The 144,179-nt window shown below is 35.9% G+C and overlaps 6 protein-coding genes across 7 annotated transcripts; 4 read left to right on the top strand and 2 right to left on the bottom strand.

The window, feature by feature from the left end:
• The first annotated feature begins 15,862 nt into the window (after positions 1-15,862).
• On the top strand, positions 15,863-26,914 carry LOC129282144 (calcium uniporter protein, mitochondrial-like). Its single transcript, XM_064113487.1, has 5 exons — positions 15,863-15,920; positions 16,849-17,009; positions 19,960-20,163; positions 20,946-21,062; positions 25,369-26,914. Exons 1-5 carry the CDS (start codon positions 15,863-15,865, stop codon positions 25,462-25,464), a joined length of 636 nt encoding a protein of 211 aa, XP_063969557.1. The 3' UTR covers positions 25,465-26,914.
• Positions 26,915-34,476: 7,562 nt separating this feature from the next.
• On the top strand, positions 34,477-41,360 carry LOC129282145 (cytochrome P450 2F5-like). 2 transcript variants are annotated; one of them, XM_064112991.1, is made up of 6 exons: positions 34,477-34,564; positions 34,849-35,229; positions 35,701-36,206; positions 36,977-37,111; positions 37,898-38,237; positions 38,755-41,360. In XM_064112991.1, the coding sequence occupies exons 2-6, from the start codon at positions 34,875-34,877 to the stop codon at positions 38,931-38,933; spliced, it is 1,515 nt and encodes a 504-aa protein (XP_063969061.1). In that variant the 5' UTR covers positions 34,477-34,564; positions 34,849-34,874; the 3' UTR covers positions 38,934-41,360. The 2 variants fall into 2 exon arrangements, with proteins under 2 accessions (XP_063969061.1, XP_054774048.2); XM_054918073.2 differs by having other exon boundaries at positions 34,484-34,569.
• A 5,545-nt stretch (positions 41,361-46,905) lies between these two features.
• LOC129281234 (ethanolaminephosphotransferase 1-like) lies at positions 46,906-75,322 on the bottom strand. The gene is made up of 10 exons (XM_064112989.1): positions 75,172-75,322; positions 70,840-70,908; positions 69,873-70,065; positions 68,139-68,407; positions 66,318-66,426; positions 63,647-63,688; positions 53,790-53,838; positions 50,027-50,207; positions 48,836-49,018; positions 46,906-48,171 (listed from the first exon to the last, which is right to left on the bottom strand). The coding sequence occupies exons 1-10, from the start codon at positions 75,223-75,225 to the stop codon at positions 48,091-48,093; spliced, it is 1,230 nt and encodes a 409-aa protein (XP_063969059.1). The 5' UTR covers positions 75,226-75,322; the 3' UTR covers positions 46,906-48,090.
• A 10,147-nt stretch (positions 75,323-85,469) lies between these two features.
• Positions 85,470-90,905, top strand: LOC129281229 (cytochrome P450 2J4-like). The gene is made up of 5 exons (XM_054917169.2): positions 85,470-86,243; positions 86,620-86,769; positions 87,382-87,731; positions 88,764-89,226; positions 89,579-90,905. The coding sequence occupies exons 1-5, from the start codon at positions 85,823-85,825 to the stop codon at positions 89,767-89,769; spliced, it is 1,575 nt and encodes a 524-aa protein (XP_054773144.2). The 5' UTR covers positions 85,470-85,822; the 3' UTR covers positions 89,770-90,905.
• A 4,107-nt stretch (positions 90,906-95,012) lies between these two features.
• On the top strand, positions 95,013-103,240 carry LOC129281186 (hematopoietic prostaglandin D synthase-like). Its single transcript, XM_054917130.2, has 6 exons — positions 95,013-95,147; positions 95,518-95,659; positions 98,283-98,375; positions 99,204-99,319; positions 100,795-100,902; positions 102,090-103,240. The coding sequence occupies exons 2-6, from the start codon at positions 95,518-95,520 to the stop codon at positions 102,258-102,260; spliced, it is 630 nt and encodes a 209-aa protein (XP_054773105.1). The 5' UTR covers positions 95,013-95,147; the 3' UTR covers positions 102,261-103,240.
• Positions 103,241-103,833: 593 nt separating this feature from the next.
• LOC129282308 (cytochrome P450 4V2-like) lies at positions 103,834-124,309 on the bottom strand. The gene is made up of 9 exons (XM_054918240.2): positions 123,945-124,309; positions 121,243-121,436; positions 118,927-118,996; positions 116,259-116,385; positions 113,892-114,092; positions 111,888-111,990; positions 109,168-109,302; positions 107,927-108,106; positions 103,834-105,379 (listed from the first exon to the last, which is right to left on the bottom strand). The coding sequence occupies exons 2-9, from the start codon at positions 121,337-121,339 to the stop codon at positions 105,216-105,218; spliced, it is 1,077 nt and encodes a 358-aa protein (XP_054774215.2). The 5' UTR covers positions 121,340-121,436; positions 123,945-124,309; the 3' UTR covers positions 103,834-105,215.
• Positions 124,310-144,179: the final 19,870 nt, after the last annotated feature.

The following is a 144,179-nucleotide window of genomic DNA, read 5'->3' as shown; positions in this document are numbered from 1 at the left end:
AATATTGCAGTGGGAAAGAAGAGAGTTGTTCCAATAAAATCTCATCAACTGCCTTGGCTAGATTGCCTCCATACATCTACAAAATGAGGGATGCACATGAACAATAAACAATCTTCGTGTTTTGAACATGATGTTCCTGCCTTGAAAGATGGAGGCTTCTCTCTTATTTCGACATTTCAGATCTAGTTATTACCACAAGATCTATTGCAAGGAAGCGCATTGACTATAGCTTTAGGGGGCCACTTTGCTGCTGACAGTTAAAAGATTGTGTAAACACGACTGAAGAGAAGTCTGTTGTTGCAGACGCACTCTTCGCCGACTTTATGGCGATGATGCGGTTTTCATTTCATATGACCCCACTGTTTGATTTGATTGCATGGTATACCATTTCAGATGGAATTGGATAATCATTAACTATTATGTATCTGATTTTTCTGTCGTGAAGAAACTGAGAAATGTCTCGATAGCATATGTCGAGACTTCACTAGATTTATTACAATATTATGTCTTTATATCCAGTCGCAAAGGCAGTATGTTGTATTTCGAATCATCAAACCCTGATTAATGCATTGTGCAGAAAGATGACTGTCATAATTCATTATTACTGATGCCTTTTACCAAATTTCCAATCCATTTTCCTTCAAAGGAGTCCTACATATCTGTATATCAACATTCCTAGCCCTTTTCTGTTCAACAAAATATAAGAAAAAGAAGGAGTTTAGATACAGTTTGTATCAAATCATATTTTAGAAGATCAACTTGTGCAAAGTGCATGTATTTATTTATATACTATTTGTTTTCTTTTCTGCCGGAGATGTTACATATAGAATAGTTTAATAATCATTGAGACTGTTCATACTATTTTGTGGGGTCAAAGTGAATGAGAGATGTTTATGATTTGCAATCTTCATAGAAGAAGTCATATTTCAATGATAAGATTGTCTGAATATTATTAATTATTTCTTTTCTCCCCGTCTCTTTTCTGCTTTCCTGATACAGATGGTGTAGTGTGTGACTACCAGAATGGCCTCCCTACCCTCCTCGTGCCCCTCCCTTCCAGGAGAGAGAGGTGTCAGTTTACCCTCAAACCAGTCACAGAGACGGTAGGAGACTTCCTCAGGCATCTTAAGAATGAAGATGGGGGGATCGAGACTGTTGCAATCTACAATGATGGTATGTATATGACTTGTGTACCCTCCACAAGAGACAACTTATATGCTTTTCACACTGCACTTTTTGTCCTTAACCCCGGGAAATTGGTGGGGCTAAGGGGGGGGGGGGGTCTTAGCCCCACCAATTTCCCGGGGTTAAGCTTAGCCCACTTCGTTTTCACACTACGTTTTAGCAAAGTGGGCTAGCACGGTAAATAGTAGGGTACTATCTGGGCCTGCAAAAAAGCAGGGTTAGCCGGCTTATTGTGGTGCTAGCACCGCAATTGCGGTACTAAGAGATGCAGTGTGAAAAGGAAAGTGGGGCTAAGCATAAGCCAATCACGGAAGTCGAATTGCATGTTAATCACGCTCTGTATGGTAAAATCATCAATATTCATGAGCTGAGGGATAGTCCGGGGTTAAGGCATTATCCTCGGCTGAGCAGATAGTATGGGGTTAAGAAAGACAGTGTGAATCGAAAAAAAGAAAGTATGGGGTTAAGGATAGTCCGGGGTTAAGGATAGTATGGGGTTAAGGAAATGCAGTGTGAAAAGCATATTAATGTTCAAAATAATAATACTAAATAGTACAAATACATGTAATAAATGGGACCAAGGGTGAGTTGCCCCCCTGCATAATATCATGATGCTGCAGCTGATCTGTGATGAAAATTTTTTTTTTCTTGGTTGTCATAAATGTTGTCTTCTTCCCCCTCTTTAATATTCATTTTGTCTCTTCCACCTTTTTGTAGTAAGTTTGAATTGCTATCATCCCTTGAATGTGATTTTAATCGACAGGGGGAACTCAACGTGTCAGTAAAGACTATCGTAATAATATATATTTGATGAGTTTAGAACATGTGAATCTTGAAGTAAATGTAGCTGCTCCCTTTCATATTAATAAGAAATTAATTATAATGTCCTCTAAAAAATACACAATATATGAACATGAACCTGAATATAATGATATCAATTGAGCTACAATTCTTCTGTTCTCAGCAGAAAATATATTATTAGAATATCATTCAGTAAAATATATGATTTTTGGGGAAAACATGAACACTCATAAGAAATGAAGGAAGAAAGCTTGCAAGAGTTTTCAAATAAATGTATTAATCTTGAAGACAAAGTTCTTTCTTCTTAGTTTTGACTCTAAACTAGACTCCCCTATCATAATGCGAGAGTGTGTCTCAAGATGCAAGACATTAAAGTCTCATACATGAACATGAATACAAATTGATTCCATATATATATACCGTGAGATTATGTGATGAATTCTTAATGTATGGTAATCATTTGGATGGCGTAGATCGTCAAGGGAAGCTCTTAAGTTCAAGTCAAAGTACACTACCATCTGCCGGGGAAGGTCATGGTGATTGTTTATGAAATAAAGCTATCAGGTTATCAGCTTGGGACATCTTGGAATCGCAATATCAGAGATGTAGGATTGAATTTGTAGAACCTTCAAGAAGGACGAAGAATGTGGTGATGAAAATGAAAATAAAAAAGAAGAAGTAGGAGAAGGAGAAGGAGAAGGAGAAGAAGGGGGAGAAGAAGAAGAAGAAGAAGAAGGGGAAGAAGAAGGAGGAGGAGAAGAAGAAGAAGAAGAAGGGGAAGAAGGAGGAGAAGGAGAAGAAGGAGAAGAAGAAGGAGGAGGAGAAGGAGGACGAGAAGGAGAAGAAGGAGGAGAAGAAGGAGGAGAAGAAGAAGGAGAAGAAGGAGGAGAAGGGGAAGGAGGAGGCGGAGGAGAAAAAGAATAAGAAGAGAGAAGGAGTAGGAGGAGGAGGGGGGAGAGAAGGAGGAGAGGAGGAGTATGTGATATCATCGAGGACTGCAAATACAGTATGTTCTTGTACATGTAGGACCACACTAGTCATTTTAGACCAGTTCGTGGTGTCAGTTCAACACCAATTGGTGTTATTTAAACATTTCCTTAATTAACTACATCTATGTTCACATCTAATGGAGATAATGGCCCAGATTCACAAAGGTGGTTTTGAAAACCCACGTTTGAGTCAATGGTTTATGCAGATTTTCTGTATAAATTACGCTTAATTTACCGCGTACATATTTAAAAAAATGTCCAATGCTGATGCGCGCTTTTGTCACAGTGCGCCAAATTGACGTCTGTTGCCGTGGTTATCGACGCTATTTTATTCATTAGTCCACTGTTTGAAGAGTGGACTCGTTAATTCAAAACAGTGGACTCATGATTAAAATAGCGTACTTAACCATGGCAACAGGCGTCAATTTGGCATAAACCATGGACTCAACCGTGGGTTTTCAAAACCATCTTTGTGAATTAGGGCCATTACGGAAATGAAGAGGTTTATCATACATGTACATCGCATCTTTTTTTTCAGTAATGGATCACTTGTAAATATTTGTGATTGATTTGAGATTGATTTTATTTGCCAATAAAACACAAATATGGAAAATAACAACAACAGGCATCAGATTGAAATAGAATGAATAAAATTGACAAGACCAGAAAGTCAACTGAACCTTGTCATAATACATAAACTACATGTACACTGTATATTCTATTTATATCACAGCAGATGAGTTGGCTAAAGTTTGTTCCATGTTTTGTTATATAGCACAAACAGAATTCTGCCAAAAAAAGTTTGTATCACAACCAATATCTTGTCAACTACATTGCACAAGGTGGCTTTGTTATTTTTGTGCTTACATGCACATCTTTGGTTCCCATGCCCCCCACCTTCCACATCTAAATGTTTTCTTTTCTCTTTTTCATCATAAATATAAAGAGGGATTTTATTCTTCAAATTATTTCTGTAATCTCTTCCACCAGATGATGTAAAGGTGGCAAGATCAACCAGTATAGATGTGCTGATGAGGAATCCATTTTCTCTCAGGATAAATGAAGAAACCTACAGGGTAGACCCTCCAGAACTAGGTAAGTGTCTAAGGATATATCTTCATGATCATCTTTTCATTTGGAAAACATGTTATATTTCAAAACTTGAATTTTAAAATTAGTCAGAAATCATGAAAGTGTTTGAGTGATAAAAATTACTGTTCCTGCTTATATTGCTGCATTCACCCGGACAAAACCGACCCATCCACCCCGTAACACAAAGGTTAGCAATTATTTTGAAAGAACAAATCTGATTGGTTCCTAGTCAGTCTACTGAGCAAAATGCGCATGCAACAATGATGATGATAGGCCATTACATGTAGCGATTAATCGCTATTCCTTTGTGTTATGGGGTCCAGACCATCAAAAGCTATTCCATTCTTACCATTGATATACAATTTGTTGGTTAGGAGTTGATTTCGTGGGTGTGACTGTAACACAGTGGTGTGATCATGCTCATCATTTTTGTGAGCTAAAATTCTTTTTTTTTCATTCAAATTCATTTATTTCACTGTCCAATAAAACTAAAATAAATGAAGATTTGAAAGATATCTGAATATCTAATTTACATGTAGTAAAATCAATAATTATTCAAATAATGCAAAATAACAAAAGCGGTACAGATAACGAAGGGGATGTGAACAACGAGCAGAGACATAACATTATCACAGCTAGTCTCTTATTATTCTTTATCACTACTAATCTCACAGTGAAATCTTCCAACCAACATTGAGATTGTTAAAGAAAAATTAAACACAGGTCACAAAACTCTCAATAAAAACTATTCAGATATATGGTTTTCATTTTCTTTTAAAATGAATTGAATGAAAGGCATTTAAAAACATACAATATAAGCTGAATAAGTCCAAAATAAAGAAAATGTTTTTATGCTTATGTATTCAAAGCACATTTGCTCTCATGTTTTCCTGATAAAATTTGTTCTTCCATTTACCTGATGGTGAACGATTTTAAAAACATATTCATATCTTCTTTAGATAAGAATGATTGTTTTTCAGAAAATGTTTTGATATCAGAGACCACAATCCCATTTCCTAGTGAAATCTGATTTAGGCAGCCAATCCAGAATGCCCCTATCTGGTGTTTTTTTAATGTGTTCAAACTAAAACAGGGTTTATGGTAGGGAGGCATAAATGATGCAACGCAAATACATACACATGGCTGTATGCCTTGGGGAGCGGGGAGGAAATTTTGAAAATTTACATTTTTATTACTGACAATTTTCACAAAATTCACCAAAAGTATGCACAAAATCTTTCAATTTCACTTTACGAAATGCAAAAGCGCCCAAATCACAAGCTCGGTTGCTTTGCTCCCTTACTTTCAAGTTTTTTTAAAGTTTACAGTTGCATAATAGTAATACGTATTATAATTATAATAATTATAGTCATTCATTATTATTGCATAATGCTCCCTTTCGTAACTCTGTGCTTTTGATCTGAGTGTTCTGTATGCACTTAGAGTTTTTATTCCTGAAAAAAAAAAGATAAATTATAATATGCAACATTTATATAGCGCTTTATACAATGTTTCTAAGCGCTGCATTTTATTACCCTGGATTTAGCACGGCTTCCCTTATCGGATGCTCGAGCATTCCAGGACGTCCTTCTTACCAGCAAAGCTGCCAACTAATATGTTTTAACGATAATAATATGTTTTTTTCATAATCAAAAGTGACAAAATATGAGTTTTTATTGCAAAATGTTTTTTGTTAGATTTGATTGGCATGCTTCATACATGTATGTGTAATTTATCAATTTTTGTACCAAAATATGTTTTTTTCCTTCAAAATATGATTTTTATTATGGATCAGTATGTTTTTTGGTCATTAGAGGTTGGCAGCTCTGTACCAGGTACCCATACACCTGGGTTGAGAGTGGTAAATGTAGATTAATGCCTTGCCAAAGGACGCGAGTTCTGTGATGGGATTCAAACACCTGATATTGAGGTTCAAAGTCTGGAGACTTTGAATGGTATAAAAGTGTTATACCACTGTAATCAACATCAGCTATTTCTTTTTGTATGACAGTTCTTTCACTTTGATGAATGTATAACCTATGTGTATTTACATGTTGTAGTTGCTATATTAAAGGCTAATCTCACTCTATATGCGATGATGAATGCCCTTCTTTGTACTGCACCTCTAAAAGGTCATTTCATTATGGACATTAACGTGACTATATTTTTGAATAACATCATATATGTGGGGATAATATATCGCCAAGTGCTTGCATTCATTCCTCTTCTATCGAGGAGCGCACCTCATTTATGAGAGAGCAAGCTCATAGGATGACACCTGAATTCATCAAGTCCAGTTGTATTATGCTCTGTCGCTCATACACACATAAACAGGAAAACCCACTCTCGCTTTCGGCGCATTGTTCCCCTCGGCCTGTGTTTGATCCCTCCTCATTCTTTCACCCGATGGTTTTGGCTCGAGGAAATTATGATTGAGGAGCGACTGGCAAATCTAATTCATTTTTTATCAGCTTTGCTCTTCATGATTTATTGCTGGGGGTTCTGTATGTTTTAATAGCAAAAGGGTGTTTTGAGAGTTTTGAAGAAATAAATTTGTTCCTAGTCAGATTTACTTTGTGATAAAAAAATTGAATTTGATCTCTGTGATTGCCAATCATCAATAATTCAATGTATGCATTTATAAAATGGTGGATAGACAGTGAAATAGTAAATGAATGGAAGAAATGTTTATCTTTCTACGTCAAACACTTTTTCTGTGCGAATATGTTTGACTAAAAACAAAACAAAAAACTATCCTCTCCAAGAACAGACCTTCATTTATTTTCAACTTCCAGCAGAGATTTTGGGGGGAGACAGAAGAGGGAAGTACTTCATACCACAAGATACTATTTGTGTGAAAGAAATGGCTAGATGGAAGGCACATACTCCCTATGCACTTAAACAAACTATAAAAAGTACAGTTTAATCAAAATTGAGTGATTATGATTTAATTGGTCAATCTGAAAGTTAGCACAATATTTTGTGTTGAATCTGAAAAAGAGAGATGACGTTCAGTGACAGTTTGAGCAAATTTTGAAGAAATAAATGAATTAATTTGTATTTGGGACGTGATATAACTGATAAATCAGATACAAATTGGCAAATTCATATGTTATACTATGTGTGCTCACTGTGCTGTACATGAAAATAATATCATTTCTATTGCTTTGAAGACAAAACATTTTCTGTACACAAATTGGCAATTTGGCTGCCACCCCCTATTTCATTTTCTCAGCATATACAATTTCATTCAGGGGCTGACATGTACATCTGAACACTGATTACAATTTGGGTACAAGCACTGACCATTTTTTCTTTAAGGAAATGAAAGTAGATTTCTTATAAAGTAATGACCATATCAATAGAAAGGTCAGATGAAACAAGAGTTTCCCTTGTGGATGTTGATAATTTGCCAATTTCGCAATTTTTGTGTGATTCCCTTTATAGTAAAATATTCTTACAGTTTGCATTGCATTTTGGTTATATTGGGAGTTGGGACACATCTTTTAAGGAAATGAAATTAGATTTATAGTTTATTAGTGGCTATACTCTTCAGTAGAATTTCAGGTGAAACAGAAAAGTTTTCCTTGTGTATTTTTTTTATTGTTTGTTACTTGTTTGAGGTGACACTCCTCATTGAGAATCATATCAAATCTTTCTGTTATAACAGTATCTGCATGATTTTAAGCATTCAAGAGGTATTAAGATAAAACAATGACACACAAAAAAAGAAACAAAGACTATATCCACCAAGATATCTTTCAATTCATACACTACATGTATTTCTATGAAGATTTATTTAAGAGGTCAAAAGTGTAATAAAAAATATTAATTGTTGAAATTGCAATAATATTCAGATCAGCTTGATAAGAAAATATTCTAGCAAACGCATAGAATCTTCATTTTATTCTTTGCCTTTTGGCTTTAAGGAGAATCTTTAATGTTTTTGAATTTTACAACATACTCTATGTACATACGCCTACACAATTTCTTCTGCATTAAATAATATTTACAGTGTATAGAAGAATATCCCTTGGGTCTTGCTCAGACTGTTGTATGAGGAGAAAAACATCCAGTGTTCAAACCCATTGCACACATTTCAATATCATTTGGTTAATATAGTTTGTTAGCTCGAGATAATTGCTTTCAAATTAATATTGATTGCATTGCGAAGCCAGGCCTGTGAGAAGTCATGCATGCCACAGAGTATATAATATTTTTGCAATCAGCAATTCCTGTGTGTCCTTTTCTTTGCTAGGTAGCAAACAACCAATTTTCTAATAAAGGGGTTTGTGTGTTTGTACTGTGATGTACATACAGTATGTACAGGTATCTACTGTTCATAATATGAGGGATGTGTGTTTTTGTAATAGATAAGATACCCTATGAATAATCATAAAATCATATTTTAATTTTTTTTTACTGACCTTTACTCACAATTTTAATAATTGGGTGTACATTATGTACACAGTAGGCCTACATAGGGAATAAAATTCATTTGAATAATCACAAGTGGCAATAACATACATTGATCAATGTTACTGCAATTTGTGATTATTCAAATGAATTTCATTCCCTATGTGATCTTTCCTGATGCTAAACTAAGGTTAAAAATCTTTATAAATCCACCTTCCATTGGATTCTTAATATTGCTATGAAGCAGCTGTAATTTCAATTGAGAAGCCACCAAATAGTAAAGTCAGGTTGACAGATTTACAATGTAGGTTTTAAGAAGGTCTGGATTTTGCTTTGCAGCATGGAGCACTAGGTGGTTTCAGACCGCCTCAAAGTTCGTCAGTTCCAGGTATTCTCTGATCAGGAAATTTACCCCGATCAGAAAATACCAGGTATTTTGGTAATGTGAAAGCAAACTACGCGTAATTTCCCCGAAAGAAAATACCCGCTAAATAGTAGGTACTTGGCGAAATTACGAGAACTTTCGCGGGGATTTTTCCAAGGTCGCAGGTATTTTGGCAATGTGAAAGCAATTTACGGGAACTTTTAGCCCAGCGTGTCGTTGGGCGTGGGCGCCGTGGGTGGCTGCTGGGCTAGTGGTTTTGAATCTCGCGCCTTGCCTGCTTATTAGACCATACTGCGCATGCTCCCAACTTCAGGAATTTATCCCGAAGGGTATGTTTCGGGGCGGTGTGAATGCAGGAATAATTAATGGGTATTTTTTAGCCTAAAAATGTTCTCGTAATTTAACGGGGATTCTTGTGATCGAGGCGGTTTGAAACCGCCTTTTGTGAATTAATGTATTGTGTGACTGAAAAAAGTAGATCTTGTGAGATTTGATCCTCAATCCTTCTGGGTATCTTGAATAGCAATCTGTAGGATGATATCGAGACGTGGCAGTTTGAAGGGAAATACAGTGCCTCTGAAGAGTCTGAGAATCAGAGGAAATCAAACTCAGTATGAGGCCGTTCTCATTACGCTTTCTAAAACTAGTTTACTGGAAACCGATTCAGGAAACCACTTTGGAAGATCGCTTTGCTAGCATTCCCACTTGATCACACGAAAGAGGTTTTCAAAATCACTTCACGTAAAGCGCTCTTGTTGCTATGGAAACGCTCTCAGTGGGGTGACACGTTTCGCGCGAAATTCGAAACCGCAGCATAGGCATTCTACACCTGTCGTGTGGAGTAGCGCGCTCAAAATGTGCGAAGATCGCTTCCCGAAGAACGGTTGTGTCCTCACTTACGCTATTAACAGTTTAACAAGGCAAAGCGATCTTGAAAACTACATCGCGAGGTGGTTTTCCAAACTGGTTTGGAAGATCGCTTCCAAGACCGCTTTGACCGTTCTCACTATGCGTTAAACTAGTTTCCACTAAACTAGTTTCCAGTAAACTAGTTTTAGGAACGTAGTGAGAACAGCCTCATTGAGACTGTTTCAGTTGTATTCTAGCTAGGTTACATGACTCTAAACAGTATAACTGAGAAAAAATTAAAATGAAAGAAACTTATTAAAAGGAATAGATATTTTAAAGGTGAAACCTGAGTTAGTGAAGTATATTATATCATTCTTGTCACATGAGGCAGTGCTGCACCACCCAAAGTTTGCTCAATCTCGAGATTTTAGCCCAATTGGCCCTCTACGCGATTAATCTCGAGATTCAAGAAACCCCATCTCCACCAGCGCAATAAGAGCAATTCGTGCTCGAGTGAGGCATCGATGCATAATGATGCGACGCCCGTGTAATCCCGAGTGCGTTTGCACCTGCGAATAAGCGGGATAATTTGTGCTATTTTGCAAATAATCCTAAGTTGACTTTAATACATGTAGCCATGTAGGATTGTAATCTCAAGATTAAACCAGCGAACTATCTCCATTACAAATAATCTCAAGATTGTTCAGATCGGGATAATTTGCCAGATCAGAAATAGCGCAATTGTATGAAAACTCGGGCTGGTGCAGACAGCCCTATGTACATCAGAACTTCATATTGCCTGTTGCATTGACCAAATTAAAATAACAAATCATTTTTGTTTGTGTTAGTATTAGGCCTGTTTATTACTTGCCTGCTGTCTCTTTTGAGAGAAAATGAAACGCATTTTACAGGTCATGATGATTTTTGTGATCTTCATAGTAGCCAGAATTACACTCTAATTTCTGAGGATTTAAAAGAAATCCATATCGGCTGTGAGTAGTGACCAGCCGAATATTAGATATAGATTTAAGCCTTGTTCATTTAAATATCAATCTAAAAGATTTGAATTTAAATCTTTTGAGATTTAAAAGTTAATCCTTAAGATTTAGAATAAATTCAAAATTCGGCTGGTCACTATTCACAGCTGATCTGGATTTATTTTAAAACCTTGCAGTTGGAATTTAGAGTGTAGCTTTAATTTTTCATTGCCGTTTTAATAGTAGGATGTGGATGCCACATTGCATTGTCTTTTTATCCGAAGCACATATAAATGTAAATGTAAGAAACCTTCATCTGGGAAAGACACACATTAAGGTCTCTGATAAGATAATGTGTCATATGAATAATAACCTCTCAGACAAGTCATTTGAGACCGAGAAGAACTTGATGGAATTATTCAACATTCATCATTGGTTGATGGAAGAAGTCCATTATGTTGATGGCCTTAATCTGCCAGAAGTGAGGATGTTGGTCCTTGCCATTATCAGAGCGAGGAGGTTGTTAGTCTGATCAATTTACAGATGGAAAAAGCTTCATGTTGCTTTAAATGCGCATTTACAATGTATTGGTCACCAAGTCATACAATAAATCCAATTTTACTCCAAAAAGTAGAGTGGACAGGGAAGGATACTATTCCAACTTCCAAAACATGAACAAGAGTGGATATTCGTGTATGTATATCTGCCAGTGAATAAAACAAAATCCTTGTTCTGTCAGGAAATGGAGAGATATATAAAGTCATATGAAAGTAAGGTCATATCTTCCGTAGTGATAGTGACTTTTTGTGCTCATGCATGAAAGAAATGAAAGAAATATGGTGCCACTTTTTGGAAAGTTGCATTGGTGGTTTGAATATTTGGTTTTCATCTAAGGAGTATCAAGTATTATGTGAGTTAAATAATGTAAGGTCACTGGATCAAGATTTGTTTTTATTTCTGATGAAAAAAAAAATGTCCTAATTCCAAAATCAAATAATAATCAAATCAAATAATCATATTAATTCTTTTATTCTTTAAAGCTTGAATATAAAGAATATGTGCCAATTATACAGATGTCATATTGAGTATTACATGTTTTCCTATGCAAATTTGTTAGTATTCAAAGGGGGTATATAAGGAGCGTGGAGCAATGTGGCCCAGTGGATTAGTCTTCTGACTTTGAAACAGAGGGTCGTGGGTTCGAGTCCCAGCCATGGCGTAATTTCCTTCAGCAAGAAATTTATCCACACTGTGCTGCACTCAACCCAGGTGAGGTGAATGGGTACCCGGCAGGATTAATTCCTTGAATGCATGAGCGCTGAAAGGCAGCTCGAGCTAAAGCCGGGGTAATAATAATAATAACAACGCGCCTCGGAATAGAATATTTCTAGATAGATGTGGCTATATAAATGCATATTATTATTATTATTATTAAGGAGAGATGGTTTGATTTTTAATGTCAGGAAGTCAACGCTGCTGCAATATTGAATGGTGTAATGCAGGCAAGACTGCCAGGGGCATCCTGCTCGTTACCATTAATTTGAATTCATTCATTCACCATTAGGTGCTGCATGTGAATGCCATGATAGTTTGTACTTTGTAATAGTGCCCTTATTGCGCTCATTGAGATGCTTTCCAGTTCTTTTGGGGAAACAGCCAAGATAAGAAGGACTTTATGATGTATATTTTGTACCTTGTAATAGTGCCCTTATTGCATTCATTGAGATGCTTTCCAATTCTTCTGGGGAAACAGCCTACATGTAGATAAGAAGGACTTTATAATGTATATTTTATACCTTGTAATAGTGCCCTTATTGCGTTCATTGAGATGCTTTCCAATTCTTTGGGGGAAACATCCAAGATAAGAAGGACTTTATAATGTATATTTTGTACCTTGTAATAGTGCCCGTATTGCGTTCATTGAGATGCTTTCCAGTTCTGTGGGGGAAACAGCCAAGATAAGAAGGACTTTATAATGTATATTTTGTACCTTGTTATAGTGCCCTTATTGCGTTCATTGAGATGCTTTCCAATTCTTTAGGGGAAACATCCAAGATAAGAAGGACTTTATGATGTATACCATAATGATCCTTCACCTTCCATTAGGTCTATATATATGTTAGCAATATTATACATGTTTAGTTCATGTTGCAGACAAAGGATTCTATATCCATTTGTGGAAAGAGATAGGGCTTTTCATTCTTTCAGCGTCCATTAACTCCTACACACATCTTGTAGAATGGTCATATCCTGTGAGTGCCCTTTTGTACTTATTTGGTATATAGTATTCCTTATCCTTTTGTCAAAACAGCTACATGTAAGTAGGATTTTCACTAGTGTTACCAGGCTAAGTCGCTTGTAACTTACAGCTTTATAGAACACTCACCTGTGATTGCTTGCATTGATTAATGTGTATGATCAATTGTAAAAATAGCCCCATAATCAATAGCAAAGCTTTACATGTATGTTACAGGGCCTCAGGTCTTAAGGATATCCTGGAAATGGAGAATGGATGCTGGGGGAACTGATAAAAGAAATTTATGGGCCTGAATAATTTCTTTTAATAAAGAAAATTGAGGTTTTGTAGAACTTCTCCATTTATGTACATGTAGTTTTCAACATCTTTCGAATGGATATTGTTATTTCAGTCCAGGAATTGTGACATTCATGTTTTTTATACCCCTTTCATACTGCCCTCTTCATTTTTCACCGGCGAACTTCGCCGACGAACTTCTCTGCCTCGCATTTCTCACTTCCCCAGCGAAGAAAAAAAATGTACCTTTCGCACTGACATTTCTTCTCCGGCGAAAGCCAACGGGCGATTGGCCTCATTTGGCATTTCCGCGGCACCACGATTATTTATTTCCTTTAAGTGTGGAGATCTAACTTGTTAGTAAAGTTGTCAAGATGCCGGCTAGATCTAGTAAACAGTGTCAGTATTCCCTTGATTTAGTCAGTGCTCGGCACGTGCAGAACAAACGAAAGAAAATTGTAAACAATACTTCTTACCTTTTACAAAATGGTATAAACAAAATTAATTACAACATATTTTGGAAGTATTACGAGAAAAACAAACAATATCACTTTGTTTTTATATTTCAGCGCATTTTATACATGTAAAAAGTGCTTTTTAATAAATATTGTTAGTAAAAAAAAAATGTTCGAGGGTACATGTATCTACTTGGCCATAGCATTCAGCTGAGCTTGCAACTATTGTGCGCGGAATCTTGGTACAGGGGACTTCGGGAGAGAAAAAAATTGACCTCTGACGTCATTAAAGAGGAGAAGTTCTCCGGTTTGCTTTCATAGTGGCCTTTTCACCGGCGAACTTCGCCGGTGAAACAGCTTCGCCGGTGAAGTTCTCCTGTGTACCTTTCATACTGGACACTTTCCCCTTCGCTGGCGAAATTCGCCGGTGAAAAGCGCAATATAAAAGGGGTATTAGATGGGTTCGATTTTTTATTTGATCATCTCTCAATTCTCATTACCTTTTCTCTTCTGATAAACTTACATGTATTTTTTACATTATGATAATGCTGATTTGATTGAATGTGGCCATTGATGATGTTTTTTATCATAACACAATTGATTTAAGGTTGTTTTGTATTACTTCTTACAGAATTTCATGTGATCTTAGGACTTAATGTATAATCATGAAACATGATGTGTTGAACAAATCAGGAATAAAATCTCTTTGTAAAGGCAATTTTCTTTTCATTTGATATTGTTGAAGTAGAAAATGAATTATTAAGAGATAGGAAGCAGAAATTGTATTTGATTGCAATTTACAGAAAAATATACTTTGATCATATCCTTGATATGCACATTTTTTTTAACAAACAGGAATGAACATTTCCTGAAGTGGGACATATGATCCTCTTTTATAGACCTGAGAAACTGAACAGAGGAAATGAGGAACTTGCTAGATCAATACAAAAACACAATCTCTTGTATTTGATGCATTTATACCAAAAAGAGAGACCCCCCAAAAAAGTGTTTTTCAAATTCTTAATGAGCAACAAACTTGAGTTAAGTGGCTCTTATACCCCTTTCATAAACCCAATTATGCGGCTAATAGCAGCATAATTTGGTCGTAAAATCGGAGGAGGACCAGAGTTATCCGCATTATTTTGATGCTGCAATTATCCGCATAATAGCAGCATCGGGACAAGATTTTGAGTTTATGAACGTATTTCCAAATAATGCGGATAATTGCCATGGTGCGGTCACAAGGTCACCCTTTTCCAACACAACCGCATCGGAGGGGGCGTGTCCAGTTGTCACGACGATTATCCGCCTTTTTCAGGACGGGCGCTCGTAAAAATAATGCGGATAATTTTCGGAGTTTGTGAACGCAATGTTTATTGAATTAACCGCATTACTATTAGGCGGCTAATTGGAGGATAGGTTTATGAAAGGGGTATTACATTCTAGAATCATTCAGGGTGACTGAAACATGAAAAATTATAGTATGCAGTACTTCATTTGTCTCTGCTCAAACCTCGCAAAAATGAATTTAACTCTATCATACTGTAGGTAGGCTAAGCGGATTTTATTGATTAGTGCACTCACACCACCTCATTCATTAATAATTGCAGGTTTTTGACAAAGGTCACAAAATTAAGATTGATTTGAATAAACTATGAGTTGATTTAAGAGTTAATTTTAAGCACATTTATTTTCAACCTGTATGTAATTAAAAAAAAATCAAACAAATAGTGAAGTGAACATTGTGGAATGTAAGATAAAAAATAGATAAAAATATTATTTGTTTATTTGGTCCCTGTAATATTTACACAGAATTTGCCCTCCACTAGTACATGTATGTAAATACAGAAGAATATAAATTACTGTACAAGAACAGAATCTGATACAAAATGTAGCTGAAAGTACAAACAAAAATAGCTGCATACTGATAAATCAAGGGTGAAAATTGACATGATTATTCTTGACTTTACTACCCCCACTTGCCACTTGTACATTCCAGCCTACATGTACATATTAGTTTGTATATACATACACTGTACTCTGTAGCTGTGAACTTAATTTGAAAGATTACTATGCTACCAATAGGTTTTTACACATATCTGTGGGCAGTCAACTCTATTGATCTACAAAGGTTCCATGGATGAACAACTACTAGTATTGCGTTTGTACTATTTACTTTGATGGAAGACATAAACAGCTTCCTTTGTCTATTTTCACTGGCCTTCCTGACCAGGGCAGGTATTCAGTTCAAGATGTAAAGGTCAAGATTACTACTCTTGTTCCCTTCTGTTCTGTCCTTCTTATCTTCCCCACCCCTACTTATTGGTTTGGTTTTATTCACAGTTTAAGAAAATACATAAATTTAAACAAAATTAACATTACATGATCAAATAATTATAGACAATATAACAATGTAACAATAATTAAACTTAACAATGGATGTAATAACAAAATTATATATCCCAGGGATAGACCCCTACTCTGTTCAATATCCTCTTCCCATTTTCTCTATACTCCGGTCATCTTTTCCTTCATCTGCCAGGTTATCCAATGTGTTTATCTTTTTATTTGCAAATAGTGCATTTATAATGTTTGATTGCTATTTCATGTTATTGTATTGTTATACTTTGTAAATCCAATGCAATTCAGCCTAATTGGCTGCGATATGTGGATATTTTTATAAAACCTTAAAGATCATGATTAAAGTTGATACCGACAGTGGAAAATGTGGTTGACCACCTCATGCATACATGTTTACTGACCTCATTGTGGGATACACTTGTGAAATGCATTCCAGGGGAGCATTTCATGAAGAGTTTTGTAAACGTCTTTCACTGACAAATGTTATAAAATACTGCATATCCTTGCATCTCATTGGCTGAGAATGAATTAGTCAGTGAAAATCACTGATTAAAGTTTTCTTGAAACACTCCATGGTTCATATGTATAGGATTGTTTGCATTTGCTTGCACCAACTGTATGTGGTGTGCGCCATTGACTCCTGTATTTCAAGGTGACCCACATAAAGTAACTGCACAATTACTGTTCCCTCCAAACATTTGTGTCACTTTCTAACTATTTGTATATTTTCATGTTCCAGGTTTAGCTTTGACAGAATGATGTTTTTGATTAATTTTATTATTATATATTTTTTTTATCTCTCCAGGTAAACTAATCAGTGAAGATGCCAAGACTATGGATGATGTCAAGTCCATGATCTATCAACTCTACTCCACCCTCCACGTGGAGCAACATCAGCTGGAGAAGGAGAAGATCTTAAGAGGCAAGCTTGAGCAGCTTCAGGAAGAACTGGAGCCGTTAGAACGGGTAAGGAAGTAGGAAGAGCTCTTTACTCTCAGTCATGAGATGCTCCTCCAATGCTCCTCCACTGCTAGAAAAGTAAAACATTGAATGATTGTATACAATAATGACTTTGAGCGTACATTTCCTTAAGGTACACCCGCTACCAACCAAAAAATTACACGGGGGCGGCGGGCGAATTCGCCCCGGAAAGTCCAAAAAGAGCCCCGGAAAAGGGCTAAAAACATTCACACGAGGGCGACTGCAAAACTCATAATCGCCCCCGTCAACTAGGCTTGGGAGCCAGCGCCGGGTAATCGAGTCTACCCGATTCTCAATGCCAGAGTCGGGGAGTCGACCCTGATCTCTGGAGACTCGAGTACCAAGCGGCGGCGGTTCTGAGATAAAGGGACTCGAGTCTTTGCCATGCTCTCTCATTCATGGACGAAAATCGGCCCCTGCGCCGACTCCAAGCACTGAGATAAAATAAATGTAGAATTTGGAGCCGAGGAGTCATATACTTCGATCAGAACGTTTCTCTTCTTGTGTGCTTTAGGCTCAGTGTGACTGCATGTGGTATGGGGATGCATCGTGTGCATTGTGTGTAGTGTGTATTTCTGTGTGTGTGACTGTAAAATGCCAGTAGAGACCACGTGCGCATGTGTTGAGCGACACTTGTGATTGTATCATGAAGCTATAGCTTCATGATTGTATCATGAACTGGGATTTGTGTGTGGATTGTGTGAGAAGTTTGGTGAAGGTGTAAGATTTTGGGCGACTTGATAGATGATTGCTCCCCCCCTCCCATTTATGTACACTCTCTAGCCCCATGTCGAGCTGCAGCCACCCATCTTGATCCTTCCCCCCAAAGCTTGTCTCTCCTCATTCCTTCTTTTCTTCCAAACTTTATTTCCCTACTATTCTTGTTAATTTCTCCTTTTACAAGTTGTAATTCACTACGAACTTCATTATAATTTTAATGAAGTGTTTATCACCTCTTGTTTGTTTTTAAATATTTTTATATCTCTGTTCAAAACAAGAGTCTCGTCTATCCCTTTTAAAAAAATCACACTTTGATTTTTTTTCTTTCATTCCAAAATCCCATTGATAACGTTTGCTTGCTAGTCTTAAATGGGAGTCTTGCCTTATTGGAATATTGGCAAGAAGTTAATAAAAAAAATGATGTTATTGTTCTGTCAGTAATAAAAGTAGAGATTCAACTATGGATATTTTTCAGTCATATTTCATTTAATCTTCGTTATTTTAATCCAAACATTCATTTTTTTTTCAATGATGTATTTCACCTTTGGCCAGTTCGCCATTTTCTTAAGTGACTGAAAACGTAGACTAGCCCCTTAATTCAGGGACATCAACCCTCGGCAATTTGTTTACATAACTTTCTTTGTCTCCGTCATGTATTGCACAATCTTGAGAAGCACATGTTTGGAAATCTGATATTCTTGTGGTGGTGGTGGTGGGGGGGGGGGTACGAGATTGCCGCCCTTTTCATTCTGTTTTGGTTTGGTACATGGCCTCTCTCACTGTGTGGATAAATTAGGTCAGGTAAAATTTGCAAAGACGTGGATAAGTTCATTTCAATTAGAGGCCGTGCAAGGCTAGGCATTCATGATGGATGATGGAAATTGCCAGTTTTGGTTCTGGTAGGCCTTTTTGTCATGAATCTGTGTAACTGATACGAACGCTTAACAATTCAATGACCTTTATGACTTATATCATTATTTTGTATGAATAATTTTAAGTCTTTTTTAAAAAGTGTCATTTAAATAACTTTCAGTCAAATATGTACGAAGGATATTTGTTCAACTTCATAACATTTGCAGGTACCTATATTGTATGATAAAATAAATTACCTCAGAATTGTACAAATTCAGAACTTTCTTTTTCTTTTACATTGTCTTTAGACACGAATACAGATCTTTCTAGATTAATTTGGCAAATGGGCTATAACACTAAATAGTAAACACGCAAAGCTCACGTCAACCAAGTATCAAACATTCAAACTTGGATTAATTCATGGAGGTTCTACCTCCATGATTTAATCTGAATAGGTCTGTATTAGGTCCATGAATCAACTCAGATATCGTTCAAGCATCAAAATCAATCTATCATCACAACACTAAAATCATAAACCATCACTTCGAAGAAACAATGCGAAGGTCAAACCAGGGAAGTGTTATACTTCCCTGGTATATGCTAGCTACCGTGTATATATATACACACACACACATACACACACACACACACAAACGCAAAAAAGCCGCGAAATAGCTCCAGAAATTGTAGCCCTGGAAAGTGGAAAAAGAGCCCTGGAAAATGAAAAAGTAGCCCTGGAAAATTTTGAAGTTTCTCCAAAAAGAGCCCTGGAAAGAAAAAAAGTAATTTTTTGGTTGCCCGCTACTACCCCAAAGAAATATGTTGAGACAAGGATAAAAATGATGATGATGGTGACAATGATAATGGGGATGATGATAAAAGTATCTGGTGTTGGTGATGTTAATGATGATGATGGCGATTTTGATGATGGCGATTTTGATGATGATGATGGTGATGATGATGGTGATGATGATGATGGTGATGATGGCGATTTTGATTATGATGATGATAATGATAATGGTGATGATGATGGTGATGATGATGGTGATGCTGCTGCTGCTGCTGATGATGATGATGATGATGATGGTGATGGTGGTGGTGGTGGTATTGGTGATGATGATGATGGTGATGGCGATAATGATGATGATTATGATTATAATAATAATGATTACAATAAAAATTTGTTATGAAGATTGTTATGATGATGATGATGGTGGTGGTGGTGATGATAATGATGATGATGTTGATGATGTTGATGGTTGTGTTGTTAGTGATGACAAATATCGATAGTGATCATTATAACATGTATATCATGCTGTTGAAGAGTTACTAAGTTTCATCCATTTCTACTTCCCTTTTATAGATTAAAACTGCCCTCGATATGAAAGCCAAGAAGAACACCAATGTGTATGTCTGGGGTGGCCTGGGTTTCATGGCTGTCCAGTTCGGTCTACTAGCTCGTCTAACATGGTGGGAATACTCTTGGGATATCGTAGAACCTATCACCTACTTCGTTACCTACGGAACGGCAATCGCTGCATATGCCTACTATGTAGTCACTCGCCAGGTTAGTATGCTTGAGTACAGTCATGTATTCTTGGAATTAATTTACATTGTCTGAAGTAGGCAAATCTGATTTTAACAGAGTGAGAGGTATACCATATCTCTTCCTAGTGTAAAATGTATAATCAACAATACCTGAACTTTGTATGAGTGTCTCATAATCATGTTTCTAAAGGAGAGAATACACATTGGCGGTTTAGATGGTGGCTCATAGTGGTTTGCCCCAGAATTTGGATGAAATCGGAGCCCTATATTGCAGAGTTTGGCCGATTCATTTTCGGTGGAAGTCACAATTCAAAATATATTGCATAATGTTATAAACCCATAGAAAGTAAATTGGCCAAACTCTATCACAAAGGGCTCTGATAACATCCACCTCCTGGGGCAAACCACTGTGAAATGTAAACCGGCGTGATGTGTGATCCCCCCTTGTACATGTCTGTTCTTGTGTGCTGAATAAAACTCTTTTTTTCTTCATTTCAATGCCATCTTCTGAAAATTAGCAAGTTTTCACAACTTTGTGCAGGTGATGGTCAGAGAATTTTTTTTTTTGGGGGGGTTATTGTCAAGGTATAGCCCCCCCCCCCATCCCCAAAGCATCTACTTCAAGTCTTTCTCTTTTATTGATCTCCTACAGTTACTGGAATTAAGTCATGCTCTTTCTTTTATGAAGTTATTACCTTATTTTTTCCCCCTGTTTGTTTTGCTTCCTATTTGTAGAGGTAAATATAGTGATTGAATTATATAATTTGTTCATATGTATTATATTTTTTGTCCTAAATGCAGGAATTCCTCTATCCGGATGCAAAGGATCGTAAATACCTTGTCCTGTTTCACAAGTATTCTAAGAGGAAAAGTCTGGATCTAGAGAAATACAACCAGCTTAAAGATGATGTTGCTCAGGTAAATACTGAAAGACTGATGCTGTTTGACAAGTCAATTCTGCCTTTGTAATTAAATTCTTTATAATTTGTGGTATATAACACCATTCCTCTGTTAAGACCATGGCCTGAAGAGACCATCTGCTACACTATTATTTATGAAAGGAAAAGTTTTGATCCAGAGAAGTACTACCAGATGAAAAAGATTGCTTTGGTAATTACTGAAAGATAAAAACAATATTTCTCAAGTAAATACTGAAAATAATCCCTTACATTCCGAGAATTACTAGAAAATACACTGATACAGCTTATGCAGGATTAAGTGGAGTGAAAGGGTCTTGTATAAAGAATGGTTTTAGTGCTTTGATGAAAAGAAATTATGTACATGCAGAGATTGCTTTTCAACTACTCTGCAACAATAAGTGATGCAGACACTGAACATTTTACTCGCTTCATAGTATTTAAATATAGATATCACTTTTGGAACACTCTGAAAAGGTGCATAAACCACAGTTCTAACCACAGATAGTCGTACAATGCCAAGCATTCGCAGCCAAACCCTATATTGTTTGCACAACCTGTCATGAGCAGTAACATCTGGGGTGCTTTCCACAAAGTAATTTGTCAGTGCTGATCACTGACTAATTTGCTCTTAGCCAATCAGATGCAAGGATTTCAGAAGCTTATAACAGTTGTCAGTGAATATTACTGATACAGGATGCTTGGTGAAACGTTCTCGATGTGAAGGGTAGTGAGACACATTGTGGCAAGTAAATTTAATTATCTCCTACTGATGACTTACCCAGAGAAGGAACAATCAATAGTGCCATTTGGGCAATTGACAGATTGAGAACGCCCCTGTTCACATTTCCAGAGTCGTTGGCCCGAATTCACAAGGGTGGTTTTTAAAACCTTTTGTTGAACCCATGGTTTATGCAGATTTCCTGTGTAAATTACTTATTTTCCGCGTATATAAAACATGTCAAATGCTGATGTGCGCTTTTGTCAATGCGCCAACTTGACGCCTGTTGCTGTTGCTATCCACGCTTTTTTATTCATGAGTCCACTTTTCAAACTGTGAACTCATGAATAAAATAGTGTACTTAACCATGGCAACTGGCGTCAATTTGGCGCACTGTGACAAAAGCACGCATCAGCATTGGACTTTTGTTAATATATGCGGTAAATAAACGTAATTTATACAGGAAATCTGCATAAACCATGGGTTCAACCGATGGTTTTAAAAACCACCTTTGTGAATTCGGGCAGTTCAGTCTGAAATTTAGAATGGGGAACGGATGTTTTTGATATATACCACAATGTTTTAGTAACCAGTCTTTTATTGCGCATATCACAAAATAATTCAAAGCCATTTATGCTGTAATGTTCTCTACACAATCAATAGTGCTCTTTGGGCAATTGACAGATTTAGAAGGACCTTATTCACATTTCCAGAGTCGTTCAGCCTGAAGACTTAGAATGGGGAACAGATATTTGTGATACGTACAGTACCATATTGTTATAATATATAAATAATGCAAATTTTTGAGTGTGTTGTGGTGATTCAGCATATTCAAGGGTATTTGCAATATTGCAATATATGACAAGAATGAAGTGCTGCGCCAAGTTCTTATGCATGTTATTGCGAATACCCGAGATGCCTGCGTGGTCACTAGCATCAATGTGTATTATAAATGCAATATTAATTTGTAGTCGAAAGGTTGTTCGAGTCCCTCTAACTTTTGTTAGGATCGCACAGATGAAGAGATCACACCTGCTTTCTATTCTGACATCACAGGCGTACCTAGTATACTAATCAAAGTACTTGCCATAGCGCAGTCTCTGAAAGTGCGCATATTTCAGATAGTGTCTCAGTTTGTACGTGCTCTGGGCGAAGTAATGCACCCAAAATGCACAGTGCTGGGAGGTTGCGTAGAATTGAAGCATGAACACATGACTTACATACCTGTATGCACTCACTATTGCCTTTATTCTTGAACTCGTTTTGATAATCACTCTTTTATTGCGCGTATCACAAAAGATGAATTTAATGCCCTATTTGCCGTAATCGCCACGCAATCAATATTGCCCTTCAGGCAATTGACTGATTGAAACGGCCATATCTGCAGTTTCAGTTTCATATAGGATGATGATCTTTCCTTAGAAATTTCTCCATTTGGCACAGAAAATTGTGATTTGAAAGTAGGAGTCAAGAGTACCATATTGTAAATTGATGATGATTGAGGCAGTGCTTACACTCAAAATAGTCATTAAGACTGAAGGACCTTTTCCCCTAGATTTTCATTTATGGTGAACATAAGTTAAGTAATGAACCCTAATCTATCTTGAATAGCACAATTTGTGCAATTTACATTATTGTAAAACTCTGTTCACACTTTCAGAGTCATCTTGAGTGTAGAATTGTGATGTGAACCATTAAGCCCATCTCACACTATGCGATTCGTTGCGATCCGAATTTTAAATTGTGATAACATTTGATATGAATATTCCAACTAGTGAAATATTACGGATCAGAGTTCAGCATAGTGGTAGGACTACTGAAATCGAAATTCACTCCAGTTAGAGCCTCCCTGAATGAATAAAAACAAATTCAAATCGTAATGACGTCATCATCGGCTGCGACTTGAAGCCGTTCTGGAATTTACTCCGACCATAGGGCTTGCGGCAAAGTAAAAATATGATTTTAGTTTTCCTAACAATATGCCAAACTTTAAATGAAATAATTTCACTTCTTGGAACTTTCATATTTAATGCAAAATGCTATTTCTTGAAAAATTGCATCACACCAGATCGGTGAGAAGGGCTTTATGTATACCATACAATCATTAGTGCCATGTGGGCAATTGATGGATTGCAAATGCACTGATCAAACTTATTTATTTCTGGGGAACAGAAATTTGTGATATGAACCGTAATGTTCACCAGATAATCAATAGAGCTATTTGGGTAATTGACATATGGAAAAGGCCTTGTTTGCACTTTCAGATTCATTCAGGCTGAATATCTAACCTTTAAATTCCTTTAAAGGGGAATACAAATTTTGAGAGACTGTGGGAATGAAAAAAATGTGCACAGGTGCAATATCAAAGACAATTTGGAACACTTTGTGTGTGTCATCTCTAAGGAGGCCTCTCTCGTGATTACGTAACAATTGTTAATCATCGAGATTAATGTTTTCTGAAAATATTGAGAAAACTGTAACAGTTTTGTTTTGGAAAGGGAAAGTGACCATGTGTATAATATTTCTTGAAAGGTTTTTTTCTTTCTCTCTCATTGCCGACCACACTAGATTGTTTCCATGACGTTTTCTCCTGCGACAATTGCTCTGCTCTTAATTCCACACACTAATCAAATGACCAACTTTAAACCTGGGTTTAACACAATACCCTTAAATCTAAACCCAATCCTAAACCTAACATAAAACCCTATTGCAACCCTAACCCTACATCTTTAAGCAATTGGCAGAGGAGCAAATGTTGTGCCACCACTAGATGAGTTGCCATCATTCATTCTCTGTGGTATCAATCAAATGCAAATTATTTTCTGTTGGTTTTAAGTTGTGTTAGCAAATTAGTGCATCATCAGTTGACCTAATTCATCAGTGTTCTGAAAAGCATAGCAAGCACTAATGCAGAAACACAAAGTCATCAATTGTTTTTAATTTTTGTTTACATTAGTTAATGTGAAAAGATGGGGAACAACGTATGAACTCATTCAATTGATCAAATGCTCTCGATACATTTGGGCCCGACACATTATATACTTGGGTGTTGGTGAAAGCATGTAAGGTCAACTATTAGGTCAGCATGGCACCAATGTACAATAAGTTTAGCCCTGGAATAATCTCACTTGGTGGTGAGCTGTCCATAAAATTGATTTGTGTAAAGTCATGAGGTTTTGGAGCTTGGTAAGGCACTTATTTGTGCATCCAACACCAACACTCAGTGGCCAAGTGGATTAGTGTCTAGACTTTGATACAGAGGGTCATGGGTTGGAATCTAAGCCATGTCAAAATTTCCTTCAGCAAGAAATTGATCCACAATGTGCTGCACTCAACCCAGGTGAGGTATAAAGTGGGTATCTGCAGGAATTAATTTCTCAAAAAGCTGTGAGCACTGGAATCGGTAGCCAAGCTTAGCCGGGGTAATACAGGAGCGCCTTGAGCATCTAACAAGTTGGATATGTGCGCTATACAAAATACCCTATATTAAATTATTATCAATAACTCATTGTCTGTTCTCACTTCCTCTTCAAGTTGAAGCATTTTGTGATATCAAATTTTTTTTCTCTCTCTCTTTGACCTCCAGGTGAACGCCGATCTTCAGCGGCTACGAGATCCGTTGACCATCAACCTTCCGATCCCTCCACCTCCTAGGGAAAAGGCACAAGAGGAGGATTTTTGAGTTACCATGGTAACATACAAGTTAATAAAACAATAGACCAAAATTATCTACAAGTGTATTTCACAACCATTTACAGATTGTTGGATATTAATATCAAGGATTATAAAGAATGTTGTTTTCTTATGGAATAGAATTAGTGATCTTTATCTTTATATTTCTCATCCAAGATGTAGAACCTTCTGGTTTGAGGATGACATCCTTACTGTATATGAATAAGAAAGAAAACACAGCATTAAGTGAGAGAAGATGATGTGTCATGGGCTAGATTGTAAAATCTAAAACACCTAATATTCAAGACTCTGCCAAATTAATCATTGATTTTTATTAATTTACAATCTATCACCAGAAAAGGTTAATTTTGGACAAAGTGCTTGTTAAGATTCATTTGTTTGCGGGCTTGTGACGTAACTAACTTTTATGCAAAGCTGTGATTAGTATGGGTTTGGAATACAATGGTCTGTTCAACATTTAATATTTTAAAGTATTCATTGTCTATGTTTAAAGTTCTTTTAAATGTACACGACATGAGATTGTTTTTATTAAGATAGGAGATAAAAAAGCATAACAGTATAGTTAAGTTGTATTTTATTTATTGTTCAGTACAGAAACGTCTTATATCGTCATCATTAGGATTCAATGATGTATTCCCATTTTCTTGTCATTACATTACAGGTTTAGTTATATTAATTGATAATGCTGGTAAAATGATGTATATTCTCCCATTTAGTCTCGGTGTCATTTTATTTAACAACATTTATGGCCAGAAGTCATGAAGGTGGGTTAACCTGTGTACTACTGAATTCTGTAATTCCCATATGCTTTGTACAGGGATCACCTGGTTCCAGTAGGCAATGGGTTAATATTAACCAGTGTTATGTCAAAGGTTACATGTAGAATGCCAAGGTCAGAATGTCCATGGCTGAATCCTGACCGTCATAGGCAAAAGCCGAAGTGTCCAAGACCAACGACTAGCTTTTCAAGGGCAAGGACGAGTCCTTGGTCATGGTCAAGGACAAGTCCAAGGCCACATAATTGGCCTCAGAGGTTTAATGACGGCCTCAAGGTGCTCAAAAAATGGTATTCAATTTGCATTTTATGAAGGTGGTTCAGTTCACCCATGGTTTAAGGCAGGTCCTTTGATGTATTAAAATGACTTGTAAAATGATGTGCTCACACATACTTTGACCCATAAATTTCCAGTTGTGGTAATGATTTCAAAATGAGTTCATACAGAATCCATTAAAATGACCACCCAAGTGTATTTACATTATGTATGAATGAAAATTAGTGCCAAAAGATTCTTGAAGATATTGCTGTAAAATCAGCAAATTAGCATGGGATTCGAGTCAAATGTCTGGTCTTTTTCCAAGCAATAATAATACTGCCATCCCTGTCCCACATTTGCTTACCTGTTTTGGCAATCACCAGTGTGATCTTTTTTAGCTTAGATCCAAGGCCCATATTCTGAAGTCGGGTTTAATTTAAACTCTGGTTTTAAGTTGTGGTTTAACTATGGAAAGCCAGTTGTTACATAAATCTCTAACAGTATAGGTTCAATGTATCAGCTCATTTGACTCCCAAAACATTATTAACTGCCTGGGAAGGGTAAGTATGACAGTTGTCTTCACCATTAAAGAATTAGTAAAGAGCACAGTAAACATGAGAAGCATTCACTGTAAGCAAAATTTTGAAACGTTTGGCTTCCCATAATTTTAGCACAGAGTTAGACCATGGTCTGAAGTTAAACCCGACTTCAGAATACAGGCCCATGATTTCACAAAGTTCAGTTAATTTAACTCTACCAGATCTAGATCCAGGATGATATAGTGACAATTTGTCTTGGTTTTTACAGACTTTCTTGTGAAATCATTGTTTACTGCAACTACTTTCTCTTATCTTTAATTTAAATGAATTTTTGTGAATTGTAAATTTTAACACTTGTGTTTTAAAGTTTGCCCATCACGCCAAATGACATAATTTATTCTATGGATGTGAATTAACCCACTTTTGTGAATTCAGGCCATTTATAAGTTTAAAGATGAGATCAATCTTTGATTGATATAAATCCAATTTTTCATTAAAAATTCATTTTAAAGTATACTCAGGATAGCAATTCATCCATTTAAAAATATAAGTTTGCTTTAAGTTTATGTTGTGTGAATCCCAAGATATCACTAGTAAATTGTTTTCTTGTTATGTTTTCCTAAGTTTAATTTAACCAAATCATAGAATAGTATTTACTACATGTACCTCCAGTGGCTAATTCTACTTAATGATTCAAATAGGCAATTTTTTTATACGTTGTAATTTAGCTTTAATTTGATTTTTTTTGTTGATTTACAATAACCTCTTCCTTTAAACAAAGGCATTTTCCCCTTTCTTTCTCCCTTTTTTAATGAAGTAGGTATTCAATTTGACTTCTTGTCTACTCCTTGGTCCTGTAACACAAACATTTGCAATGGAATTGTAAATATGAAAGAATTATTCTGATTGGTTCCAGCTTTGTATTTCAAACAAAATGAGCATGTAAGAATGACCTTGATTGGCTTTTGCCGTCTTGCAATTGATTGCACAATTTTGTGTTACAGAGCCGTGAGTATTATTGCTGTTTGCATGTTACTTTTTCATAATGCTGTCTTTTGACAACAGTCACTTATTTGATACTGTACATGTATGTACCTCTGGTTGAGTTTCTGGTGAGCTTATGAATTTGGACAAATGATTTATTTGTGATTGCAAGCTATAATGGCTTGTTACAAAAGGCTGTGTAAGTTAAGCGTAATTTTCTGAAAATTCCTATGGGCAGCCGTAAGGGCAAAATTAAACGGCCGGGTAAGTGGAGTGAGTGTAAGCTAGCCAGCTGGCCAATTTTTCCAATGGTGTCTTTCAACGTACAAAGCTACCAAGAAATTACACAATTGGTAGACATCCATAAAAGCTAAGATACTGTAATATTGAAACAAATTATTTGAATCAAAGTAAGATCAGATAATCCATTCAAGAGTTACAACTCTTTAATTTTTACTTTTATGAATTAGTTGTATGGCCATCTCAGCTCTTGATTTGTTATGAAAATCTGGCTGGCTATTAGTTAGCAAACACTCGACTGACATGGCCATTAAAATCGCACCTTACGGCTGCCCATAAAAAATTACTCAAAACTTACGTGCAACTTGCATGACCTTTTTATAACAAGCTGCCATTACCTATATAACAGTCACTTAAATTATGTGTTGCCTTGTCCAGGTAAATCTTGAGCAATCTAATATTATTGGTTTTATTCAGAAATAATTTATTTTTCATTACAGGTTGAAGCAAGTTTATGATAGTGGATGAGTTTATTCAGAAATTATTTGTGTTTGATTATAGGCGTTCATATTCATTTTATAATCCTTGAGTTATATCTCAAGAAACATGCAATTGTAAATGTACATGTATATATGACGGTAGTGTAACTATATAATTCTAAAAATTTTGTATGAAATTGAAAATTTAGCATCTTTATAAAGAAAATAGAAAGAATCCAATGGATAGCAGTTGATTGCTGATTCTGAAATGTCAAATATATGTAGAGTATTATTAGCATCTATTTATGAATAACTCTATACATCAGAATTTGTTAATTCCTCTAATTTTCAATTCAAAGACAATGTAAGGCATTGCAGTCAGTAGATGTACAGTAGATCTACCTTCCTTTCCTTTTTCTCTTTCTTTCAAATTGTAATTTGTGTGAGACTTTTATAAGTGGAAACGTCTAAAGCAATACAATACAACACAAATCCTCATGGTACTATCTGCAATTATATGGAAATATTGTCAAATGAAGGAGTCTTTAATGATTCCAGAAACATATCAGAAATGCTCAAGCAAATATTTGTTTTTGTATTATTTAAGGGAAGATTTCCCTTTTTGAAATTTTTTCCAAAGGCTCTTTTTGTCATAAAACGCAATGGACACATTCATAAAAAATTGTGATTCAAATTTCATGAAGGGTGTGTTGAAGCAAGTGCAAAGTAGTGCATATTGCACCAGCCATAACTTGCTTTGGCATACACCAATCTCAATCCAGTCATTAAATTGGGACCCTCTAGGAGTGTTAATGTCAACATTGTTGGCTCGGCATTTTGCATGACTTAACAGCTCTTTGCTATTACACTCCTGAGGGAGTGGAGATTGTGCATACCAATTCATTTAGGTCAGCCATAATCTGATTTTACTATTTTACTGTTGGGTATCATCACCAAATTTCATGCATTTTGCTCCTTTACAGCTGTGTGAGTCACTTTTGGCTCTTGCTATCTTCTTCATTTGGAGCAACGTATATTTGTAGCATGGTATGCATTTGTCAATGTGCTTTTATAATAGGAGAAAAGCACTATAATACAGTTTGTTGGCAACAGAATCATGTGTTGCAGATGAATGATTACAGGGTTATTTTAAAACCATATAGTGCCCTCTTTTGTTGAAGTATTTATTCTGCTCAGCTGGGAAAGGGTGGTTCTTATAATTCTCTTTTTGTATTTGATGGATTGGCTTTGCTATTTATAACAATTTTTCATGCTGTCTTTGATAAACCGATGGTAACAGTGGAAATTTGTTGTCAGGAGCTACTAACATGAAGCAACAGCAAAAGCTGCATTCATTTGTCATCTTCAATGAATTTGTAAGAATCTTTTAATCCAAGTTGAGATTACAAGATGATCAGGATTGCAGTATAGACTTTTTCAAATCATATTTTCCTCTTTGTGTCTCTCTGTCTATCTCTATTCCTTACTTACTCAATCTCTCCTTTCATTTTCCAGAATGTATTCTCCCCTCTCTTCCATCCTCATCCGTATATCCCTCCATATCTATTGCTCCTTTTGTTTTCCCACCCGTTTCTTGCTTCATGTACTTATAATACCATTGTATATTTTTTCTTCCTCTTTATAATTATTAGTATTAGAAGTACGTACTAATATAATTTTTTTCTTTGAATGATTCCTGTCCATTGTTTTCTTAAGTACTTTCTTATGTTTCTATTTTCTATGTGTTAGAGTACTTGATTAATTTATGTGTGTTTTCATTGAAATTAATAAGGTTCATCAGTTTGTGTAGATTCATAAAGTTAAGATTGTAGTTGGGAATCTACTGTAATTGTAGAAAGCACTTCTGTATTGGAATAAATGGTGGTAAAAGAATAAAGTATCATATAATAATTTAGTTTTTAGATAACTGTTTTGATGCATCTTGATATGTGAATATATTTAACATCGATTTATTTAAAATTTTAAAATAAAAGTTTGATGTAAATTTCAGATAATTTATAGTGCTACCCACTAGCTAAAAATAAGAATCTGTGTTCATAATTTTTACTCTCTTTCCAAAACTGGAGTTAAGCTTTAAGTTAACTTGCTTTTAACTAGGTAGTAGGTGTAAAGCTACATAGAATTATCCATGTGATTCACTTGATTACAAAAATCATTGTAATTTAGTGAAATAAATTGCTGAAGTTTAAAAATATATTGAATATAACCTGCCCTATGCCTTTCAGAAGCATGTAAGATCTGCATTCATATTTCATTTGAAGTCAATTTAACTATCTTATTTCTGCTTTAAAGAGATATTTGCATGTGCCTTAAGTTCAATTTCTTTGGTATGCTACTACATGTTCATTTTCTAATGTATCAAGAAAGTAATTTATTATCGACCGGGGTTCCCATTTTTAAAGGTCTGATTTTAAAACGCAATACCAGGTACCAGGTTACCAGGAAAAGAAAGAGATTTAGAAAACTACCCCTCCCCCTCCCTCCTCTGAGCCTGTGAAAAGGTCAGAGAACATAGTCTCCCAATTGGGGTCACACCAATTAGGGTTAGGGTTAGGGACATGAACCCACCAAATCTCACTGCCAAAAAAAATAAAAAGAAAACAAAGAAAGGGTAAGATGTTATATTATTTTCTGAATATTATATCAAACCCTGTCACAAAATTACATTTTCATTTGAAAAAGGTCAAACCCTTTGCTCGCTCAAGAAATGTTGTAATAATATTGATAAACCTCCAACCATTTAACATAACTTTACAAATTAATATTCAGACACTTGTATGGCACATTGTATTGGCTGTGTCGTTAAACCTCAAGCAAACAATCATTCAGTCCAGTACAAGTGAGTGTCTAGGATCACAAAAGCCTTTCTAATTTGATGCTGTAAAACTGAAGGCATGTTTATACTGGCAAAGATTGACTGTCATATTTGACATCCCTTGCTATTTACACATTTATTTAATTCCAAGTGTTTGAAAATATAAAATAAACTTTGTGTGAGGTAAAGCGTATGTGCAGTAACTGATATCTGTTGAGTTTATGGTATGTACAGTACATGTATGCTTTAAGTATATAATTTAGGATAACTTTGTATACATTGCCAAGGTAAGATGAAGTAATTGAAAATTTAATCTCCATGTCTTTTCAAATATTGACAGAGTCCAAGGATTAATGGAAAAACTTAGATGTTGTGATTTATTTGAATAGATTTGAAGGACATACAGTTCATGTTCACAACAACAAGGTGGTTTTAGGTTTGGTAAATATTGAATGTCACAATTCCAATCCATTACTTGATTGTATTGAAGGGGTATGGGGGGTACACATGCCTCTGCCTTTAGAAATCATTTGGTCATCAGATATTTTGATGGCAAATGTGTTCTTTGGTGGAGAGATCAACACTCTTCCCTTTTTCAGGAATGTCAAGAAATTTCAGTTTTTTTTTTAAGTCTGTGTTCTGTGCTCCCACACTTTTAGAAGTCCTTAATCTACCCCAACAAGCAATGAAACTATGGTTCTCCTCTAACTTTGCTAACGTATATATATATATATGTGTCCTATGTTTTACTTCAATAATATTGCTTCAATTATCGGCATTGATCTTGTAGGATTTAGTAAAAGGGCTCTAAAAATGTGTATGCGTTTTAGAGGAATCACATAATAATAATAATAATGATAATAATAATAATATTAGTTACATGTATATAGTGCTTGATATATTATGTTTCTAAGCACTTAACATTGCAATTCTTACTTGCAACATAATTCTTACTTATATGCCTACTATCTAACAAATCATGTATTCTCTTTATTCTTGTTGTTCTGCATCCTTTTCTTTTGTAACCACAATTGGGCATGATCAACAACCCCCGTTTATATGCAGATTATAGTACTATGATAAAAGTTACATAAAACATCTATTTGCTTTGATCTTGTGTACAAGGTTTTCTTTTGCTTGTTCAAATTATGATTGAATTTCTATGAATAAATCAGCTTTTATCAAAATGTATCATGGCTCGGTTTACCTTTATCACATTTTAAGTTTTCTTTGTTTATTTTTGACAACTGATGCAAATTATTTGAAAGTGAATCATAGGACCCCCCATAAAAAGAGAGTATTATGAGAGAGAGTGTGTGTATGTGATGTGCATGAGGGTGTGTGTATGTGTGAAAGATAGAGAGATGGAGAGAGAGAGAGAGAGAGATGGAGAGAGAGAGAGAGAGGAGGGGGTGAGAGAGGTGGAGGGAGTGATAGATTGTATTTTTAGGTGAGTGTAAGAAGGTACACAAACCAATTGTTGATGTCTTGATTGGTCCATCATCTTTCCGTCACTTTCTTAATTCTAAATCTAATTGTACTATGTAACCATTTTCAATAAACTGGAGATGATACTTTTGATTTCTAAATGATTCAATAATAATGTATTAAGATATGAATTAAATAACAGGCCTCAATCGCTATGTTATTATAATCTACACAATGTCGTACTGTGGGTCATGGCATTGGGGGGCACCAGCAAAAAATTTGAGTCACGCAGTGAGCACACAAAGCGCGCTATGTTGCTATACTGACCTAAAAGAGACATTTTAAGGACAGTGCCATTAAACAGATATGTATGTCACTGATCAAATATGCGAGCGCAAAGTGCAAACTGAAATTATTTGATATATTTAGACCTACAATGTATAAAGGGACATTATAAGAAAATTTTTGAAGTCATGATACATAACTGTCTCACAAAACAAACAATGCAAACGCCAAGTGCAAGCTGAAATTTTTGTATATATTGACCCGAAACGGACATTTTAAGGATCTATATTTTAGGAATCCATTAAGAGTATATGTACATATCTCACCATAGTCATCTAATGCGAGTGCTAAGCGCTTGCTGATTTTGTTAGAATTACATCTAAACACACGAAGCACTTGTCATTGTAATCATGATTAAAATACGCATTTCACTAATCAAGTTTTGCGAGTGCGAGCTGAAAATTTAGGAAATCCAGACATGAAGAGGGGCATTCTAAGGCTTGTTTGTAGGAATTCACTATAAGACCATACGTATTTCACTAACCAAATGATGCAAGCGCGAAGCACGGGCTGAAAATCTTTGATATTCAGAATAGAAAAAGGGACATTTTAAGGACTGATCCACTAATTATGCAAACATAAGCACGGACAGGAAATGTTTTATATTAAAGACCATAAAATGGGGCAATCACTTTTAGTAGTCATGAAAAAGAAACATAATAACAATAATAACTCAAAAAGTGTGAGGAAATGTATTTGGTGTATATTGACTTGAAAACGGGAGGTTTTAGTACAACAGGATTATATATCTCGTTAAACAGACAATGCGAGCACCAGGAACAATGAAGACATAGGCCCTGAGAAAATTACATGTATGTTTCATAAAGTTATGAAGAAAAAATTTCTTATGTAATATAACATAATTATAATGAACAATAATTTCTTCTTTCCCACTACGTTTCTCTCCCTTTCTCCCTCTTTTTCTCCTTTTCCCCGTTTTTTTTGCCAGCCGATTGGGGGGGGGGGGGCACGTGCCCCCATGTCCCCCACCCCACTCCCATTGGCGTTTATGCCCTACATTTGTTGGGGCATTCAACAAATATACATGTAGGGCAACATTGAACATTGGAACATTCAATATTTGTCAGCAGCATATTTTTTTTTTGATACTCACACATATAACGATACATGACGACATCCATACAAGACTTGAGAAGCAAGTTGGATACTCTCCTACACAGTCACAATTTCAACTTAAATTAAAGTAAGGTATATATATCCAAACTATATTTTGGCTAATATTTCTGAAAGTTACATTTGTGTATCATAACCATTTCCTCATGTGCAGTTTGAAGGATGGAGTTGATAGCTTTGATAGGTCTGAAAGAGTAAAAGAAAAAACAAGTTTGCATGTTGGTATCATCACTGATAATCGGATTATCATAAACTGAAATTGAAATAAACAAATTAAAATATTCCCCCTCAGAGATAAGGTTCAGATATTTATGAAGTACATGTTATGGAAGGTCTCTTTTTGTCACCTTGCAGTTGAAACTTCAAATCTTGATACTACGATGAGTACCGAGTTGATACCAACGTCGTATTTGACTACGACGGTCTTGATGTGCGTCATAGGCTACCTCGTAGTTAAATTCCTACGTCGTAAGCGATACAAGCTTCCGCCTGGTCCTAAAGGTTTGCCGATCCTCGGATCCTACCTGACCCTTACATCAGGAAAGTATGACCAGCGAGAACTTCTGAACAAGTGGGCCAAAGAATATGGGGATATTTACATGTTCAGCCTATTTGGTTCCCGATTTGTCATTCTGAACAGCTACGAGCTTGTTAAGGAGGCGTTCCAGAGTGCAGACTTCAACGATCGAGCCCCTATTCTACCGTGCAACAGAGCTCTAAATAGGCCCAATACAGGTAGGAACAAAATTGTGCAGAACTACATGAGATATTGAAACAGCTTTATTCTATATTTCTATTCTTCAATGGCCTATAGTTTCACCATACGAATAAGATACATAGACAACTGGTTCATAGTTTGTTTGGTTTAGTTTTATTCATTCCACCATAATATTCATATTTATTGTCTTACATTTGCAGATAAGAATACATATTCGGAATGAAGAATAAATAAAAGATGTTTCAAGCGCAAATAAAATTGCATTGCCGAATTGCGATGAATTTACATGTCTAGATAGGCACACTTTGTATTAGAATACATAAGAAAATACATAAGTTTTTAAACTAGTTTCTTAGGCATTCCAATATTAAAATAAGCTAGAAAGTTGGTAAAAAAGACTGAGGAGATAAATAGGGTTGGGCATCGTTCATAACTTGCCAGCTTGTCGAAGATAAACATTTCATTTTGTTTCGTTACATCTCTTCAAGGGCTTGGCTTAATCTCAGCAAGTGAAGGCCATCAATGGAAAGAACAACGCAACTTTGTGTCAGCAAATCTCCGGAATGTAAGACAAAGTAACAACAATTTTGAAGATCTGGTTGCAGCTCAGGGAGAGAAACTCATCAAGAAATTCACCAATCAAGGAGACTCCTTCTTCGACCCAGTCACCGATATCTACGTCACAGTCTCCAACGTCACCACCAAGATTGTCTTCGGGAAGACCTACAATTATGATGATGAGGAGTTCATCGACATGACCAGAAAAGTCAAGGGGGTCTTTGACTGGATGGGTCCGGGGTCGTTCTTCTACCATGTTCCGTTCCTGGCCTACTTGCCGATGAAGATCAACAAACTGGGAGACACCGCTGTCAAAGGTATGTTCGACTTCCTGGAGAAGGAAGTGCATAGACATCGTCAATCCTACCACCCTAGAGATGAGCCGAAAGATTTAATAGAATCCTTCTTCCAGGAACAGGCGAAGAAAAAAGCAAAGGTAATAACAAGAAGAGCTTGGATATGGTCTTTTAATGTTTATTCATTGATTTCAATCCATTTTCAGTGAATCTCGTTTGAAAGCATACCGGGGTACTGTTTTTATAAAGGGGTATTTGATTTGACTCAGTGATTTTTCTGGCTTAATTTGATTAAAGAGAGTGAAGAGAAAACTGGCATCATAAAAGTCCAATGAAAGATAAGCAGGAACGTGACTCATGAATTTTTGTTTTGTATTTTTTCAGTGAAATCTTTACATTATTCCCTTTTTGTTATAAAACTTTACAAGAAAATAAGTTGAAGCAGTAATGATCTATATCCTTCAAAATGATGCTCAATCATATTTTTCACAATCTAGGAGCAGAACACTCCAACAAGTCAATTTCATGACATAGAATACAAAGAGAATTGAAGTGTGGGATAATACCATCAAATCGCTCTTTGCATAATATTGACATGCATATTATAATTGCATATTGCAACAAAAAGGGGCTTTACTAAAAAGAATAGTTATATATTCCTTATCTTTTCCGCTTTTGATGAACTGAGAGTCGTTTAATTCCACTCCATTCATTAAAACCAACTTTTCGGGTAAAGGTAAGGTTTGTCCTGATGTACAATTCCCGGTCCATCATGTTAAATATCTTCTATATGAAGCTCTTAGCCGTTACATTTTATCACACGACTCTCTTTGGGCCAAGCATTGTGCAGGTCATTTTGAACAAGCCCGGGTCCTACTGTTCCACAATTTGTTTTCTTCTCTCTGTCCAGGCTGATGGCGTTGGGTCTTTTACTGATGAATGCCTGAAGCAGTTATTATGGGACCTGCTGATGGGAGGGGTCGAAACGGTTTCTAACAGTCTCTCTTGGTATTTTCTTTTCATGGCCCAATATCCAGATGCACAGGTAAGTCTGGGCGATCACATATAAGGGAGTTTTCCAAACAACTACGCAGACGCTTTCTAGAATGTAGATAATCTATTGTCAAAAGCCCTTCGATGACAAAGCAATCTCTGTAGAAAAATAGGTGACTCAAAACAGCAGTGTTGTCAATGACTCAGGATAAATTACATATTTGCAATTTTAGTTTCATCAGCTCACAATCTTAGAAAGATCAGCTGTCCCGATTCACTAATTTTTGACAAAGACCTCCCTGATTTTCATTGATTTGACTTGCATTTTTCAATGAATTTGCTGTGTGATAGGAGTGATTCCGCGTAGTTGAGCGAAGACACGCTATTGGTCTCCATCATTAAAGATTTAAAGATGCAGATTTTATCATATTTTTTGTGCAGAAAGTGTACCCTAACAACGTTTACTAAATCTGTAGGCTCTCTACTAATGCCGAGGTTATTCACTTTGGTGATGGATTTTTTTCATTATTTTGCAAGATCAAAGTCTTAATCTTTAAGATCCAAGTTTTGATCTGTAAAGATCCTTGCAAGATCCAAGTCTTAAGCCGAGCGTACACTTTGCAATCCGATGCGACGCGCATTTTATATTAAACATGAAAGTTCCAGGATCCAAGTCTTGATCTTCAAAGATCTTTGCAAGATCCGTCCAGTACTGATCTTGAAAGATCTTTGCAAGATCTAAGTCTTAATCTTCAAAGATCTTTGCAAGATCCGGCCTGTAGGCCTACTTATCTTCAAAGATCTTTGCATGACCAAGTCTCGATCTTTAAAATTTCAGGCCAAAGTCCAAGCTGAGCTCGACGAGGTTGTTGGTCGTGATCGCCTCCCATCTCTCTCCGACCGCAAGAGTCTCCCAATCACAGAATCAACCAGTGTGGAGTGCTATCGCTTCTGCCGCCTCCTAAATGTTCAAATACCACACCGCACTCGCTGCGACAAGAAGCTTGGAGGCTACGACATCCCGAAAGGAACGAACGTCGGTACAAACTCTGGCTGGTTGTCGTCATCACCTTCTCTTTGGAAGAGATGCGATGAGTTTGTTCCTGATAGGTTTATCGACAAGGACACTGGATTGTTTGATAGCAAATTGGAAGCTGGGTTGGCTGAATTTGGATTTGGTTAGTGACCTTGTAAATGATTATGATAGCTAGTAGGCCTATCAATTACCCAAAGTCAATTAAAGATGAAAGGTACGGGCACGGATGCATTCAGACTAAAGTACATGGGTAGCCACTCTCGCGTTCAGAAGCGGCAGGTGCACTTTGGGGCACATGTACATGTACCCCCAAGACAAACTATTAAAAGGAAAGAAAAAGGATAAAATATGATATTTTCTGAATATAATGTAAAATTATTTCACAGGATTACATATTTGAATAAAAAAAAAATCAACATTTTTGCTCACTCTCAGTTTTTAAAAGAAATTTTGCCCCAGGTCTGGCTCCTCAGAAATTTTGGATCACTACGCCACTGTGTGTAGGGGAACTGATGATAGAGGGGTATTCTTTTTGACCAATCCATTCTCGAGAAAGTATAATTTCAACAAAACCAATAGGCCTTAGGTTTGTAGCTTAGCAGCAAATATACATCATCCATCCCCACCGTCATGATCATGATTCTTATTTCTATTTTCAGGTCGGCGATTGTGCCCAGGGGAACAGTTAGCTCGTACACAATTGTTTGTGATCTTCACTTACATCCTCCATCGTTTTACCTTGCGTCTTCCCGAGGGTACGCCTATATCCCGGGATGGAATCGACAGTCTCACCCATCACCCCAAGCCTTACAAGATCAAGGCAATTCCTCGACCATAGACCAAAACATTAAGGGGCTGTCACATAATAGACTATAAAATAGCACAAAACGTTTAGTGGCTGTCATATCAAGTTCTTTCATTAAATGCATCCCTTGGACGTTTCACCCAGCGTTTGCAGATCGACGTATGCATGACATTTTCCCATTTGATTAAATTTTGTGATATCAAGAACTTCCATTTGTTAAGAATACAAAATGTTTTCTTGACATCAAATTATTTCTTGGTCACAAAAATTGAATTGTTAGATATTAAAATGGAACTCTTTATCATGAAATCATCAAAAAATGGCTTGCCATACAAACATTGGTACCGCTATCAAACTAGTGGCAAGTGTAGAGGACCACATCCTGGTTAAATGACACCCGAGAGATTGAACATGATACCAAAGAGTGTAGGAGACTAGTACATTTGGTCAGTGGTGGATGGCATTTGATTGATTGATTTGGATTTTTACCTGATTGCTAAGAAAGCATGAATGCTTGTAAGCAAGCAACCAGAGGACCGACGGCTTAAGGTCCTCTCCGAAATGGCAAAATGTGCTCCCCTCCCCGCATTGGAAAATCCTGGACCCGCCCCTGCCTTTGGTTGTTACCTTTACAATCGGTATTGCACACATAACATAACAAAATTGAACACAGCAGTTAAATGGCTGGAGTGGTCCTCTATATACATCAATACCAGGGGCCCCCGTTTCATAACACTTGCTATAATATATTTACCAAATTTGAAATAACAGTTAAAAGCTACTGAAATCCTTCAATCTTGGCTAATAACATTTTTGTTACAGAAATTGTGCCTTTGTTATATTAAAGCTAAATGAACGTAGTTGCAGTAAAACACTGATTTCGTGAGAAAGTCTGTAAAACCAAGGTAAAGTATTGATATATCATCGTGGATCTAGATTTGGTACAGTTACATAAACTGAACTTTGTGAAATCATAATATCTAGCTAAAAAACGATCACACTGAAGATCGCCAACACAGATAGGTACACGTGGGACAGTGTATTATTATTGCTGGAATAAAGACCAGACGGAAGTGACCGAATCCGCGCTTATTTTGCTTATTTCTCAGCAATTACACAATTTCTTCCAGAATCCTTTGGCACATATTTTTTATTCATACAAACAGACACTTTGGTGATCATTATATTAAATTCTGTAAAAAGTCATTTTGAGATCGTTCCCACAACTGGAATTTATCTTTTAAAGGTCTTTATGAAACCTGACCAAGATTTTTGCTGTGTAGGTTACATGTATATACGCTGGCTATAACGTCCAGTTGTAGCAACTTCTTTTAAATCCATATAGTCCGTGGGAAACACAAGATATCGTTGGTGGGCTATTCAGAAAAAATGTATTTTACAGTTATTACAACCCCGTATTGTCTGAAAATAGTCGCCCAACTCTTTTGAGGCGAAAATAAGGTAGTAAATAGTGTCATAACTTGCGAGCCTTTTTCAGAACAGTCCTCAACATTTTCAGGCCTTTGCATACAATGTGCGTGGTTTTGTCTGACCACTATGAAGACTACAGCAACTTGCTTTTGAGAATATACATGCAGACATCCTGCTCCTAAAATGATTACTAATGTCGAGCGATATGATTCCTTAAATAATTAGAAAACTATAATTAACATATAACACGGTCACTTCCCAGTAAAAAAGGAATGAAAGAGCGTAGCGACCGAGAACAAAATTTGATAAATGAAACTTAACACATGTACATGTATGTCGCACTTATCTACACGGTAGGGCTATATCGGTTCTGGCTATTATCAGAGATATGTATTATTAGTATCACTTATCGTAGTATCCAAATATGTAAAGAGGATCAAAAGGCATGCATCGCAGTTTCTCTCCATTTTCCATTTATTAAGCGTATCAATGTACTCTATCCACTAAATATTATTGTATTTTTGCATCATATTATTACTTTTAATTGTGGATCCTTCTCAAATTTGATAAACGAATGGTTTACAGTTAAAATCCTAGCTCAGTGCAACCTTAAATATTCAATATTCCACTCTCTACGAATGAAAATTAATGTAATATCGCACATATTTGTGATATATTTCGTTAACAAATAATTAACAATTCAAATTAACAGCCGTTTTTACTCATTCCCCTATTTCATATCGCGAGAATTGTCAGTGTTTTGTTTATCCAGAATTATCCATAATGATTATCAGATCAAATCAAACCCAAATCATATGACCACGGAAGCGTGTATAAAAATGTGTATCCGTATATTTCAGCAATAAGTGTATCATTTTATCATCAATATTGAGATTTACGACATTTCTCGAATAGTCGATTAGAGTATTGTCGTTTTTTGCTTAAATTTGTTTTTCTTTCTGAATAAATCACAATTTATCATTGTAATCAGTAATTGGTTACTGTGATATTGCTCGTTATTGTTCATACAATTTTCGGCGTATAATTTGTATTGATGAAAAAAGGAGTCTTAGTCTTGACTATAACAAACTAGTTAAATCATAAGTCAGCTGAGCACAAAACTTATAGAACGGATGAACTTTCCGCCGGTACGATGTAAATCTGCAACATATACGGGCAACAAACGTTCCATGTCCGTTATCATCCGCTGTATCCTCTCTGCATCCTCGTAACTCAGATCCACTGATGCTGAACAACGGAAAGAGGGAGGAAAGATAAGGTACATGGAACGTCTATACATCATTAGTAGCACGGAAATAGAAAGGATACAAGCGTATACATCTCATAAATAAACTGTTCAAAACCCATGATAACCCCTTCAGATGTCATCCACTTCCATCCGTTTTCATCCGAAAGGTTTCCGATGAACAACCGTTTAACATCCGCGCTACATACTAGCCACATCCGTTCTTTTCTGTTTTCGCAAAATTTTCGCCAATTTTCTCGAGCGGATGAAAACGGATAGAGCCACCTGCGAAATTTTGCTTGTCCACTGTGTCCTTCATAAATACGTTTTGTATCCGTCGGTCAGTGGGACCAGACCTTAACCTTGAAAAAAAAAATTTTAAGAGGCTGAATGTAATACTGCATATGTTCCTTTTCATTACGTGCATTACAAGAGTGATTCTATAAAACAATTCAGGAGAAGACAAGCAAGAATCGTGAACTTAACAATGGATTAAGTCATTTCATTCTCTTTTATTTCATATTTCACCTTCACGTGTACTAATAAAAAAAAAAAATTAATAACAGTACAGTTTATACACAATTATCAAAAAAATACACAATATCAGGAAATGCCCAAGAGCATAAAAAGGGAATAGAAGTTAATAACAAATAAAATGCAATGTTAAATAATCACACTCAATGATGAATACTTATTGTTCACTGACAAACAATTACATTTCAATGAGAAAACAAATACCTGATTTTATCAGAAAATACTTAATGAAACAAATTATGAAACAAAATTCATATTGAAGGCACCCATGATAAGAACAAATATCTATAAATTCAGAAAACTTTCAAAAATCTTTCAAAACTAGTAACCGTTGTGCATCGTATTAACTTTTCAGCTTTCACTTCCATATTTCAGGACTGCTAAATCATCGGTAGAGCTGTGGTATGGCCGTCCGTGCACTGTACAGGTTATGAATTTATCATTGCAGGTTAGGAATGTATGGTGAGATAAAATTATTTTAAAGATATTTTCAAAAAAATTCTGGCACTATATCTATTTTGTAATAATCATTAAAAAAAGAGATATTCATCTCTATAAAATTTAACTTAAAAAAAACTGATTAAATTTATAGAGGTCTCTTTAAAAATATTAACACGTTATATTTAGTATTTTTTGTATGGTTGAAAAAAAAAAATCGAGAAGAAAAAATAAATTCTTGCATAATATACTTTAGTTTCAATATACCTGTAATTGAAATTTGAATAGTCATCACTGAATTTCTGCTAGGGACAATCATTGTAGCACAATATGGAATAACATTTGAATGGTAATTCTGGGTTAATTCTATATTTTAACTTTTGCAGCAATAAATAATAATTTTCAGATGCAATTTTTTTCAGGGCCTTATTCTTCATTTCAACCACATATTAAAACTGCGACCTTACAGGTCAGATTCTTGGAAAGAAGTCAAATCAATGTTAACCAGTGCCTTAAAGGTTTCGTAATAATAATAAAATGACTCATTGGTATCATAACTTTGATATCAATGGAACATTCAAAACAGCCTCTGAACTTTTATTTCAGAACCATAAATAACTTATTTAAATGTGATGGAAACATACATGTACCTCAGATTACATTTACAATATGCATAATAATAATAATAATAATAATAGCGGCATATTTACCCAGGGTAGCGACTTCAGGATGTGTAAATACAAGCCTATCATATTATAATTGTATCTCTTGGTAAAATAATATCAGTTGTAGTATTTCAGCTATTATACTTATAGTTACGCATATCATTAATGTGTGGTTTCAGGAAAGAAACTATTTTTCATTCATAAAAAGACGTTTTAGTATTAATAATATATGTACTATCCATAACAGTTAGAGGATTTTTAGGTACTATTTTGCCTCATGATCAAATTATAACAAATTTTACTTCTCAATAGAACTTTAATTAAAGCTACATGTGATTTATTTAATTTTCCACATACTATAACCTATAGAAGTTTTATAAACTTCAACAATGCAACACAGGAACCATAATTTATAAATTCTAATTTTGGGTTTGACATCACTTGTTGTTGTACTATTGAAAGCATCAATGTATAGATTTCAACATTCTGGAGATAGGTTTGACATCAATCATTCAGTGTCGTGCTACCAATAGTGTGTCTTTTAATGTCTGATCTACAGTTAGTTTTGAGATCAGAACCAATCAGAGCCAAGCTGTATTAATACTAACATAAAAAACCAACACCATACTTTAAATGCGCCTGGCATTGCATTTGATATCACCAGCGGGGCATTGCAAAAACATTGTGATCAATTGCAAGTCTATTTTGGTGCCCTATATTAATCATAAGTTTTGAAATTAATTGCAAATTTTTATAAGATTTCTAGTCTGCTTCTTGAAACAAGCAGTTTAATCTGATTTGCTACAGCTAACATTGATCTATCAATTGTTAAACTGCAACAGAATATTTGCAACTGATTGCAAATATTTTCTTGCAACACCCCCTAGGTTTCGTGCTGTCAATAATGTGGTCTGTAAGGTTTAAATATATAGTTATTATTGAGGTAACAGTCAGTATTCAACACCAACACCTCATCTGAAATGAGCATGGTGTTGGCTTTAACATAGTTTTGTGCCATCAATAATGTTAATGTAGTAGGTAATGTCAAGATATGCAGTTCCATGATATTAATACTAACACCAACACCATACCTGAAATGAGCATGGTGTTGGCTTCAACATAATTTTGTGCTATCAATTATGTAAACGTAGTAGGTAATGTCAAGGACATGCAGTTCCATGTACTAACACCAAACACTAACACCAACATGGTAAGCAAACAACACAGAATAAAATAAACATTCCATTTAAACCACTTACAAAGGGCAAGAAATGAGACAAATAGAATGGTCCTAGACCCAATAACAAACAGCTTTATGTAGTGATTGATTATAGTTGATTGTATTAATGATTGTCATAGTGATTTTGATGAATGCAATCATCCTTAAGACTTGACCCTTCAATTTCTAACAGTTGTGATACTGCGGTGTTTCTTGGAAAGACGTACAGCATACCGGTATTCAAAATATGGTAGAAAGCAAAATGGATCTAGAATTCTAGATTCAATCACTTTATATCATATAACCAAATATAAAGACACAATAAGCAAATGTAGCTCAATTAATACCAGCAGAGCTGCTTCAGTGTGAAGCATGTACCTGGCACAATATGAATGAGATTTCAAATTAGAATCAATTCTTTTACACCAACGATAACAAATCTAGAGGCACCACTTTTGGTCAATTCAATTAAAACATGAGACACAAATTGAGTTTACAAGATTAAAGAGCAAATCATGTAAATATTGAATATTTTTCTTTTGATTTGCTCAATAAAACATAAATTTGAGATCAATCTAGATTTGGCAAACATGACCCTGGTCTGTTAAAAGAGTCTCTATGAAGAAAATGTATTGAATATGCTAAGAATGGTTGTGCATCTCACTCATTCGAGTTACAACGGGATACTAACAAGTTAATTTTTACCAGTGAGAATAACTCATAGAATACAAAGAAATACCTTCTTAAAAGGTGAATGTAGAAAGATTGATCTTGACTAAAGGCCTTGGACCATGATAAGTCAAGATGAGGGTCTATGGAAAATATGTGTTTAATATGTGTGATTGTGCAAATAATATACATCATCTAAGACATAAGTAAGAATTACACATGAGGTATCTTTGGAATAGTCTATCATGCCTGAGGCATAGCAAAGGGCATGATAGACTGTTCCAAATGTAACAAGTGTGTGTGTGATTATTATTGTAATACCTTAGCAAAATGATGTGTATTATACATGTTATTAAAAATAGATGTGGATTCATGTTATTTGACAAGCCATTCTTATCTCAAACCCAATACTGTTCAATAGAACAAGTCATTAGTAACAGTCATAAGCAGAATTTGCCCGAGCTAAAACAAATGACCATTTACATTAATTATAGATTTCAGCCAATCATTTGATCAGGATCCATGCCAACATTTTTATAAACTGACAGATCAACAGATTATCAATATCATGAATGGCAGATTTTCATTGAGGTGAAAGAAAGATGTTTTTTTCAACTCGGTTACGCCTTGTTGAATAGAGCTGCACTCTTTCCCAAATGCTAAGTCTTGTACAAGTACAAATGTAGGAATAATTGCTTTTGGTGTTGTACCATGCATCAGAATTTAGCAAAAATATGAATTATGTGAACATATTTTTTTACAGTAATCCATGAAAATGAAAAAAGAAATATTGCAAGTAAAAGGCAAAATCCCTAAGCAGCATGCCAAGATAACAATTATTCTAATACACATTTAGAAAATGCGCATATTGCGCAATGGTACATGTTGGACGGAACATGTGGGATGGTACAAATGTTGCACGTTCAGCCTCCTTTTTGTTAGACTTCAACAAGCTATACAATATTATTATTACTATCATTATTGTTATCATCATTATTACAACCAATGCCATTATCATATCATTATCACAATTAGAATTATCATTATTATTATTATCACTAATTATTTCGTCATTTCAAAACAGAGGTATAATAAAGAATTGAAGAAAAAAAAAATCACCAATGCGGGAAATAACACCAGCTTGAGAAATTGAGAAGCTGCCTGGGTATAGGAAAAGGCTAATATAATAATAACTGGCAGGTCTTCCCCCCAAAAAAATCTCCCAAACTCCATCCAAAAAGAGTCAATGAAGAATCAAACTGAGATTTAGACTGTAAATTGGGAAAACATATGGCCAATTCCAAGCAAAAACTGACATTTTTCTAAAATTTATATTGGCTTTACTTTAAATCTGGATCAAAATTTTGAATTAAAAGTTAAAATATGGAAGTTCATAAATACAAAGGGATCATAAGTGGCCTTTAAAAAAGTCTTACGCATCTGTTTATAGGAGAATCTGAACCATACAAAAAATTATATACATGGGACTACTGTTATGTAGATGTTGGATCTTGCTCTATTAACTTCCAACCAGCATTATAATAAAGATGAACCAATAGAGGATATACAATTCAATTATACATTTAATGAAGAGATGATATAATGATGACAAAAATACAGGAGTAAGTCTGATGAACTCTGAGGAGGTACATAAAATAGACTCTGCAAACTGATGGAGTAGTGTAAGTTGTGATCTCTAAAATAATCTCTAACCAATCTGCCTGGAATTCAGGAGTGAACCCTTTTTTTAAATAATGGGTGTCCAGACTCTCTACAGCCAGACAGCTGTGGTTCAGCCTTGAGTAGTTTGACCATAACAACTGTTCATCATAATTTTACTCTGAATTAGGGGGAGTGAACCTTTTAGTAAGAAGGAGGAATGTAGTGAATAAGAAACCCATTAAATGTGTGTGCGTCAGAAAATTAGCTAGAAGAATAATGAGTAATATTTTCTAAAGAAATTTGGAATTGGTAAACATATAGTTTCCTGTTATACTTCCTGTGAAAGTATTGATATATTATTGAATATGTGAGATATGTCTTATCACTACACAACACTACATATATATATATTTGTTTTACTTCATTTCAATTCAACAGAAAACTATTGTTTGCTTCGTAAAGTTTTTAGTTGGATTATCTGAAGGTCATTATTTTGTATCATATTAAAAGAAAATTTACAAAAATAAATTGCGGGAAGGGTTAACAAATTTCAAATTTGTGGTGCCGGACAAAGTGGATTGCGACTGACCAGAGTTTTTCTATCCACAAAAGAAACTTGAAGTTGCTCCCAAAATTCAAATGACTTATTTGAGACTTCTATTATAGGTAAGTGATGTTTTGCAGGTATTGAAATTAGTAAAAGAGTTTTGATTTGAAAGAGCTATTTAAAGTAATGATCACTTTTTCCATGTCCTTTTTGTGTAATGCAACTGACCGATTTTGGAGACGTCATTGCATCCAAAATTTACAGCCTGCAACTTTTCTGTATTGTCTTTATAAAGCCTTGCTTGTCAAGATAAATTCAGAAACTTGACAGAAAGACTCACCCTGTAAAACTGAGACCACCAAGTAATAGAAAAGACATGTCAAAGTGTAATGCGACTGACCGTGGAATTGGCCATATAATTATTATCGTTTTTATTATTTTATTCGGCATAATCAAACATATAAACAAACAATAGGATAAGGAGAGTCGCATGGATGCCAGGAACTGAATACTTAAAGCAAATCCCGAGCAATACCTTATTCAAATCAATCATTTAAGTATGCACAAATATCATGATAAACCTTATGAGTATTAAAACATAATGAGTTTTCAAAAAATATCTCTCACCAGTAATGGGATCAATATGATACATGAAATATCAGTTAGTTGTATGGAAACAGGTAGGGTTGCAAGTGAAGAAAGCTCATTTCTGATTGGCTATTGGTCTGCCCAAAGCCCTTGTTACCTGAGTATTGACCAATGACAGAACTTGTATCATCTCAATTGTCATTGTTCTTCTGTCTGGGACGTGAGGTAATAGAGAAGGCATAGACATTGAAGTGATCACATAGTTGATTAACCTATAAAAACAAAAGAATAAAAATATTGACATAACGCCTGTGTTGCCCATACAGAATTACATTTACCAAAGTCGTTAGATGAGGGCAATATATTTCTTTTCTTAGGACGATATGAACTCATCTATTATAAATGTGGGCTCATCATGCTTAAAGCCTTGTAATCCAGTTGAAACTAATTAGAGCAATATACCAAATCAAACCAAGTGTCCACTGGTTTCCAAAAGGGAAATTTGAAAAACTGGTTCCAAATAGGAACCGCATAGGAATATATTATTAGCACAAGAAAGGCTTACCAGTTGTCCATTAAGTCATGTGTAAATTATAGGCAACTTACAGTTGTAAGTCCTTTATGAAACAGGCCCCAGGCCTTCAAGTACCGTCATGTGAATTTGATGTATCATCTCTGCTCTAATATTGTTGATTACTGGATAAATTGCTCTTGCTGCAACATCATAATGGCCTAACGTATATAAGACGATAGATTCATGCCCAAATAATTAGATTAAAAATATTCATCTGATACATCTAGTTCCTGATATTAACACATGAAAGCTAAATTATGAATAGTTAAAAACATTGTCTCACTATTCATTTTTATACTTGAATAACATTCAAATTACTTCAATTTTAGTCTAACACCAGCTAGTGCGAGTTTCATACTTACCACCGAAACTAGGTAGTGGAAGTGCAGGAGTTCTATGACGACAAACAGACCATGAAGAATGCGAACCTCGTACTCTGCTAGGCCTAGAACACAGACTGCAAACGCTGCCACTCCATATAACATCAATAAAGAGTTGTTTGTAGAAGCTAATGTATCAGACATCTGACTGATGATCAATCGGACCTATTAAAAGGAATAACAACACAGAGATTATATGGAAATCTTATTGGAATGGCAAAGGAAAAAGAGCCAGCCAAAGATTGCAACAGATCCATCACCCTCACTTGGTCATTTGGTCTACAATCAGCTGAAGATAGTCTTATACCACATGATGGGCCAAACAAATTTAGTCTACTATCAATTTGGTCTAATTTCCATTTGGACTACACCACTTGGTCTAATACCATCATAGTCAGATTCTAATTTAGTCTAATGACCAGTTGGCCTAAATTGCAATAATTCATATTGTATTTCTTCAAATGAAAGTACATGTAGGAATTATCAACACTTCATCTAACCATATAGACTAAATGGTGCTAAAATAAAATGGGTATAGCCTAATTGCTCATGAGACAGAATAGTGGTCTAAATGGAAATTTAGACCAAATAGGTAATAGATCATCTGGTTGTATACAAAGAAAACTTAGACCATGTTGGATGAGACCAAATGGAGAATAGACCAAATGGGTGTAGAACATACATGTAGACCAATCTGCAATTCACCACTTTACATAAGTTGTTACAGATAGAAAATTGGTTCCAAAACATTTGCTCTTGCAACAATTGCTCCTACGGAAATCGTCGCATCAAGCCAAAAATAAACTTCAAACCCAACCCTAAACCTTCCTCTGGTTAACCAATACAGACATTAGATCTATTAACATAGTATTAAGTATATAAATTTGTGGCTACTTCCTCATAATTACAATGATTATTATAACTTTTCTTAGGCACTCTTAACTCAAGTGTTTCTAAGCACAAAAAACCCTCTAAAATCTATTATCTAGAGGAGCATTTCTCAGCATTTCTTGTCAGTAATTTTTATAATAAACTTGGTCTCGATATTGATTTTCATAGTTTATAACAGCTATCAGTGAAAAGAATAACATTCAAACATGAGGGTTCATGAAACACTTCCACCTCTTATCACTCTTGTTGTGTGTGTGCTCACTTACAAAAGTCTTGACTTACGGTTATATTAGAGAAGACAGCGGAGAAAGTAAGTAGAAATATCCTGGTATGGTATTCTAAGATATTGGTTGGCGAGTATATACCCCAAAAAAGAGAGGCCAGGAAGAGAATTATCATGGGGACCAGAGGCCACATGGCTTCACTGAAGCAACGATTCTTCCCTGTTCCATCTCGGTATGACCTGTGGAAGAGAAATAAATGAGAATGTGTTTATTATTATTATTAAGGCTCTTGTTCAAGAATTCGTTCTGAAAGCTGAACACATGTGACATAGGGGAGCATTTCAAGAGCAACTTACATCTGATTTAGATTGACAAATGTGCTCTCAGCCAATCAGAAGAAACCATTACAGTGGCTTATCACAATGATGACATGCTTCATGGACACTCACCAGGTGGGTGTTTCATAAAGCTGTTCATAAGTTAAGAGTGAGTTTAAAGGTCAAGTCCACCCAAGAAAATTGTTGATTTGAATCAATAGAAAAAAATCAAACAAACACAACGCTGCAAATTTCATCGAAATCGGATTTAAAATAAGAAAGTTATGACATTTTTAAGTTTCGCTTATTTTTCCCAAAACGGTTAAATGCACAACTCAGCGATATGCAAATGAGAGAGTCAATGATGTCCATCACTCACTATTTCTTTTGTTTTTTATTGTTTGAATAATACAATATTTCAATTTTTACAGATTTGACAATAAGGACCAACTTAACTTAACCATAAACTGTTGAAATAATGGTAATTGCACATATTCAGGGAGAAATAAAACTTTGTTTCACTTGACGAGGAGAAAATTAGAATATTTCATATAATAAAATACAAAAGAAATAGTGAGTGGGTGATGTCATCAGTCTGCCAATTTGCACACCGACCAGGATGTGCATATAACTGTGAAATTAAGCGAAACTTTAGAATGTCATAACTTTCTTATTTTACATCCGATTTTGATGAAATTTTCAGTGTTTTGCTGGTTGGATTTTTCTCCTTTTTTTCAAATCAACTTTTTGTTGGGGTGGACTTGTCCTTTAAGAACGACTGGTGAACATTTCTTACACGCTGAATAATCACCAATGAACATTTAATGGTGAATATCATTTACCACAAGAAAGGATCACCAGTCGTTCTTAAAGTCGCTCCTAACTTTATACGAACAGCTTTATGAAACGGCTCCCAGATACAATCAACTCACAAGAACATACAGTACCAAAAGCTAATTTCTGTCAGATGGGCATAGTTAATTAAAAGTTAATTTGCCAAACTTGAAGAATCTCTTTGGACCACAGCAATCTTCTCCACTGACGTAAATCCTTGCATCAAACCTACCAGGGGTGTGAGTGGTCACAAATAAAAAGATCTGAAAAAAGCTGGAGAGTGTTGAAAAAATCTGAAATAGAAAGAGCTCCCATACTTTTTGTACAGAGGAAAGCCAAAATAAGTTGAAATTAAGCTGAAATCAAAACCCCCAAAATCTGATCTCTCACACCCCGACCTATTGTTCTTGGGGGGGGGGGGGGGGAATTATCTTTTTTCCATCCCCCCCCCCTGAACAATAAGTGTGACGCAAGGATTTACACCAATGATCTTCTTGACTTTCATTTTTTAAGGCAAAATCCAACTTAAATTAGGCAAATAACACATGCTTTGCATAGCTGATCTGATGTATTGACTTCAAAATGGTTCTAGGAACAGTTGTTTTGATTTCCTTTAGGATAGTTTAAAAAAAATCTTTACTTGAAAATGATATAAAGAAACAGGCAGTATGGTTTAGATGACAAATTAAAATATATCAAACTTTAGATATCCATGGGTAATATTTTTTTTTTAATAATGAAAATCTCGGACAATATTTAAAACAAAACCTAATGATACTAAAAAGAATAACTACTGATACTGAAAGATACCCAACAATCAATTGTTGTCATTTTTTTTATACCCAGTGTTGCTAAAATCTTTGAGGTGAATATCATACAAACCGGTAAGTTTAAGAAGAAATATGTAAATCATTACGAATATTGCCATTTAAATTAAACAAAACCACTGAAACAGGATCCTTATTTTTGTTTAGGATATCCTAATCCTTATCAATGCCTTACATCTTCAAACCAGAGATGGTGATTTTGGATCAAACTCCTGAAACTCCTCATTATCTTAGAGTAAACCGACTCTCACTGTGAACTCTTAAGTTGTAAACGCCTAGTTAGCTTGTTTTCGCTAGCAAATGTCAAACATTCATGCCATTGCACACATACATGTACCGTCCAAATGGATGGCTGAGGAGGCGATGTCACAATATGATTCAATTTATTGCTTGTAGTTATGCGGGTCCAATAAGCATAGGGCCTACTAGCTAAATGTGCACTACCGAGAGATATGATGTACTCAAGGAAATGTGCTTTTTGCTTTCAAGGATTCTTTCCTCATTTTCATAGATTTACAGAGAGAAAAATGAATTATTGCTGTATTCTCGCCAACTTCCAAGGAGTTGTACAATTTAAATAGCAAATATTTTTATTAGTGCAATGATATGACTATTCGCTTATGGTGAAAGAAAGAGAAACTCTATTCAACAAGGCATAGCCGAGTTGAATAGAGTATCTTTCTTTAATGTATAATGCTATGTATAACAGCATTTATCACTCTAAGATATTGTCCGTCATGCTTTAATGATTTGTCAATTCATTATGCTTATCACAGACACCCATTCAAGGTCACTTCATCAGCAAAAAAAAAAAAAGGGGGGGGGGGATAAACTCTTTCACTGTTGCTCACTTAAACCCTGACCTAACCCTCAGGGAAGTGTTTCACCAACATTATTGTCTGATACTGACAACTTCCCATGGTTTTGATTTGCTGAGAAACACTGTTACTATAATGGTAACTGTCAAATACAAGGCATAAGCAATTTTGTGTCTCGCCCACTTATGAAAATAACCAGAAATATCGTGATTTGTGAGGGCACGCAACAGAATTGTATCAAAACTTCATTGTGAAATGACTGGGATTGAATAACACTTGCCATAAGAGAATCTTGCATGTAAACTTTAACGTTGACCTAAAAATTACCTTTGACCTTTTTTTACCATGTGACCTCCGACTGCAGCATGACATGCCGGTCTCCTAACTACATCTACAATCCAAGTTTGGGTGAAAAGTGAATTTCGGTTGCGGAGTTAGAAGTCATAAGAGAGTCTTGCATGTAAACTTTAACGTTGACCTAAAAATGACCTTTGACCTTACCATGTGACCTCCAACTGCAGCATAACATGCAGGTCCCCTAAGTCCATCTACCATCCAAGTTTGGTTGAAAAGTGATTTATGGTTGCAGATTTATGTGTCATAAGAGAGTCTTGCATGTAAACTTTAACGTTGACCTGAAAATGACTTTTGACCTCTGACTGCAGCATAACATGCAGGTCCCCTAAGTACATCTACCATCCAAGTTTGGTTGAAAAGTGACTTACGGACAATGGACGGACAACATTTGGATCCCTAAGTCTCGCCTTCACCTCTGGTGGGCGAGACAAAAATGGGACTTGTCGGAAAAAACCTCCAACAAGTCCTTTCAGGAAAAAGCTCCCCAGGTGCCTTGAAGTATTGAAAGTTAAATTGGGGTTTTAGTTTGAACAAGCGTCTTTTTTGTCAAGTTTTCATGTAAAACTGCAAGTTTTGTGTGTTGTTTGTGCGCCGTGTTTTTATCTGGAGGGGACACCAATCTGAACAAAAATCAAACTATTTTAAATTATACTATCATTTCTATTCACCTGTATATATTGTAGAGGGTTAGTGGCAATGACAAAAAAAATACACCAGCTGAGGAAAGAAAGAGAAAAAAAATATTATGATTAGTCTGATATCATTATGGAGTATAACATGATCAAATCATTAAATAAGCCTCTAATACATCTGAGCTTTTTCTACCAAAGGCATGACCGAAGAGATTTAAATGTAACTAACTCACAGGAGGTTGCATTTTAGCGAATCTATGAGGCTGTTCTCACTAAGTTCCTAAAAGTAGTTTACTGGAAACTAGTTTAGTGGAAACTAGTTTAACGCGTAGTGAGAACGGTCGAAGCGGTCTTGGAAGCGATCTCCCAAACCAGTTTGGAAAACCACCTCGCGATGGAGTTTTCAAGATCGCTTTGCCTCGTTAAACTGGTTTTAGCATAAGTGAGGACACAACCGTTCTTCGGGAAGCGATCTTCGCACATTTTGAGCGCGCTACTCCACACGACAGGTGTAGAATGCCTATGCTGCAGTTTCGAATTTCGCGCGAAACGTGTTACCCCACTGAGAGCGTTTCCATAGCAACAAAAGCGCTTTACGTGAAGTGATTTTGAAAACCACTTTCGTGTGATCAAGTGGGAACGCTAGCAAAGCGATCTTCCAAAGTGGTGTCCTGAATCGGTTTCCAGTAAACTAGTTTTAGAAAGCGTAATGAGAACGGCCTCTATCTTGGACCAAATCCAGAGGTGGTCTTGGTTAGGACAGCTAGTCCTACCTCAGGTACAAATATTGGATTTATCAAAGACAGTAAGAATCAATTGATGAAAACCTCAACATTTCCTTGATCACATCTTTTGATCACATAGTTCTTTCCTTTTCCTCATGTAATATAAAACTTAAATTAATCTTAAAAATTCATCCTAAATATTTTCAAAATTTTGATCAATATTAAATCCATATTTTATTGTTTGAAATGAAATATGAAAATAGAAATACTCTGAAAATTCTTTTTGCCCAATTGATCATGGGCCCGGCAGCCACTGTGCAGCGCCAGATCAACGTAGCATTGTCCCTTGAATTTTTTGAATACCAAACAGGTTAGCAGCAACTCCCATCCCGGTTGTGAGACGGACACTCTACCAACTGAGCCAACACACCTGGTTTACTGCATTAACAATTTCAATTTCACAAAAGCATTGAGTCTACATGTAACAGGAAAAGGCAAAGGTGCATCAAGGACCATCACCGAAGCTGCTTCAGTGAAATTAAAAACTTTCTTGATAAAGTGAAAGAAAGAACATTACATACATGGGCAGCGTTAATGAAAGAAATTTATATTAGAAATTTACGGGAAGAACTTGAAAAATAAAGTAGAGGAAAGAACTTGATATACAAAGTTAAGGAAAGTACTTTTATACAAAGATAAGAAAAGAGCTTGATATATAAATAAAGAGGTTGATATTTATGTACCAATTTAGGAAACAACTTGATAGACACATATGCAAAGTTAATGAAAGAAGCAAAGAACTTATACATAAAATTAAGGAAAGAACTGGAAATACAGAGTTCAGAACTTGACATACAAAGTTAAGGAAAGATCTTGATATACAAGGTTATATAGAGGACTTGATATACAAGGTTATGTAGAGGATTTGATATAGCAAAAGAGCTTGATACGCAAAAGATAAGAACTTTACTCATGAATGAACTTGAAATACAAGGTTTAAGGATGAATTAGGTATACAAAGATAAGAAAAAATTGAAAAACAAAATTCAGGAGATAACATGAAATACAAAGTTTAGAAAAAAAGTTTAGGAGAGAACTTGAAGTACCAAGTTGAAAAAAAAACTTGAAGTACAAAGTTTAGGAAAGAACTTGAAGTATAAATTTAAGGAAAGAACTTGATATACAAAGTTAAGGAAAGGACTAGATATTCAAAGTTAAGGAAATAACTTGAAAAACAAAGTTAAGTATAAAACTTGATATACAAAGTTTAATGATAGAACTTGAAACACAAAGTTTAAGAATGAACTAGGTATACAAAGTTTTTTTTTAATTGGAAAACAAAGTTATGGAAAGAACTTTGAATTGAATTGAATTGAATTTATTCAAACCAGTCAAAGGAGAACAAAATACAAACAAAATAAATGGTTACATTATAAAGAACTAAAACAAATGACAGGTTTGGGACCCCAAAGAAGCACAGCTTGTAATCAGGGGCCCCTGCATAAGATATTTTACTCAAACATGGAATAACTATGAAAAGAAGAAAAAAAAAATACAAGGTATTTAAAGATCACAACAGGAACACTACCCACACACAAGCATACACACACTCACACAGACAAACACACACATTCACACTCCAAACATGTCACCCCCAGGTGCAACTAACAACTGGTCTTAAATTTATCAAGTAGGTATTTATGACATAATTTCTTAAACCGAGACAGGGTACTGCTACTTCTTATATCAGCAGGACACATATTCCATTCTTTAACGCAAACTGTTCTGAAGGATTTCAATGTAGCATTAATTCTAGCATAGGGTTGGTGAATAAGATGTCTCTGACGTGTGTTATAATTATGAATCTTGGAATTAACCACAAAAGTTTCTTGTAAAAAAGAACAATGCAGGGATTGGTATTTATACATGAAAATAACACAATTCAGCGAGACCATTTCATTAAATGGTAACATATTCAACTGCAAATGAGCGGGGAACTTGGAGCCAGATAATTTGAATTTGTTACATATCTTATAGCTTTCTTTTGAAGAACTTGTAGTTTACGTACATGAGTCCTATATGTATTCCCCCAAGCAATATTGCAATACATTAAATGTGGCACAATTAGAGCATTATATAAAGAAACCAATGTTCGTTGAGGTAAGAAATATCTTACTTTTGATATCACACCAACATTACGAGATACTTTAGAACACACATTATTAAGGTGATAATTCCAGGACAAGTATTCATCAACTGTGACACCAAGAAATTGCACACTTGAGCTGAATTCAATTGGTCGACCACCAACTATTATTGGATCTATATTATCAATGACCCTCTTTCCCTTTGTTCTAAATAAAACACATTTTGTTTTACTTGTATTCAGTAACAGCTTATTACAACAAAACCAGGCAAAAACATGACAAATTTCAGTATTTACCTCCCGAATAAGACTTTGCAAGTTCTTATGAGAATGTAATAAACAGGTGTCATCAGCATATAAAGAATATGTAAGCAATTTGGAAGAATTAACAATATCATTAATATAAATTAGGAAAAGCAGCGGACCAAGAACCGATCCTTGCGGTACTCCAAATTTAATATTTCTATATTCTGAGCTGACACCATTGATAACTACAAATTGTGACCGGTTTTCTAGATAGCTTTTAAACCAGTTTAAAGCCATCCCACGAATGCCATAATATTCAAGTTTAATTAAGAGTATACTGTGATCAATGGTGTCAAAGGCTTTACTTAAATCAAGGAATGCACCAAGGCAAAATTTTCCATCATTCATAGCAGTGATAATCGTGTTAATCAAGTTTAATACACCCATGCTAGTAGAGCAATTTTTCCTGAAGCCAAATTGATGTGGTGTCATGATATCATAATGCAGCAAATAATCATTTAATCTTTTGTACATTATTTTCTCTAAGATCTTTGAGAAGATAGGCAACAAAGCAATTGGTCTATAATTTTCAATGCATTTACGATCACTCTTTTTGTAGACAGGAACGATTTTAGCGATTTTTAACTTAATGGGAACAATACCTTGAGATATTGACTTATTGAAAACATGACACAGTGGATCAGCAATGACATGAATGCAACCTTTGATAACTTTAGGGGAAATGTCATCTGAACCACTTGATTTAGAAGCCTTCAATGATGACACTAACCTTGTGATTTCATAAACTGATGTTGGTCTCAGAAATAGAGATGATGCATAAGTTTGCCTTGGCATGTAATCTTTGAACGATGTTTGGGCTTCTGGAATTTCTTTACTGATATTTTCAGGCAAATTAATAAAATATTTATTAAAATACTCAACTTTCTGCAGATCTGTAGTGAGTAAATTTTCACCATGATACATTTCATCTGGTATAAGATCCTTTTTCCCTCTTCCAAGCAGCTCATTTATGTGAGTCCAAGTCTTCCTAATATCCTTCTGTGTATTTTTAAAAACATTGTCGTAATAATCTTTTTTGCTTTTTCGAACTAGAATTGTCAACGCTTTCTTATAAGCAAGATACTTCTTTTTATTTCTCTCATTTTTACATTTAATGTACGTACAGTATAATTTATATTTATGATTAATAGATTTTAAGAGACTCTTAGTAATCCATGGTTTTCTACATTTGCGTTTCTTATTCAGTTTAACGATGGGGAAATGAATATCATACACCCGAGAAAAGATAGACAAAAAATAATTATAAGACTCATCTGCATTTGTCAATGTGTAAAGAAATGACCAATCAAAAATAAAGAGATCTTGTCTAAAACTTTCTATCTTTTTATCTGTAATCAAACGCTTGTAGACCTCACTACTCGTTTTGACAGAGATAACAGCCGGCTCTTTATTGATGCTGAATATTGGCATATGATCAGACAAGTCTGAGCAGAAAATACCACTTTCAAAAGCATCTCGCACACAATTTGTGAATATATTATCTATGAGTGTTGAAGAAGAAGAAGTAATGCGTGTAGGTTTTGTAATAAGACTAAAAAAGCCAAATGATGTAAAGAGATCAACAAAATCTTTTACTCGATCATCAGAGTCATAATGCAACAAATTAGTATTAAAATCGCCCATAATATAAGTATTATTATTTTCGCGACTAAGAACTTGTAGGTCCTGTTCAAAGTAAAAAACAAATGACCTCACATCATTGTCAGGTGCTCGATATACACATCCAACAACAGTCTTAACATTATTTAAAACAAATTCTATGTATATACATTCGTAGCCCAAAGTTACTTTTGACAGATCATCGCGAATTGTATATTCAAAACCCTCTCTAATATAAAGAGCAACACCACCCCCTCTTTTATTTTGTCGACAAACTTGAACAAGAGAATATTCGGGGATATGAAATAAATTCACATCTGTAGATGGTTTGAACCAGGTCTCTGAAATCCCAATAATAGAAAAATTGTGTTTCACACTGGATAAGAAAACGACAAGATCTTCAAAGTTTCTAAATAGACTTCGTGAATTTACATGAAGGAGAGAAAGTTTGCTATTACCTTTAAAAAGAAAATCACTACAATTAATATAATTACACTCATTTTCTACAATCATAGCTTGGTCCTCTATATCATCATCCATGATGAAGAGATGTACATACTAAGTAGAATTTCAGTAGCCTTAAACATCTTGGAATATCAATTTGAAAAATATACATCAAATACCTAAACATGCTAAAGTACAGCTTGGGGTAGCCAATCAAAGAGACACGCACGTACACACCCAGACACAAACACACACAAAAAGAAACATACAGGAGCACCAACATATGTAGATGAGTAAATATATACAATAAAAGGTAAATATAGCACACAAAAGTAACAAACATTGAGTTTGTCTTACAATACACCAAGAAAAAGTGATGAATGATTATTCAAGGTAAAAGAAAAAAAAAAGTAATACAAGGAGAAAACAATGAGTTTACCCTCTGGGAGACTTTAAGAAAGATTATTAGCAGTTTATAGCTACATACATGTAGTGAAGTAAATATGATCTCAAGAAACAGTTTACAAGGCAGTAACTTGTTGCAGAGATGTAAAGACCTTCTTAACTTGGACACCATCTTGGGAGGTTTTTAGGGCAGCAATAACCCTTCCATCAGCTGACCAGGCAGCAGCCACTTTGGGGTGTTTCACCAGTTTCATTAAAATCTCATGATTTGCCCTAGTCAAATCCTCTTGGATGGAGAAGCCAGAGTCCTTCATCTTTCGTCGATTCTTCAGCAGCGCAAACTTACTTCTGTGTGAACATAATTTCACTAATATCGGGCGGGGCTTGCTGTTTGGAGAGCGGGGCTTTCCGGAACGATGGGATCTATCAATCTCGGCCTTGGTCAAGTTGTAGCCAAGGTGGTTTGACACGATCTTGATCACCTGATCGTCAGTGTCTTCATCTGGTGCTTCTGGGACTCCAAAAACACGCACATTATTTCGTCTGCTGTATTGTTCCAGATCGTCAGCCCTAGTCTGACAAGCCGCCATCCTTGATTCCAGTTTTTCTACAGATGACTTGAGGGTCTTTATCTCCTTCTCCTTCATAGCTAGGTCTACCCTCAAGTCATGGATCTCACCCTCCTGCTTATCTATTCTTTCCTCATTCTTTTCAATCCTCGCTTTGAGGATTTTGGCAACACATTTCTCAAGAGCCTCAACGAATTCAGCTTCATTTAAGAGCTCCTTCAATGAAACAGCTAGGTCTGAATTGAGACTAGTAGTGGTGTTAGTACTAGTAGCACAGACCACCTTTCTATTCTTGCGACCTTCCATGACCAAAAGGAATGTGTTATGTTATGAAGTTTGGGGAAATGAGGAATGTAGAATGCAGAATGGTCAAGTTGCAGGAGGGGAGAAATTGAAATCGAAAGTACTTACATGTAGTCAAATATATGGGGCAGCACACAACATTGATGGCCGAGAGACTTATATATATTGTTCAAAAATAGGATGAAAGGTGCATGATGTCATCAGTTAATCCAGATCTAAATCATCCCAGAGGTTCAAAGGTAATGCCTGTTAAAATCACATGTCCATGTATGATGTCCAAACTAAAAATTAAACTTCAAATAAAAAGTTGAGGAATATCTTGAAATATAAAGTTGATGAAAGAACTTGATAGGAAAGATACTGATAAAAAAGTTGTGTAAAGGAATTGATATGAAAATATAAGTAAAAAGCAAGATATGAATTTAAGGAAATTAAGGAAACTTACTAAGGAAAGAATTATTTCATACAAAGTTTAAGGATTAAATTAGTATACATGTACAATGTTTCAACAAAAACTTGATAAACGCTAAGCAAAGAACTTGATTTACAGAGTTAAGGAAATAACTTGAAATACAAAGTTAAGGAAATAAATCGAAAATCAAAGTTAAGGAAATAACTTGAAATACAAACTTAAGGAAAGAACTTGAAACACAAGGTTAAGGGAAAAAAATTAAATACAAAGTTAAGGAAAGAACTTGATATACAGTTAATGAAAACAAATTGTAATGCAAAGTTAAGGAAAGAACTTGACATACAAAGTGAAGGAAATAAATCAAAATACAAAGTTAAGAAAAGAACTTGAAGTACAAAGTTAAGGAAAGAACTTGAAGTACAAAGTTAAGGAAACAACTTGATATACAGAGTTAAGGAAAGAACTTCAAATACAACGTTAACGAAAGAACTTGAAATACAAAATTAAGGAAAAAAATTAAAATATAAAGTTAAGGAAATAACTTGAAATACAAAGTTAAGGAAAGAACTTGAAATACAAAGTTAAGAAAAGAACTTGAAATCCAAAGTTAAGGAAACAACTTGATATACAGAGTTAAGGAAAGAAATTGAAATACAAATGTAAGGAAATAACTTTACATACAAAGTTAAGGAAAGAACTTGAGATACAAAGAAGTTAAGGAAAGAAATTAAAATATAAAGTGAAGGAAATAACTTGAAATACAAAGTTAAGGAAAGAACTTGAAGTACAAAGTTAAGGAAACAACTTGATACAGAGTTAAGGAAAGAACTTGAAATACAAAGTTAAGGAAATAACTTGATATATAACAATAATTAAATTACTGGAAATAGAAAGTTAAGTAAATAATTTGAAATATAAAGATAAGGAAAGAGCTTGAAATACAAAGACCCACACCAGACCCAAAGGGAAAGTGACAAATCATGTGCCATTCGAAAGCCTATAAACTACTAAACACAGCAATGCAAGCTTTTAGCATTTTCACCACTTAGCAGCCGATTAGTTTTTATTGAACTTCGAAAACTTCTCGTGCTCTACACCAGCCTCAATCTTGACTTTGCCGTCAAGTTGTGCTGTAATCATTGTGATTCCAGAGGTTTGTACACAGAAGAACTGGGGAATCTTACTGCTTTTCACATCACTCACTTTATTTTCTTCACTTCTATCACATTGAGTTGTCATAAATATCTTTTCCTGCAAGTTTAATTGATGAAATCTACATCTTTGGAATAGTTTTTGCCATATTTTATTTCTGGCTTATTTGGCGCAGCTTTCCAATGCTGTCTGCATCCAGGTTATGTGTTATAAACAACTTTTCCTGACATAGAAATTTAGGCCCAATAAAAGCCAGAAACAGAAAAAAAACCTATTGAAGAGGTGCAGGTTTCCATCCATTTGAACTCTGAATAATTGTCAGTGCCTTTTTTCTCTGCATATTGATAAAAATATAGGTTTGAATCCCAGCCGTGGAATGCTTTAGCACTTATATGGTGGCTCAGCTAAAGCTGGGGTAATAATTTGATAACAAGTATCAAGCGCAGTAAAGTATATCGCTATTTTGGGACCGTTTTATCATTAATGTTACCGGTAACCAATATTTTAATGGTCATAACTTTCTCACTCTATCAAAATTGAAGGATTGCATCATCAGCAAACTACATGCAATCATGCACGGGTATAACCCCCCCCCCATACATGTAGGTCAGGGGAGAACATCTTACAATCCATAGCTTGCAGCGAGGAATAATATTAAGCGGCAAATTATACACAAAAAAGCATCTACTTGAGCAAAATCAATAATGAACAGAGCATATTAATCACACATACATATGCATGCTTGTTTAGTTTTTAAAGCTTTTGGGGAAATGTAGGTTTGGGTAGAGCAGAACCACTCTTCCCAATTTTTAGCTGATAGGGACTGTGGTGAAGTTGGCACCAAGCAGGAATAACCTGCTTTCAGGCTCATTGAATTATAATCCAGCTTCTCTTAAAGAAAACAGGTGTAGATTTGAAAAGTGCTTTGTCAGTGGATCAAAAAGTTGAAAAAATTGAGTAACTTTGAATAATAATAATAATAATAATAATCCGTTTTTTATATAGCGCTTAATACATCGGAACGACGTGTCTAAGCGCTTTACAGATATATTATTACCCCGGTCATCGGATTCAATCAGTCATTCCCGCACACAATGTGTGCACATCCTCCACTCTCTGGGGAGTATTCCAGTCAGTCGCCGGTGAGGCGCACACAGTACTGGACAAGCTACAATGACTTTCACATCCTACCGGGTACCCATTTAGCACCTGGGTCGAGAGTGGCAAAGTGTGGATTAACGCCTTGCCAAAGGACGCCAGACCGCGGAGGGATTCGAACACACGACCCTCTGTTTACAAGGCGAGAGTCAGAACCACTGCACCACGGCTCCTCCACATAGTTTGAGGAATACATATGGGTGTATCAAAGAGATGCTACCCCAAAATACACTTCAACAATGACAGCTTGCAGTCAAATACATGCAGTGACCCCCTCATTACAAACAAATTTGTAATAGTTGTCATGTTATGGACATTAACAAAGTCAATTATTTTGCATATTCAAATCAAAACATATCTGGCCACCAACCACTTGCAATGTACTGCCCATCCTTGTTATCATCACAGAAGACATGAAAGGAGCCAATTAAGTCACATGGCAAAGGTTGGTTGAGATTATCAATTGGTAGGTTTTGTTATACAGTGACTCTCTGGCTTTATACACATAGCTTTCAATCCCAATACATAACAAAACTATTTTAATAATATTATAAAAATGTGTCCTATAGACATGCTCATGGGAAGCAAGATATAAGTCCATGGCCTGAAAGCTTGGTTTGTAGTGAAAACAATGGGCAACACGGTCACCTTACCGAGCATAACTATAAATGCGAAACCAAAGAAGGTGATCTCTTCTGTTCATAATAAGGAAAGAAATTCAACTATATACATTGTATAATCAAATCCAATAAACACCATGCTGACATGTACAGTGTACATACATGTAAATGTCTCCATGGAAAAGAAAAGTTAACAAGTGTGAAAACAGTGGCTTGAATTCCACTTTTTGCACCTTTAGCTATGAAAATTCATCATGTCACAATCTGATCTGTAAATGCAACCTTAGGAAAGTTGTGCTTTGTTTGATTCTTAAAAAAAAAAAAATTGGTTTAATGTAGAATTTTGTTAACAGAATCTGACATCTCTAAAACCGTCACGTGACTCTTGAATATTAATGAGCATGCAAGTAGCTATACATGTAATAGAGTCAATGAGATGATAATAAAACCAAATTATTTCATGGAAAATACATTGGAATGTCAAAGTATGACTATTGATATTAATGTGATAAGAAATGAATATAAAGATAGCATTTGATTTTGTTTGAGGATAAAAGAGTGAAATTCTAATTAAAAATGTATGAATTGTTTTTTACCACACAGCATGTTATAAATACCCAAGTTTTGCTATTGGGGAGATAGGCATTAGTTCCAAAATGTGTCAATATTTTTGTGGCTATTCTAAATAAAAGCTTTCACAGTATGTAATAACCTCTGTAACCTTTGACCTCATGACCACCAAATCTAATCAAACCACTATCCTTCCCATTTGCAAACATCAACAAGTTTAAAGTTGTACTGTTAGTTATGGTAAGAACAAGATACATGACGACTGTGTGACCTTTGACCTTGCATTGCACATGTAAGCGCCGAAAACTACCCTGATCAACGTCACTCCAATATGCATACTTCAACCAACTTTGAACTTTTATCTGTCCAACATTTCTTCAGTTATTCCGAAAACAATAACAGGATGGATGGATAGATATCCCAAACACATAATGCCTCTGGCAACCGCCAGAGTTGGCCAGGCGCATAACAAATGTTGTTTAGGATGGGTTTCTTTTTTATCAAACTGACAATTTTTGATGTGTCAAATTATTCTTTTACTTTAATAACCACTTATCTATATTTTGCTTTAAGTACATGTAGACATATGCACATCTGTACAGTGTTGTGAAGTGCTCAGACTTAAGCTAATTGAAATCATCACTAGAAACACATGAAGAGTTTTTTCAGAATTAATGCTTGGCCCCTGCTGGGTGAGTTGAAAAGAAAACTCATAGGAAATCAAAACCAAAGGTGAGAATCAAAAAAGGGTAAAATAAGAGGAGCAATATAAATAAAGTTTCATCATATCGATTATAAAATAATGAAATTTTTGAAGTTTGAAAGGTCTTGTTTTGCCTTGATGCTTTCTACGGCAAATTTGCAAACTGGCAAACATGTTTCAAAATGGTTGATTTTGTGCCTTTGTGGACAACTCTCCATTCATTTTGTACACAGATTTCCAGATTATATCCATTATTTTTCAAACCACATCTTGACTCCTTCTAAGCATTTCATATGTCATAGCGAATATAATTCACACCACAAATGTCAAGGTCTGTAGGAAATTGAAACAGGAAAATCTGAAAAGTCTACAAAACAAATGGAGAGATGTCCACAAAATCAACCATTTGGAAGCATGTTTGACAATTTAAAGATCCCTCCAGAAAGGGTTGCAGGACTCTCCAAACTGCCATAAATTCCTTATGCTATAGCTCATGTTGATGAAAGTTGTTTGAAATTGCTCCTCTCATTTTACTTTTTCCAACATGATTGATTCTCTCCATGCATTTTGGAATCCTTTAAGCTTGTTAGTTGCAAATCCACCTCGAGTTTTCTCAAGTGCTTTTCTTGCTGCTCCACATCTGGGCATTGTCTTTATCTAAGCGTGTATATTTTTCACCAAAAAAGGACCAGGCTATTTTGGAGGTATTGAGGATGGGAGAGTAGTGTAATGATAGCCCCGTTCTGATCTCTTGTGCCGTCTTTGTGACCATGCCGAAATTCAGCCCGTGCTTTCTTTAAAACTAAAACATAAACTACAAGCCTGCTTTGAAAAATCCCTAAAACAATTCTTTTATTAACAGGAATAAAATATGCTGATTTATTGGTGTCAAACATTATTTTAATTAAGTCCATCCAATTTCACTTGAGATTTAATCTTCAATATGTATTTCTTTTCTTTTCATTTTTATTAATTAGTTTTTCTAATAAATTTATTTCTTCATGTTTATAATTTATGTATTTCTTTATTAATTTTTCTTTACATTGTTTTCAAAATGAAAATCATAGCAGACTATTTAAGAACTATGATTAATCCTACTCAAACAGACCAAACAAAATGAAAATTAATAATCTTTTATGAATTTAATCTTCCTCTGAGTGTGCACACAAAGCGAAAATATTTTTTTGGACGGCATTCTCTCATAAAAGTCACAAACTGTCCCAATGCTTGACCTGCATGATGCACATTTTGTCTCAAAAGTTGTGCAAGACTTCAAATGAAGAATTCATCAATTTTGGGTCATAATCTGACTCGTATCTGAATGATGGTGTGAAACATCACGGCAGGGGGGGGTGGCATCAAAGCCCCCAGTCCTTTTAGGGTTATATACATGTTTATAATCCTATGCCAGAGCAGCTCTTGTATACTTACCAAAACATATAGCAAGAAAAAGGTAGTTAAACTGAATTCCAAGTGGGAGAGTAACTTTCCAGACTTCATAACCAAATATTCCAGTCAACAGGTATACTATAGCCGTACACTAAAAAGAATAATGAAACATAATGGGTCAAGGTGCAATAGGATAAGCTGAGAGTAAGCCCTGATTTACACACACACACACAAAAACGAAAGTTAGGTCTCATCTTCCTTTAAAGGGGTTGAAGTAACCAAAGCATCACAGCTTCTGAAGGGGGAGGGGGTGGACTGAGCGAGGCCGGGACTCCTCAATTTGAAAGGATTTCTTTTTTATTTTGCCACTGAAAATAGGCCTTTTGAAATCCACTTTGTCACAATGGCTACTGCTTTTCAATATTCGGGTTTGATAAAAAAAAGTCAGGGGGGGATGGGCGGGACGTCAAATGATTGGACGTCCCCTCCTGTCCTCACCCTAAAAGCCTATTTAGTCATCTGCAAGTACCCAATTTGCTCTTATTCATTGGTAGAGTATCAGTCAGGCTAGGTACATACAGCTTCAAGTTCTTACGAGTCAGTGTCCTTTAGCATGGTGTCAATTCACATTTGGCCACTCTCCATCCATAAGATAAATGAGTACTCACTGAAAATACTGCGTGAAAATTGCGGCGAATCGTTGAGGGGGGGGGGGGGGCTTGCGCAATATTTTCGCCGCGCAAAATGATCGGTTACGTGGTCCCGAAATTACACAACATTTTGTAGGTGCTTGTCAGGCCAAAAATTGCTCTAAAACGTGATTTGTGTACAAAGTCAATGCAAATTGTGTTTTCAACCAAAAATCATAAACGTATGATTATTTTTAGTTTCCCTGGTCTAAACAAATTTGTGTTATGCTTTTTATGATCTCAAAAGAGTCACCGACAAAGTTCACCGAAAAAAAAAAGAAAAACAAAAGGTAAAAAACAAAGAAATAGAAATTGCAAAAAACAATATAATAATACATAGGAAATTGATTTTATATCATTTTCATGTACATTTGCTATTAAAGAACACCACAAAGAGTTTTATACCAAAAAAATAGATAATTTGGAGCTTTATTTAGGGAGTTTGAGGAAAAGTATGATTTAGCATACTTATTATGCATAAATTAGCATAATCGTTTAATAGTGATTTGCATGAAATAAATGAGTATTCAATTTTGTAGAATATGTCCTAGACAACCTGCGTGCCAATTTTCGGCGTGATCGCGCGATTAACGGCCGTTATCTATATGGGGGGGAGCGGCCATATGAACTCCCAAAATACCCCGGCCTAGATAGGGTTAAAACAGACTGAAAATAGCAGTCAGAAGGCTGCTCTGTATATAAATGCAATTATTACAAAAGTCTAAATGAAAAGAGGGTGAGGAATGATAGCAAGGCAAAGTAACAAATACCAGTTACATTAATGATGCAGCTGGAATGTCTACATCAAGGGGGGGGAGTAATTTGGTTCTAGCAAGTACAGTCACATGACGTGTACATGTAGGAGACAATAAAATGAAAGAAACTCAAACTCAAGATACCAAGAATAAGGGATAAAAGATGGAGAAAGAAAAGGAGGAGGAAGAGGGGAGGATGAGAAGAAGATAACTATGAAGAAAACCAAATTTTCCATCAGCGTGAATTTGCCTTTTCAGATTTTCACAATGTTTTTGATTTGTAAAGTAGTATTCTATTCCACATCAACTCTTCCCGATGAAGAAGATAAAGACAAAGGAAAAGAAGTACAAAGACAGATGCCACGTTTGCTGCTCCATCTCTACTTTGTTTGTGGGGCATTCAAATTTGAAATCCTTACCAATTGACTAGAGTCGGAGCTCCAAGGGAGGTAAAAGACACCCGTCAGGTATTTCTCCCAGTGAGATAAGAAGAAAGCACCCGTAATATGCCACTGTGCCACAAAGAATATCCAACTTGATCCTCCATAATCTTCCCATCCTTTGCCATAGACCGATAGGGCTGCAATTGGCATGAGACCACACAGGATACTGTCACTTCCATGGTCAAAGAGCTCCCCCAGTGGTGTGCTTGAGCCAGTTCTCCGAGCTTGCTTACCATCTAATCCATCTGTTGAAGAAGAATAAGGTTCAGCTTATAAAGATTTAAATTCATCAATGGAGGTTTGGCTTGTGTATTCAGCTCATTCTTAAGGGGTTGTTTCCATAATTCTGATTGTAAAGTTATGAAAGACTCTTAAAAAAAAACCTGAAATGTGATAAAGACAATTGGTCTGTATCAGTTTAAAATATCCAGACAGACATTATGCAATGACATCATAATCTCATAGCGCCCTCCCTCAGAGGATATAGGCATATGCATAAACGGATTTGTCAGAGATGCGCCAGCTGCAGATCACCAATGCATGCAAGGCAATGCTTCAGCCTCTAAGATGGGGAAGATGGAGGCGTCATGATGTCAATGCATAAGGTCTATATTTCAAGGGTCCTGCAAGACATACTTTGTATTAATCGATTCAATTGATCCTACATTAAGTTTGAAACTGGTTTTAAGGACGTTCCACAGTTAAAGTGAAATCCATGTCATTTTCAGCAAACTTTGCACATAGATACTTTAGAACCTTAATATTCAAAATATGCAAAAATTAACATAGGTCCATGTGCTTGATTTTTTGCTATAGAGCTTCAAAGTTCACCCACATTGATGTTCTTAAGAATTGCGCATTCAAAAAAATTTGGCATTTTTAGACCGCCCAAGATTACTACAATGAGTTTAATCCTCCATTACTCAGTCAAAATACATGAAAAAGTCATCAAATTTCGCAAGAGAGTTAATAATTGTATCGTTAGAATGGAGAATCTATTAATAGTGCTATTTGTTTGCAATTTTAAGTTTAACAGCACTGTCAGTTCTTAAAAATGGCGTAAAAGATAACAAAATCCCAATCTAAAAAATGTAAAATTTCAGTAACAAACTACAAACGTACAATAAATGCTGCACTTTATTCAAAATCCATGTCATTTTCACCAAAATTTGCAGAGTTGTAGAGGAAGGTATACCTAAGAGGTACAAACATAAAAAAATAGGGGTTCATGTGCTTGTTTTTAAACTATCAGCATTTTTATTAGAGCAAATGTGCTTTTTAAAACACCAAAAATGGGCCGAATGCTTAGTATCTATGTGAAGAAAAAATCAAAACCACTCTACCATTTATTCAAACTGGATGTAATATTCGTGATTCTTGGCAGCACTGCAGAGTAAAGTATTTTGAAATTGTAGAGAATATTTTTTTGAATGGTCCATGGAATAATTCAATTGTTTAGCTTCATGAAATAACGCATTGGATCTGCAGTTAAAGTGCAGAAGATGAGAAAAATCAGCTCATACCCGCAACTAATTAATCACCTGTTCATCCATTGTGACGTCAGCGCGCAGAGTGTAAACTATGCGCAGATCATAATGCGCACAAATATAACTGTGGAACGTCCTTAAATAGCAGTCAACTGGCAAACTAGTACTCATTCCAATGGCCCTTCCTTAATTAAGAAAGAGACACACGTGCTTTCATTCTCACCTAATGAATGTCCGGCGAGCTGGCAGATGCCTGCAACAAACCAAACCCAGCCAGGAATGGTTGGATACTCAACCTTGGTCCTGTTGCTACCGCAGAAGTCCCAGTCATAATAGGCTACAAGCAGGAACTGGCACACGAAGAACAGGAACCCAATGAAAGTCATGAGGTTTGGAGCCAACCACATAGGGAATAACTGAAAATATAATGAACAAAGAATACAGTCGATCTAGGGGCTGTTTGACAAAGTGTTTCAGTATGTGTGTGGGGGCCCTCATGGATATGGGGATGTGATGCTTTGCCGCTTTGACGGCCCCCTTTTTTCAGTCCTCATTCAGATCTCTTGATATTCAATTTTGCTTTCGAAGTCACTCAGAATCCACTCAGCCCCGCTAAGACCCCTCCCCCAATATTATAAAATATAAGTTCAAATGAAATGCCAATGGGGGAGCACATAAATCACATACCCGGTCTTGCACTTCTAACTAGCACAAACTTGCTAACAGCCTATTTTGTGACCTCCACAGCACTACAACCTTATACATACAGGCGATCCAGAACAAATGCAAGGAATCGACTTCATTCAGAGAATATCAATAAACTACCGGGGTGCACTATGGAAATCAAACACGCTTTCATACTTTGGTCAACGAGTACTTTCTGGACCAATACTACAATATCCTTTTTTTTAACAAATTCAAATTCTAACACAGTGAGAAACTTACTATGTCCTCTCCCTTTTTATCCCTTTTATACCCATTTTGTAGCCCTTTTGAAAAACAACTAAAACACAGCAAATTTTGTCAATTTAGATTTATTTATAGACTTTAGTACATGAAAAGGCTAAAATGGCTGAAATGGCTAAAAATTCGAATTTTATCTACATGTACTTTGCACAGTATACACTTTTTTGTTAATTACATTTTTTGGGGGGTTCAGAGTTTCATGCATAGAATAATTGAGAGATTACCTTGACAAGTGCATTCCAAACTGGATGCAGGACATAGGTAGCTAATGGTGACGTATCCAAGCTGCTGTACTGTAAATTAAAGAAATAATGAATGGAATTCATCAGCAAGTACAGGGATGAAATATATCAGCAAGTACAGGGATGAAATATATCAGCAAGTACAGGGCCTTCAGAACTCAAGAAAGACCCAGCCCAGATCAAGGTGGAGAATCGTGGGTTCTAGAAAAAAATTCATTAAATAATTTGAAATACAATAAAGATTTGCACTCATTTGATTCATATTGAAAAAAAAACCCATCAATTCATGATTCACAGTTCTTTTTCATGAAAAAATCAAAACATCGGCATCCGGCCTGCCTATTAAAGTTTATTCACGCAACTACTTACGATATTTAGCTATTAGAAAAAAATATACCCAATCTCATGCAATTTGGACTTGATGATCTAGTAAAGAACTTGTTAAGTTTTTTCCTCACTCTCCTAATTTTCCTTCTTCACCCTAATGTTATGAACCTTCCTAACGTTACAACAATTCTTGAAAAAGTTACGGCTTTTAAAAAAGTCTTGAAAACACAATGTCAAAATTATAAAAATATCATCACAGAGTCCTGAGCTGAGACTCCTTTAAGTTAGGCTAGGTTATTTGCACTTAGATCTAGCTAGCCTAGACTTGCATTTGCACTTTTTTTTTTACAGTACAGTGGCTGGAATCCTGGGGTGGTATTCTGGAACACTGTCATAACTTTTGTCATAAATTTTGTCATTTATCTCCGAGATGTGACACCGCTATGATCGTCACAAATCGGTATTCTGAACATTGTCTTTTCGCTGTTATATCTCTCTAAGTTCCCGCCCATCTTTTTGGAAGCAAACCAATCAAAATCATCGCTAGATCCCAGTGGGAGCCCTTCTAGCTAATAGGAAGGCCCCGTGGCAGGTAGGGCGTACCCCCAATAAAGTTGCTGGCATCGCGCAACTACGCGTATATTAGTGCGCTTAATTACAAAGATAGACAGGAAGCTATGAAGGATTTAGAAGAGAAATAGAAAAAGTAAGAAAACAGAAAAGAAAAAAGGAGGAATTGATATGTAGGGCCTAACTAATTGTAGCATGAAAAAATTATTTTGAAAATTGTCATGGATGATGAGTGAAACTAATACCACAATCTAATCTAAGTAATATCATTATATGCTTGACATTCAATCGGCAGGGTATCAGGTTATTCGGTACAAAAAGATATGACAAAATTTATGACTGCTACCCCCCTGTCATATCTTTTTCTTGTATAAAAGGATTACGCGCATTTAAAGCCGCGTATTTTGGTGCGCGCTAAAGAGAAGAGACAAAATTTATGACAATTTTTGTGACAAAAGTTATGACTAAGCCTGAGTCGAATCGATTTTAAAATCGGTGTTCGATCGATGTCATCGAACGCCGATGCAGATTTTGCAAAATCGGTGCATCGAAAAAAAAAAAAAATACGTCGGCCGGCCGATTCATTTGGTTCACACAATCAAACATCAAAATAAACAGTAATATCCGTCTCGACTACTACTTACTTCATTTATATTGCCCCCAAAATGAAACGGATTGTGTAATTATGATGCCTATTCACCATTAATTTGAAGTTTATTTCGATCATAGTTCGAGTCTTACTCGTCTGCACGGCTCGTCTGCTCGTGCCGAGATAATTTATGCACGATGAATTTATGAATGGAAGTCGCCATTGATCGTGCATGCGCAGTACTGTGCTTTAATCAAATCAGAAAATGGCCGGAAAATGGATGCGATCAACGTATAAAAGTAAATCTTGCTTTCATGAACAATATTAATATCATGACCATAGAACATGATTTAATCGTAATATTTAACAATAATTTGCATATGATAATCATTAATATGAATTTAGAGCTTGATGTGAAACGTTTGTATTTCGTTTCAATTTTCAATGGCGGACATCACATGACGATCGACTTGAGTGAGTGGAATCGCACTTGTCTCAAAAAATAATTACATGTCAGGATTGATTATCGAACATTGTCAACATGTAGAAACTCTTTTGATGATCGTAATATCACCATATAATAATATTTTACATGACACAACAGAGAAAAATTACATTTGATATTTTTTCCCATCAATTTGAAGCTTGTTTGTGCCCAACTTTGGGCTCTGATTTCATGAATGGAAAATATGTCAGACGTCATCGAACGCGCATGCGCATTGTGCTTCTTTTCTCGGAGCTCGGAGACGTCCAGAGATGGAATAAAAAATAAAAATAATGCCAGTATAATACTATTAATTCTTCCATATGAACATTACATACTTTGCTGACATCGTCAATATTTTTAGTATGGCCATAAAATCTTATTAAATCGTAATTATTTTACATCCAATAATAATTTATATGAAGTTAGAGCTCGATCCGAGACATTCGTATTTATTTCGATCACAAGCTCTTGTGTCTAAAATAAATGGATTATCATTATCAGGATTAAGTCTCGAACATCGTCAGAACTCATATTTTCCAATCTTTCCTCACAATCGTTATATATCAGCATTGAATACCAATTCAAATGACCATCCAGAGAAAATTACGTATTTATTTCCATCAATTTATTTGGAGCTAATTTTGGATCCAACTACCCCGCCAACTACACAATCTCAGGCAAGTTACAGCGCTCTCCCCGCTGTTTGCACTTGTTAGATGGCGCTGGCAAGCATGCCTGTCGTTTCGGGAGAGTGAGTGAACGGGGCTGCGGACGGGGCTGGTCTGTGCGAGGCTGGACTGCGAATGCTAGTTGACCGAAAATCATTCGGATCGACTCTGCGTGATTCATGTCTTTAATATTGTTTCATTTTAAACTTATATGTTATCATCTGCAAATATCATTGTTGAAGATATTTTGGGAAGAATTCTGCATTGCCCCCGGCCTTTTTTGTGTTTTGTGATCATGGAAAATACAAACGAACTTTGCTCTGTCATCTGCTTTTGCAACGCTCACCCGGCGCGGCCAGCGCAGACCGTCAGTGCATGTATGTAGTGCATGCATAGCGCATGCATCGACGGCCGGCCGGAGCAAAAAAAATGACTCGATTTTCCCCGCCTTCAAATTTCGATGCATCGATGTTCGATCGAATTAAAGCTGTCGAACACCGGTTTTCAAAATAATCGATATGACTCAGGCTTAGTTATGACATCCACCCGAATACCCATTTTGTCATATCTCTGAGAAAAGATAAAATATGGAGAAAAGACAATGTTCAGAATACCGCCCCTGGATGACATTTATGAAAGTTTTGAAACAAAATCACAAATTGACATGAATCATGATTGAATGAATAGATCCTTTAAATTCTATCAAGATGATTGAGTGAAGAATCGATGTAGATTGATTGATTTTATTTGGCAAGTCACCATAATAAAGTAGCATTATTAAAAACAACAGGCTTGCACAGGATGACTCACGTAAAGCTCGATTTCAAGCCTATTTCCAGTGAGGTCCATGACATAGAATTACGATAACAAAATGGTAAAATTATACTAGGCCCTATTTACATATTAAAAAACGAAGAAAAAAATTAGAATTTACTATTAATAAATGAGATATAGTCTAGAGATATACAAGAATATAACGAAGAACTAGAAGAAGAAAGAAGGAGGAGGAAGAATAGAAGAAAGAAAAGAATTACGGTAGAAAAAGAATAAGGACAACAACAGCAAAAACAGTGACAACAGCACGAAGAGGAGAATAAAAGAGAAAAAAAATAGAACAGGAGAAAGGACATATCGATAGAAAAACTTCAAACTATGTGAAATAAATAATAATACCTGGTACTAAAAAGTGGTAGAGAAGAGAAAAGAACGTGGTGAGCATTCAGGCAAAATCAACCGTATGCGTGCGGTACTAATTATAAGTAACATCATTTGCATCTTCTCTTTGTTGACTCTGTCTGATGATCAAGTGAAAGATATTCTTTCAATTTCCTCTTACTTTGCAAAAAGTTTCCTATTTCCTTTATTATGTCATTGGGAAGAGAATTCCAATGTAAGATTCAGAACAAATATTTCATTTTAAATTACTTTAGTCTTAGGTGAATAAATAGGGACGTCTATCCTCGCGAGTCTTCACCATGGCATGATTGTTATTTAATTCACATGTCATGAGAATCACATCCCAGGGCAGTCGTGAGCGAACGGGGTCTGGTACGGCTAGCGTTACCCCCTCTTACCGTGGCGTTGGAGTGGCAGCTGAGCCTGAGCTAGAGCTGAGCTGAATCAGTCTCTAACTTTTTTTAGCTGATAATAATGAACGATGAGATATTACTTACCTTATATTTATCGAATCCCTTGATCTGGTCATTGTTAAGATATATAATGGCCATTTCGGTGTGTTCTTCAACCTAAAACTTGTTCAGGTAAAAAAAAAGAGAATTTTTTTTTGTAGGCCTATCGATTCTTAGCTCTCGATACTTCATGAACGTAGAGGGCGTGATCAATTTTCTGGGTTTTTTTTACATGTTTTTATTAAACAAATCAAAACAAATCACAAACAATCACAAGCAATCAAAACATTTACAAAATATTGTATCATTAAACAAAACAAAACAAAAATATCAATTTTCTGTTTGCAGCATGCAGCACACTTCGCACAATAATAATATTCACTCTAAAAACGATCGTTGTATCCAGTCGTTTTAACACTTGGAACGAATTACAATATAATTTATTCCGAATTTATTCCACTGGGATGCATTTCTTTGAGGTCCAAAGAAGACTATACTAAAAGTTCTCCAAACTCCAAATAGGGGAAATTATAAATCCCAGATGGCCGCCGAAATACGACATTTGATAGTTAACAATAGCTTACATGACTCATTTTTAGTTCAAAGGTCGAAGATGATATCATTTGATAAAGTTTACAATTTCATCATTTGCATATTATTTAGCGTATTTAAAAAATATCAATTTTGACCTTTAATTTTTTGGGGGGTTTTCATTCACAATTTGACTTTCAAATAGAGAGAAAATGTTGTGGTCTCATTGTGCATGAATATCTAGATCTTTTACTGGAATGCATTTCTTTGAGATCCCCAGAAACAGAAGGATGTCAATTTTCCTTGACATGAATTTAAATATGATATATTTTGTGGATTACTTAATTGTTTAACATATGGCATATAATAGCATCATCAGTGTAGCACAATGTTATTCTAAAGACGTACAGATGTGAATGGTACGAAATAGTTATCACTATTTTATTAGTAGGTATATACTTTTATCATTGTTATTATCATTATTGTTATTACGATTTCTTCTTCTTCTTTTTTTCTTTCTTTCTTTCTTTCTTCCTTCCTTCCTTCCTTTCTTCTTCTTCTTCTTCTTCATTTATGTACTGCGCTTTTCCCAAAATGGCCTGATTCGCTTACAGCAAGAAATAGAAAAGGGCCTATGCTAAATATAACATAAAATTTGCAGTCCCTATTAAATATAAAAGAGACTCCGAATGTTATCATCTGCGTGAAAAAGGTAACCTATTCCAATATTTAGAAGCATTTACAGTAAAAGTCCTATCACCAGCCTGGCCAGCCAGTTTTATGAGACGAAGTGCACATGGTCACCGGAGGATCTTACATTGCTGTGAATTATAAACCAAGCGGTGAAACGACATTTGCTCTCGGCGACGATTGCCCCGGACTTTATTTCGTCTAAGATATAGGGTTAGGGTTGTAATATGATTTTTTTGTTTAATAGGTTTGGGATAGGGCATATTGTTAAATCCAGTGTTTAAATTGGCCATTCCATTAATTTGTGGAATTTGCAAGAATTTGCCAGAGCAAATTTCATGGAACCGGGTTAAAGAACCATTTAGATATTGAGGTGACTGTCTATTAATGGATCTGAAAACCAACAGATTTAACTGGAAAACTATTCATTGTCTAACAGGAAGCCATGTATTATGAGTAAAGGAGTGGTTAGGGGGAGTGGAATCTTATTACTTGTCTTAGGCGAGCTGCCCAATTTGAATTATGACTTAATCATATAACGGGTAGGGTGGAGAGAAGGCCATTACCGTGAGTTATCTAAACGAGATAGAACTAAACAACGAATTGCTTTGTTAGAGGCTGTTTTATCTTCTTAATCGGGAGATATTCCTCAAATTAAGTTACCGTATTTTGAGAAATACTAACCACCATCGATATTTGAATACTACTGCGAGTAACCTTAGGTGGCCAAGTAAAAATAATGGAAGTGGTAGCCGTAGTCATATTTAACAGTAGGCCTAAATCCCGGGGGGCCACTTCCATTGACGAGTGGATACCATGCGCGACCGTGGGGTCTCGAAAAGCACCCTAAACACGTATTTTCCATATTCTGAAAATGCACCCCTTAACAAGTATTGGAAACAAAACGATACGTACTCTTGGCAAGTATTCCCTGAAATGAACCCCTAAACAAGTACAGCGATATTTTATTATGTCACGGGTTTGTAATGAAAGCTGCTTTGAAGATAATTTTGTATATTTAATTTTTCTGAAAAGCCATCAAATGATTTAATGTGTTAAAACTGAAGAATTTCATTGGGTCTGAGGGTCAGACTACTTGAGTGAGTACACACACATTTTCCTATGTATTTACACTGTGCATGTATAGTATATGTGCTAGGTATGCCTTGTCCGAGGTTCTATATTAATAGCGCCATCTCTTGGTGAACTGAGGGAATGTGATATTGGAATCAGTTCTGGAGATTCTGTTTGAGAATTTGAATCAACATAAATCTAAAGCATCCTACATGGGATTGCCCTATGTAAGAAGATTTTTGGAGGCAAAGAGGTCAGTCGAAACATTGATTTATGTATTTAAGAAATATGAATATTATAATGCAAGAAAAGTTGATTCTAATTTGGTTTGATTGACATGACAGGCTTAATGCATTAATGTACATGTATGTGAAGAAAGATAATACAGAAAGTATGTTTGTCAAATGCATATCTCTTGGAAAGCACACTTTATTCAAACACCTGATAATGCTATAGTTTATTAATTCCAATTGATGATGTCTAAGAGACAATTTTATGTTAGTATTAAGTACATGAATTTCACAGGTGTAATTTAATGTTGATTGCTGAAGTTGTTTGGTTGTATACAATTTAGTGAGAAGCTTTTCAGTGCTAAATATATCAATGTATCTTGAAACTGGATTGTGATTTACATTCAGGTCAAATGATTGATTTATCATAATGGTCAAAGTCATAAATGATGTAAAGGTTTATTGCTCTTGTACTTATGACTTTCCTATCATTTTGTTTCTACCAACAGTTTTCAAGGAATTTGCTTCATGTCAATACAGAGAAAATATACAGAAGGAAATGAATGAAGGATTAAAAGGATGACATGAAACTTTATATTCCTGTTGAGACCTTTGTTTTTATTTTTGAACTCTCAAGCAAGTCTTCAGTTACAGGTCCGTCGGTCGTCGGTTTTACCTTTACACACCATTTGGTTTAGTACGGCCCCACCTTCCACACCTCGCAAAAATCGGACTCTAAACACGTAGTGTTGGGCAAAAAGGACATCCTTTATAAAACATTTTAATTTTGTTTTATCATCCCCGCAAATTTGACCCCTAAACACGTAGCTTTCCTAGCAAAATAGATACCCTTTTTTTATTATTTTTGTGTTTTTGACACCCTTATCACGTTACGTACGTAACGTGCCCTATTTTGAAAAAGACATCCTTTTTACGTGTTTTTTTGGTCGCGCATGGTATCCACTCGTCAATGTAAGTGCCCCCCCCCCCCGGGGCCTAAATTCCCGTTTTCATCACTTTGATTACAATATCATTACTATATTGATACAGAGTCAAAATAACATTAATATCATGTTTACATTTTACCCATTAATGGTTTACTATCAGAACTTATCATGCAGGCGTATTGTTTAAAAACAAAATCATGTAAAAAAAAAAAAAAAAAAACAATGCCGTTAAACTAATATACCTGATAAGTTCATAGAGTAAACTAAGTTGTAGGCCTATGAGAACCGTGTAGCCAGGATTTAATTTTGGAGGGGCAGTAAATGCACGCAAAGCGTGCCAACACTATACAGAGCGCGCGAAGCGCGCTCCCTAGGGGGTGGGTGCAGGGAGGGGGAGTTTCCCCCTCCCGGGCGAAGCGCGAAGCTTTTCGTGTTTCATAAATTGAAATGAAAAGGAGCCGTCTCTCTTGTCTCTAGTATCTATATTAGCTCCAATTCAGTTGATTATATTGTGATTTTGAACTTTGTTTTTCATGAACCTTGTTTTCAAAAGTGATTGTGAACGCACACAAAAGGAATACAATGGAGGAAATTAAAATGATAACCCCGCGCGAAGCGCGGAAGCTAAAGCGTTTTATCAATTTTTTGCCATGAAAAGGGTCCCGAGAAAAGGGTATTTTCAAAGATATATTGAATACTTCCCTTGGAAAAATGAGATTTGATTACAAACAATTTAGCGACAGTGCATATCTTTAACTCGCAAAACAGAGGAGAAGAATTGTAGATGCCGGGAGGAAGATATTCCTCCCCGCGCAGAGCACTGAAACTCTGAAATGCAGATAATCTCCAATACCCCACCGGCTCTCATTTAATTGATTTTCTAAGATTATTGAACTTCATTACAAGGAAAATAGTGCGCAAAGAGTTGAAACTTCTGTGATTTATTGAAATTATATAAAAAAAAAGGATGCCTAATTTCTTTGACTTATCCTGAAGCGCTTCATTTTGAATTATAAAGAACTTAAGTGTCTTTCAAAATTTCAAACTGAGGGCGCAAAACAGGACAGGAGATGAAAGTGCAGCGAAATAACATGAAGTTTAATAGAATTTGAAAAACAAATATTGTACTTTTTTTATTTAATATGACACGAATTTTATACCTTCCTCTTTTTAAATTAGAAACCTGTTTGCCCCAAAATTATGGTTGTTTAGTAATGAGCTGAAAAGCGGGAAAAGTTGACTTTATGGAGGTGACGGCATAAATTAATATAAAGATTTTACCCGCCCGCAGCCGACCCGACCAGAAGTTGCGCGATCAATAAAAAAAAAAGACTTCTTATAAAAAAAACTTCTTATACTATACATTTGAACTTTAACTGGCAAGAAACACATATAGCTGAGGTGGAAAAACATGGTTAGAGAAAGGGTGGGGGAAACAATGGAGAACTTCGATATTGTCATTTAACCGCGCGCAGCGCGGAAGCAAAATTCATATGTAAATTTAGAGCAAGAGTGAAGGAGTTTGCCTTTTGAGAAAAAAATAAAGAATAAAAAAAAAAAAACACAAAGTTACCTTTCTTCCCTTTCCTTCCCTCCCTTTTCTCCTTTTTTCCCCTTCTTTTTGGGGATGTTTTTTTTTTTTGGGGGGGGGGGCGACCGCCCCCACCGCCCCCCTGGCTACGCGGCTGGCCTATGAAGAGTTTTTACTATGTATCATAATAATAATGCATCATTTTACAATGTTTATATAACGATTAAAACAGATGTTTCTAATCGCTGCGTAATACACCGGTTTGATCAGCATTGCTGTATAATAGCAGCGCCTTTTGCCATTTAGAGCACTGGTGCACATGTCTGTGTGCGTGTGCGTGTGTGTGTGTATGTGTGAGGGGGTATTTGGGGTATGTCCCCAAAGCCCCCAAAAGTTTCACAACTAAGAAATAAAGGGAGAAAAGAAATAAAAGGAAAGGCAAAAGAGTGAAACATGATATAATTTTCTGAGCAGTAGGCCCTATGTCAAAATCTATCACAAAATTCCACTTTTTTACTAAAAAGGCAAAAAATCCAAATCATGTTGACAGGTGCAATGAGATATAATGTATAAAACAGGCGCAATCATGTCAAATCAAAGCCCGCAATGTTATATAACAAATAAAATATACGTTGTATAGATAAAGTAAATCAAATAGCATTTAAGTAAGCAAGAGGTTATCATAGTGTTTAATGTTACATAACACAACATCTTAATATATACAAGTAAATAACATTGTATAAGTATAGGGGGGGGGGTAAGTCTGCCGCACTATATATTTTTTTTTGCTTTTGTTGAAATTCTGACTCCCTCTCTTATAGACATTGTGTACACTATGGGTTCATATGTCTGGGAATAACTAACCCCTTATTCAATGTGGTAGAACTTTTTTACAAAGCTGTCTTTAGCATTATAATTTGGCAGTAATATTTATCAACCTATTGGCATAATTCTATGCAAAAATGAAATTGATTTGTTCATTTATGGACAAGTGAGCACGCATCAAAGGGGGAAAGGGGCATTTTCAATGTCACAGACTCATTTTGAGGGATTATAAAATTGAATATTGGGGGCAAATTCCGATTTAAATGTCACTTAATTGCTGTTGTTTTTATCATCCATCATTTTCATCACCACGCACTTTCCGAACTTTTAAATTTGAGCGAACTTTTTGAACTTGAGGTTGAGTGAGCACACTCGAAAACTAATAATCTTTTTACTGCATCAATGTATTCTTTTCCTTACTCTTTATACTGCATAAATGTAATCTTTTCCTAACAATTTCTCAGGATTGAAAGTGGGGAGGGGCCAAGAAATTGGGGGAGGGGAGCCACTAACATTTTCCAATTTTAAACATGTTTTAACAAGTTACAGAAGATACTACCATAAACCCCTACAGAATATGATGATACCTTACAAAAAAATTGTGCTCACTCAACCATGAACATACGTTATCAAAATTGTGTGTGGAGTGGATAATTGATGGATAGTAAAACAGCATTAACATCATAAAATTCACAAAAAACAACCTTTGTCCTACTTTGTATTTACACAATCTGAAAAACAACTCTTGTGACTTTCAAAAATTGTCATTTTTAATTCAATCTTTGATTACTCATGCATGACCCAACCGATCAATCTTATTTTCCCCCAGGAGTTGTTTAATGAGTGTAGAAAACCACCTACGAAGTATTATATCTCAAAATTATTCCGTTCAAAAGTTACAGCATTTTGATTTAGCTAGGGGGGGCTTACTTTTTTGTTGTGTATATATTTATTCTCCATTGGTGTTAATCAATGCTATCTTGAAACTAAGGAGCACTTCAAACTATCAAAGTAACCAGCATGCCCCTATTTTCCTGACTTTTGCACTCTTCACCTCTTGGTTCAACGTTGACTATTGATCAACGGATTTATTAATCAAGATAAATAATCGTAAGAAACACTTCTTCCATGCAGGCATAGACCTAATTTGGGATTTAAAAAAGTGAAGTTTTGACTCTTTTACATTGAGTTAACTAATCTCCAATGACAAGATTTGCTCTATTTTTGAATTCTAGAGAATAACCCACAGATAGGTAAATGGAATGTTTTACGATTAGGGTATGTTTTCGAAAACATTGCCTACTGCGCATCATTTAAAAAAATGTGTAGGCCTATTGTAATCTCAAATCTAGGATCGCCGCAGCTGTTGTTGGAGCATTTTTAAAAATTGAAATACACATTTACTTCATAAAAGTGACAATTTTCTGGCATTTTACTGATTCATTTGGTTTTTCCTAAGAGCGGAGCCCTCGCATCCATCATTAATAATCATTGGGTCCTTTTTACCAATCGGCATTGATTATTGAAATGCAATCATTTAAAAACTGAAACCCCCAAAGCTACAGATAATTTATTTTATATGATGATTACAGTAACCCAATTCTGTCCAAAAAAATCTCCTCTCTGAATTGGTGATTTTATTTAACAAACTCAGAGGACCGTATTGAAGACGGGTTTAACTTATATGCCAGCATGGTCTAATCTGTGTTAAAATTTTGGGAAGCCAACCATTTCAAAATTACATTTACATTCTTATCTTGACTTGGATCTCTCCTCATGTTAAAATGATAAAGATATATACTAACTTTTTCAGTAATACATGCAGTCACTTAATGTATAAATGATATATTTTTTCTGAATATTATATCAAAATCTATCACAAAATTTTGATTTTTGTAACAAAAATGTCGAGATTTTTGCTTGCTCTCTTCGCTCGCTCGCTCGAGAACAATTTGCCCAATGCACCATATCTGGTTCCTTCAAAATTGTTGGCTCGTTACACCATTGAATCTAATAGATATATAGTCAACCTTGACCTCACTCTAGGTAGACACGAAAGTAGCACAATACATGTAAGCAATTTTGACAATGCTTTTTACAAAGAAATCAGTGACAATATCGAATATCTGGATCACTGATAAATTATTAACTATACCACACACACAAAATAGCAGCTAACACAAACAAACCACAAACAAAAGCTAGAGCAGATAGCTCACGAGCTTTTGTTGCCATTGTGCGACCCTAGTTTTTTGTTGGTCTATTTATGATGCAAATAAATTTCATGAAATCTTATTTTCTTTTCCTGATCTGGAAGCTTCATTTATTCACATACATATCTCTTACAAAATGTTCATTAACATAATTTGTTTACGAATGGGGTCGTCAACCTGAGCTGGTTGCTTGATGTCGATGGCGGCCTCAGGAATGGCGGCCTCAATTTCCAAAGGCAAAGAACATAAAAACTCAATAGCAATAACATGATCTAAAAGTATTACATAACAAAAACTTTACAAAATATGCATTAACATAATTTGTTTACGAACGAGACCGTCAACCTGAGCTGGTTGCTTGATGTCGATGGCGGCCTCCATTTCGAAAGGCAAAGAACATAAAAATAAAAATAAAAATCTTTAAAATAATCTACCTGAATACGCCAAATCCACATGGAACCCTTCAGAAGAACCGCCAGTGGCTGAAGAGGGCATTCCAGCCCACGAGTGGAATATAAATAAATAAATAGATAAATGAATGAATGAATGAATGAATGAATGAATGAATAAATAAATAAATGAATAAATAAACAAATAAATAAATAGATAAATAAATCCAGTGGCGTACCAATGGCGGGAGGGCAAGCACCCCCAAGCCCCCCCCCTCTGAACGCCACTGGATAGATTTCAGTCTTCACCCTCTTCCATAAAAGAAAACAAAAATACGACCAAGAAAAAAAGAGAAGAGGAAAGAAAGAAAAAAGGGTGGAACATACTTTTTTCTGAATATATTATATCAAGATCTATCAGAATCATTTCTGGTGTCTATTTCGAACAATAAAATATGGATTTTAAGATTTTAAGCTTTCAAGAAGATTGGATTTTTTAAATAAAACTGTAGAGATTTTTGCTTGCTCTCTTGCTCTCTCGCAATTTTTTTTAAAATGAATTTTCCCCGATGCACCATATCTGGCCCCCTCAAAATGTTTGGCTCATTGCACCATTGAATCTAATAGATATATAGTCAACCTTGACCTAACTCTATAGGTAGACACGAAAGTAGCATATACATGTAAGCAATTTTGACAATGCTGTTTACAAAGAAATCAGTGACAATATCGAATATCTGGATCACTGATGAATTATTAACTATACCACAAACACAAACAAGCCACAAACAAATACTAGAGCAGATAACTCACGAACTTTTGTTGCCATTGTACGACCCTGTTTTTTGTTGGTCTGTTTATGATTCAAATAAATTTCATGAAATCTTATTTCTTTTTCCTGATCTGGAAGCTTCATTATTTTGTTCACATTCATGTTTCTTAATGAGAGGGCCACGGGTTGAAATCATGCCCTATACAGGTGTCAAGATACTGTAAAGATACTTATCCATATTCTGCAGCACTCATCCCATATGGGTAAATGTTGACTTTGTTAATTTACTCACATTCAATAACATGATCTAAAAGTATTACATAACAAAAACTTTACAAAATATTCATTAACATAATTTGTTTACGAAGGAGACCATCAACCTGAGCTGGTTGCTTGATGTCGATGGCGGCCTCAATTTCCAAGGGCAAAGAACATACAAATAAAAATAAAAATATATTTTTAAAAATCTAACACTTTGCCTACTAGATAATACACCCACGACCAAAATTACGCTAAAGAAGAAGAAGAATCGGTATAGAAGGAAAATGAGGATAAAACGAGGAGAAAGAAGACAGGGAAGAAGATCCATCGATTTCCATTCAATTTCTTACAACCATAAACTTCTCCGTCTTTATTTCTGACAATAATTGATTTTATAGTTTATAGGTCATGACAGTTCACCATCATAACCTCGTCTATTTTTTTAAGCAGAAGGAGAAAAATCGAGTTGTTGGGTTGTCAAACTTTCAAAACGAGTAACATTATTTAAATAAGAATGAAGGTCATTTTGTAATGTTATGGGATTTATTTAAACATGCTGAATTTATTCAGTTGTTGTGGTTACTTAAACAGATACTGGGTTATAAATATATATCCGATCTAAACATGTATCACAAGGTAGATAATGCTCTAGTCAGAGTGAAAAAAACAGGCCAAAAATAGGTAACTGGAAGATTTGACATGGGCATTTAATTACATTTCTGTAATTAGATACCCCCAAAATAGCATGGTGATTTACATAGGGGCGATTAGCGAACAAAATTAGACATTCAAATAATCAGTCTTATTTGTGCACAGTACTAATCCTCTTATTCAGATTATTTTAGCTAGATAGTTGTTGAGGTGTTTAGTATTTCTGGTTATATCAAAACATTTCCATCGTGCGCTACGCCTACTCATTTGTCATTGGATCAAGGTTTGTGGGTGGCGCTGGTGTATAAAAGTCACTTGCATTGCTGTGGATATACCATAACCAAAGAGTTTCTAGTGGCAGTCGTTTTTGTCTTCATCAACTCAACAGCCTCCAAAGGTCTTGCCGATCGGCTTAAACTTCTGATTTCTGATTCTGTGACGAACTAAGGAACTTGGCCATCTGCATTAAAACTTTTAGTCTCTTTACTTTTTTTCCAATTTATCTGCCTTCTTCATATTGCTCAAGATAATATTTTTGTAGCCCTCCTTAACGTCGCTGGTGTAATCAACACAAACTCTGAGATGGATAACTGGGGAGAATCCATGAACATTTCAAAGATGTCACATGTGATGTCAGCTGACTTCTTAACACACCATCTATCAGCGGTCTTGACAGCCGGACTCACCGCCATCCTGCTCGTCCTCTTCGGTCTAACCCGTATCAAGGACGTCTCGTCGAAGAAGCTCGTCCGACCACCAGGCCCAAGCGGCATACCCCTCCTCGGCAACCTTCTCACCGTCGCTTTCTCCAAGCTTTACCAACACGAACTCGTCAATCAATGGAGCAAGAAGTACGGAGACGTCTTCTGGTTCAAGATCTTCGGCACCGGTGTCGTCATCATCAACGACATGGACGTCGTTCAGAAGACTTTCCAGAATTCGGAGGTTTGTGACCGGGCTCCTTTCTTCGCCTTAGATCATGTCATTGGTCGAGAAAACAATGGTGAGTATTTGCAAAATAACTAGGAGATTTTATAATGTGTGACACGTCACTTATTGATCTGCGCTTAAAAAAGAAAATGTCAAATATAGTAATGGAATTAGGACGAATTAAATGACAGGCCCATGTGATTTCTAGTTCCTTAAATCATGTTGCTATTAGACTCCTTGTCTCTTATTTGTGAAAAAAAACATGTGCAGTAATTACACAAAAGGGTTTAACAATTCCCGATGATTCTATTTCAATAGCATTAAGTATCATTATCATCATCATCATCATCATCATCATCATCAATGTTACTATTATAGAGTACAAGATCATGAGCTAACGGTGACGTGAAAAGAAAGACATTTTCATGTGTGTTTCTTTTTTTCTCCAGGAATCGCCTTTGCCAATGGTGGATCGTGGAAGGAACAGAGGAAATTCTTTGTTTCTGTCTTTCGCAAAGTGGACATTGGTGTGTCCAGGTTAGAGGACATTGTGAGTGATCAGGTCAGGAACATCGTCACACAGGTCAAGAACCTTAAAGGTCAGCCCCAAAGATTCCAGAGAACTTCGAGAATAAACTCTAGAGAAATATCAGTTATATCCTACCAAAATCTTAATCCATGTACAACTAAATACTTTAGGACGAAACACTTCCTAAATTATAATCCTCTCTCAATCGGTTCTTAAATATAAGTTTCACATTTTTCGCTGATTCTCAAACAGTTCTGTATACAGAAAATAATATCAGTTTAGTTCTGTATATCCTACAGAAACCTTAGACCATTTTCAACTAAGCAATCTAGCATGAACATGATGAACGACTGCCTAAGCTCTCTCAATTGTTCTGAAACATGAGAGCATAAATAGGCTAAATACCTTATTTAGTTGATTCTAAAATAGTTCTATTTACAGCAAATGTTCGATAAAATGATTCTTAGAATTCCATCTAATACGATGATTTTTTGCCGCTAACTAACAGCAGCGCATTAATGATACTTCCGGGAGGGGGGCAGGTGGCACAGGAGGAAGTGCTGGGGGCGACCGCCCCTGTCATTTTTCAAGAAGTGCAAAAAGGGAGAAAATGGGATAAGCCTGCCTAATGCTCTTGGCACCGAGGTTTTTATTTTCATATGGATATTTTTAATTGCTTTAGGTGAGAAATTTGATCCAGCAATCATGGTCAATATGTCAATTGCCAACATCATCACCCGGATCATCACCGGGGTCACTTACAAATGGGAGGACAAGAAATTCCAGCATATTGTGGCTTGCTCGGGAAAACTCTTCGACATCAGCGGTCCAGCAGGACTCTTCAGCCTCAATCCCGTCTTCGCTCGACTACCGCTTCCCGTAAACTACGAGATTCGCCGCCTCAGCCTTTCAATCGTGGACTTCATTCAAGAATCGATCGATGAACACAGGAAGCACTTCAAATCTTACCCAGATGCAAAGGCTAAAGATTACATCGGAGCATATCTGAAGGAGATGGCCGGTGCCGATGCGGTAAGTCACCATGGTCATTGGTGGTCATCATAGTCACGAATCATATGAGGTCTAGTTATCATCTATAAGCTTCAGTCACATCAACGAAACCGACCAAAGACCGATCAAAGCTATTACGTTATTTCGAATGGCATATCATCGGTGGGTGTACCTTTGGTTTGGGTGGTGTGACTGCAGCACAATTTTAACATGAAAGAAGAGATGTGACAGGATTGGGAGGTTCGTGATAAGAATTTAAATAATAATTCGACACCCGACATCACTTATTTACAAACATGTCTATGAACAACATCTCTTCTAATAAACATGATAAATAATTTGTGTAAGGGTATAAATCAGTGTATAACCATTCATGATAGTTGAATTACTAAAATATTTTAAGTAAAAACAATTAGTTTAAAAGGGAATGTTGCTTTTTAAGTCATGAATCTTACCATGATTATTATTATATCAGCCAATGTCAAATCACACTTCATCTTTTTCATTCATATTCTCCTCATATGAAACAGAACCTAGCAAGACATTATAGAAATAACATAATTCATGTAATTCATGAGAGATTACAGAGGACCGTTTCATAAAGAGTTCCAACTATAATAACTCAGCCATTATGACAACTACCATGGTAACATAGCTCAGCAGCCAATTATAATTAATGTTTCTATGGAAGTTGCCATAATGGCAAAGTTACAGTAGTTGTGAGTCTTCATGAAACGGGCCATAGGTGTTCATCTTTTATATTAAGACCATTTGTCCTATCAGTCCTGAAGTGGGTGGCAATTTTGTAAGATTTTGGTCCCTCCAGGGGTGACGAGACGACCCCTTCCCATTTAGGCTACTGTAAAAATTATAATTCTATTTGGGGGGGGGGGGTGGCCACCCAGCATGGTCTAAACCTAGATACCATGTTAGCAATCATTTGGCTTTAGGTAGTCCACTTTATTTTGATAATCATATTTTTTGGAAGATTTTTTTTAAGGTTAAAACTAGCATCGTTAATCTAATTGCATGGTTCTTCCTTTCATTTCACAGAATACACTCAAATCGTTTGACGATTCAAACCTAGTGGTGAGCTGTTTCGATGCTCTCCTTGCCGGATGGGAGACAGTAGCATCCACTCTCCGATGGACTATCTACCTCCTCTCCACGCACCCTGAAGCCCAAGAGCGCATGCGACAAGAGATTCTTGACCTGGTGGGCTCGGAGCGTTTCCCAACCATCGCCGATCGCCAGCATCTCCCTCTAACCGAAGCGACCATCGCCGAGTGCATGCGATTCATTCCCGCCGTCCCCATCCATCTCCCTCATGTGACGTCACAGGATTGCAAGATCGGAGGCTTCGACGTGCCCAAGGGAAGCGCCGTAGCAGCCAATCTCCATCACTTCGCCAAGAGCCCCACCCTTTGGGAGGATCCCGATGTCTTCAGACCAGAAAGATTCATTGATGACGAAGGCAAATTTAAGAGGGGCATGGAACCAATTCCTTTCGGCTATGGTGAGTTTCTTGCCCTGAGGAATTTACACATTCATGTGAAAGTAAAGAACTATACATGTAGAATGAAGAAGCGGTTTTGAATAAAGATCAAGACAGGACAACTTTCAAATAATTTTCCACAAAAGAATTATGTCTTCACTCAAATAGCTGAAACTATGAAAGTAAAGAAAAGTTATCCATCCAATAATTTTCCACAAAAGAATTATGTCTTCACTCAAATAACTGAAACTATAAAAGTAGAGAAAAGTAATCCATTTGGTTTTAAAGAGACATCAATGTTCTTAACCTCATGCATATATACATGTACATAGATTGGACAATTTCTCTCTTTTTTACCACTGCATTTATTCAGGTAAGAGGCAATGTCCTGGGGAACAACTCGCCCGGATGGAGATGTTCATTTTCACTACCTTCCTGGTCCAGAACTTCGATCTAAGACTCCCAGCTGGAGCTAAGGCTGATCTTCAAGGGGTTCTTGGTCTAACATGGAGGCCCAATCACTACTTCATCGAGGGACGTCCTATCAATTCCAACGAAGAGTGAAATAAGAGACTGTAAATTTGGTGCGTAACAGCTCATTGCTTGAGGAAGATGGTTTTCTGGCCATCAATGGGGATTTGTATTTTTGTTCATTAGCATCAACATCAGCTAAGCTCTTTGAACAAGACAGGAATGATGAACAGAAAAATATTCCGTCTAGTGACAAGAATGCAGTACCCACTTTTTTATCCAAAAATATTATATCTCGCATTTCTCCGTGTTCATGGACGTTCTTTTCTGGAATGAAGAAAACCGTACCAATTTAGACTCTTAACTTGACCAACCCATATTTACCACAGAGTACTTTTTGGTTTCGTAGAAGTTAGCAAAGTTAGACTCTTAACTTGACAAACCCGTATTCACGACAGAGTACTTTTTGGTGTCATAGAAGTTAGCAAATCTAATGATACTGAGCACTAAGACAAGAAAGAGTGATGAAAATGGTTAATCATTCACATTAATATTTCTAAAGCTTACGTCAGTGATGACATTAAAAAACATAGTATATTGTTTACCGCTCATAATGTCATGGTACAATTAGTAATGGGAAACTCAAGAATTATATGGCTGAGAGTGAAAATAACGGTTGGAAAATACATTTTGTTGACACTTATTTGATATCATTTCGTTTCCATAGTGACGAAGGAGGCAAAAGAAACACGTTATGCTGATGTTTAAAATATAAATACATTCATGTTGAATGGATGTTAATTTTTGGTTGTTGTTTAAAGAACTTCTGTTTATATTCTTTCTGTAAAATATTGTATATAGTGTACATTTGCTTGTAAATGTAATATGGTTAATGTGGTATTAACATTTCCAATGCAAACAGACAACCTTTAAGTATTACTTAAGTAATATTTACCATGGACAGCGCGACAGGGGTGTCTCGACGCTAAAGGAGAAGAGGAAAGGGCATAAAAAAAGTTATATCTGGGTCGTGTGACTCAATTAATATATTATCCATGTTATTCATTTGAGAAAAAAATGTAACTTGAATATTGTTTTGACCCCCCCCCCCCATCAATACATCTCGGTTCCACCCGTGGTGCTAACACATTTGTAAATAAACAATGCGTAATATCATTGTAAGGATAACCTTTTACCTATTCGAAAATAAAACAACGATTATGCCGATATGTGTCTGTTTTATGTTTATTTTGAAGTATTAAATCTCTACTAACATCTGAATATAGATCGATAAGAACATGTAAATGCATGGTAGATGATAGTGTATCCATCCATCAATGGAAATATTTTTTCTATCAAATATTGAATTCATTCATGAGAAAAAAAGATTAGAAAATTTGCAAAGGTATGCCAGGTGTCCACATTTACATCCTTACATCCCCACAAACACTTTTTTTTTTTTTTTTAAACAAGTGCACACCTAGTTACCAATAATGCATATAGCATTTCCATTTATTTGAAAGCAGCTAAAAGAGCATTGTAGATTAAATGCCTTGCTCACGGGCATAGGTGCCGGGGATCGAACCCCGGACTTTCCATGTATAGCCAGGCGCCTTAGACCACTCGGCCACAGTACACACCCTCACACACATACACGAACACCCCCACACGCTGGCCTGCTCTCACACCCCACACACACCCTCAACGCAAATTATATTACAGGCGTTTCGAACAAAATGTGCATCATATTTTTCCCGGTATCCCATTTGATATTTGAAGGAAATTGTGTCAGTCATTGATAACTGCATGGGTAGTTGACATAACACATAAATGAAATAAATATATTAGAAGTACATGTGAATTAAACGACTTTATTGGTATGGATTTATTCAAAAGTTGGAACTGTTGTTTTTAAGAACATCAAGAAATGCACATTAAGCACGTTCACTGTAGGGGGGTCCTTTCTTGTGAAGAGCTCCCTGCCTTCGCAGAGGGTGATAGAGAACGAGAAAGCTTGATAGAGTGTGTGTCTGTGCGTATGAGGGTGTGTGTGGGGTTGTGGGTTGGGATTATTTGTGCATGTCTGTGAGCTCTTGAGTGTGTGTGTGTGTGTGTATGTGTATCTTCACCAATAGGGCTGGGTACCCACTCCCCCTTTCCCGTGTGGGAACGAATTGCAAATGAAAACCTCAGCTGTAAAAAAAACCTAATCCTTTTTTTTCCATTTCCATCATCCGCTGTAAGCTACCGTAGATGGCGTTATCAGACGCCCTGTAAAGCGCAATGACAAATTAATTGAGCTTCACATTTCTCATAATTGTTTAGCATGTGTTAGTCAATGAAGATAAAACACATGGATCTTGGTTCCGTTTCATAAAGAATTGTTATAAAAACAAATGCATAATGGCTTATATTAAGTTTACTCTCAGCCTATTCAGCCATTTCAGTAGCTCTTAACTTTTATTGCAAATTTTTTTATTTTTAACAAATATTATGAAATGGTGCCCTTGTTTGAACAACGTTGCGATCAAAACGAATATTCAAACTTAACGTTAACTTCTGTAAGGTTGCTTGTGCCACTAAGAGTTGGGGACATAAAATGAAAAAAAAAAAACAAATAAAAAAATCAAGGATCATATCAAACACATCGAGCATAAACTTTATAAAGTTATTTCCTTTAATAGGGGGCTTTGATTTCCTTCTTAATTTCCCTCGCAGGCATGACCCGATGGCTTAAAAAATAACAGAAACGGGCCCATTTGTTAAAGTTCATACGGGAAATTTCATAAGAGCTGCGGAAGAGCGAAGCGAATTAACAAACAAAACCTGACCTTTTTTAACAGAAATCTTATTTCATCAAGATAGATTTTGACGTGATATTAAAAAATATATATATCATACTGAACCCTTCCCCTTAAAAAAAAAATTCTTGGTCATGACATTTTAGGTGGTCGATGTCCCCAAGCCCCTCCCTCGTCTGTAGGCCAGTGCATGACCACAGGATAAATTATGCTCTGAAGTATAGACATTTGCCAAAGTCTCCATTCTGTTCATGGTCCATGATTCTGTTCTTGGGATCATTGCTAATCATTCTCAATTATTTTCGATAGATAAGCTACAGTACAAAAGTTGCATTAGCTACCCAAATTTAAGTTGGTTGAGTTTCAATGCGAAGAGTGGTATTGTTAATCTATTTAGTATATTCATTATTACTTTAAAAATAAAGGTCAGGGTCAGTGGCGTACCTGGGATTTTTCACAGGGGGGGGGGGGCAAAACCGTCCGCCAAAAAAAGGTCTTCAATCACAAATGAAGGATTTCGTACCAGAAAAAAATTTGACAAGCAAAAAAAAAAAAAAAAAAAAAAAAAAGGTCTTCAAGCTCGTCAGGGGGGGGGGGGGGGCAGGGATACGTCCTTTACATGGGTTGTGGCTCGTCAGGGGGGGGGGGGGGCAGACTGCCCCCTCTGCCCCCCCCCCCCACGCTAGTGGTCAGGGTTGTCCCAATCAAGCGGAATTACCTGCTTTTCAAGGGAGCCCGGTAAAATATCAACTGCATGTGAAGAAGCACAAGGATCGTCCAAAATAACGCATGCTTAATCTTAACATTGTAATATAAGCACGTTATCAACGAGCAATGGAACATGGCTCTGGATATACAAGTATTAATACCTACGATGTTTGCCCACTTTGATTGAAAAAAAAACCCAAGGCTATTGAAATAATGTTTGAATTACGTAAATAAGTACACAGTCATACACGGTGTAGCATCGTTTACTTTACTCTAACTGAAGAGGACAATGACAATCCGCCCCTCCTCTTCACCCAATTTTAGATAATCTATACATTTGACCTTATTCTTTTTATAGGCCATCGCTTAAACATGTTAAAAGAGGTTATTCGTTGATTGGGTTTGAAAGGCCTACACATTCATGAAATTTTGAATGAAATGGTTATGTATACACGAAAACTATTTTTCAAAGATCAGAATGTAAGAGAAACTAATGATATTCACTGTGATATCAACTGTTTGTCTGAATGACCCCCGGCGTTTGTACTGCCCATTTATACTGAAAATATGCCCCCCTATTATTCCCTGGCGCAATAGTACAAATTTGAATTGAGAAATGTAACCTCTGAATAGTATTCATTGTTTGAAGATTGATAATTGAAGAAGAAACATTAAACAATAATTAACAGCCCAATTATGAGACAGTTTTAAAGGTAACCTTCCCTTGTACACTCATTATGCAAATTGGTCCTATTTGCACTTGTTATGTAACTCACTGACACGTACATATTGATCTTGGCTCCGTATAAACACGAAGATTAGCGATCAATTGCTAAATGGACTGACCAATAAAGATCAACGTTACTGTTACATGCGCGTTTAGTTAAAAATACCCACCAGGGACCAATCAGAAGTGTATATTTGCTATTCATCGCTAATTTTTGTGTTACCGGGCCCAGGGGCCAGATTTGAGTTTAATGTTTGAACGCACCTTACTTCATTTGTCGAAAACCAAGTTGTGTTTGATCCCATTTTCTCAGCAACAATCCGATCCCTAAATGATCTCGAAAGGAAGAGTTATGACATTAATTATGCATTCCAGAAGGATGTATGGTATGATGAAGATCTCTCTCTCTTTCTTTGAGGAGTAGGAGTGGGGGGGGGGGGGGCGGGAAATTGTTATGTTTAATTCATATTTTCTTGTAAATATGAGTTTAACCAATTTAAATGTTTACTATTTTATAATAAATGACAATGTTTGGTAACACCATACATGTATATCTACTCAAGTTTCATATCTTGCAAGCTTTTATTAATAGTATTTACGATGACTTCGTATAAACGGGGAAAATATGCGGGATTATGCGATATGTATTTATTTAAGTGATGATGATGGTGGTGGTGGTGATGGTGATGTTTTAACTAAATTCTATATGAAAATAAAATAGTAGCTAAATCTACTTATTATTTAATAGAAACGGTGCCTTTGTCTGCAAAGATTATTTTGTTCCAGATCAGGCATGAGGAGAAAACCGGAATGAGACACTTCACACCGTCAAAGTTCAAGACAGTCGTATAGCTCATTAATGTTAGGTTATATACAACTGAAAATAATTCCATTTGAAAATGACTTTAACCTTATGTGCTCTTGAACATTTTGGGGCCAACAATCCTCTGAAATGGTAATATATATAATAATATTTTCCAATAACAATATTACAATACACTTTCTTGTTGAATCACAACTATGCCTCATCCCTTAAATCCGAGACGTCCAATTCGACTACATTGCATTTGACCAATCAGCTATGGGTCCAACCTTGGTTCACTGAGCAACAAGTTTCGTGAAACCAGGCACTACAGGCAGCAAGTAAGTTGCTAGTTCCACGCATCAGATCAGTCTTTGCTCTGGCGTCTTCTCTCTCGCTCTCCCAAACGGTGACTGCTCCTAAATCAGCAAAGGTAAAGTTAATATTTTTAGGTTATTTTATAATACAGTGTTGATAATCAATTTTCGTATTTCCATAGATCGCTTTATGCAGTTTAAAAGTGTATTATTCCCGTGTTATTTGTCTATATTAAGATTGAATCAAAATAGAGTTGTGATCATGGGACTGTTACCGTTAGGAAGTTTGGAAATCTATCTTGATCATGGTTTATTCCTATTTTTTTTCTTCTTTTCATCCTTCCCCTTCCTCTTTTTGCGCTTTTCTCTTATTTTGTATCATGTTCCTCTAATCACCCGGCATCCTTAATTCATATTGTCACTTCTATTATTTTCACTGATATGCATGATATCGTCGTCGTCGTCGTCTTCACCATCATCCTATAGATGCCAACATACAAACTCACATATTTCGATGTCCGAGGTCGAGGAGAGATAATCCGTCTGGTGTTCGCACAAGCTGGAGTCGAGTACGAAGACGACCGCATAGTGGGCTCAACATGGGATAGCATCAAGGGTGATAGGAAGAGTAAGTACACTGGATGATGTTCCCCCTTAAAAAACTCCGGTGTTGATTTACCTTCAGCCCGGAATCTACTTCTCTGGTGTGGACATACATTATTTGATTTTATTTGATTTACTGTTTTCTTCTGCATTCATAACATTCGTATACAATACAATTTTCATTACGTAAGAAACATACCATATCGGTAATTGATTTTGGTATCAATCATAAAGATAAAATACTAAATAAAAAGTCATTCTTAACAAATTTGATCTACTACCGACACAAAATTAAAACATTTACAGTTTGCAGGAGAATGATTGTCATTGTAAGCAGATCATTGCTTGACAAAGTGACAACCCCGGAATAAAACTCATTAAAGTAATAAATTAATTTATAAAGCAGAATGCAAATTTTATTTTGTTCATAATATTATAATGATGAAGATGGAGGTGATAAGAATGAGGATGATGGTGATAATGTTGAAAAATATAGATTCCGGGCTGATGTTAAATCGACACCGGAGTATTTGCAGTGTACAGCAAAATAGATTAAAGGCAGCCAAAAGCTATTACGTTATTTCCAATGACATATACCATGTATACTGCATACAATCGGTTGGTTTGAAGTCTGTTTTTATCGGTGTGACTGCATGACCATCAAGTGCAATAATACAGGTTTGAGATTTATATAAATTAGATTAAGAGTTTTGCGACTTCTCTTATCATGCCACGGTGCTGAAAATGATTGTAGATCTCAATCCTTTGAATCATAATCATTGTAAGAACTATCTTAAGCCAGATATATAAATCATTAACGCTGATATGTAAAAATGAGTAATAGATTAAAGTTGTATATAATTTAATCGTCGATACACACTTCTCACTTTATTCACCATCTCATCCAGGGGCGCCCATTTCATGAAACTTATTGAACAAAAAAATCACAAAAACAATTTAAAGATACTGAACACATTCAATTTGATTTGTTGTTAATAAACTTGTTTTGGAAATTGCACATTTTGTTATGATAACAATCATGTCTTTATGGATCTGAACCCAGATGTAATTTTTGTCAACTGTGAAAGGATTCTACCTCGATCGGATACTGTAACTTTATTCTGGTAGGAGCACTGTAATTTATCACGTTATTATATGTTATAGACAGCGGTTCTCGAGCACCAAATTCTGAATATGTAATTACGAACAAAGTTAAAGATCATAATTATCAACTCAAACCTGTTTATCAATATTTTATCACTCTGAATTCTTAAAATTTCGTTCATAATTACATTAAAAAAAAATGAATGCTAGGAAAAGTAAGGAAAAACTGAAAACGTGAATAACTAGAAAATAAATACAATGATTTATAATTATGTATGTTACATCACATCAGCCACTATCAAGTATAACGATAAGTGGGTTCACAAACCGCTTCTAAATACTTGATCTTATTGACAAATTGTATATATATTTGCGATGACCTAACTACAAATGATTATGAAAGCAGTAAGCATAGCAGGTTATACTGTGGCTTACATTCCTCCAAATTCCACACCCTTCGTATAATCTGAAAGCCGACCATAACACAAAAAATAAACATGATAAAATGGAGGCTCGAGAAGGAGAAAAGACGAAATACAAAATCAACTTTTCATTGACAAATCTCAAATGCAAACTATATGCAAATTATATTTGCAAGGGGGATTGACTGCATGGTGTTCGACCACTGTTGGGTTAATTTGAAGACGTGAAGAGAGTGCAAAAAGAGGAGAACACAGAAGTGTTCATAAGAATGCAAAGTATTTATAACAGAAGAATACAGAAGTAAATCTGAGAGTGCAACATTCATAAGAGAATAATAAGAAGCCAAAATTATAAAGAGGTTGTCGACGGGTATAGCTTAAAAACAACCCCCTTGTTATGAAAACTGCTGCGCAATTCTTATGTAAGACCGACATGTGTAGATATACTCGATGATTATTTGTTACTGTATATACACTCTTAAAATGATCAACTTTTAAACAACCCTGGGCAACATACTGTCCACACAACTATTGGCTAAAATCTGCCCAAATTTGGTCATAAAAACTAATAATTGGGTAATAAATTTACTCAATTGGATAATTGCCTAGCTTATATAATATGTATATATATATATATATATATACATATTAAGACATCTGAAATGCGAAACAAATTCACGAGTAATGAAGTTTTTGCAGTGCCAACAATTAAGTTCTTTTATTCATATATATATTTATTTGTTTATATTTATTTGTTTATATTCATATATATATTTAGTTGTTTATTAAGTTCTTTTATTTTATATATATACATATATATATATTACCCACATACATTCCCCAACAGATTATTGCCCAACTTTTTAAGTGTGTATGCCTTATTCATTTGTTTCTCAAATAATATTTATGTAATGTATTATTTTGTATTTTTGTTCGGAACAGAATATTGGCAGATTTCATTGATTTTCAAATGAATTCAATTAAATTAATCTGTCTGAACTGGGCTTTTATGCACTGATAATTATACTATATTGGAAATTTGTTTTGTAAAACAATTTATGTCACACAAAAATGAATCATACCATTTCGATACCTTATATTTTGTTTTGATATTTTTTGCAGGGTTTCCCATGGGTTGTGTACCAGTGTTGGATGTTGATGGTATGGTTATGATACAAAGCATGGCCATAGCACGTCATCTTTCAAAGAAATATGGTAAGCCGATTCGGAGTTGAGTGACGATAATATACGAATGCACTTGGAATTATTTTTCAGGAAAATGTTACCATAAAAAGGTATACTTTCATAACAGATGTGACACTTTATTTCCTTTTCAAAACTCTATAGCAAAATATGAAGCAACGTACCATGGCAAATTGAAATAAAGCACAAAGTTCTAAACCTTAACATCAAGATCATTATGGAAGTATGTGTGTGTGTGTGTGTGGGGGGGGGGGGGGGGTGGTCGAACGAATCATATCCAAAGAACGCATTGATCCACTGTGTGAGCAAATTGTATGTCATTGTGTTCTTTTCAGCGGGGAATGCCCGTAGTTGAGGAAACTGAATTCATGAAAGAAAAGATGATAATCTGTGTTAAAATTTGTGTGTCAAACTAAAGATTACCACACCTTGGGCCCCGTAACACAGAGCTTAGCAATCAATCGTAGAACATTTTCCTCCGATTGATTCAATTGAGTACAATGTACAATCAATCGTAGAAATCAAGGGTACGATTGATCGCTAACCTTTGTGTCACGGGACCCTGGACTGGTACCGTTTAGACCTCAAAGGAAATATTTATCTAGAAATACCACCTAAAAAATTATGCCAATTTGGAATGATCAGGATCATCGGAGATGCGTCACAGATTTCCCCCCTGTATATATCTAAACTACTATCATGACTATGATATTTATCGTAGATTTCTCCACATCTAACTGAGAGCATGAATCAAGAACATAAATGTATTATCATTACAACGAAGAAAATCCATTATTGTACCGACACCAATTAACGCATGAATCAAAATGTCTTTTTTAGGGCTTGCTGGTAAAGATGAGAAAGAAATGGCCGTAGTTGATATGATGAGCGACCTTTGCACTGACATGCTCAATGAGATGTTTGATCTCATGTTCGAGAAAGACGAAAAAAGAAAGGTGAGCTTTTTTTTCTTGTTTGCCCGTGGCGTATCTTCAGGTTCAAGGGGCTGCTGCCCTCAGTGAGCACTATTTTCAAGGGGCACAATAAAGAGAAGAAAATAATATGAAGGGGAAAATAATGATATGAAGGGGAAAATAATAATATGAAGGGGAAATAATAATATGAAGGGGAAATAATGGAGGGTACAATAAAGGTTAATAGATGAGGAAGATTAAGGGATAAACAGGCATCACAAGTTGTTGCATGGTGTGGTTTTAGAACTCATAGTGGCGCCATAATTGCAAAGGTTTATACACTCTTGGAACGGCAGGGTCACATAAAATATGAGTAAATTTCCGGATCACTTCGTGTTGAACTTTTTAAGGATTGTTTTGATCAAATTTTAGGATCGTTTTGATCCATTTCTAGAAAGATTTCAACAAAATGGATCACTTTAGACGTATCAACTTCGATCTTATTTCTGGATCAATTCCATGAAGCAGTTCATTGGTCAATAGTTGACTGACGTCACTCGTTCGCAAATCCTGTTCTCTGCGATCGATGAGCATGTTGAATTCAACGAAATATTCTATGGATGATTCAATCAAAAAGTGAGGACGCCATCTTCAGCAAGACATCTTTTCGTTCTATGAAAAGTGTAAAATATCTAATGAAACTGACAAATATCTCAATGATCCATTAGTTGCAGTCAACCTAAATGACTAAAAATATACAAGAAGATTTCAAGGAGTCAAAGGGATGAAAAGAAATGAGAGACACTCTCGTAAACAAAAGTGTCTAAACCGTCATTGAATGGCTGTGGCTACGTCTATTTTTTTTCACCTCCATAAAGAAAACAATAATTACAAAGTCTTACCATCAGATAAATTCAGTATATAGGCCGATATATTACAGTGAAACCGTATAGTCTTAACACTGCCCTACAAATTCCCAAGAAGTCATCTTTGGTATTATGTAGTGCACTCAAATTACAATGACCTCTCCATGGGATTCGTAAAGTGAAATATGGAGAAAATGGATTGTGACGTAAAAAAACCTGATTGTTTTATAAAATTACACTTCCACTCACCACCTGGTCTACCTATATTTAGTCTAATGCCATCAACATTTCGTCTAAAAACCCGTTTGGTCCAATCATCACTTCGTCTAATCACCATTTCGTCTATTACTATTTCGTCTAATAACCAGTTAGTCTAATACCCATTTTATTTTCATTCATTTTGGACAATTAACACTTTAGTTTAATTAGACCAAATGGTATATGGACTAAATGGCTATTGGACCAACTGGCTATTAGAAGGAATGGCATTAGATTAAATGAAAGTGGACCATGTGGTGAGTAGATGAACTGATGAGAGACCAAATGGTAGTAGACGAGTTGGCAATTGGATGAATTGGAATTAGACGAATTGGAAATAAACCGATACAACACTGCATCCAAATATCAATTTTCCCTATTCTATGTTTTCAGGAGGAAATGACAACGAAGTTCTTGAAGAAGTCTGATACTTACATGGAGGCATTTACACGCTGTCTGCAGAAGAATGGCGATGGAACCGGGTACCTTATTGGAGATACGGTAGGTTTCATCGAGGGAATCCATCATACATCATGTCATAGAAGGATGGGGAAGATTGATGTCGGGATATTTATGCAAAGGAAAAGTTATAATTTTTTCCTTGTGCTTTATTAATGCTAAATAATTATACCTTCAAGCCTGAGAGATTTCTCAGATGGTAATGGAAATTACTGTAGTTACCACGCCCAGAATACCACTCTGATTCATGGACCTATCCACGGAGGATTATTCTATTGTTACTGGGGGTGCTGAGCATTGTCACCGCATCCCCAGTAACAATAGATAATCCTCTGTGGATAGGTCCATGCTCTGATTCTTGGTTTAGTTGTTTATTGTAAGATGGCTTCTTGTTAAAAAGCAACCTGTGACGTTTGTTGGTTAAATCATGGACTGTCTATGGTCCTATATACTATTTGAAAGAAATATTGCTGTTGGAAATCAATTCTCCTCGAAAGTTTTAGATTCATAAAACCATTGCTGGTCTTACAAAGAATCGTTTGGTGTTCTTGAAAGCATAATAGGCATCGTTTAGAAACCATATCACGGGGCAAATACTACAACTCGAACCTTTTATCCTAAATGCCCAATATTTCCCCATACTTTGGGACACTTAAAAATAAAATAAATACAAACTATATAATTTTTAATAGATTTAGACATAACATAATATTTCCCTTTCCCTGTTTTATTTAACTCCTTTTTTCTTGGTAGTGAACTTTTTTTTTTTGGGGGGGGGGTGGGGGTGGAGGACATGGCTCCATAAGCCCCCCCCCCCCCCATCTGTTCGCAGTGGACACTGTAAAAATTCTTACTTGACGCTTAATGTCTTCATGGATCTAATGTCTTCTAACAAATGATTAATATTTAGAAAATTATGATAACATCCCACACTATCTTTTTTCATTTCCTTGATTCCTCTTTTTTCTCTTGGTCGGGAATTTTTATACATTTTATTTTGTTTATTTATTTTATCATTTATCTATCTATCTATTTATCTAGTTATCTATCTATCTATTTATTTATTACGTATTGTTATTATTATTATGTTACGTAATGTTATTATTATTTTCTGAGGGGAAAATTGCCCCTCAAGTACCCCCCCCCCCCCCAACTGTTCGCCAGTGGACACAGAACAAATCCTTGCAACCATGGATAAAATATCAACGATTCACTGTTCAACCATGCAGGTTACATTGGCCGATCTGGCCCTCTTCAACCTCCTTGAGCAGTTGGCCGCCAAATACGCTGATATGATGACCAAGAACCCACCGATGCAGGAATTCCTTGATCGCATGAAGAAAGAACCTAAAGTCTCAGCCTGGTTGGAGAAGAGGCCCAAAGGAGAAATGGACATCTAAATGTTTACGACGTTTTTTTTCGCCTCCTTCGACATGTCTTTCTTATTAGCGGAATAAATATTTGTGAAATAAATCTGTTTTTGCTAGTTTATTGTAGTTAGTTTAGACGTCATGATTATTTGGCCATGTGAGGTTAGCTTTTGCAATCAGTTGCAAAATTTAAAATTACACTGGTGTGCCAATTGAACAAAAGTTTGCCTCATCGATGAAGACTGATCAAGGTCGTTTGGGATGTTTTAATAATTACTATTTTATCATCTCGAGGGGGGGGGGGGGGCTCCGCTGGGTCTCTATCGATTGATTGATCTCCTGATTAAGGAGAGGCGGTACAATAATGATAATAATAATAGCCAATTTTTATAAAGCGCTTTTCACAGAATGGCTCAAAGCGCGTTACAGCATATTATCACCCCGGTCATTGGATTCATTTCAATCCCGCACGAAAAGTGCACAATTTCCACTCCCTGGGAAGCATTCCTTGCATTCATCGCAGCCTCATTATGGCGCTGGCAAAATCAAACATACAATATCTTTCGCATCCTACCGGGTACCCATTTAGCACCTGCGTCGAGAGTGGCAAGGTGTGGATTAACGCCTTGCCAAAGGACGCTAGACGGATTGCACTCTTGCAATATCAAATATAAAAGTTAGACAATAGTTGAATGACTATAGTAATTAGATAAAAACTAAAGAATTATACATAATTTTAAATTCTAATATATTTTGTAGATAGTTTCAAAGTATCTGTCTTACATCAGTCGATTCAGTGTGTATATCAGAGTTCCGTTGAGATGAATAGCGAGATACGTTTATTTATTACTTTCAATAAAACATTTTTAATAGTTTAGATCTACATCACTAGCACTGTGGAGCAAATTTGGACCCTTACCCTTGATTTTTTGAACAGTAACTGAGGGTGGCAGAATACCTTTTCAAAATGTACCAAAAAGATTTCATAAATAAATTATATTTAATATTCATACATCATCATTTATTGCACTTTGTTGAAGCTTATAGAGGGTAACAATGTTTATTTGTGTGTGTGTGTGTGTGTGTGGCTGTAAGTGTGTACGTGTGAGGGTGTGTATGGAAGGGTGAAATTTTGCTCTAAGAGAATGTGCGTGTTTAAGTAAAATGGGGGTGAGGATGTTTAAGTGGGAGTGTGTGTGTGGGTTCGTGTGGGGTAATGTTGCTGTGATGAAGTTCGTGTTTTGTGTGGTGAGGATGTTGGTGTGCGGGTGTATGTGCGTGTGGGTTAAGATTTTGTGTGATGGTGTGTCTATGGGTGTGAGAGGGTGGGTGTGTGTGTGTGGGTGGCGATGGGGGTGAAGGGGGTGTATGTACGTGTGCGAGTGGCGGAAGTCGTGAGGATATTCATGTGCGTGGGTGTATGAGGGTGTGTGTGTTGGGCCGGGGCCGGGTTACAGACTTGTATTTCAACAATACCTAAAGGAGAATAGGCCTTTTTTCAGTTGGTAATCATTTTCCACAACGCTGTCTCATATCTACCAGGCTAAAAAAAACATACACACACACACACACAAGAAAAAAAACATGTGATAAGAAATACTGTCGATTTGCTTCAACAAATATTTATTAATTTCCAAAGAAAAAGTAACCATGTACATAATTATTGAAAAGTATAAAAACATTATTGGGCTTCACGAACAATTCAACTGTGTTAGTAATGTATGAACACATTGTAAATAAGGTCTAAAGTCAGTGGAAATGGTTTGAAAGATACCCACACAATAAGAATTAAAATAATTAGGCAAAAGGTAAACTGTAAACATAAAATTCTGCAAGTGGTCTTCGGAATAATGGTTCTCACAATTGATTTAACTCATTACAATAAGCAGTCCCAATGATCATTGTTCATCGCTCATTTAAATTGTTTAGTGACCTAAATGTTCATTCATAACAGCCTGTAGGCGAAAAAACTTGAAATATTGAACACTAAATTAGATTCTCAAATGATTTCATACAGTCACTTTCTCGATGGCCTAAGGCTCAGTTATTTGCATAACACAGTGTCACTTTAAAAAAGCCAATTTTGAGCGCAAAAGAGGATTATAAATTAAAAAAAAAATACTTGAATTTTATTTCTCGAGGTACATCTCAACATATTGGCCAGAAATCGTTTCATACATTGTCATATTAACAAAGAAATATATTTATCTGTATTGGTATGCAACTTGTATTTACTTTAATGCGTTGATCTATCAAAATCAGGAGGATAAAAAAAAAGCTATGCATGAAAAAGGCTATCATGATGGAAATATCTATACTGGAGGGCGTGGCAATCATTATTTTTTAAAAGATTGTCCATTAGTTCTCAAATCCATATCGATCAAATCGCACCTCTTTACAATCCATTATAAATTGAAGATAAACGCCATATGATTATCATAATACATATAAATTCTGATATTATATTTGCTCCCGGGGGCTTCTTATGAGGTACCTGGATACGGTAAATTTTTAATTATTATTTTTTTTTTATCTCGAACTCGGGTGCATTGTAAAATTACCTCTTGATGTCCCCTGCTACATGTACTTGAGATTCTTTTTATTTGTAATTCATATTCATGTCCGTTTGTAATGCAAGGCATTTTTTTTTAGCAATATCCATATATCTTTCATCTTTTTTATCTTTTGATATCATCATCACTATTATTATCATCATCATAACCATCATCATCATCATCATCACAAACATCATCGTCATCATCAAACGAGAATCAACAAAATTTGGTGTAAATTAATCGTCATTCTATGCAAAGTCGAATGTGAATGAATGAAATAGGTTGATAACATGATTTGTTTCATTTTGGTTTCATCCTAAGTTTGAATCAAGAAAATCCAATCGGAAAACGGTGGTACTGTTTGGCAAGATGCAAATGACAATGACAACTACAATTCTTTATTGTTGAACCTACCACTGATACCATCTCGTTACTTTCTCCTACTGAGCTTAACCAACATACTGCCCTCTATCGGTCGAATGATGAGCTGTCCAGCAGGTTTAGCTTCATCAACGGTCTGGACAGATTTTATCGAGAATTTTCGAAGGATGCTGGCGAGGAGTGTCTTTTCTTCCATCATGGCAAATTTCTGACCTGCGTTCATTCAGAAATTGATGAAAGAATAAAAAATCACTTAAAGTGCAAATATTTGAAGTCATACCTAACTAGTCTGCTGTGCAAACCCTTCACTTGGGGTCTGAATGCAAAGCCTACAGTGACTTGTGTATTGAATATTCTTGAACGTCACACGGGCCTAATTAAAACTGGCGGTCAAAAAATATTCATTCGACCCAACCCATTCTAATTTTTTTAATTTGATATTGCTGATTGACAAAAATGAATGAATATGATTGACAATCTAACACTGATTCTAGGGAGGGCACCTACTGAACTTCTTTTTTCCAAATTGGAAAGATATATCACCACTATGGAACAAAAATTTTACGGGCGGAAGAATTAGGGCCATTTGACTCTCTCAAGTGATGAATTTGATCCTGTCAGGTGTAGTCTTCATAAATGCTGATTTATTTTTTAAATGAGCCGGTCGAGGTACCCTTTTCTGGTCAGATATGGAATGTCAGACATTTATCCTATCCACTGATAGTAAACATTCAACCCTCGAATTTCCTCCTTATTTTTAAGGAATTCTTTTTAGGTACCACTTTAACACACGAGTCTATGGAAATCGAATTAGGCATGTAATACCTGTAATTCTTATATAACCTTGACTCTAGCCTATTACAAGGGGAATTCCCTAGTGGATGAAATACCTGTCCAAACTCTTCAGTAGCAGATTGCTTTCACTAGTATACATGTTTCAATCATCAAGAGGTGAACCAAAAACTGAACTTCATGGCTATATGCAAGGCTACATAGGGGGTATTATAACAGGTAACAAATTGTGATTAGTAACTCTGTGTTTGTGAACCTAGCCTAGGTTAGGCTGTGACTGTGGAGGCTAACGTTAGTCTCTGCGATGTTGTATGTTTTCGCATACCAACGAGCGCTGCTGTATTCGTGTATAGCACCCATTACAAGATACACTCAACATTAGATAGGCCTTTATCAATTGCAATTGTGAAATTGGTTCATGGTAAAGGTAAAGGGATGGAGAAGAGAGAACTTTAGAATTTGGCTGAAGAGTGGTGGATTCAAGGGGGGGGGGGGTAGAGAAAGGCATAGTAAGTATGTTGGGGGGGGGGGGTGGCTGAGAATGAGTGCTACTGCTATCTTGTTCTAAATTTTACTTACTTCTAGCCAGACTAGCCCCATCCCATTTAGAATACAAGCCATCTAGCCACCCCCTCTCTCTCTCTCTTACAGTACACCCCTTGTCATAGGAAGATGTGAATATATAGTATGCTTGTATGTTAATTCTCATTTATTTTTATTCTTATCTAATTCAACTCATGTGAATCTGGTATTTATATTGTGGGCAGTTCTTGAATCCAGATATGCACACTATTCATATCATTATAGGATTTTGGGCCCTACATTGCATCCATTGTTGAACTACATAAGCAGATAGGATGTGTGTATATCCATAGGGCACTAGACATATAGGAGTAACATTAAAATTGTCATTACATAACACATATGTATATTTCATGCATTTCTTTGCTATAAAGTGAGTGTACAGATGTTGAAAAAAAGCCAGGGAGGTAATTTAAAAAGAAGCCTCCATGTGTCATACAATAAAGGTCACACGGGCCTAATTACAACTGGCAGTAAAAAAATATTCATTCGTCAATCCATTCTAATTTTTTTAATTTGATATTGCTGATTGACAAAAATGAATGAATATGATTGACAATCTAACACTGATTCTAGGGAGGGCACCTACTGAACTTCTTTTTTCCAAATTGGAAAGATATATCACCACTATGGAACTAAATTTTTACGGGCGGAAGAATTAGGGCCATTTGACTCTCTCAAGTGATGAATTTGATCCCGTCAGGTGTAGTCTTCATAAATGCTGATTTATTTTTAAAATGAGCCGGTCGAGGTACCCTTTTCTGGTCAGATATGGAATGTCAGACATTTATCCTATCCACTGATAGTAAACATTCAACCCTCGAATTTCCTCCTTATTTTTAAGGAATTCTTTTTAGGTACCACTTTAACACACGATTCTATGGGGATTGAATTAGGCCTGTGATACCTGAAACAGCAGATTTTGTATGTGCTAGGCTTTGTGCGAAGACCCACTTGTTGATAAAAGTTTCATCAGGGTCTGTGATGGCAGACAAATACCCCCTACCCCCTATAACAAGAATAGAGAATCCGAGTTTGATTTTGAAATGAATTTCGTGCAAGCTCTTTATTGTGCAATGAAACGAGATTCATGTTTAACTTTCTCCTAAGCCGAGTGCCTGACAAGGAGGTAGCAGGTAAGTTTTCTGAAATTGTCTTCTCTCACTTGTCAGGGGATCGAAACTATACTGAAGACCTTTCATACAAGAGGCAAACATTCTAACAATCACACTAATCGCAGTTTAGAGAATAAGCACAGACTCCAAAGAGGAAAGGTTTTGAACCACCACAAATCTTTTCCTCTTTTGATACAGTTTCCCACCACTGCAATCAAACCCTTCATCATCTTAGCCATTCAACCCGACCCGATGTCCCGATGACTCTTACCAATGCAGTTTCTTGGTCCAGCTGAAAAGGGCACATAAGCATACGGATGTCTCTTTTCTGCATTCTCAGGGAGAAACCTATCAGGGTCAAACCTATCAGGGTTTGGGAATTCTTCCGGGTCCTGATGAAGGCCATAGATACTCAAGGCCACCAGAGTCTCCTTCGGGACAACCTTCCCATCTATAATCATCAAGTGACAAAGGCAGTGAAATAAGTGAATTGTAGTTAGATGAATATTCAAATATGGTTTCATGTAAATCTAGACAAGCACACCATTTCCCTCGGATGCGAGAAAGGAAAAAGTGGCAGAAAATCTAACATTTGCACAGATAAGGGGCAAAATTTTCTTCAACAAGCGACGGGTTTCAAAAGTATCTTAGTCTAGATGTTGAAAAGGTTCATTATGAACCCGAGCTGAAATTCTTCCAAACTTTTAACTGGTGACAATTCTCAACGCTATTGAAATTTTAGACTGGAAAAAAGTGAACATATGCAATATGACCCCTTTCTATATTATTGTCATCCCAAATCATTATAGTGCTCAAGTAAATCTGCAGTGGGATAGATATTGGCCGGTATATTCAATTCCACAGACTGCACACGACTCTTGAATTATAGGATACGGACCAGGCTAAAGAAATACAGGCTACGATCTTAACCTCGAATCTGTAAGTCCAAGATTACTTTGACTAAGCGGGACCAATGTCATGAGGGTGGAGGTGGTAGTTACAAACAATGCCCCCGCATCGAGTATTTGAATACCAAAAATGAAAAGTGAAAGAAAAAAGTATAAACTTTACGTACATACTCTAATAGGCAGCCTATTAATGTTAGGAAGTGCTCTAGCTGTAATGCAACTGTTTCTCCCTTCAAAACTTGAACAATCGATCACTCAGTCGCTGTTACTTACCTGGCATTCTCTTCCCTGCACTCCATTAACTCAAGCTCGCTTTTCTCGATTTTGAAGTACATGCAATTTTTTTCTTCTGGTCCAACCCTGCCCCCTACATTTTCTCGTCCTCAACTTGCTCCTACTTCTTAATTCCTGGTACACCCACTGCTGTAAAAGTTAATGCAGGGTGTACAGAGCTTGGTTCAGCCTCGCAGTTAGTGAAACCGACTCTAACTGATAAAAGCTAACGTTATTTGAATGGTAAATAAGCGGTCTAATTACAGGCCGTTTCGTTGGGGCTGTAGCTTTATGAAAGTAAGTGCTCAATGTATCGTGGAACGGACGTTACCTAAGATGATGTCTTCATCAAGCTTCCTGAAGATACTTGGTACAGAAGGGAGGATACGAAGGGTTTCCTTGATGACGCATGTGAGATATGGAAGCCTAGGTAGGTCATCTGACGTCACGGGTCGCAGAGAATCTCCTGTCAAGAACATTACTCATCAAAGTAATCATTTGATATTATGCTCCCGTTTATTCAAGGCATCCAATTACCATACTTTAGATGGCATAAATAGGGACAGTATGAAATGTATCACTCCAGAGTTTCTAATTTGGTTTACAACGACTACGCCATATTTTATGTTCCGAGGATGAAGCATTCTGTGGAAAGAGTGGTATAATCATAATACACAAAGGAGCCACGTTGAGTCGTTTTTGATAGGTATTGCTACATTGACTTGCCATATATATTGTCCCATTTACATAATTTATGACAAGTAAAGACGTTTTTATTGCTTCAATGGATGACGATTTGAGAAAAAGGGTATAGGGTCCATCTCCCTCACCAAATTACGACCACTGAATTGATCCAGAACAAAGGGAAACAACAAAGAAAGTTCAAGTTCCAAATGTCAATGATTCGTGTAATTTGGAAAATATACGGTATATGGCAAGTCTTTACTCCCTCACAATAATAAAGGTGATTCATGTCAGAAAAAAATGACAAGCCCCCCCCCCACAAAAAAGGTCTACACTTGCGTATGCACGACAAATTTCCCTAACAAAAATTAATATTTGTTATTGCCCTCAAGGGGGGGGGGGGCACGGGCCGGATGTGCCCCTTCCTGGATCTGCCACAAGCACACCTCTTGCCAATGTGTAGATAATCGTTTAATGGATGCTAACTGATTACAGGCACCCACTTGCTGCACGGTCAGTCATTCATCCCGCCCATTTCTGAAATCCCATATACAGTGCGTCTCAAAAAAAACTATACACTTTTGAAATGGCTATCAAACAAAAAATATGTCACTTTGGGGGAAAATACTTATATATATGGAAAGCCAATAAAGTCAATTTTCAGATGACACCAAAAAGTTGGAAAACTATTCATGCCTGAGTGAGCACTACCCACTTAAACAAAGGGTATGGAAATAAGGCTGGGCAGGAATTTGCTTTCCAATTTCTTTCAGTTTTTGAGATGCGAGTCCCTTGGAACTTGCAAAGTTGAGGGTGTTCTGATAAATCAATGATCAATCATTAATCAATTTAGGTTTTTAGAGCAAATTTCAAGAATAATTAAAGTGAAATTAATGCATGAGAGAACATGAAATACAATTTTTAACTTTTTCACGTGGATCTCAGCAATGTGATCATGGAAGGGATAGGACTTAGGTGGGGGAAGTAGGTTGATGGGATAAGGGTCAACAGATCACTTAACCCCCCTCCCCCTCTCTCTCTCTGCCCCTTTCACCCCTCCTGAGAGACTAGCCTTTGCTAGGGGGAGCAGGAATTAGCGTTCCAGGGTTTTTTTTAGAGGTGGGTCCTTTGGAACTTGCAAAGTTAAGGGTAGGGTGTTGTGCTAACTTACTGATGAATTGAGATCAGTTTTGGTTACTTACGCAAATTTCATGAGTTACAAAATTGAAATGTAATACATGAGTAAACAGGAATTGTAATTTTAGTGTAGCATTTTTAGTTTATTATGTGGATCTTAGCAAGTGTGCTTGTGAGAGTCAGAGTAATGTGACTGTACCTCTTACCTGCAAGGGGGTGAGATAGGGTAAGACTGGGTTAAAGGGGCTTTCTTCTTTGTGTTCTCTTTAATACAAATTACATGTCATGTACTCACCCCCGCCCTCCACTCCTTTCTTTCTCCTGGATGGTATTAAAAACTTAAATACGTCGTGACGTATGGTTGATGTGTCTTTCTTTTCCATGGAATTATTATTAAGAACTTGACTAATTATGGTGATTTATGAAATAATTTATTGAAAAAGCTGAATGTTTGATTGATAATTTATTGAAAAAGGTGAATATTTGATTGATCACATTGATTGCGTTGATTTACTAACAAATTGTTGATTGAATGATTGATAAGTGAAAGTTGATGACCTAATTTTCAGAATTTATTATCAAATTGACAGTCCACTATGGACTTAATGCGTGCACGCAATAGCAATCAGTCTCAATCTCAACAGGAAGGGGGGGGGGCGGACCTGAAGGAGGGAGGCTAACAGTTCTGTTGACCCTTTTCCATCAGTTTACTTCACCCACTGAAGTCGTTTCTTACCCCTATTCTCCTGACTCCAATGAACACACTGCTGAGATCCACATTGTAAAGTTAAAATACTGCACTAAAGATTCAAATTCACGCTCACTCATGCATGAAATTTCAATTTGATAATTCATGAAATTTGCTCCAACAATTTAAATCGATCATGAATGACCATCAATTTAATTTAAATTAATGTAATTTGCAAGTTCCGAGGGACTCGCCTCTTAAAAACTGACAGAAATCGAAAGGCTAATTCCTGCCCACCCTAATTTTCATACCCTTTGTTTAAGTGGGTAGTGCTCACTCAGGCATGAATAGTTTTCCAACTTTTTGGTGTCATCTGAAAATTGACTTTATTGGCTTTCCATATATATAGGTATATTCCCCCAAAGTGACATATTTTTTGTTTGGTAGCCCTTTCAAAAGTGTATAGTTTTTTTTAGACGCACTGTAGAGCCGCCCAAATTAAGCTTTAAACTGTTTAATAATGTTTGATAATCTTGACCTACCAAAGACCTGGTCCATTTCCATGTGTAGTCGAGCCTGTACATCCGGATGATGTCCAATCAGAAAGATAGCCCATCCTGCTGCAGCAGCAGTGGTGTCATGGCCCTGGGATATAGAGAGTAAAATCAGAGAAAGGATGTTAGATCTAGTCTAAAATACTTGGAATAATGGCTAATGTGAATAACGTTTAGGCACAATCTAACATTCGAAGCATACAAAAGTGTACAGTAACCGACGATGCTTTGTTGTTCATAATTTCATTCATGGTGAAAATTCGAAATTTTAGTTTGTGGGTATTCTAGCACCCTCTCTTAATGGTCCACCTTAGAAAAGTGTTAATTTGAATCAACAGAGAAAAATCAGACCAGCATAATACTGAAAAAAAAATCATCAAAATCGGATGTAAAAAAGAAAGTTATGACATTTTAAAGTTTCGCTTGGTTTTCACAAAATAGTTACATGCGCATCTCAGTGATATGCAAATGAGAGAATCGATGATGTCTCTCACTCACTATTTTTTTTGCTTTTTGTTGTTTGAATTATACAATATTTCAATTTTCACAGATTTGACAATAAGGACCAACTTGACTGAACCATAACCATATAATGTTAAACAATGGTAAATCAACAGGTTCAGGGAAAAAAAAATCACAGGACAATGAGGGGAAAACTAGAATATTTCATGTAATAAAATATAAAAGAAATAGTGAGTGGATGACGTAATCAGTCTCCTCATTTGCATAACGACCGGGATGTGCATATAACTGTTTTGTGAAATTAAGCGAAACTTTGAAATGTCATTACTTTTTATTTAAACATCCGATTATTAAGAAATTGTCAGTGTTATGCTTGTTGAATTTTTCTCTTTTTATTCAAATCAACTTTTTGTTGGGTTGGACTTCTCTTTTAAAGAACAAGTCCACCCCAACCATTAGTCGATTTGATTAAGAAGAGAAAAATCCAACAAGCATAACACTGAAAATTTCATCAAAATCGGATGTAACATAAGAAAGTTATGACATTTTAAAGTTTTGCTTAATTTCACAAAACAGTTATATGCACACCCTGGTCGGTATGCAAATGAGGAGACTGATTACGTCATCCACTCACTATTTCTTTTGTATTTTATTATATGAAATATGAAATAGTCTAATTTTCTCCTCATTGTCAAGTGAAACAACGATTAATTCTTCCCTGAACATGTGGACTTAGCATTGTTTAATAGTCTATATATGGTTCAGTCAAGTTGGTCCCTATTGTCAAATTTGTATTTAAAAAAAATGAAATATTATACAATTCAGACAATAAAAAACAAAAGAAATGGTGAGTGAGGGACATCATTGACTGTCTCATTTGCATGTCACTGAGTTGTGCATATCACTGTTTTGTGAAAAATAAGCGAAACTTTAAAATGTCATAACCTTATTTTACATTCGATTTTGATGAAATTTTTAGCGTTTTGCTAGTTGGATTTTTCTCTATTTATTCATATCATAATTTTTCTGGGGTGGACTTGACCTTTAAGAAAGGCCACCACGATTCCGTAAAACCAAAACCGAACGAAATGATATTTGTGCACTGAAATTGTTGACAGACCAAAACAAGTTCTTTCGTTTATGAGGGTGGTCAACATGTCCATCCTGACTCGCCTGACTCTCATTTCTCTCTCCCATCCCGCGCCAATATACAGATAAGTGCATGGTTTACACATGAAAGTGAATATAGCTATATCACTGATCCTTACGCTTCGTTCGTAACTCATCGCAGACCATTCAATTTTTTTTTATAAGATCAATACGATTGCCACGACTGATATTTTTAATACAAGAAGTTCCACATTGGTATTCATAACGCATATAACATTTTCATTGATTTGAATTGCGATGAAACAGCAATGTGCTTAAATAAAATGCCTTGCTCAAGTGCCGTGATACGATCTCATCTTACAATCTGATACGATCACCACGATAGTGGAGCGAATCGTGACAGCGGGAACGAGGCATTACCTCGAACATGAAAGTATCGACTTCTTCACGAATATCGTCCAGCGTGAAGCTCGCGTCTTCTCGGTGCATCTGAAGGAGTAGATCAAGAAATGCGATTCTCTTGCGTCTCCTTGTAACCGATTCGTCACCACCACTACCATCATCATCCTTGCAAGAAGACCGAGAATCTTTCGTCGAATCCTGAAGTCTTTCCTGTATCATCTAGATGTGATGCGAATGTGATGAATATTATGATAAATAAATGGTGAGTGATAATTCCAGCTCTATACAGCTTTTTTTTTTTTTTTTTTTTTATAGAACGCATGACAGGACGCAACAGGGACTTTGCCAAAGAATTTTGACGGGGGAAGGGGGGGGGGGGCAATAGATTGTGTCATGTTGCAACGCTTTAATACGACTTATACTTCTTTCTTACTCTATTCTTTCGTCTTAATTTTTTCTCCCTCCACCCATCTTCTTCCCCGCTCCCATGTATTATAACTTGAAATGTGAGGGAAGCCGATCTTTCTCTCATCTATACGTTGCGCTGTCCCCGAAATGCAATGAACATTGACGAGACCTTGATTTCCCAACCTTCAGATAAAATGTTTAATATACATGTATTATGTTAATCTGCAGTCAGTCATCCATGCTTTAAATCCGCTTTAATGCCCGACTACGGGGGTTGCCGTATTCATCTCGCAATCATATAGAGATCATCCTCGGGCATGGCCGTTCGCAGATTTTTTTTTTGTTCCCAAGGGCAGGGATCGAGGGGCAAGACGCATAAAACACTCAAGAAACTCAGACGCGAGAGAGCGAAGCGACTGAACTTGTCTTGGGGGCACTTTTGCATTTTCGGAAGTGAATTTGAGGGATTTCGTCCACAAATTTAGTGGATTTTGTGAAAATTTTCAGTAAAAAATGTGATTTTTCAAAATTTCTAGGGGCTCTGTCCTCTATGCTGCGTACGGTCATGTCCTCGGGTGAACTTGATAGGCCTACCTATTTCTGGAAATTAAGGGGTGATGTGGGAACCCAAATAAACCAATGACACTTGTGCACTTATGAGTAACAGTAACATAAAAACACTTGTCTTGTCGGTAAACACGGAAGTAGCAAAATTCTCTACCTGGTTCAAAGCCGATAAGATTATGTCTGACTGTAGCCAAAACAAATTATACCATTGTTTAGTTCAAGAAACAAGAGAGTGCCCCATGACTTATCACATAATTATTATAATTGATAATCTTGTAATTTCTAAATTGAAGAACATAAATTTAATGGGGTTACTTTTAATGAGATCATGGATCGGAGCATACACATACATTGCCACATCTGAATTACTGTAACTATATTTGGGATAATACATACAAATCAAGCCTTCTAAAACTACAAATCCTACAGAAAACAATCGATCCGATTAATTACAAAGTCTTATATGCAAAGTGCCAGTAAACCACTTAAAAAAACATTAAAAACAACAACAATATTTTGCCCTTAAATAAGCTAAATATTATACTTTAATCTTTATGCACACAGTTAAAAATTTGATTTTTTTTCCACTGAAATATTGCAATTAATGTTTTCACTCAATTCAAATTTTCATTCATGCTGCTCGACAAAAATATCATTTCCATCTTCCTAAAGTGAGACTTTCTTCCTCTCTAAATTCAGTAACTTTTACCGGTGTAAAAATGGAATCAACTCCCAACTTCTCTAAAAGATTGCTCAACTGTATCCCGTTAAAAAAAAATTGTAGGGCCTACTTAATGAAAACTTTATAACATTGTCAGGGTGTGTGTGCGTGAGATTGTGTGTGAGTGTGTTTGCGTATATATCTGCAGATGAGGTTTGCCTTTATTTGACATTTACAGTTTTTATGTTTTGTATTGCAAAGTTTTGTTACTATTGTCTTTTTGCGCCATTTTATACAAGCAATTTACTTTTTATGGTCCTAGCCATATTTAATATAATCTATTGCATATTATATACACTGCATGATTTAAAAGTCTATTAAGTTAGAAAGCACACAAAGCTCCACTTATGGAGTGAAGCCATGTAGAAATCTTTTTGAGTCCGCAAAATGGATTTTGACCATAATAAATTAAAAGAACTGATGATGAATAAAATAATGCCACTATTTCCTACCAGGCTTGCAGACTTTAATACATCATGTCCATTTTGACGTCTTAAAAGGGTTGTATAAGCCTACTATTGCTTCATGGATAAAGTTTCTTACACTTATTCACTACATTATAGAGGCTTATTTTGTCAAGGGCAAGATGGATCCACAATCTTTGACAATGTCCTTCATCAGGAGAATTAACCTGGTTCAGAACAGGTAATTCCCTCATTTCACAAATGAATATTTCATTTCCCGCTTACTTTGTTTGTGACGTCATGGAGAATTTTCAACCTGCGATCATGCTCTTTACCTATCTCTAATTTCTTGAAGATGAAGTCTGGCCAAAGCAATGGATTCTTTCCTCTTACTGTCAGCAGTTCACTCATTCTGTGAAATTATATCGAGAAAATTATTATCATTAGAAAATAGCAAAAACTTCGAAAACCACATGGTCATAAATATCAGTAACACATCCAAGGAAGATTAATTTTCATGTAATGTTTTCTATAATTTGATTATCGATTAAAAGGAATTCATCACTTTTTCGACTCGCTTGCTTAGCTCTCTCGTAAATTTTCAAAATTAAGGCAAAAAAAAAAACCACCCACGCAAAATATTATCTTCATTATACTACCGCCATAACCCCGTTTCATTCATTGCAATACTCGTTAACTATAATACCAGTTAAGGTTCCTGAGCACTTTAAGAAACTTTTTGAGAACCCTTTTTTAGGGTTCCAAATAAGGAACAAAAGGGTTCCAGTTCGTACCTTCAATTGTTTCTACCCTCTTAAAAAGGTTGGGCAAAAAGGGCCCAATTTTTAACCATCACTTGGCAACATACTGTCCACACAACTTTTGGTTAAAATCTGTCCAAATTGGGTAATAAATTTGCTAAATTGGATAATAATTGCCTAGAATAGTATATTTATTTACAACATACATTACCCAAACACAGTGGACAATTTGTTGCCCAACATTTTAAGTGTGTAAGAGTGAAGTAACACAGAGAATTATCAGTCCAACAAACTACGACCGGTCCGATGAAAATCCAGTTTGGAGAGTAAATTCACGCCTTGGGCAAAACCCATGCATAACTTCACGAAGAGCATTATCAGATTAAAAAACCACTCTGTCCAGCATTTCTCCCATTCTTTTTCCCTTTTCTTGACAATTTCCTCTATTTCTATAGCAAATGAATCCTGACCTGTCACGGTAGAACTAATATAAATCCTTTTCGTACATTATCATCATATCAATAAATTCTCTTAGAATTCCTTTTAGAGCCCATGTAGATTGTTGTCGACGGAGCATTCGTTAACAACAGACCAACGAGAGCTTCATTAATCTAAAAACCTTTATAAGTGTAAGAAATATTAGAGAATGGACACCCAATCTGAATGATTTGAATTAATTTGCTATTCTGGATTCATTCATTTCTTTTGTTTGTTTCTTTGATGTTTCATTGGTACATCTATTTTATTCACTGACTGTTTCTTTCTTCCTTTCTTTTCTTTTCTTTATTTCTTTTTTCTTTCTTTCTTCTTTTTTTTCTTTCTTTCTTCAGAGCTTTATTTTAATTTTTGTTTCTTACATTCAATTTTGCGCTATTGTTCGTATTTCTTTTCTTCGTGCTTTTCTTTTAAATAAAGTTTCCTTTTTATCTCCTTTTCGTATTTCTTTCTCAACACTGTTGATATTTCACGGAATAACACAAACAGTAGCAAAGTCTTGTAACCTCATCATGCTCATAGTCATCAGGATGTTTGATAAAGGTATTAAGTTTGTTCACTTATTTACTATTCTTTAATTAGTACAGGCCGCCTAATAGCAGAATTGAGGTATTTCATCAATATGAAAAATTTTTAGAATTTGCTTGTAGTTTTTATTGTGATATTATTGTCATGGGTGATATTAACTGCGATATTACGAAAAACCATTTTATGTCAACACCAAAATCTTTGACCAAATTAATACTGTATATTTGCTAAATTTATAAATGATTCTTCATGTACCAGAGTGACAGATTCGTCTTCTACGCTTGTTGGCCACATGTTTTATATGGAAATCCCAACAAGAATTATGGCTCCATGGAAGACCAGCAGCAATGCATTATTGCAACTGAATATGGACTACCAGCCGTAAAATTTACTTTATTCCTTACCTTTTATTACTGTATCTTAACATTGACCTTTTCATCTCATGTTATATGTATTTGTATGTGTTACATGTACTTTGTATTTGTTATTTTATATACGGAAATAAAACAAACAAAACAAAACAAAACAAGGATGTACAGGTAGTTATATGATGTCATACAATAGCCTATCGGGGGGGGGGGGGGGTCGTCAGATTCCTCCATCCCCGATCGTATACAAAAAAGTATCAAGAAATATCCGCGCCCGATCGGAGTGAGTGTCTACTATAGTTCCTTTGCAGTGATTTTACAGGGGCCGCGGAACGAGGGCTGAGCCGAAAGTTGGGGGGGGGGGGGGGCTGACCATGCTAAAAAATCACGATCAGATGGTAATTTTTACGATTTTGTACACTGTTTTGGAAAAAAAGGTGTGGGGGCTGAAGCACCCCAGCCCCCTCCCCGCGTCCCCTGTTTTAACCTCTAGCTGTTTCGGTGAGGATGATGTGGATCTATGATATAAATCCTCGTTAAAAATGATATATGTATATTGGTTGGCTTCACATCAAAGAGAAAAAAAATCCATAAAAGATGACCATGCAGTAACACCATGCGCATGCGTCATCACAGTGATTTGCACTTTTGACCAATCAAATTGAAGATCGTAGCAGCGATTTAAATCAGGGCGTGTGCAGTCTGTAAAAATTGTGGAAATCTTCGTGGAATATCCAATGAAAGCTAAGATGATAATCAAACAAAGAGAAGAAGATGTGAACACTAAGCTTGTTTTATTACCTTGCTACTGCTTTCACATACTCGTTTTCCTCATCCCCTTGCGCATTAGAAGAACGTCCCATTGCTGTAACTGTGGGTGTTAACAATGAAATATATACTGTATATATAATTAACCTAATTATCCTGTAATTTGCTTTATCAATGACTAATCGGCTCTTATACAACAAAAATAATTGTTTTGTTTATTCACATGAATATCTTAACGTTGGTCTGAGAATTATCTTTAGTAGATTGCGTTTTCCTTAAAAAGGAGGGTACATTGCTACTTTGGTCAGGTTCGGGTGAACGAAACCCTAAAAAACGTCGTTGTGACAAGAACATGAAGAATGTCTAAATTGCAGTGTTGTGGGTCTCGAGGCCGAGAGAACGTCCTCGGCCTCGTTCTCAAGGACGAAGGTTAATCCTCGGCCTCGGACGCAACCCTCTGGTCGAGGCCGGGTCGAGACCGTGAGGATTTTAGGAAGTGCAAATGCCGAATGATGTCAGTTTCTAAAAAAATAAAACGTTATTTAAAGTAATAGGGGGGTGTACTGTCGAGTACGTCCATTCACCTTCTTTCCTACTTTCTATGTATTCGTCTAATTTGTTCTTGATGCTAAAGCCAATCCATGCAGGTGCATTGAAAATGACGTGACGGAGACTTTTTGCAATGCATGCACGCATGCAATACTATACTATAGTATTGTTAAAAAAAGGGGAAAAAATGTTTTGCGCGTGCACATCACATTTCATCAACAACATTTTTTGTAAGAGCAAATCTTTGCTGTCTTACTATGAAAATACAAATGTGATTATTTCACATAATAAGCTTTCATTTTGAAGTAAAAGTACTGTTCCGCATGTCCGAAAAGTTGAAAAACACTGAAATTTGCACAACTTTGATGTTTCCTTTAATGAACAGTTGCCAAACGATATTTTATCTTGATGATTTATCTATGTTCCAAGGTTTTTTTTTAAACCATGTTTAAATGAATAATGAGCTTTCATAATGTGAAGGGATAAGTTTTAAGATGGCTGGGTGGAAGTATTTTATCCATGTTGATCTTTATATCATTACTGTTCCCACGCCTCTTCTTCGGATGAAGTGGATGGATATACCCGTCAACAGGATTCTAGACTCATCACTCATAGACGAATATACTCGTCATCGCAAGACAAAAGAGTGCAAAAAAAATGAAATATTCAATGTAAAATTACGCTGGCTGTATTATTCAAAAGAAGGTTGCAGAAATCGAAAGATGAAATGTTATATTAATAGTACTTTCACTTTTCATTAAAAAAAAACACTATAGTGAAAACTTTAACTGTGCCTCAGCGTTTTGGATTGGTTTAAAATAAAAATAGTCTGTATACTCTTAAAAATGTTGGGCAACATACTGTCCACACAACAATTGGTTAAAACTTTATCCAATTCTGGGTAGCTATGCTTTGGGTGAAAAGTACACAGTATTGGTTGAAAACTACCCAAAGATGGATAAGTTTTTTAACCAATTGTTGTGTGGACAGTATGTTGCCCAACATTTTAAGAGTGATATAAACTCCCAGACACCTTGAATTCAAAACAATCGGAAAACCTGAGCTAAACTTAACGAAATCTAATCGTCCTCTGTCAAAGGATTAACATGAATATGGTTAGTGGGTAAGTGGTTTGGTGGGTGTGTGTATTATATGGATAATATCTATGAGTGTACATGTATATCAGCATGTATTTTTTATGAAGGTGTGGAAAAATAATAGGCCTACAAAACCAATTAGAGCAGAGAGCATCACTGGGCAAAGAAATAACATGTATATGGTCCCTCTAAAGTCAGCGGCTTGTGCAACCAATTAATATCATAATATTCGGTCTTGGCCTCAGACAAGCTGATCTCGGACAAGCCGGCCTTGGGCACACTGCTAATTCGGGAAGGAAATTAAGACAACTAACAGAAAAAAGGATGTCAAAACATCATGTCAACTTGTTAGTTCAGGGTTTTACTCCCTTGCCTGTACTCTCTGATCATAGTGGCATGCACCTTTAGCAGTTTAGCTTAACCTGATATTTAAACAGAAGTTGGTTTTGTCGGGCCTCGTTCAAGGGGGAGGGGGGGGGGGGGTACACGGAGCAGATCATACCTCTTCCATTTTTTTGCTAGAATTATCATCGTGTTACCCTTTTATAAAAATTGCTCTGAGAAAACAACAACCCCTAGATCTCCCCCAAAAAGAACATTTAAAGGTAAATGTAATGATGATCAGAATGTTTTGTTTTACTTTCTTTTTTTATGGGGGAGCGACAGCTTTCTGTATATAAACCAAAGGCGGTTGGTGACTTACTGCATATGATATCCAGAACACAATAAGTAATGAGGGGGAATATATTGACCATGGCGGAGTTCTCCGTGAACTCTTCAAGTTTCTTGACCAAGATCATACTTTGTTCATTGAAAACATCCAGGAAACTTTGAAGAATGGAGAAATGGAAGGTCGGAGTAAGTAGCTTACGACGATGAAACCACTTCTTACCGGAACTGCAGAAAGAAAATTACAATCAAAATTATTGCTCGAGATTAACTCAAATTTTGGACTTAAGTTGTGGTTTAACTACGATACGAATAGTCAAATGTGAGAGAATTATTTGATATTGGTTTATTATCTAAGATTTATTTGATGAAAATGGCCAGTTAATTCCCTCTTTTTAAAGTGGCGATCAGTTGTTTCTACTATAACACAGAGAATTAAAGATCAATATGTCGAGAAGCGATATTTGTATATAAAAAAAAGTTGGATATTTTTATAGGTTTGGGAAATACAAACTTTTGTGTATCAAAAATGTCTACCAAGATCTTAATGATATTAAAAGGAAATAAATATCAAACCCCTACTCTGAAACATATTGGATGTCAAAGTACATGTATAATATAAATAAAAATGATTTAAGTAATATTTATTGCCTTTTAAAGTTATTATCGAAACAGGATGCTTACTAGTAAAAGCAAAATTTAAGAAAGTGAAAGTAATATAGACAATGAGATGTGCTATGTTTGTAAACAAGAATAGGAAACAACTGAAGGTCTGGATCTTATTCACATACCAGGAATTTCCGGAACGAATTTTGAAGTTGGTTGCGTACTTAATTTTAAGAAAGATGTGATTCAAAGGAATGAAGAGGATATGTCATTTAGAGTTAATATAGTAAACAATACAACAATATTTATCATTGTATTATTCTAGCAAAGAAAACTTTATGTTTGTGCAGTGTAAAAAATGAAGTGCTAATTTAGCACTTACAGTGCTTGCATAGTACGTGACTGCATTACGAGTGCTGATTTTTTAGTTCAAATTTAAACTAGAAAATCAGCATTCGTAGTGCAGTCACTATACAAGCACTTTAAGTGCTGAATTACAGTGTGTAGATCAAGGGCCTTTTCACACGTGAAACTTGAATCATCATTGTAATAATGATTGCTATTGTAATCGTGAATGTGATTAGCGTTCGTGATTCTAATCATGTTCTAGTTTGGTTTCACACGTGCTAAATATTCGTCATTAGCCTTATTTTTCATTATAATCATCATTCAAATTGCGATTTTTTTTTTACCGTGTGAAAGGGCGGATACTAACATTCTGCCATCTTTTGACTCATTTATTGCTCAACTAAAATAAGTATACCAAACAGGAAACGGCATTGCTTACAGCATGGACCTACCCCTCTCGCCCCACCCGCGACCTGTCCAAAGTAGGTCCCTTTAACACACACTTCGAATACAAGTAAACTTTGCCCCCTTCCGATTTCCCATCTCATAATAATCACTAAACATTATTGTTGTGTACATTGATAATTGATCTTGCAGTTTGATCATTAAGAGGTACTTGCAATTTTATCAGCATAATTAAGTTTGCAAAGACGTGCTCATTGGAGCTGGGTGTACTGGACCCCAAAAATTGTCATGACCAAGAAAGAAAAAGGAAAAAAAGAAGAAAAAGAAAATGGTGGAATATAATGATATTTCCTAAATATTGTTAACACCCTCTTATTTTCTTTTGCCCATTTTTTTAAATCACCTCTTAATTGATCAATTATAATTATAAATCATATAAACATAGGTAATAAACATAAAACCCAGGTTATCGGCTCTTATCGAACACGATAAAGGGTGACAAGAACATAACATCGAAGTGAACATAAACATGAACATGTTTTAGTTTAGTTAAGTTTCATTTCCCTCACCTGATAATTTATATTGTTTGCATTTAATTCATGTCATACATCATGAAAATTATATGTCGAATAAATTCAATTAATTCCATTGAATTAAATTGGTCTCCGGGCTTTTTCATAGTACTTTTGTACACAGCTTCTAGGAAATACACCGAACGTAGGGAAAATGAAGTATATAGACGATGTTGATAATGATGATGATAACAACAACAATAGCAACAACAACAGCTACGACAACAACAATAATATTAATTATAATAATGATAATGATAATAATAATAATAATGATAATAATATTAATGATAATAATAATATTAATATTAATAATAATAATAATAATAGTAATAATAATGATAATAATAATAATAATAATAATAATAATAATAGGAGTCGAGGTGTCCTTTGAAACGATACAGAAGGCAAGCTTGCTTGGAACAGCTCATATCTTACGGAAGGTCTTGAATTAGAAAGAGAAGTGAACAATGAGAAGAGGACCCATTTGATAGAATATAGAACAATAACCCTAGATTTCTGGAAGAAGTCCGGTTACTGTTTAATATACCAACAGAACATCAAGTTGTGGACAATGGAAATAATAATAGTAATAATAATAGTAATAATAATAATAATGATAATAATAATAATGATATTAATAATAATAATAGTAATAATGATGATAATAATAATAATAATAATAATAATAGTAACAATAATAATAATGATAATAATAATAATGATATTAATAATAATGATAATAATAATAATAATTAACAAGAACAACAACAATAATCCTTTTGTTTTACATAGTATAGTTTACCTTGTCAACAGCCCTAATCCAAGCCATGGTTCGAGAAACTTGTATAGGTATCCCTTTCTGATATGACGTGTGCTGTTTAATACAACCTGATACAGAGATAATCAATATCACAGTGGTGCTCAAAAGTTAGTGAACCCCATCCCATGCAGAAAACAAACATGTGTTCAAGTTCTGCCAAGTTTTAGATATTTAATTGTGAAGTCAAGTATTAAAATATCGCATCCAATAAAGTTTGTTTCTCTGGGCTTGCCGAACATTGCAGTGTTGTTGTCTTCTTTCAAAACTCAGCCTGAAGTCCATTTTCTGGTGTGGATCACAAACTTTTGAGCGCACAACTATTATGTCTTATGAAAACAAGGGCGGCCATAAAAAAGAGGGTGGGGGCGACCTGCTGTGATTTTTCAAAATGTTGAGAAGGGAGAGGGGTGAAAAAAAGAGCTTGCAAAAGGAATAAAGAAGGGTATTAATATTGTTAGAGGACCGGAATGTGTAATTCTATATTTATGAGCCCTGTATTCACTTAAACAAATTGAAACTAATTTATACCAGACATTCGTTTCATTTTATTGCGTTGAATTTGATGCAGAAATTAATTATAAATCTGTTTTGAAGATGACTTGTCACAGAGAGAGAGAGAGGGGGGGGTGAGAGAGAGATGAGAGGCGGGGTGAGAGCGGCTGCCTCTCCCCTACTGGGCTTGCAAACAAACTATATAATATCGGTTTTGTGAGCCGCTCGTTATTAACAAGATTATGTAAGATAAAGACAGATATTCATAAACAGAGAAAATATGTTTGTAAATCTCCAGTAAACAATTAATCAAACTATGCCTTCTTTCCTAGAGCTAACCTCTGTACACCCCCATAATTTATCTACAACTAGATTTGCAGACAAATTTTTATTTTTGTAAGTCGTTCATTATTAACGATAAAATGGAAGATAATCACAAGATGTTCAGAGACAGACAGAGATCTGTTTCTAAATCTCCAGGAAACAATAATTAATCAAACTGCCTACTTTCCTGTAGCTATATAGCTCTTTTTTACGCCCCATAATGTATCTAAAAATAATACAAACACGAAAAGGGAGTTGGGTATTGTTAAAGTATACATCCAAAGAATCAAAAGTATTTTATAATGACTTTATGTGGTCATCATTGTAAAGGGGAAGTATTACTAATCAGATATATAACTTCACTTTTCAAAATAGTGATCAGAGATTGCAGAAATCAGCTCTCAAAAATGATTTATTTTCATGCCATGATATTTCTGCCTTCCACCGGTCCTCTTGCGAGCTCCAGCTGAGTGACGTCTGTTAAGGTCTTAAAGGCGACCCGAGCTTAACGTGTAACTCGCCGGGTAAGTTCGCGATAAAGTGTTCCATTGCAATTATAATGTACGTGCGCGCACTGAATGGGGAGTTTGTGCGAGAAAATCACTTCAATTCAGTAGTACACAGTACCCCGACGGCATGGGTGTCGATCACGGGGGGGGGGGGGGGGGATATACCCCCCCAATATTTCAAGTGGGGGGGATGGCCTGTATTATCATCCCCCCCCCCAAATAATTCAGGGTAGAAAAATTGTAATAATGATGATGAAAAAATGAAAAGTTTGATAATGATGATTATAGTGATGATTATAGTATGCCATCAATCAGTTTGTTTCCCTCGCAATTTGTGTATATTGTTATTAAATAAAAACATTCTTTTCCAGGACTTTTAAACAGATGGGTGCAGGTTCAAGATGAAAATGAATGAAATGTTTATGTACCGGTATATGATATTTTTTAAACACATGACATAAAAGGACCCCGACGAAAAAAAACTTTTGTTGATAGGGTGTTCCATCCCACCAGTGGTGAATAAATTGATTTAAACAAATCAATTAATTCAAAAGGGTGGAAAAATAAACGGGTGGAAAAGGGTGGCAAGATAAACAGGGAAACCTCCATGGACGTAAATCCTTGAGGGGTAGATCTTGAAAAAATACAAAAACTTTTCTCAGATTTACCCCTCCCCACATCCAAGTGCATGATGTTTGTCCCATTTAATCTACAACCCTTTTGAATATTAAACATTTTATCATGTGACCCCATCAGATACCTCTCATGAAAATATTGAGGTTCAGTGAGCTCAATATAATATGATCATATTTTTACAATTTTTTAATAAGTGAAATCAATTTATGGTTTCAGAAAGAATAATCATTCATTTCTCTCTAAAGCGTATCTTCGAATATGAACATCGGAGGTTTTTTTTTCCATGTTATTCTTGTTATTGTCATGGACTTGAATAACCAAACTTGGTTGATTTTTTCTTATTTTGGCAAAAAGAATTTTTTTTTTAGTTTGGAAAGGGATGACAGTTTTGCATTCTATATGAGCACACTCATGCGGTATGTTAATTTCATTTTAACACATATATTAGCTGATATTACACACTGATGAGTCAAGAAGATGTTGGAGAAATATCATAAGATGACAGTTGAGTTTTGATTGTTTTTTATGTTTGTTTTTGTTTCATGCACTTATAAAACATTTAAAACGTGTTAAAATCCAGGGTCAAAATTGTCTAAGGAATGACGGTAAGCCCAATGGCGCACGAGAAGCCACACAGTTTGTAATTTGTGTTAGTCTTAATTTGTCCGAATCTGCATTCTATCATCATGCATTAAGAAGAAAAAAGATATTGCCAGTCGGGTTAGATTTAAGAGAGAAGTTGTATACATCATGCTCAATAAACAGATCACTTTGTACATGGTCCAGACAATTTTTGTCATTTTTTCTTTCGTATGAGTTTAGAATAGGCTCACTCAGTGGGGTAACTACGGGGGGGGGGGGGCATGGGGGGCACATGCCCATGCACCCAATCGGCTGACAAAAAAAAACGAGGAAAAGGAGAAAAAGAGGGAGAGAGGAAGGGAAATGTAATGGGAAAGAAGAAATTATTGTTCATTATGATGTTATATTATACTATAATTCTGTTATATTACATAAGACGCATTTTTTTCATAACTTTATGAAACATAATTTGATTAGGGCCCATGTCTTCATTGTTCCTGGTGCTCACATTGTCTGTTTAATTTTGACGAGATATATAATCCTGTGGTACTAAAACCTCCTGTTTTCAATATACTTCCTCGCACTTCGAATTATTATTTTATGTGCAATAGTATGCTTCTTTTCATGACTACTTAAAGTGATTGCCACATTTTAAGGTCTTAATATAAAACATTTCTTGTCCGTGCTCATGTTCGCATTAGTGAGATATGTCTGCTCTCCATGAATTCCTATAATCAGTCCTTAAAATGCCCCTTTTTCTGATCTCAATATCAAAACTTTTCAGGTCGCGCTTCGCGCTCGCATCATTTGGTTAATGAAATACGTATGGTCTTAGTGAATTCCTACAAACAAACTTTAGAATGCCCCTTTTCAGGTCTGAATTTCCTAAATTTTCAACTCGCGCTTCGCGCTCGCAATACTTGATTATTGCGATGCGTATGTTAATAATCATGATTACAATGACTTCAAGTGCTTCATGTGTAATTTCAACAAAATCAGCAAGCGCTTAGCACTCGCATTAGATGACTGTGGTGAGATATGTAGTGGATTCCTTAAATATAGTCCTTAAATCTCCCTGTTTGGGGTCAATATATACAAAAATTTCAGCTCGCGTTTCGCGCTCGCACTGTTTAGCAAAATAGGTACGTATCATGATTACAAAAAGTTGATTATAATGTCCCTTTTTACGTCCGAATATCAAAAATTTTAAGCTCGCGTTTCGCGCTCGCATTATTTCATCAGTGAGATACATATCTGTTTAATATATGGCACTGTCCTTAAAATGTGTCTATTAGGTCAGTATACCTGGCAACTGAGCGCGCTTCGCGTGCTCACTGACTCAATTTTTTTGCTGGTGCCCCCCGATTCCATGACCCACGGTACGCCACTGGGCTTACTTGTATAACACAAATTGAATTTAAAAAAAAATTATTTAAATACAATACACTGCAACAATGAAGGGATTTCCAAGAACACCATGAATATCAACCACTCCTAAATGTCCTAACTTGTGATTTTAGTGGGGGTAATATTATAAGATCCCCATCCACAAGAATATTTGTGTCAATCATCCCCCCCAATCAAGAATACCGATCGACACCCATGCCCGACGGTACCATCAATATTCCATAAAACACGTGAGTATTAATACAGAGCAAACTTGTAATACCATTGACGAACCTCTTTGTCTTAGAGCGAAAACAAAAGCACGTGACAAACACTGTTCAACAGTCAAATTTGAGATAGTCTTGAACATATATTAATTGAAATGATTATAAATGAATTCTAGTGTCTTCAAATGAATCCAATTGTCTGATTAAAAACTATCAATGACCGACAACGCGTGAATTTAAATGCACTTTAATAAATTTAAGTGACTCCTAAATGATTTGAACGGAAAAACCTATGATAATAAGTATCAGGGGCAGTGGCAGTGGCGTAACAGGCGGGGGGCAGGGGGGGCAAGTTGCCCCCCTGGCGGATATCACCGGGAAAAAAAAACGGGAAAAAGAAAAAAGGGAGGGGGAAGAAAGGGAAGGGGGAGGAAAAGGGAAAAGGAAAGGAGGAAAGGGAAAATCAAAAGAAAACGAAGAACTTATTATTTTTTTATGAAAAAGGAAGGAAAGCGGGAAAAGGAACGAAAGAAGAACATTCGAGAAAGAACAAATCATTTCAAAATAGGCCTAAGTAAAGCAATAGCATGATGGGAATAAATTTAAAGATGACAAAGAGGCAAATAATAGCGGGAAATGAAGATAGATTTCGTCAAAAGCTAAATTGGAAAACAAAGAACAAGAAAAAAAAAAACTTTATAACACGACCGGGCTGCCTAATATTCCCATTGAATATAAAGAGCGGGAAGAAAGACGGACTGCATGCATATAACATTCTGCTATAAGCTTGCTAAATTTTATTCAAAAAAGCTTTGCCCCAGACCCCACGCAGTAGGGGCTCCTCATCAGTGGCGTAACAGGCGGGGGGCAGGGGGGCAAGCTGCCCCCCCTGGCGGATTTCACCGGGGAAAATTTAAAAAAACGGGAAAAAGAAAAAAGGGAGGGAGAAAGAAAGGAAAAGGGGAAAAGGAAAGGAGGAGAAGGAAAGGGAAATGGAAAAGAAAACGAAGATAAATATATATATTTTTAACAGAATAGGAAGGAAGGACAGCGGGAAAAGGAACGAAAGAAGAACATTTGAGAAAGGATGAATCATTCCGAAATAGGCCTATGTAATGCAATAGTGTGATGGGAAATAAATTAAAAGATGACAAATGACAAACAGTAGCGGGAAATGAAGTTAGAAGGGAATTAGTCAAAAGCTGATGGTGGAAAACGAAGAAAAGGGACAAGAAAAACAAAACACTTAGTAACACGACCGGGCTGCCGATGATTGAAAATGAAGAGCGGGAAGAAAGATGGACTGCATACAACATTGCGCTGTAAGCTTGCTAAATTTTATTCAAATAAGATACCGGGGCTTTGCCCCGACCCCACGCAGTAGGGGCTCTTCATCTATAACCTTCAAATGGCTCTATACAACTTCCCCCTGTAGGGACCCTTCTTACATTAAGCTTTACGTTCAATGAATGGCGTACAGGCCCGGGGGGTCTTGGTTCCAAACCCAAAGGAAATAAAAGAAATTAAAGGAGACAACGTATAATGAAACAAATGGAAACAATGAAATTTGTTATTTACTGAATGAAAAAAATCTATATATCACATAATTAGAATTTAAGTTCAGTAGGCAATCTTTTTTTTCCAGCTTGTTTCCTCGCTGGCGACTTTTATTAAAATAATATTCCCACATTGCCCCCCCCTCAAAATATTTGGTTCATTACGCAACTGGGCTGAATAAATGTGTTGTGTAAAAGCTATATTCTGTATATACCCGCGATATTTGATTAAAAATAGCGGCAATCTGCGATGTTTAATGGCTTTGATATCAAGAAGTTCCGGGGGCTCCACCCCCGACCCCAATCGCATAGCACTTCGTATATGAGTATGGTAGGGTTGGGCCATGGCCCCAAAAAGTTCTACAACCAAGAACAAAAAACAAGGAGGAAAGGAAGGCAAAGGAAAAGTGTAGGATATAATTTTTTTACTGAATATTATGTCAAAATATATCTCAAAGTTAAACTCTCATTAAAAGGTGATTTTTTTTTCGCTCGCTTCGCTCGCTCGGGACTTATATTAAGCAGCTTTTTTTAACACATGCGCCATACTGCGCCCCTCGTTTGTTTGTTTTTTATACTCATCACGTTACTGCCGCAAAGAATCCTGTTCATAGTGGCGTACAGACCACGAAAACAAGGAATGGAAAGAGAGAAAGGTGAAATATATGATTCTCTGCATATCAAAAAAAATGAATTTTTGGATTAAAAATGTCAAAATTTTTGCTCGCTCGCTTCGCTCGCTCGCAAATTTTTTGTTAAAAGATAAATTCTGCCGATACGCAATAGGCCTATCTGGCCCTCTAAAAATTGTTGCCTCATTTCTCCATTACGCCTGTTCATACCATGATTATGACCGGGAAATTTTTGGCTCTTGCCCCCCCCCCCCTGGCCACCGACCCCTGTTACGCCGCTGCTCCTCATCTAAAGGCCTAACATTCAAATGGCTCTATAACGTCCCCCCCCCTTGTAGGGACCCTTCCTACATTAAGCTTTTCGTTCAATCACTGGCGTACAGGCGTGGGGTCTTGGTTCCACACCCAAGGGGAAATAAAAGAAATATAGGAGACAAATTAATGAAACGAATGGAAACAATTAAGTGTGTTATTTGCTGAATATAATGGAAAAATCTATCACATAATTATTTTTTTTTTCCCAGCTCGCTTTGCTCGCTGGCGACTTTCTACAAATTTTCCCACATCGCTATGTTTTGCCCCCTCAAAACATTTGGTTCATTACGCAACTGGGTTGAATGAATGTGTTGTGTAAAAGCTATATCCTGTATATGCCCGCGATTCGATTAAAATGGCGGCAATCTGCGAGGTTTAAATGGCTTTGATATCAAGAAGTTCCGGGGGCTCCGCCCAGGACCCCAACCACATAGCACTGTCGTATGTGAGTATGGAAGGGTTGGGCCATGGCCCCTAAAGGTTCTGCAATAAAAAAGAGGAAAGAAAAGCACAGAAAAAGTGTAGGACTATGATTTTATTTACTGAATATATTGTAAAAAAATATAGCAAAGTTAGATTCTCATGAAAAGGTGATTTTTTTTTCTCGCTCGCTTCGCTCGGGATTTATATTAAGCAGCTTTTTAGTACATGTGCCATACTGCGCCCCTGTTTTTTTTTTTACTCTTCACGCTACTGCTGCAAAAAATCCTATTCACAGTGGCATACAGACCACAACAAAAGAAATGGAAAGAGAGAAGATTGATATATATTCTCTGGATATCATGTCAAAATCTATCACAAAATTGATTCTTTGTATTTAAAAATGTCAAATTTTTTGCTCGCTCGCTTCGCATTCTCGCAACATTTAAAAAAAGATAAACTCTGCCCGATCCAAAATATCTGGCCCTCTCAAAATAGTCGCCTCATTACACCATTACGCCTAGTACGAGGTTACGGTATGCTATATGACCGGGAAATTTTTGGCTCTTGCCCCCCCCCCCCCTGGTCACCGACCCCTGTTACGCCGCTGGGCAGTGGAACGTATTTTTGTTGAGGGGGGGAAGCAAAAAAGGGAACTTATATGTCAAAATGGGCATTTGGTGCAAACGAATATTTTCACCGAAAAATTATCATATGCGTGAAATAATTGTGAGTTTTGTGGTACTAAATTTGAGCAAAGCCTTTTTGAAGGGATTTGTGATTGATTACACATAAATGTATGCTTTATTTCTTCTGCGAGCAAATGATTACCGAAAAATTTAAAAATCTGTAAAAAATGAAATTCGATTTTTGGTGAATTTTGGTGAATATTAATGTCAAAATGTCACCTTTGCGAGATGTTACAAGCGCGAATCACCATCTCAAACTTCTGGATATTTTATGTAATAAGACAAAATAAAATACATTACGACCAGTTTTTGTTATGAAAAAAATGTCTAATCTAATTAAATAACTAAAGAATTTACGCAAGCGCGAAGCGCAAGCATTTAGTGACTGATGAATAGGATACATCTAACAAATCAGGTATGGGAGAGCGGGGCTAATCCGCCCCAGGAGCAAGTCCGCCCACAACTTGATATGACACTTTGCCGTGACTGGATGAATTACAATTCACAATAATACATACATACATACATACATGATAAACAAAGAATAATTGGATTAAGATGTCAATTTCAAAAAGTGAACGTGTATAGAAAATTAACTAAGTATTCAATAACTAAGTCCAATAAGTCGGAGAAGGTCCCTAGATCCCGAAAATACGAATAGTAGGCATATAACTATAATTTTTCGTAAAATCAAAATATATAATTAGCCCAACACTGCTTACAATGACTGCATATATTGAACAATTACACAATGTTACATATGTAAATACAAATGAGAGGCACAAATAAAAATTATATAAAAGTGCAAAAATAATTGAAATGAAAAAGCTGATGCAAGATTAAAAAAAAAAGAGATGGAGAGACAGAGAGAAAATAATTCTTCAAGTCAATCACTGTTGAGTTTTATGTATTTGGAAAACGATATGCTTTTCAGCTATGGTTTAAACTAAGCAAGCTTTGGGGGAACCTTTAATCTATTAGCTAATGAAATCCAGAAATAATCTATTGCCCAATTCATATTTTAAGTGGTAATTTAGTGTTCTGTGTTGATCATTTAGTCACACATTGAGATATCACTATATCACAGGGGAGGCGCGTACTTGGAGCAGGGGACACATGACCCCCAAGTGCCCCCCACCCCCCAAAAAAAAAAAAATAATAGCCGCAAGAAACTAATCCTTTTCCAAAATAGGATGCATTTCAAAATTAAATATGTCTTTTTCTAACGAATATACGTTTTTAGAAGTAAATTATACATTTTTTGTTAGAAAATCAATACATTTTTGGCACGTGCTTCGCGCTCTATCAATTATTAGTGAGTAAGGTATACCTTATCATGTTTATGGTTTTCAAAATGTTTAGAATGTCCAGTATCTAAGTTTGAAATAATAACAAATTTTTCCTCGCGTTTCGCGCTGGCATCAATTATTTTTTTAAAACAAATTTTCATTATATATATTTTTGGTTAAAAAAATGTTAAAATTTTCAGTTTTCAGGGTTGGGATATCACAAATATTAAACTCGAGCCTCGAGCTCGCATTATTTCATTGGCGAGATATGTAGGCCTATCATATTCATAAGTCACTAAATGCTGATCATATCAGGTTCCTTTTCAGGTCAGAAGGTCCTATATATAAACAACATCAGCTCGAACCTACAGCTGGCATTAATTCCTTAGTTAGGTACACATCTTTTTTCATATTTAAAAAATACTCGAAATGTTTCATTTCCATGTCTTATTACAAGAAATGTCCGAATGTTTGAGGTCGTGATTCGACCTCAATAATTAGAATTAATGCCCTTTTATCTCAACAGTGAATAGCACCATGAAGCGAGTTTTGAAACTTCAGATTGGAATTTTTCCAAAGCGCTACTCTCTCGCGGAAAAAAAGAGCCTATATATCTCAGCAATCAGTTAAAAAAGGCTTTCCTCAACTTACAAATTACTACAAAAACAACCAACTACTCCACGCAGATAGCAGTGTCATATAGGAACATTATACGTTTGCACCAGATGCAAATGGAAACATATGTACCCTTATTATCTTTGCCTCCCCCCTCTCCAAATGAAAATATGTTAAGTGCCGGCCCAGATTTACTTTTTAAATCCATGTTATTCTAATTTTTAAAATATTCGCGGACAATACACTTTATTAATTCTGGTTAAGTTTTTCTTCCTTTTTGGTTTGTAGTCCATTCTAAAAATACAAATAAAAAAGAGATTTAAGACATATGATAACCTGGTATTAAAGTACCTTTATTGTCTTTGCCTACCCCCCTCCAAATAAAAATATGTTAAGCACCGCCCCAGCTTTTACTTTTTGAATCCATGTTATTCTAATTTGTAAAATGTTCACGCACGAAACACTCTATAGGCTTCTGGTTAAGTTTTTTTCTCCTTTTTTTTCGTTTTTAGTCAATTCTAAAAATACAAATAAAAGAAATTCAATACATATAATAACCTGATGAAAATAAGTTCCCTTATGTCTTTGCCTCCCCCTCCAAATGAAAATATGTTAAGCATTGCCCCAGCCTTTCCTTTTTCAATCCATGTTATTCTAATTTGTAAAATATTCACGCACAAACCACTTTATATGCTTCTGGTTAAGTTTTTCCTCCTTTTTGGTTTGAAGTCCATTCTAAAAATACAAATAAAAAGAAATTTAGGACATATAGTAACTTGGTAAAAAAAAGTGCAGCATATTAGAGGCAATCGTGTGCTTGTGCATGTAGAGGATCCTATGCGTGCATCCGATCCCAAACAACACAGAAGCAAACACAGAGGCACTGCGCACACACACTGGACACATTTTCAATAGGCTAGGGAGCGAGTTACGCTATAGCAGTAGTTAACACTTTAAGACCTTAACAGACGTCACACAATGAGCAGTGAGCAGCTGAGCTGACAGCAGCCCATTGGAGAAGATCTTTCCAATCAGCGTTTTTTGCTCTTAGAATTGTTTATTCCTCTTAAGATTGGTCTTGTTATATAGATAAAAGTTTGAATTTACTGAACAGTGAAAAAAAGTGCACATTTAACGTATTTTGGTAACCGATATTTAGCTTAGAATTTTTTTTTTTTTCAAGAAATATATGTGAATAAACAAAGCATATTTTCACGTAGAAATCACACTTGCGTCACATTAATGTTATAGTCAATATAAAGCATAGACATTCTTCTTTATGACTGAACAAAAATTATGAAATTTCATTAAGTAGCAAAGTCAGGAACCACAAAAAAAAACACGGCAATATCCATCGCGAAATGACTGAAATTGCAGTTGAATTGCCGAAGCATTATTAGGAAACAGCGGCGAGCGGACTTTCTTTCATATATCTTAAAAATGTCTCTCCGTTAGGGCGATGGTCTGTGGCCAAATGCGTTGGCCATTGTTTTGTCATGTGCGAGGACCCTGGTTCGAAACTCGGATTTTTTTTTCTGGGTATTTTTTTTTTATTCCTTCCCCGTCCCTACCCATCTTTTTTTTCTCTTTTTATTTTCTTGTGAAATTCTATTCAGACCTGTATTTATCAAATCTTGCTTCTTAATTGCTGCTTTTGATTTTCAAGTTCTTGATTAGATTATTTCTACTCTTATTTGGGATGGGAGGGGTAGAGTTAAAAGTCAAGTCCACATCAACTAAAAATTATTTGAATAGAGTAATTTCCCTTGTTGTTTTTACTCAAAACAGTCATATACACAAAACAATGATATGCAAATTAGAGTTGTCACTCACATCACATTCGTTTCTATTTTTTGTGGCATTTTGTTTTTTATTCTTTGCAGATTTGACGATAGGAAACTCTTCATCTGATCACAATAGGTTATATTTACGGAACTGTTAAAATAGTAATTATATAAATTTGAATCAAAGTTTTTATGAAATTTCCTGCAATATCTTGTTATTTTTCTTTAAATTCAAATGAATTTTTGATTGCGTGGACTTCTCCTTTACTCTTAATGTAGGGAATGCATAGCAAAATTTATCCAGAAACAAAATTGTCTTAGAATATGCAAATCAGTAATTGGACACATGTTCACTTTTCTTTCATCCAGGCCACTTCCTCACATCCACCAGGCTTTCAGACTTATAACAAAAATGATGAACCATCACACAACATTCACAGTGCTTCACAATAAATATTTCACTTCTGTTCATACATGCAATAAATATTGTGGAAAACAAATAAAAGGCGTACCCATATTCAAATACCGTTTAAAAGGACAAATATATTATACCTTTCGAGAAAAATCAGCACGTTAAATATCTGATAACAAAACATAATTATGGGGCACTGCAAGAAACTTATGTTCAATTGCAAATCAAGCGTAAGTCTTAAATTCAAATTCAAGCGTAATAAGGTCGAGTTGCAATCGCAATTCAACTACATGTTTAATCAAAGGACTTACTCTTGATTTGGGACGTGTGATTGAGTATAACATTTCTCGCAAAATGCCCTAGTAACATTAAAATTGTTCTTTCGTTTAAATTGTGTGTTATTATTTTTGACAAGCTGTATTCCTGTCCAAGTCAAATTTCTTAGTTCTCTCCAAAACTGTGCTCAAAATTGTTTCCAAGATTGATAAAGAAAATTTTTCTTTTGTATCATTATCAGTCCACAACTTGCAAACCGTAGGTCCTGGAAAGAGTGAAGAAAAAAATGGCTATACCCAAATCATAGTAAAAGGACATGATGGAATCTCCCAGATTGAGGTAGCAAGCAGAGACCAGAAGTCACCAGAGTCAGCAAGTGTGCAGATCTGTGTGTAGAAGAGAGAAAAAAAGAAATAGTTTAAATAATCAAATCAAAGTATGAATTTAATTATCGTGATGATTGATGACGTGCGGTGGCATGTAATTCCCGGTCAACAACAAATGATAGTAGGTTTAGACACCTGAAAAGTTCCACTCAGAACACTGGTGCTCTACCTCAAGTGATGTTTGTGTAGGCCCCACTCCACTTCACTACCGCTACACTACCGTACATGTACGCCACACCTACCCAGGTAGGTGTGTAGCGTAGTGTAGGCTGTAGCAGTACTCCAGTAGTGAAGTGGAGACTACACGAACATCACTTGAGGTACGGTGCTCTCTGAGTCTCTGTGTCATTACAAAGATTGCATTTATCTTCATTGTTGAAGGCATTACGCATACATATATGCAGCAACACTCTAATCAGAAAGAAACACCAGACTCTAATTTTGGCCCACCCAAGGGTTCATTACATGCCGCCGCGCGCACAGAAAATTCAAGCCATAGAAGTCGTGGACCCAAGAAGTGAGATCCCAGCACGCGCGACCCACTAGTTAGAAATCCACTGCCAAACGCGGTTCGTGGTTAGTATACTAATACTAACCTCGCAATACGTACTAGTAGTATACTAATACTAACCTCGCAATACGTGTGAGTGATTTTGGCCAGGAATCAGGGTAATCACTGCTGAAAATTTGTCTGGCTTCATGACATCGGCATCATGGTGATATAATTCTGTGTATAATAAAAACTTAAACATTCCTCTGAAACAGCAGATTTTCAGCCATGGTCCATACCACTCAGACTCGATCAGTGCTCCTAAATAATTTAATCGCCTGCCTGAGTCCTGACCAGTTTTAGAAATCTGAAGAAAAAAATCTGCTGGAATTGTGCCACTCACACGTATTAAGTATACTAACCTCGCACCACGAACCGCGTTTGGCAGTGGATTTCTAACTAGTGGGTCGCGCGTGCTTAGCCTGGAGGCGTCTGGGATCTCACTTCTTGGGTCCACAACACACGACTTCTATGGCTTGATTTTTCTGTGCGTGGCGGCATGTAATGAACCCTTGGGTGGAATTGTGCAAAAACATTATTTCTAAAATAAAAACTTTTTAATTTTAATAGTAGTCAGTATGCCAAAATGCATGATTCTAAACTTATATCAGATCTGTATCTGTCATCTGACCTGAATGCATCGTCAGAACAAGTACAGTTTCCAAACATGCTTACCTTGACTTTTGACTGGATCAAACAGCGTAGCCTGCAACATGCATCGGGAGCAAGTGAATAGGACCGTGCAGCTTGGAGTTTTTCAATAGTTAGTAGAGCAACACAACGAAGACTGTCGAGTGGACAAAATCGATCTTTCCAGTTCACAATTCAATAAAAAACGGGCAAAATAACACAGTTCTGGTTCCCTTATAGTCTGAAGTTGTCGAAAACAGAATTCGGATGTCACATTACATGAAGAAAACGGTAAATTCGGAAGATATTGAAGAGGTCAGTAAGGTGATTCAGTGTATTATGCACAGAGGGATGATGAGCTCGATGATTGTGTGACGTCATTATTCTCGACTGTTTTCACTGCGTGAACTGTCGGTCTGGGGGCGGCTGGGGGGCTGAGAAGGGTCTCAAATAATTTCATTTCTTGCATTTCCACGACATCAATAAGACTTTTTAGGGACATATTTGTGTATAAAAGACAAGACCTTTCCATTCATATATAATTTGTCTATAATCATCACTTTCGTGAATTTTCTTTGGATGTATACTTTAAGAAAGGACTTTGTACACGATATAGAACTTTTTAGCATAATATAAGAAATAGAAAAGGCCATTCCCCCAATCGAAGCAATTTTGCCCCTAGTACATGTAGTAAATTCTTAGACACACCAATGGGGCCCGTTTTCTGAAGTATACGGTCTTAACTTAGTCCATGGTATGTGTCAAAATTATGGAACGCCCCCCCTAAAAAAAAATCAAAATTGCTTTTACATTATAACTACACGTTTCTTCCCTCGCGTTTAATGATGAAGAAAACTATTTCAGTAATATTCACTGTCCGTTGTGAATGATTCGAGTGTAATGTGAGCTGATAAATTGAACTTGTTTTAGACACCTGTCACAGTAAGTTGACTAGCCACAGTTAACAACCTTAGATCTGAGATCAGAATAAAAGTCACTAACCTCCATATGTTTGGCTTTATATAGGACCAGAGACGGGACAGGTCCAAGCCACATTCTCATTAGCCCTCCGCTTCTAGCCCTATACTCATCCATCAAATGTCTCATGTCAACAAAAAACTCTGTTTTGTTGTAGAGGAAAAATAATGAGAAAACAGCGATTATTTTCATTGATACACGTAGACAATCATCCAAAGAAAAACAACAAAGGATGTTTCTTTCCTTGTTATTCAAACCTATTTTGCCGTTCTTCATATATGGTCTAGATTGTCTTACTTTACTTTTAATTACATACGATTAAGATTACTACAAATTTATCCTAAGGGGCTTACAATTACAAGCTTCGCTTTTTAATAAGTCCCTCATTTTCATTTTCACATGCTTACTGTAATCTATAATTTGTCTAATCATCAAAATGTATCTTGAACAAAAATTGTATACATTTCATCTATTTCCTACGAATTTGTTAATTGATTATTGAAGTATACTTATAACACTTATTTTGTTCTGTACATTTATACATATGTATATATATGTTTGTTATGTTTATTATCAGAAAATGGAAATGAAATAAACTAAACTGAACTGAACTGATTTATTGTAGAAAGCAATCCATAAATAGTTAAACCTAACTGAATGTAACTAATAGCCGCTTTAGAATAATAATCAGCAAAATAAGCATTGAACATTCGGCTTTATTCTCCGATTTTAAATTCCCCAATGGTCTCAAAGCAAAACAAATTTTGCACGTGAACTTTAAAATATTCCGAATACTCTAAACAAATTCTGATGATGTAGAGAAATGCAATAGCAGATTTCATAAAAAAGATGATTTTTTTTGGGGGGGGGTGGGGGGGGGGGGTTGGTCCTCAACTTCCCCCACATTCGGCGATTACACCAGTGAGGCTAACATCATTTCTATCTTACTTACCTCTCTGGTCGCTCTTGAACGTATGGGCGTTGCCAACAAGAGGAAGCGCCGGGGGTCCTTCGAATTTACTGACGAAAACAAAAATTCGAATGGCCTTGACGAACATGAATGCCAAGGCTACGAAGGCGATAAGGAGAACGGACGGGAGGACGACGCCGTATTCCATGGTCGATGATATCCGTTGTTTGGTTTAACCTTGTAGTAGGTCCATGGTTTAACTCTTTCGTTTGACTCACTTTGCGGCTAGTACATGACTACTGATACCAACTATATGTATACAAATAGCATGGATAACGTCTTTACGACCTTCGCGTTAATAATCAACGGGCTATTCAAGCAGTTTATATACTTCTTTATATATATTCAGTCATGGCAATACAGAGAAAGGAGGAGTTTTGCACCCGATTTAAAAACATATTAATGATATCAGTACACCAGGAACAATGAGTTAAAAACTATATGCTTCGCAAATGAATCATTAGTTTTGTTTTGGGTTGAAAGCATAGGCGGCGGAAGCGGGGGGGACGGGGGGACGTGTCTTCCCCTAAACTTGAGGTAGGGTGGGCTTCCGCCGCCAATGGTTGAAAGTCCATTCTCACTGCAATTAATTCCCTTGTCATGCTTGTCTTCGGTCTTGATCTTGTGCCAAATTGGCATTTGGCATATCGTTTAATCGCCACTGATGAATGTATAAAACAATCTATTCTGTTTGCAAAGCTCTGCTTTTGTGTCCTATATACGTGAGCATGGCCCTGGGAAGCAGAAGTCTGCTGTGCAAACCCTTCACTCGAGTTAGGGTCTGAATTACAGCCTACTCACTGAATTGAAACAGCAAGTTTTGTATGTGCTATAGTCTTTGCGTGGAGACACACCTGTTGATCAAAGTTTCAATCAGGGTCTGTGCCCGCAGACTAGGGAAGCAGGGGCCGGTGCACCCCCAGAACTTTCTTGGGGGTGCCGCGAGTATTATTCTCCATAAAATAGGCAGCACCCTCAGGTTATCTGGGAGGTGTGTAAAATCGAAATAAAAATGTAACCAAAATGACTGGTGGAACCCCCCTTTTTTTGCTTTTACAATTTCTCGGGACCAAAATGACTTCGATTTTGCAGTAAAAACCTTTTTTCTTTCTTTTTTGCTTTTCGAATTTAAATATACATCAGCACCCCCGGTGAAAAAAAAATCGTTCCCAGGGCACTGTACGTGAGACATCTATTTTTCACCAAAGGGCATACAAACCTTAAGTCTTCAACTCCTCCTTATCTGGCCCGTTGCAGAAAGAGTTGCGTTTAAACGCAAGCCAAAAAATCAATCGCAAGTCCCAAATGCGCGCTGTTGATTGGTTGAAAATCAAGTTGCGCATGATTTTTAGAGTTGCGATTGATTGCAACTTTTTCTGCAACGGGCCCCAGGGGCATTATCAATAATGCAACACTCTCAACAGTGTAGTCTTGTAATATAAGCCCACTTGAATTATAACACACTACTTACACTCAATACATGAAATAATTATATTACCAAGTAGCAAAACAGGTACCTTTCCTCTAAAATTACCCAAAGAAACATTTGATATTCTCGATTGAAAATTTTGCTTAAAATGTCCTATTTTCAGGTTAACACATCCAAAGATTTCAGCTCTTTAATTTATTTAGTGATATACGTGTTCATAAATGTATGTAAATAGTCTTAAAAATGTCCCTTTTTACGCCATGCTGCATTTCCTAAATTTTAGCTTGCGCTTTTCAATTGAGTAGAATACGTAACTAGTCCATGATTTCTTTGCAAAAAGTTTTTTAAGTACTTAAAAAAAAAACTTTTCAGGTCAATATATCTAGCAATTTCAGGTCGCGCTCGCATTGTTTGTTTAATGAGATATGTTCAGAATATGTTTCATGTTCACGATTACAAAATGTGCTGTAAAAGTCCCGTTTTCAGGTCAATTATCTAAAAACTTGCCACGATGTTATTTTAACAGTGTTGATCGTTGCTGCCTTTACACCCCTTTCCTATGATAAATTCCAGTGACATCAGAAATATTTTTAGCTCGTAAAAACTACAACGCACAACGTATAGACATATCAAACAGACTATTCGCATCATCAAATCATAAATTGGTAGTTGCGCCCTCTTCTTTTCAATAACATATTCAGCAAGAGAGGCTGCATTTTTCTATCTCTTCAATCTTTTGTTCATTTCGTTTCACTTCTCGTCAGGTTTCAGGCGGCAAAGTTTCAATGCATGTATTCAGTGAACTAAAGAAAAAGTTCTGCTATTCTTCTAAAAAAGATCGCATTCGTAAATACAAGCTGGGAAGACATCAATAAATTTTCACCACGAATCGTAAGTAAACATTGGTTTACTTAAATAAATTCCTAGTTAAGTCGGAGCGCAGAGGCATCGATCCCCGAGAGGAGATCCAACTAAATTTAGATTCTAGAAATATTTTTTAATACAAAAATCTTGTAATCAAGTGCAAAAATGCATAAAGGAGATGATTAAATGCCTGTCAAAAATGTTTGCATATTGATATTCTTATATTATTTTATACTCCGAATAACATGAAAATATGCCAACTCACTGGTGCTTTAAACCTTAGTAAATTTTCAAAATTAACGAATTGAGGGCTGTCCATTTTAGCACATGAAATATATTCCATTAATTTCAAAGAAAACCAATTTTCCATGTTTATTTTTTTTCAAAACAAATCTGAATCGTATTCTCATTTACTATAGTAAATATAAGAATCACTTTTTCTGCATCATTAGAAACTGCCATCTCTTCTTCACAGACGTATTATGACCCCTAGCATTAAAGGGGAAGTTCACCCTGAAGAAAAGTTGGTTGTGAAAATAGCATTAAAAGTAAAAGAATATTTTGGTAAAGGTTTGAAAATCCATGACAAATTTAGGAAATTATTAGAATTTTAAGTTTTGGATTTGTGACGTCATAACCGAGCAGCTGCCACATGCGTTTTGTAATATAAAATGCATAAATTTCCATTTTAAATGGTGGGTGAAGACTTTTTTTTTCTTTTTAGGAACGGGAGTGAAATGATTTATCTATTTTACTGAAGGTACAGTAATAACCATTTTCATATTTTTTTAAGAAAATGATATTTCATTGATTATTACCATACGATATGTAGGAAAGCAGCTCGCGTATGACGTCACAAATCAAATAATAATAACAATAATAATAATAATAATGATAAAAATAATAATAATGCCACATTTATATAGCGCTAAGCGCTTAATACAATATTTCTAAGCGCTGCATACTATTACCCCGGCTTTAGCACGGATACCCTGATAGGGCACTCGAGCATTCAAGGAATTCCTACCTACCGGGTACCTACTATTTTACTACACCTGGGTGGAGAGTGGTAAATGTAGATAAACGCCTTGCCAACGAACGCGAGTGCTGCGGTGGGATTTGAACCCCGGACCCTGTGGTTCAAAGTCCGGAGACCTATCCACTGAGCCGTAATACCTCTACTAAATAACAAAGATTCTAATAACTTTTTTATTCTTTGATGGATTTTTCTCAAACCTTCAGCAATAGATTATATTATTTTTCTGCTATTTTTACAATCAACTTTTTTGTCAGTGTGACTTTCCCCTTTAACCTGCCTGTACGCAGTAAGGAAGGGGACAAAAGGCCATTCACAGAAACTTGAGAAGCAGTATATGCAAGGTTTGATATAAGGAAATTATTTTTTTATTAAAGTAATTAGTTCTTGGAACTGTCTATCAGAAAGTGTAGTTTCAGCACCTTCTTAAATTCTTTTAAGAATCGGCTTGAATATCACTGGAAGAATAATATTTTTGTGCACGATTATGAGTAAGCTCTCCATTGCGATTTGACTCAAAATTGCATTTTCAAAGAAATTTGTGCGTTGTAGAGAGTGTCTCCGTATAAAAATGCGAAAAGTTCGGAATATGACCGACATCCGACGGGAAAGGCCCACTCTTTCCTTGCCGACGCACAGATTCCATTTTTACCCCTGCAGTTAGGCTACCGCTGCCATTTTTACCTTTACCTCTACCATAGCTCATAAATTACCCCACCCTACACTGTAAAAAATATTGGGTAAAATTTTACCAGCACGAGGGTTATTATGTGTCCAACCAATTTTGGGCAGTATTTCACCAAATGCTGGAAGCATTTCCAATATGGTTTAAAAATAAACAGCAATTACTTTAGAATTTTGTATCACACTGGATAGATAAAAATGCCCAAAACAAATACTCAATGTTGGTTGGACACACGATTATCCTCATGGAGCACTTTTACCCAATATTTTTTTAAAAAGTGTATGGCCTAAATTTAATTTTGATAATAATCTATCCTGTATAATATCTTTGCTCAACACTCTTCATAAGAGATGTTTAGAATAATTCAATATCATCAATGTACGTGCTTACCAATTCTAAACGTCTCAATGTTTTTTCTCCCCTTTTTTGCCGAGGCTGCCTTCAATATCATGCTTTTAGTTTCCAGACGGCAGTCTCTCGCGTTTATATTACGATTTGCTTGTATATTTTAACATCAGGAAAGTTTGCTGTCCGAGTAGGCCTGA

Source organism: Lytechinus pictus, chromosome 18 (assembly GCF_037042905.1).
Source record: "Lytechinus pictus isolate F3 Inbred chromosome 18, Lp3.0, whole genome shotgun sequence".
Classification (NCBI taxonomy): Eukaryota; Metazoa; Echinodermata; class Echinoidea; order Temnopleuroida; family Toxopneustidae; genus Lytechinus; species Lytechinus pictus.
Note: the sequence above shows the minus strand (reverse complement) of the source record. Positions and strands in the feature narration are given on the sequence as shown.

Bases quoted from the DNA above. Each gene is read 5' to 3' on its own strand.
- LOC129282144 (XM_064113487.1), top strand. From the start codon at position 15,863: ATGGAAGACATAAACAGCTTCCTTTGTCTATTTTCACTGGCCTTCCTG. The intron at 15,921-16,848 runs GTATTCAGTTCA...TTATCTCTCCAG, and splicing joins GGCCTTCCTGACCAGGGCAG to GTAAACTAATCAGTGAAGAT. The intron at 17,010-19,959 runs GTAAGGAAGTAG...TCCCTTTTATAG, and splicing joins AACTGGAGCCGTTAGAACGG to ATTAAAACTGCCCTCGATAT.
- LOC129282145 (XM_064112991.1), top strand. From the start codon at position 34,875: ATGAGTACCGAGTTGATACCAACGTCGTATTTGACTACGACGGTCTTG. The intron at 37,112-37,897 runs GTAAGTCTGGGC...TTAAAATTTCAG, and splicing joins CCCAATATCCAGATGCACAG to GCCAAAGTCCAAGCTGAGCT. The intron at 38,238-38,754 runs GTTAGTGACCTT...TTCTATTTTCAG, and splicing joins GTTGGCTGAATTTGGATTTG to GTCGGCGATTGTGCCCAGGG.
- LOC129281234 (XM_064112989.1), bottom strand. From the start codon at position 75,225: ATGGCCATTATATATCTTAACAATGACCAGATCAAGGGATTCGATAAA. The intron at 70,909-75,171 runs GTAAGTAATATC...TTTAATTTACAG, and splicing joins AGGGATTCGATAAATATAAG to TACAGCAGCTTGGATACGTC. The intron at 48,172-48,835 runs GTAAGTATGAAA...TTGTTTTTATAG, and splicing joins TCCACTACCTAGTTTCGGTG to GTTAATCAACTATGTGATCA.
- LOC129281229 (XM_054917169.2), top strand. From the start codon at position 85,823: ATGGATAACTGGGGAGAATCCATGAACATTTCAAAGATGTCACATGTG. The intron at 87,732-88,763 runs GTAAGTCACCAT...TTCATTTCACAG, and splicing joins AGATGGCCGGTGCCGATGCG to AATACACTCAAATCGTTTGA. The intron at 89,227-89,578 runs GTGAGTTTCTTG...GCATTTATTCAG, and splicing joins ACCAATTCCTTTCGGCTATG to GTAAGAGGCAATGTCCTGGG.
- LOC129281186 (XM_054917130.2), top strand. From the start codon at position 95,518: ATGCCAACATACAAACTCACATATTTCGATGTCCGAGGTCGAGGAGAG. The intron at 95,660-98,282 runs GTAAGTACACTG...TATTTTTTGCAG, and splicing joins CATCAAGGGTGATAGGAAGA to GGTTTCCCATGGGTTGTGTA. The intron at 99,320-100,794 runs GTGAGCTTTTTT...CTATGTTTTCAG, and splicing joins AGAAAGACGAAAAAAGAAAG to GAGGAAATGACAACGAAGTT.
- LOC129282308 (XM_054918240.2), bottom strand. From the start codon at position 121,339: ATGATCTTGGTCAAGAAACTTGAAGAGTTCACGGAGAACTCCGCCATG. The intron at 118,997-121,242 runs GTAAGTCACCAA...TAACACCCACAG, and splicing joins TGTTCTGGATATCATATGCA to TTACAGCAATGGGACGTTCT. The intron at 108,107-109,167 runs GTAACGTCCGTT...TGATGATTATAG, and splicing joins TGATGAAGACATCATCTTAG to ATGGGAAGGTTGTCCCGAAG.